The sequence below is a fragment of the Triplophysa dalaica genome, chromosome 3 (assembly GCF_015846415.1).
Source record: "Triplophysa dalaica isolate WHDGS20190420 chromosome 3, ASM1584641v1, whole genome shotgun sequence".
Taxonomy (NCBI): domain Eukaryota; kingdom Metazoa; phylum Chordata; class Actinopteri; order Cypriniformes; family Nemacheilidae; genus Triplophysa; species Triplophysa dalaica.
The window spans coordinates 6,428,156-6,550,051 of NC_079544.1; the positions used below are offsets into that span (position 1 = coordinate 6,428,156).

General features: G+C 37.4%; 4 protein-coding genes and 1 long non-coding RNA gene across 10 annotated transcripts; 1 reads left to right on the forward strand and 4 right to left on the reverse strand.

Annotated features, from left to right (window-relative positions):
- Nucleotides 1–1,441: 1,441 nt before the first annotated feature.
- Nucleotides 1,442–55,040, reverse strand: LOC130418322 (uncharacterized). 2 transcript variants are annotated; one of them, XR_008906313.1, is made up of 4 exons: nucleotides 54,873–55,040; nucleotides 9,268–9,336; nucleotides 7,559–7,660; nucleotides 1,442–2,430 (listed from the first exon to the last, which is right to left on the reverse strand). It is a non-coding gene; the product is annotated as an uncharacterized LOC130418322 (long non-coding RNA). The 2 variants fall into 2 exon arrangements; XR_008906314.1 differs by lacking the exon at nucleotides 7,559–7,660 and having other exon boundaries at nucleotides 54,873–55,035.
- Nucleotides 55,041–56,237: 1,197 nt separating this feature from the next.
- mycb (MYC proto-oncogene, bHLH transcription factor b) lies at nucleotides 56,238–58,860 on the reverse strand. Its single transcript, XM_056744766.1, has 3 exons — nucleotides 58,322–58,860; nucleotides 57,325–57,973; nucleotides 56,238–57,123 (listed from the first exon to the last, which is right to left on the reverse strand). Exons 2-3 carry the CDS (start codon nucleotides 57,962–57,964, stop codon nucleotides 56,597–56,599), a joined length of 1,167 nt encoding a protein of 388 aa, XP_056600744.1. The 5' UTR covers nucleotides 57,965–57,973; nucleotides 58,322–58,860; the 3' UTR covers nucleotides 56,238–56,596.
- A 1,930-nt stretch (nucleotides 58,861–60,790) lies between these two features.
- On the reverse strand, nucleotides 60,791–75,572 carry ankhb (ANKH inorganic pyrophosphate transport regulator b). Its single transcript, XM_056744762.1, has 12 exons — nucleotides 75,011–75,572; nucleotides 72,242–72,458; nucleotides 69,847–69,965; nucleotides 69,013–69,096; nucleotides 68,575–68,745; nucleotides 68,320–68,454; nucleotides 67,743–67,835; nucleotides 67,032–67,124; nucleotides 64,880–65,009; nucleotides 63,377–63,500; nucleotides 63,165–63,264; nucleotides 60,791–62,097 (listed from the first exon to the last, which is right to left on the reverse strand). The coding sequence occupies exons 1-12, from the start codon at nucleotides 75,104–75,106 to the stop codon at nucleotides 61,960–61,962; spliced, it is 1,500 nt and encodes a 499-aa protein (XP_056600740.1). The 5' UTR covers nucleotides 75,107–75,572; the 3' UTR covers nucleotides 60,791–61,959.
- A 2,191-nt stretch (nucleotides 75,573–77,763) lies between these two features.
- Nucleotides 77,764–80,677, reverse strand: otulinb (OTU deubiquitinase with linear linkage specificity b). 3 transcript variants are annotated; one of them, XM_056743720.1, is made up of 9 exons: nucleotides 80,607–80,677; nucleotides 80,194–80,343; nucleotides 79,902–80,102; nucleotides 79,674–79,744; nucleotides 79,467–79,573; nucleotides 79,237–79,377; nucleotides 78,961–79,077; nucleotides 78,394–78,678; nucleotides 77,764–78,292 (listed from the first exon to the last, which is right to left on the reverse strand). In XM_056743720.1, the coding sequence occupies exons 2-9, from the start codon at nucleotides 80,289–80,291 to the stop codon at nucleotides 78,035–78,037; spliced, it is 1,278 nt and encodes a 425-aa protein (XP_056599698.1). In that variant the 5' UTR covers nucleotides 80,292–80,343; nucleotides 80,607–80,677; the 3' UTR covers nucleotides 77,764–78,034. The 3 variants fall into 3 exon arrangements, with proteins under 3 accessions (XP_056599698.1, XP_056599697.1, XP_056599699.1); XM_056743719.1 differs by having other exon boundaries at nucleotides 80,194–80,364; nucleotides 80,607–80,676; XM_056743721.1 differs by lacking the exon at nucleotides 80,607–80,677 and having other exon boundaries at nucleotides 77,765–78,292; nucleotides 78,394–78,663; nucleotides 80,194–80,594.
- An 826-nt stretch (nucleotides 80,678–81,503) lies between these two features.
- Nucleotides 81,504–112,227, forward strand: amph (amphiphysin). Of its 3 annotated transcripts, none has more exons than XM_056743431.1 (33): nucleotides 81,504–81,601; nucleotides 85,653–85,733; nucleotides 87,377–87,431; nucleotides 87,516–87,610; nucleotides 88,842–88,937; nucleotides 89,060–89,167; nucleotides 89,306–89,391; nucleotides 92,391–92,466; nucleotides 94,266–94,348; nucleotides 94,753–94,921; nucleotides 95,363–95,485; nucleotides 95,603–95,704; nucleotides 95,866–95,889; nucleotides 96,122–96,145; nucleotides 97,209–97,385; nucleotides 99,234–99,266; nucleotides 100,108–100,152; nucleotides 100,506–100,550; nucleotides 101,813–101,857; nucleotides 102,215–102,259; nucleotides 102,655–102,699; nucleotides 103,093–103,137; nucleotides 103,476–103,520; nucleotides 103,865–103,909; nucleotides 104,256–104,426; nucleotides 104,657–104,710; nucleotides 105,922–105,969; nucleotides 106,225–106,275; nucleotides 106,536–106,577; nucleotides 109,577–109,801; nucleotides 110,069–110,239; nucleotides 110,318–110,419; nucleotides 111,032–112,227. In XM_056743431.1, exons 1-33 carry the CDS (start codon nucleotides 81,533–81,535, stop codon nucleotides 111,134–111,136), a joined length of 2,730 nt encoding a protein of 909 aa, XP_056599409.1. In that variant the 5' UTR covers nucleotides 81,504–81,532; the 3' UTR covers nucleotides 111,137–112,227. The 3 variants fall into 3 exon arrangements, with proteins under 3 accessions (XP_056599409.1, XP_056599410.1, XP_056599411.1); XM_056743432.1 differs by having other exon boundaries at nucleotides 94,753–94,894; XM_056743433.1 differs by lacking the exon at nucleotides 99,234–99,266 and having other exon boundaries at nucleotides 94,753–94,894.
- The last annotated feature ends 9,669 nt before the right edge of the window (nucleotides 112,228–121,896 follow it).

Genomic DNA, 121,896 nt, shown 5'->3' on the forward strand with positions numbered 1-121,896 from the left:
TCGTCTCATAGCTATGTCTGGAAAAATGTGGAACTGAATCTTCTGTGAATCATATGCGAGTTTCCTCTTCTGATTTGAATTGTAAGACTCATTTGACTCAAGTCAAGACAATAACTATTCAATATGGCCTTAAAACGGTTACATGCAATCACCAATGAAAAAGACGCTTTGCTGGCAGGACCATACAGTACACATTGCGCACGCTTACACTTCTTACCCTCACACCCCAAATCATTATCTCTATTATCTCTATTAAAAGTGTTATTGTTCCGTTTGCTCTGGGCGGTGTGATGAGCTTATTGCTGAATACCGTCACAAACCAATAGAAACCAATAATGCATACCAAATCGCAGGTAAGGTCCATCAACTAAACTATTAACCCCGATTCACATGATTGGTACAGTGTTCTCTTCCAACTACATCCCTTGTGGGAACAGACAGTCCTTTTTATTTCACCATCTATTTATGCTACAGTATTTGTGACCACAGGGACTGATCTAGTGGGGTAAATTCAGAACAGCGTGAGCAGTGAAAGAGCAGAACAGACACTATAAATGCTCCAACAATCCATCTAATTACACAGCATTCAAAACATCACAGTCACTTCAGGCCCTTCATTAGTCCCCTTCCTTCTCCAAGCAATAAGCTCAGCTGGCCAAGCAGTTGACAGCAGCCCAGTCACAGCACAGCCTGCCTCCAAAAATATACAGAAGACCGACAGAATGCCTTCCATACAATCACATTGTTTTAAAAACTAAAATGAAATCAGCCTGTTCCTCAAATCGCCTGTCGCTTCCCTTTGAAGTCATGACCAAATATTTACCGACATTGGGTATGTGTCCTTTGCCTGCAGGTTTCCAATAAACCGGCCGCCTTCGGAGCGCTGGTACACATTTCTGGCCTGCTGCCCTTAGATAAAGAACAGTGTCCGAGGAAAAAAGACACTAAAGTTTAAAAGAACTGATACAAAATTGGAGACCGGTCGAAATAGGGCACATTTGACAAAATTCACATCAGCTTACATTTAAGTTGACAGCAGTCTTTACATAATGTGTGTGTCTTATAAAAACAAACACACACAGGTTGCATGTGGTGTTTGCATCCGGGAGCTCATTAAAGGGCAACAAACTTATATTGCTGCATGTTATGCTTGAAAAAAAACTTGTGGGAAAGTTGGCAAGTTCTAAGAACTACACCCCTGTGACAAGACCACCCGGTAACAAAGTCCCGTGATAGAGGTGTGGGACCACTTAACAAAGGAATCTAGTTTGTAAGCGCTGACAGTCAGGGGTAGCAGATACACAACCTCTCCAGAGTAAGCACATTACACTTCGTAGGGTGAACAATTTTTGCACCTTTTGCTGTACAGGTGAGACAAAACAACACATTTGCTGATCTAGTGGTAACCACGAGAAAAAATTCACAAGCCGAGACTTGTAGGTGTCTTTCCATCGCTTTTATTCACCATTCTCAAAAAACATCAGATTGATATATCACATAAGACCCCAGAGCTTTTTGTTTTTCGTTAGAGGTGATCACATCCGAGAAAGAGGATTATGAGAATCCACTGACGGAAAAGTCTAGCCAGATTGGGCGTGTCCTCCGCTGAACCCTCCTCCTGTTATAAGGGTTGGTGGAATCCTGTTATCCCATCATCTAAGGCACTCGGATTAATCTAAAGGGATGTGTCTCAATCCCCAACAGCAGATCTAAAGCAATACCATTAACCTGAGGCTTTACTGAGGCTGCACTGGAAAATCCCGGCCAGCGCTTTACTTAATTATACCATCTTATTATATAGACATCATCACCATAATGTCATACATTTCAAATGTACTTAAACATTAATACGTACAGTACATGTCAGTATTACCGTTTAATCGGGTCACTTTGGGTTTAACACATTGTTATTTTAAGTATTATAAGTTTTGAGAATTGCATTTTAAGACAGCCATATTACATATTATGAAGGTAAATGACATATGGGTAAGTAAAACACTTAAACATTTTAATAGAAAACAAGCTTAATCTGTGCATTTTTGTTTAATAAATAATTTTATTCAGAAATATATCAGACAATAACTGATAGGCCGCTCTAAATACCATTGACGTAAGAATTTTAAAATTTAACACAACATGGACACAATCTCCTTTTAAGATCAGTCTGGTCCACGATTAGGTGATCTGACCCATTTAACAGTCCAGGTGACATCATACTTTAATGTCATCACTGCCAGTGTGACTCACGATGTTCAGCAGGACAACGTCTCCCAGGTTAAGTGCCTCGTGTTTCCCGGCTCATGCCGTGTCGCTTCTGTCCGCGTTCAGTCCAATACTCTGAAGGTCAGGCCGCCCCGCGGCATGCTCTTATCACAACCTCTTCACCTCATTCCTCATTGGCAGGGTGAGTGACTGATGCACTGGTGCTTTCTAGAAAACAAGTAAACATGAATGGGGTTGCATGACCTAAAAGTACATGAACTGTGAACAGGATTGAGAAAGAAAACTAAATCCTGTATTCAACGAATCATGTCATTTAGGAAAGATGGATGACCAGCTGCTCTCTGTGATTACCGTCAAAGACAGCAGAACAAAAAACATCAGTTTTAAGCAAGTGCATAAATACATTTACAGTCATGAATAGAGAATGGGGATTTTCTAAACTTGAAAATGCTCAAATGAATTTAAGACATGTACCTCTATAAAAAAAGAGTCCTAAAAATAAAGACAAAATACAGTCAGAGTCATACAGACATAAAGGTTAAATTGACTCATGTGAATGATATTATTCATTCATCATTTAGCAGATGAGTGAAACTCATGATGGAGTGAACTGGCCGAAAGCCAATAGAGGGAATTAATTGCACAACCACAGCAATACACTTTATACAGACTCTCTCTGGTTATTTACCAACAACTCAAAGGGTACATCACAACTGAGACATGGTAAAAGTCTGACAGTATAATCATAGTCCACAGCAATTTATAATAATTAAGTGCAATATTAATTACATCCTCCAGATAATACACTGTACACTGTAAATTACATTTCATTCTGGAGTATATAGCACATAACTTGTACTACAATAGTCTATTCTTTTTTTTACTTGTACATGTTTACATACACACATAGCTTTACTCTCTATATCTTTATCTTATGTTTATTGTATTGTATCTCTTAATATTTAATACCCATAGGCCCTTATTTAAATCATCTGTGCACTGTATTCTATTGTGTCTTTGTGTACTGTTGTTGCTGTTTCTGTTTACTGGATGCTCCGGTCACCTAAACAAATTCCTTGTATGTGCAAACAAACTTTGCAATAAAGTTCTTTCTGATTCTGATTTCTGAACTGTGTGTTCATTACATTGTGAGGGATATAAAATAATATTCAGTCAGATTGCTTATTAAATAGTAGTACGGCGAAATTATCTAAATATCACAAATGTGCACATCGCAATATAATGACATATAGACCACTTTGTATGATGTAAACAACGCTGATCCAAAAGAACTTCCCATTTCAATTTTTTAACACTTCACAATGGTAGAAAAAAATTCAACTAACATGACACTTTTAACCAGATCAAGATGTTCATCTTAAAGGGATAGATCACGAGAAAAAAAATCTGTCATCCTTTACTAAGAAATCTGGAAGAAGGTTAGCAATTTTCATTTATAGGAGATCAAACACAACCATGTAGGAAAAAATATTGTAGTTTTTTTTTCTGTTGAACACAGAATGAAATATTTTGAAGAATTTAGGGAAACAAACAGTTCTGGGGCACCTTGACCCTTTAATCTTTCCTACTAATGTAGTCAATGATTTCCCGGAAATTAAAATTACTAACATTCTTCCAAATATCTTTATCTGGATTTATCAAAACAAAGTAATTTATACAGGTATGAAGAAATAAATTAGTAAATGATGACAGAATAAACATTTTTGGGTGAACCATCCCTTTAAGGTTCAATTATATACGTGTGATCTTTTTTTTAAATATTGCAGCCCTGAGTTTTTCAATATGGTTTAAAACAATTTAATTTGAATTTAATCGTATACGATTATTTAGCATGCTATCGCATATTTTTATTTAATATCGCACAGCCCTATTAAATACACTAGTATCATCAAGTTAAATACTAAAAATAGTACATGTATAGCACAAAATTGCAAATGTTTATAGTGCAAAAATATGTTCAATAACGCTTTGAAAGAAGCAATTTTTTCATAGACATTCAAGAAATATTTTCCACAACACCTAAAATCAATCTTTGACGCTGCTTTTGAGCTGCTGCCATAATGCTCAAGGTCTGATTCTGGAGACCTCTGTTTAAAGGGAAACCAGACAATGAACACATTAAAGAGGTTTCACATTCACACATACACACTATGTTCCTGTTCATTTCACTTTCCACAGCTCTCAGTCTCTGCTCCCATCATCCCTCCTTCAGCTCGCTGCTGACTAAATGAAGCATTGAGTATCTGAAGGATGAATTCATTCCATCTCAGTGACAGTCATATCACCATCTCATCCATAAGTAGAAAGACACCCATCCATTCAAACTCTTAGTCGGGGTGAGCGATCGAGTGAACATGGGAGATTAACGAAGGCCTGCAGCATGAAGTCTGGACCTCACTGGAGCTCAACCACCCACTTAGAGAGCAGTAAACGATCTGTCTGACATTTACAGAAAAGTAACCAAGCTCGCTCTTTCAGGTTGGGAGGGTCTTGTTTTAAAACATTTCTTCAATCGCAAACATGCAAATAATGATAATATTTTCTTTGAATGACCCTACCAAAAAATTTGTAGGTATATTAACTTTCCGACTAGTTCGAAACTACTGAAAAGCACTGATTATTTCACAGACATGACCCATAAACTGTACAATATGCAGTTCAGCTTGTGATCCCAGTGACTGTGGGTGGACACTAACAGGGTTTAATAAAACTGCATTAATCCTTCAAATGTGTTAGGAAACCTTAAAAGTGACCCGTTTACAACCCCAACCAAACCGACAGAAGTAACACAAACAGAGGCAGGTGAAACGAAAGAGGAGGAACCAACCATTCTCTCGCACTGTCATCAAGAGCTACGAATTTTCCTAGAAGGATTTTTCCTAGAACGCTTCTCTGTCGTTTGACAAAATGTCCTGAAAAATACCCATCGACCGCAGCGCCGTCTTAACCGAGAGTCTGTGTTTTAGTAAGAGACAGCAGAGATGAGCTCCCTCAGTAACTGATCCCGATCGTCTGTTTATTTTCATGTCAGCCTCACAGACATTACTCCACATTTACGTGCTAATCGCAGCGCTGACCTGAAATGCTCCGCCACCGCAGAATATTTTACAGTCTGTTACAGCACAGTCGAGCCTGACCAGCTGTAGCACAGACACACTGTTGCTCGAGTTTCACAGTAAACGCAGACCAGAGAGTTCCCTTCTCCAGGAGGATCTGGGCTTCGGTTACGTCAGAGAATTCAGCGGCCTACGAAATTTCCACGATACTGTATATGCAGTTACGGATGACTACATCTCGGCCAATATAGTCTCTTTATTAGAGATCAAATATTCACCTCAGCCAAATCATTTAAGTCACTAAATGTATCAGACTTGATGAAAATCAGATATAATGGTGTGCAAAAGATTGTCTTACATCATTAAGATTCACACAATCCACAATCTTTCACATCTTTGTCTGCATTTGTAGCTGTTCCCACAACAACAACTTGTGATGGGAGAAAGCGGCGAGGGAAGCGTGATCCAAAAATTCCTTTACTTTAGTTTCAAAAGTACGACATAGTTCCTGGTATTTTTTGCATGCTTTCTTAAATAAAGTCAGACAAACGAGGTCATTGTGACTCTCAAGGCAAGCTCTAGGCTTTCTCAGCATTCCAGTTAAACAGGAATGTGCAAGCAGCGGTTTATCAGGGGATTACATAACCCTCCACATCTCACAAGCGGAGAGAAACGGTTGTTTCTAGGTAGCAGAAACCACAACATTTAGAGATCCGTGACCGTTACGAGAGCTGTTTTCCCTCAGCGAGCAAACAACAACAGAGGTCTGACCGCATCCAAACCCTAGCACCCAAACACAGCCTTCTATCATAATATTGACATCCTCGCTCGTTTGTTCCTAATAAACACAGAATGAGATTGAGAGAGAGGCTTTCACTAGACTAGAGGAATTCATGTTTAGACTTGAAGTACAAGACAAAACTCAAAACAACCAACATGAGACATGTTAAAGAGACAGTTCACCCAAAAATACTTCTGCCGTCATTTTCTCATGCTCAAGTTGTTTTAATTCCATATAATTGAAATAACAATGGTAGTCAAAAGAGCCCCAGAATTGTTTGCATTCCTACATTCCTCAAAATATATTTTCCAACTCTGTTAGTCAATAGTGGCCAATAACTTAAGTAACAAGGATTCTTCCAAATATCATCCTGTGTGTTTATCTGAACAAAGAAATGGATACAGACTTTAACTTGAGGATGGGTAAATGAAGACTACATTTTCATTTTTGTCTACATTATTCAACCCCCCAAAAAAGCAGGAAAATGGGTCTCGCGGGCCATAGTTGAGAAGTTAGAGCATGGATCAAACCAAATGTCATGGGTTCGATCCCAGGGATGTGTCTCAGAAACAAATGTTTTATATAATGCAATGTAAGTGGCTTTGGATAAAAGCGTCTGCCAAATGCATAAATGCGTCGTCTTTAATAATGGATACAAACTATTTAAAAGTTATGCAGTTCTTGAGTTTCTATTTAGTCTCCAGTTCATTCCAGCCCAACACACTGATTTATAAAATACAGTATGTACTGTGGGTTCCCATCCACCCAGTCCTGCTGATACCGTTTAATCTTGAGAAGGAATGTGACCTTATCTTAAGTCCTTGGCTTGGTCCACAAAACTAAATTTGACCTTCCCTTTCATTTGGGTAGCAGATGCACACCAACAAAAATGCATTTTTGGCAAATTATTTAGATGGAATGACTGATATTGACCTTGAAGTTCATACAAATGGAGCTTACACAGCGATTTTGCTTTTACGGCAATGCTAGTACAGAAGAGGACAATGGACATGATCCGCACTGACAGCAACCGTAAAATGTCACGGCACACAAATCCACGTTCAAGGACTTTTAAAATGATCGATGCCTTTATAATATCGAAGCTGTCACATCACGTTAGTACCTGCGTACACCTGCACACGGGGATCTGTTTTGTGACCACAGACTTCCATCTATATGCAAATCCAGCTCTCAAAACAAAAACATTACTCAGCCACGTTAAACTTTCGGATGTTTCTTAACGTCCGTTATTTCCAAACAGATTCCTGTACGAGGAGAGTGATAACACTAGTGTTTGCTGCTGCTTGGGTTGCCTGCGCAGGAGGAGCACTGAGATTGGCTTCTCAGGAAAGAGGCTGTTACCCAGCGGCTCAGTTGGACCGAGATGACTAGAGACCTGCAGCTCTATCAGAAACACAAGTATTTTCTGTTGCCGAGATAACCCCACACCGATCTTTACAAAACTTTCCAGCCTCACCTATCTCTGTCAACTCATTACATTACTGCTTGTATCTGGGTGGGGACGACTTCCTGCTTTTATCTGCCAACGGAGCACAGACCATCCATCGCTCTGTTCTCTCTGTTAAAGACACAAACACACATTTCCACTCAAGATTATAATACTTTGCTCATCTTAAGTAATGCTATTAGTTATTAATAGATCGGCAACAAAATTGGCAAATCTATAGATTTATTTGAAGTCTGCAGAATAAATGCATGAATTGACAATGTAACGTATGGTGACCAAATGTGACCCTGGACAACAAAACCAGTCTTAAGTAGCACGGGAACATTTTTAGTAATCGTCAAGAATACTTTTTGCCAAAAATCATAAGGATATTAAGTAAAGATCATGTTCCATGAAGATATTTGATATATTTCCTACCGTAAATGTATAAAAACTTTCTTTTTGTGAGTGGATGGCCTGCTACAGTGCCTCAGTTTAACAACTTTAAAGGCGATTTTCTCAATATTTAGCTTTTTTTGCACCCTCAAAGTCCAGCTTTGTAAACACTTGTTGTTTCCGCCAGATAGTGTCCTATTCTGACAAAACATGTATCAATAGAAAGCTTATTTCTTCAACTTTCAGATGATGTAAACATCTCAATTTTGAAAGATCTACCCTAAAGACTGGTTTTGTCGTCCAGGGTCACAAATATGTAAACACAGTTACTTACTATCTAGATCAGTGGTCACCAACCCCGCTCCTTGAGATCGACTGTCCTGAAGATTTCAGCTCTAACCCCAATCAAACACACCTGAACAATCTAATCAAGGTGTTCAGGTTTGCTTGATAATAACAGACAGGTGTGCTGAAGCAGGGTTGGAGCTACAGTCTGCAGGACGGTCAATCTCCAGGAGCAGGGTTGGTGACCACTGATCTAGATAAATCCTCTGAATCTTCCATAATGATATGTACTCACATGTTGCTATGACGCAAAAATGAAAATTCTGTCATTGCGTACTCACTCTCTTGTCTTATTCATTCAATGACTTTCTTCTACAGAGCACAAAATAAGATATTTTGAAGAATGTTGGTAACTGAACAAATCCATTCACTTCTACCAATGCAACCAATCCATGTCAATAGGTACCGTCGTTGTTTGGTTACCAATATCCTTCCAAATATCTTCTTTTGTGCTCTGCTGAAGCAATAAAGGTCTGAAATGGTGAATAAATGATTACAGAATTTTCAATTTTGGTTGAACGATCCCTTTAAGTCATTTATATGACAACAATAACAGATATACAAATTTTGACTACATTTTTTTAAACAAACGTCAGCAGAAATCCCCTCTAATTTTACATCAGATGTGCAGTGCGAGTTGTTTAATAATAGGACATTTTTTATAGTATCAAAGGGGTTAATTTTTTCTGAACAAAATGTGATGATGATGTGGTAATTCTCAGAACTACGCCTGCTCTGAACTCTCAGATGTGTGAAGGAGAGCACAGGAAGCACAGGGTATTTTTGAAGAGCTGGCCCCCTGCGAGTGCCCCACTCATCTGTTCTGCCTCACACTTTCACTCTTTGTTTAACACTCAACGCTGAGACACCTGTGGTTTCTTGTAATGGAACGCCCGATAGAGGAAAACTCTGCTGTCTATACGGACAGAGCTGTCAATGTTTCCTTCAGGGTGACAAGAGGAAAGTTTGTGTGAGTGTCACTGCATTGGGCGATTTACCTCACAACTTCCATGAAGATGATGTCGCTTACATCGTCTTAAAAACATCTTCACCAGCTTTCTTTACACCTAGGAAGAAACGCAAGAAACGTGTGTTTAACAGGATTTTGGTCATGTGAGCACAGAGTTTAAATCTGTAACTTTGCTTTGAAATTGGAAAATAGCTTTGAAATTATTAACCTGCCAGGGACGGCGGATGTATGAAAGTGAACTCGCACAGGAAATGCAACCTGTCAACAACAAGCTTGGTTTCACAATGAGCCCTACGGTTTCTTTTCCTTATAACCTCCTCACCACACCAAAGCACACTTTAAATCACTAAAATTATAGTTTTACTAACCTGCAGTACTAAAAAAAAAACATTGATTTTTTTCTGAAGTTTCACAGGGCACATTTCTGTTTCATTTGACCAAAATCCAATTTTAGTTCCTTCTGTAATGCAAATCAAACATGGCTATGAAATTCATGGCTGCCCTTGAAAGTTCAATTAAGGTTCAATTCTTCTTGATAACAGATAATGACCAATTTTTTATTGAGATGAAAGCCCTGTACACAATGGAGAGGAAAACATAACAATAAACAAACAAACAGCCTCTTTTGTTTATTCTTGATAGTAAAAAAACCTGTTAGTGACCATTATTTGGAAAAGAAACTGAAGGCAAAAAGTAATCTAAAATAGTTTCATTCCTCTTTTAAAAGGCCTCACTGGCACACATTCAAAAGCCACAGGTCAAGAAGTAAGAACAGTGACAGCTCACATTGAAATGGCAGTATACCCAAAGTGTGTGACTAGCATTCTGTGCAATGTTTAACTAATATTATTGCCCGTTTAAAAGCTGTTTGTGTACACCGATTAGATTTCCTGCTTATGTCGTCCATTTATAGACCATAAAGCAGAGCAGACACACAGACACGTGACTCAGAGGTAGAGGTGCTCCGATTGATCGACCGCCGATCATAATCGGCCGATCATCACTTTGGGAAGTATTTGGGCGGTCTCTAAAAGGCCGATCCAGAAAAGCCGATCAGATGACGCAAAATTGACGAGAAATTTATTTTACGCGATATGAAAATGGCTTCACCGGTCTGGCAATTCTACAAGGTGTGTGAAATAGACAATGCTTTATCAATCTGATACGTGTGTACTATGTGAATTCCACGATGCGAGAAGCACCCAAAACATTTTTACACCAACAACCTCTTTAGACGTTTGAGGGTTAGTCAAAAAGAGACTCGAGATGCATCCATCACTCCCCGCATACACACAGGCGCGATCTGGTGCCGTCTTTACAGAGTTTTTACTTCATAAAATAGCGTCTTTTTGTATTAATAGTAGCTTTCAGGGAGTGGAAAAATATCTCTTAACTGCGTTTTCTCTGTTCAGTGAAGCAGCACATATATGTGAAGCCGGACAACAAAAGAAGTCTTATGGGTACATTTTTGGAAAATAAGATTTTTACATAATTTATACATAAAGCTGAATAATTAAGCTTTCTATTGATGTATAAGTTGTCATGATATGATCATATCTGGCGGAGATATACCCGTTTACAACTCTGGAATCTGAGGGTGCAAAATATTCAAAATATTGAGAAAATTGCCTTTGAAGTTGTTAAGAAAAGGCCCTGTTAATGGCCATCCACTCACAAAAAGTAAAGTTTTGACATATTTAGTATATTGAATTTACAAAATATCTTCATGGAACATGAGAAAATTCGATCATTTTGACCCATACAATGTATTTTTGACTATAACTAAAAATATTCCCGTGCTCCTTAAGGTTTCGTGATCCAGGGTCACATATGACCAAACCACAGCTTTCTTGTGAGTACAAAACACCTTTTACAGGCACCTGTCATTGTTATTGTATGGACATAAGAACATAAACATTTGCTTGTAATTAGATTATTATTTTATGTCCGACAACAGAAACATTGAAAATAAATGAAAAGTCTAAGTCTAGCGCAACCTCCCCTCAGCTGTCAGTAACAGAGACATTTTTTAAAGCATCAACCCTACTGCAAGGACAGTAAGAAGCATAAAGAAATATCATATTATCAGATAAAATAATGTAATAAATTTGCTTTGATCATGGCCACTTTATACTGTGGAAGACAAAGGGTTTCTGGGACTCATGTTGCATGCTGCTATGTTTTATGAAAATATGTGGTAACACTTTCCTTGAAGCATGTATGTTTAATTTATTGTAAAAGTAGTTTTCAACCAGTGTAATGCACATATTAATGCATTCTAATATCTAATAGATAGTTGTTATTACAGTTAATACATTACAACACTAAGCAATTCATTGTAACACGACACATTTTAAATTGGTTATAATTATTTACAACTACATATAATGCATTACAACACACATTATGAATATTAATAATGCATTTTACCCTTTAATAATTCTTTATAATGCATTATACATAAATGCTTCAAGGAAAGTGTAACCAAATATGTTACTTACTAATATTCATTAGTTAATTCATGACACTTTCTCTTCTGGTACTGAGAAAGCTTCAAATAGCTCCTATAATCGGTGATCGGTATCGGCCGATACAGCTTTCAGTGATCGAGGAACGGTGATCAGCTCAAAAAACCCTGATCGGAGCACCCCTACTCAGAGGCTTGTGTGATTGAGAGTATATGCAGCAGTTCTCAAATCTATGCGGTCTTCATGACAGGATGTTTCAAGTGACTCATGTACAAGTCACCACTGATCCAATTTAATGATTTTGATATGAAGAAATCCAGCTAAATACCATTAAAATTTGTTTTAGGCACTTGTATGTGTGTGGTTCTACTATGCTATTTCAGGCTTGCGTGATCTATGTAATGAGGTCAATGCATCATCAGATGAAAAATGAAATCTCAGCAGGTTGTTTCACGGCTGGAGGTGAGGAGAGAGCAGCAAAGGTTCAGGCAGTTCAAAGAAAAGGGGGAGGGGTTGGGTTAAAGCTTTCTTATGACTGTTAGGAAGAAGTTTGTCATTTTTTGATGTTGAATTACATTCGCCAAGTTAAAGGGACAGTTCACCCAAAAATAAAAATTCTGTCATCATTTATTCACCCTCGAGTCTGTATAAATTTCCTTGTTGAACACAAAGATATTTGGAAGAATGCTTGTAACCATAGAATTCTTGGCCAGTCTTGGTTGATAGTCAAAAGTGCCCCAGAACTGTTTGCTTTCCTACATTCTTCAAAATATCTTCTTTTGTGTTCAACAGAACAAAGAAATAAGGAGTTTGTCCTACTTTGGTAGTCAATGGTGGGCAAGAACTGTTTGGATAGAAGCATTCTTCCAAATATCTTATTTGGCCGACCATCGGCCGGATCCAGACCTTTGCTTCGTTCCCTCCGGACCGCGAGACCTAGCCTAATAAACCATTTGACAATATCTGTTGTTTAAATTGAGATCACATGCGCTCTCAGGAACATTTATCTAATTGATCTTTGCCGGCATATCTTTAGCACCAAACATGCTTTATTTTAGCCCTTTCCACTCTGCGCGCGCAGCTTCTCTCGAGTTAAAGATGCGCATCATGAAGCGCAGTGGACACGTGATTATTTTAACAACGCTAGTGCAGACAGCAGGTAAATGGACACAAAACAGTAAACGAACTAGATGCAGCAATATTAAAGTAATTGTATCTGTCAGTCTGTTTACTGTTTGCTATACATATCCGACATTTCGTCCAGATTTGTGATATTTTATGTGATATTTTATTTCATTAGCATTATTGATCAGCATGTAATATTTGTGAACCTGTGAAAACCAAGGCTACAAGCATTAATTTCACTAAGATTTCCATCTTTGTAATGGCATTATTCAGTCAATACTAAAGATATTGTTGTATTTTCACAGAATAATCTGTAGGATGATTTTATGTAGAAAACAGTTTAAAGACTTGCTGGGTTTTCACAAGCGGGGTCACATTTTATAATGAACAACATTCTTATTGGGAAGTTACCTAAAGATAGAAGTAGTTCTGGTATTAATGGCTAATTTAGTAAGTAAATTTGTTTTTTGTTTATAATGAGCGTATTTTAATTACATTTGGTGTTTGTATGTTTTCAGTAGTATATATTTACAAATAATAATCATCAGACTTCTATTAAGCCACAGAGCCTACAATACATACATACATACATACAGTGGATATCAAAATATAAAATAAATTGCCTGATAAAAGATCATTTATTTTAAATAAATATATATATATGTATGCAAATCCATTTGGTGCTACTAGCAGTGCAAACATTACACACTTTTTTAACAGATAATTTACTACAACACCCAAACATACAGGCACACATGGGCTCAAATCCACATATACACTAAAACAAGCAGGTACTGGTGAAGCAGTCAAAAATAAACACTTAGTCCTGTGGGAACAAGGAATCGGAGCCAGAGAAGACTACCAGCAACCTTCTGGCAGCCAAACACAACCAACCACATCGGTCTCTGCCAACCACACTGAATTGTGCCAAAGAGGTCTCGCTCATGCCAGTACCAAACCAGCATTTACTCAATATGAGAAATGAAAGCGTTTAAAGCTAGATTTTTAATGTAGCACGAAAGATAACAGGCAAGTACAGGACGCCCACTTGAAGATTCACCTCAGAGAGTTCAAGAAAAGGAGCAGATGAGTAACACGCTGGGCTTTTTCTTGTGGGAGGAGATGAGAATTGCCCCGCCCCCTCTGAATTTACTGTCATTGAATGTAAATATTTTGACGTCTAAAGGAAATGAAAACTAGATCTGTACTTTATTTGGAAGAAATGAGCGTGGTATTTTGTGGTATATTCGTGTAAGGGTGTGTTCATACGTGTAAGTGTGAACGCTGCCACCAACACCCTGGTGCGCACCAAACAAGCGGACCGAGACCGCTGAAAAGATGGTTCACGGTCCACTTTCAAACAAACAATGCCACGGTTTGATTGAAATATGAACGCAACAAGGAACAAAGGGATCGAAACAGGAAGTGATAACAATATACAACCTGAAAATCAAGATCAAGAGATATTTGGTAATATAAAAGCAGTTTTATTAGATCCGTGCTTGAGTACGGCGTTTTGACTGTTTTAAACACTTCATGAGGTCTTCGCAAGTTAACGGCTTGCTAAAAATACCCTCATATGCGCAGGCCAGGCATACACTGAGCATGTATAACCCAGCTCGTAGCATTGTTTTGGATGTCCGGTAAGTTCTGTTTCAAAATATAAATCATAAAAGCTGCCCAATCACGTTGCGGCTTTACACGTGGAGCTGTTGGGTTCGCTGTTAAAATGGCAGTCTGAACGCTAAGTGAACCAGGACTACATTAATTTTGAGATTTTTAGGTCCGTACCAAAATAACCAAAAGAACCTATGAAACTAGAAATAGGAATGCATCCTAATACCCATTAGGTGGGAGGTCTCCAGAGCGTTGCCATCCGTTTTCTGGGTCTTTGCTAGGTGGTGACTTCAGAATTTAAATAGGATGGAAGTGTGGTGTCAAAAGTAAAAGCACACCTCATAACCAAAACACATCTCAACCACAAGATCTGAAATACAGGTTGGCATGTAGCACAAATGCTGTTCGCAAGGGCGACTAACCCAAGCACGCGTCATTATATTGACAAAAGCAGTACAGCTTCACTCTCTGTAAAAGTGCCGCCGCAATGAGACAAGAAAGACAGTGCGGCCATAAAGTTTTATTAGTATTAATAAAAGGAATTCTGCAGTGCACTTATTAAGCACTTGGGTTTCTTAATAAAAGAACTGGAGCTAAAAAGTGCAGTGGGTTTTGAAACATGACCAGGGGAAATTTGAGTCTGAACAAAGGTTTTTACTACCAAAGCTCAACACATTCCATCAAAATGTTCCTTCCTCACAAACATTAAAAGCCATCAGGCCGATCTTATCAAATTATGAGACTTTGTTGATCCGTCAGCAATGTTTGTTTTACATTAACACAACTGTAATCCCTTATCTCATTTCTTTATGGCCTGCACACAACTGTTATGAGAGTTAGGGGAGCAAAACTAAAATGGACTTGACTGTTATACAAGTACAGAAGGCATTCAAGCTCCGTTATAACACACAGAAACATGTCATAACACATACTTACTCGAAACACTTCACAATCACAATATAGGGTACAATAAATACAGAGACAACAGTGTTGATATTATTACTGTGCACGTTAGACCTCTGACCTCAGTAATCCTTCCCTATACAGGATCTCAAGAGAATATTGATAACCTGGGCTGGTATGAGATTAACGGTGTGATAACCTTACGCCCCAAATCACGGTATTGCGGTATTAACGTGTGTTCTTTTAAAAGTCTGCATAAAAAGACATTAAACACAATATTTTTTATTTTGAAGCAACAAACTTTTGATTTTAAGTCATTTTTACATGCATTTCTAGTTATTAAACTTACATAAATAAATAAAGTAGGCTACTTGCAGATGAGCAAACAACAATTTAAGCATAAACAAAAAATTCCACCTGATAGATTCCTACACTTTCTGTATCGATGAGACATAAAAAATAGCTCATACCTTGGAAACGGTATAACAGAAGATTCAAGTGGTTTTAAAACATGCCTACACACTTCAGGGGTTTTTCTTTGGCGGGGATGCTATCTTTGCTGCTGGATGTAGTACAGGGACAGCTTATTGAAGCAATGTTGAAGGAATGCATCTCATGTAAGCCAAAAGAAAATGATCTATGACAGAGAACTACTATGGAACTACAAATGGGAAAAAGAATCGGTTTACAAGTTGCAAGTATCATCCAGAGGCATTACACTTAGAGCGAGAGAGCGTTTATGGAGCAGGGAGGAGTATTTTTACAGCACTCATGCACTGAGACCCCTTGTTTGTGCCACAATAGGACTGGTTGGTTCCCATCGCATCGTTAATGCCCCCCATAGTGGAAGTTTGGCACATTGTTAGATTTTGTGTGGGTGTAAAGAAGATTATTCTGCTGCTTCACGATGCAACAAAACAAAGAAATGCTTCACAAGACATAATACGTCACCAACATCCTAACTGATCTATTAACAAAACTTCACAATCATGTCTCCCATCATGCAAGCTATCCAGGTTTGTTATCCATTTTCTAAGGATCATGTCCATGTCATGTGTAATTTCCGCCAGCATCCTTTGAGGATGAAGCAATCCATCAGCAAGGGCCTTGTTCACCCCACTATCAGTGCACTGATAAGATAATCTATCACGTCAGACAATATACAAAATGTTACTTTGTGTCTCCCACACCGACGTTCCAACAAACTATTAAGCAAGCAACAAACTCCTTATCTCATGATTCAATATGATAAACAATTCCAATTTTATTACAACATTTTATGCAAAATGTAAAAAAAACATGTCAATTTGCAGACTTGCTTCTGAAACAATTCAATTAACAATGGAAGCTAAAGCCAAAGATAGAACATCTGAAGGAGAACATCTACATGTTGACGCACATACATGACATAGGATAAAAGATATACAAATAAATACATTTTTGATTAGAATCTTATCTGATATTTTCACTGCATTTTATCAACTTGCCTATTTTATCTAACACGTGTCTACACCGGTCCCGGCGCGATGCGACAAAAGAAAGGGAAAAAAGCATTAGAACCGATCTCCGCTGCAGACACGGCGTAACAATGTCAAGAATAGGCATGGGCCGGTATTCAATTTTGGCGGAATAATAACCTTAATCAAAAATATTGCTATTAAAACACTTAAATGTGTTATTCCACATATCTGCTTAAGCAAAAAAAAACTTTTCAACTGGACACAATACATTCAATTTTGAACCAACATATAGAACATGCGTCTCAGGTAAAAATAAAGCCTTAAAATTATAATATTCTTTCAAAAATATATATTTTTCATATATATTAGACATACACATCAAACATTGAATTACATGATTAATTTATTTCTTTTTCTGTAAAAACAGCCCCTTACATTTTAAACCTCGGTATACCTTGAAACCGCTATTCGGCCCATGCCTAAACCAGGATATGATTTAAGTTTTAATTAATAAATAAAAAAACTAATTAAATCTCATCAAGATGTGCATTGTTACTATTGTTATTCTTTGAAAAATGTTAGGTCATACCGCCACACTCATTACCCTATATAAATGTGTAAACAAACAAACATCACTATACATGCAGAAAATAAGGCAATGTTGTAGTAAAAATTTGCATAAGATACATGTTCTTTTTACAACTTCCTTGTAACCTTTATCAACCCCAATCTATGAGGTTTCAATAACCGATTCACAAAATGATTCATCAGATGTAAAGAGAAAAACATTTCTAAACAAATCCGGGCTACACCAGTACAGGCACAAACTAATAAACCATTTGAAAGCTGAAGTTGTGAGAGTTTACAGTCAGTCTGTGCTGATCTCGAGGAATTTGTAACAGTTCTGTGGAGGGTCAAGCATTTCTTTTATCCTTTAACCGGGGTCAGAAAAACCTGCAGCTAACAGTTAGTCCTCCAGGCAAAAAAACACGGCCAGGAGAAAATGGTTATCCTTGCACAACTATGATCATTAGTGTTATCTTTGCAGGCCACGACTCTCATAAATAAAGCCTTTTATTTGATCAGTCATAATAGGGTGTCATTAAATCTTTAAGTCAAAGTCCACAACCAATATTATTTACAAAGCAGGTGCAACCGCCTGAAGCATTTCATGTAAGACAGTGTCAAAAAAAAAAACATTCATGTGACTAACAGTATTCTAGGCAAATACAACATACAGAGGTCTTATTGTTTAGTCTACAAACAGATGATTTGGTCTGTAAGTCATTCTTCAGTTAAATGTCAATCCCTGACAACAAACCGGCACACAGGTCAGGTGACTGTAGCGCACACATGTGACTCATTAGGATGGCATCGACCCACCAGCTGTTGAATAACGGCATGAAATCTGAGAATGTCACACTCATCTAACAAAGCCATGAAAATCCTGTCTTCCCGGATTCACAGCTCCGGACAAGAGTTGTTTTCTAGTAAGGTGTCAACGGTGAAATACTGCAGTTCTGCTGAATATTAAAATAATCATTCACAGCATCGTGTGCGAAGCAGAACTGCTGTCTTTTTGATTGTCAATGTAAATAATTTCCTATGACATTTGCAATGTTGTAATCGCCCCATTTGTGAGTTTGTTTAAAAGGCAATTACCTTTCAATAGAAAGATCTTATGATGTTCTTCATCATATATCTCAGGATAGAAAAAAGGGATGTAAACAGATTTCCCTGCTGAGACTTGTGAAATATGTGCTGTTGATGTTTTCAACAAACACAAGTGTTGAGTTCAGCCGGAGGCGAGCTCCAACAACTCTATGATCTCATTTCATTCACGGCAATTACATCGTGTTTGCAAAACATTGACATTATCAGATTGACATTAAGCAAATTCAACAGCAATATTCAAAAGCGGCAGGTGAATCAATAACCTACTGAACTGTTCAGATGAATACAGGGAACACACTGTTATCAGTTGGAACGTAACATTCAGAGAGCATTTTGTCCTTTAGAAGACCAAAACAAGCAATAGCTACAAAATTTGTTTAAAAATTACTATATTTTTAATGCCAACTCAATTAGGATTAAGCGAATTGTTCAAATATATACTACTACATATATTATAAGAATACAACGTGAAGAAAAAAATATAAGCTGAATTCACATTGGACTCTAGTTTTAGATGTTTGCTCAGATTGATCTATTTGCTCTGGCAGCTCAAATTTCTTTTAAGTTGCTCGTGTCTGTCATCAGTAAACAGTATGCCAATATAACATGTGTGCAGTAAAAGTGTGTATAACAAAACCATGACCGGTATTGATTGGGTTCGCTTCTACAGTATGTCTGAAATCAATACTCTGATGCACAGCTGTGGATGCTTTTCAAGATACAACATGGTGAAGTGATTTTAAAGACCCTAAATCAAATAAAGGTACTTGAGTATTGCAGAGGTTACGCGTTTTGGAAGACCAACTCAGAAGTCACCCCCAATACGGTTCCCTTGATCAAGAGAATATGGATTTTTAACACAGACTTTCAGAAGATCGCAAAAAATGAGATCTGTAATTAATAAAGGTTTTTGATACTTATACATTTTGTCTATCAAGACAATCTTTGCAGATTAACACAACATTTGCTATTTTTCAAGCCTAAATACAAAATCCAGAAGCTAACATGATGCTTTAAACAGACTACACAACGGTTGTCGATATCAACGTCGCCACCACCAAGCCTCCGACAAGTTTTTCAAACTCCAAATTATTACCCGACCAACATTTTTTTAGATTTGTGCCCATGTTAAATTATTTGTGAGATTAATACGAACGATGACGTCTAATGACCTCACCAAAGTATGTATGCGGTTTTAGCAACTTGTTTACAACCGCTGCTTTTAACCGGCTGGTTATAACTGGTGTTTTTTCATAGAATGAAAGATGAAAATATTTAGAGGATTAGTTAACCACAAACCTTATTTTATGCATCTAGATAAAAACCCATGGACTTTGGGGCGACGTAACCGCAGACAGTAAAATGAAAAAAATATATAATTTATGAATAATAATAATATAAAAATAATTTAATAATAAAAAATAAAACAATTCTGCGAAACTCTATAGCTTGAAACCCTGCACTTGTGAAAACCCAGAACCCAGGTGTTGATAAACACTTAAGTGCCACATCAAAAACGTAAGTGCTAACAAGAACATTCAAGCCCAGTAAAATAAAACAAGAGCTCCAGTCGATTAAATGTAAAAATGTGTAACTAAAGTTATCAACTATAATAATTACATTTAGTTATTTAGCAGACGCTTTTATCCAAAGCGACTTACAGTCCTAAAATATTGCAGACACATTTGGCATTCTACAGCAACCGAAACCGCTTTAGAGGTCTACCAAGCTGGTGGTTGAAAAAAGACCAGTGGAAAAGTTGTCCGACCAAGAGAACTTGCTTACCCGGGAATACAGACATGCATACAGATTATGCAGATGCTGCACTGCAAACGCAGATCTCTATCAGCTGCTGACAGAGGAGGTTTGACTGTCCCAGCTCTGAGAGCGACAGGCATGGAAGAGTATCTGTAACGCTTTGAATTCCCTCATTGAACAAAAGCAAGACAATACTGCTTACAAAAAAGACAGTAAATTGTGTTATACTGTATTCCCGAACAGTATTATCGACTCATTAAAAAGGAGCTAAGTGTACTCAAAACTGTGAATAAGTTAATTTATCTTAAATCTTATAAGTGTGTATAACGATTTTGATATTTCGAGTTCCAAGGACACAAAAATAAGAATTCAGTTAACTAAAAACAGTTATTTATATCTTCAAATGTCAGAGGGAATGCTGTGGACTGGATAATGGAAGTAAATCACGAAATAGTGTACGTATATCAAGATTAGGAGGGGAGGAGGCTTTTTTTATTCTGTTCTATTCAGTATTTGTAATTTTAAGAGGTTATTACATTGGTAATGCTAGAGCTGAAATTCATCTGTTGATCCTTCATGACAACATTGACAATTGTTCAAAGTGAAACTTGAGTAAATGTAAAATGGAATAATGAAAAATCTAGTCTATAAAAAATATTCAGTTTAAAGTTTAGTGTTCTTTACGAATTGACTGAACTCAAAAGTTTTGTGGTAATACATTTCCTCAAATTTGTTATCTTAATTTATCGGGGATTACAATTGATGTACAGAATGAGTATGTAACTCTTTTCAGATTGATACGAAAGAACAAAGAAAAGTGAAACCTGGATTCGTCCCAGAATCCCTTCCAAGAATATCTCTGGGTTTAGGTGAAATCCGTTGGGAGCCTTGTGCTACGATAACCCGAATGTTAGAGAAGCTGGGGGTCAGATTGGTCAAGACCCTCAAGCTGCTGCAAGGCTTCAGAGTGACGCCCACCAGAGACACAAAGGTTTAGAAAAACCTGCTGTGGTAGAGGGGAATGGCCCATAAATCAGCTTTTCTTAGCTATGAGAAAGAAATGAGGATAGTATCTAGACATCTGTCTGGATCTCAAAATCTATAAAGAAGTCAACTAAATTGAAACAATGAAATGAAAAAAATTATACGGACACAAATAATACAGAGAGAAAGAGATTGGGATTTTGAGAAAGGTCAGGAAATGTTTGCTTTGGTTTGCTTTCGGACTAATGTATGGAAGTGTAGTGAAAAGGACAATGGGCTGTTAGTGTCTATAAATTTCCTTGGGTCAAAGGAAAGTCAATAAAACTGCTTTATACCTGCTGTAACCCGTTCAGACACATGTTTGCAAATGTTTTACTGCACAATTGACATTTTTGTAGGATAAGAAATGCAAAATTATATTCATAACTATGTCTTCAGATGTGTATAATAACCTTGCATAATGAAGCATTATGTTTTTATTTCTTTAGAAGGAGCTATTTCAATCTACATACTCCGCGTGTCCCTTGCATAGAATTCACCATGTTGTTTCTATAGTAGCCCTAGAGAGACAAACTGCTCTACAGAACGAGTTTCGTAAATATGTTTTCTCCTTCGGCAAAGAAGTGAAAGCGTGACAAAACTCTTAGTCCTGTGTCTTCCACCTTAGTGCTTCGAAAGGGAGGGATGGAGTGAGCCGTTGGTTCCTCACCACTAGATGTCAATAAATTTCCTACACTGGATCTTTACGGCCAAATAGTTAAAGTCACCACGAAACTGAAGTCGTGATTGATTTTGTGAAGTTTATCCAATTGAAACGGTTTCTGAAATTAGATAAAAATAAAGGGCGGAGCTTTATTTCGTCCTTCCTTTTCGATTGGTTTGTTGTAAGTTGGGCCTGTAGGGGTGGGATAAAAATGCCTGGTCTTTTTGTACAGTCAGTATAGCCCTACCTATTGTTTGTTGCTGACGTCATGTGGTTAAGAGTTGTTGTTCCAAATGTCTCATATTATTTTTTTCAACTACATTTACCAATGACAGAATAATAGCACGTACATCAGCAAAAGGTGTGCGCTCGACCAACAAAACTATCAGAACAGAACAAAATAAATGAAAAAGTCAGCTCACCAAAACTTCAATAAACAAAAATAGTCGGATGACGAGCACATTTCTATAAGAGTCCATCATCCTTTATTTTTAAATTGTGGTGCTTTGGTTTGACTTCATATTTTTCTGTACCACTACATGCCAAGAATAAAGGAATCTGTAAAACTTTGTGAATGATGATTATTCTTCAAAATTCTTCAGCTATATAAGGACACGGTCAGGGCGCGATGAATGTCGTCACTATCTGGGCTCAGATGATCCAGCAGAAGCATTACAGCACCTTCACGTTTAGCGTTTTCCCCTCTGTGAACTATGTTGGGAGGACCACCTGCTGTGTCATGTCCAGCAGACTGCAGCTTCACTCAAAGCCCATTTTGGGACTGGCTTAGACCTCTCAGCCGGCTTCAAGCGACGATGTGTTCAAGAAGAGTAGCAGCCGTACGTCACACGCATTAACAGACAGCACTCACATGAGATCCTATACCCGTCAGCTGTGGTCAAGATCAGATTCCAAATGGGAGGCTGTTGAGAATCAGAGTCATCTGATCAAGAACCAAACCCTGAGGCAGTGCCTATTTCCGATTCATTTCCGCTCCATTTGTGGTTGTCTTTCACTCTACAGCAAGAAAGCCCAATTACCAAAAATATGAGTGTCAAGTACGATACGCACTTTAAAATGATGATCAGGATAAATACACAGGTTTATAGAAAACTCATAGCAACACCAAATGCTACAAAGGTTTTCAGAAAAAAAAACGAATTAAACATGAATGGCAGCGCTAATATTATTGGTTTAGTAATTCTGAAAGTGTGAAAAGTGCTAGAAGTTATAGAAAGTTATAGAAAAGTCCATATTCCATAAATGTGCAAGGTTTTACAGAGGGAGAACAACACATCTGAAACAACTGATGGGCTGATCATATAAGTTATCTCATCGTAGTCAGCTTCCTGTTAAATTGGAAAAAACAATGTTTTGGATAAGAAAACCCTTAATTCTAATAGAAACCATATTGTTATTTTTACCCTTAGGGGTTTCTTGCCACTGGCCCCAGGTGTCTTACTTTATGCGTTCACAGTTGAGCGTGTGCTTGGAAACTGTATTCAAATGATGCAGGGCCATGTATTACATACTTGGCCATGGTTCATTGGAGGGGGGACTCCCTGCACACGGAAAGAGTGAGTAACACAGCTATAGTCGAAAAAAAACCTTCAATGTGGGCAAGGAGAAAAACAATATAAAAGTGTGACAACACCACAAACATCAATGCTGATTGGGCCGATAGAAGATGACATCCATCATGATGTTTGGCCAACATCGTCATTCCCCATCCGCATACAGCACATTCCCAAGACAAATGTTGACAGTCCACAGTATGACATTCTGCGCATGTGTCCAGCTCATCTATTCATGCTTAAAAACAAACTAAAATAAAATAATAATTATCAAAAATAAATAAAAGTTTTCATAAATAATGAGGTATTTTGCCATTGTGGGGAAATGTAGCTTGACTATAGCAGCAGCTGATCTATACTACATACACATTATGGTCATTTGCATTTCAAATTTGCAGGGCTTACATGTCTGAGTACTTGCGGAAAAAAAATGTCATGAAGACTGGTCACAAAATGTGTTTTGGTCACAGTCTGGAGCACTGATATAATTGTTTTAATGTTTTGGCAGATGGACATCTAGGAAACTAATATAACCTAACCAAACCCGCCTTGCCCCGCCCCCCGACGTCATCGTCCATCGCGATGTTTCACTGTAGGCATTGTCCGATGCCAATTTGGTAGACATCGCCCAACCCTAATGATGATCTGAAACCAATCCCATATCATTGACTGTATATACAATGGATGCTTTATCAATACTGCACTCAAACGTACCTAAAACGATACAATAGTGACTTCTTATTTTATGATACATTAAACACAATGACCATATAATTCAGTTTATTGTACATTATAAATTATTTTTGACCAAGTGATCAATGAATAAATGTACAGATTTGTGTTACCAAAAGACAGTGAGCCATTTCTAGGAGCAAGTTAACATACTTTATTTCCTGCTTGTAACCTACTAACAACATATCTAGCGCAAGGTCAACAACTACATAGGTTTGCAAATATTAAAGTTCCTATGTGTAATTTTTTGGAGGATTTATTAAGTAATAAATTTATTACGTTTTTATTATTTTAGAAAGAGCTATTTCTATCTTGCACAGTCATGGCAATGTTGAGTTTCTAAATTAGCCCTAAATGGAAAAACTGCTCTACAGAGCATGTTTCGACAATTTAAAGAGCACGTTCCCCGCGATCCCATTTCCAACCTTTAGTTAGCGTGTAATGTTTAAAAGCTTAAATAATACCTGCAAAATGATAAAGCTCAGAGTTCAGTGCCAAACGAGATTCTTTGATAGAATTAGCTTTTCAAGGACTACAGAGAACGGCTGGATCAGACTACAGCCCTCTACTTCCAGTGTACATGATGTCACCATTCTCAGTTCTTTTAATAATCTCCGCCCACAGGAATACTCAAATAAAGGGGCGAGGTCTTCCACAGAGAAGTGAAAGAGCCGCTGGAGTAGTGTTCACCTATCAGTGATCGTAAACATTTGACTGAGTTACGAGCTAAACTACTTTCAGTCATATCACAGTCCTACAGCTGGTAATAACCAAACTAACGCTTCTGTTATTAGTGTTAATTAATGTAACCGGTCTGACGCCATTCGGTCCGGTATTCCCTTCGCCATAGTATGAACAAAATTTGCGATCTCTAACAAAGATTGACGTTTGCTCATGCACTATTAGACCTCTGTCACATTCGATCGATACGCATGTTTTTAAGTGATAAAGTGAACGCCGAAGTTGACGCCATTGTTACTGTTTATTGCTAAAAGCCAACGTTTTTGAATACACGTGAGAGGGGTAACGACCAATCACAACAGCCTGAGAAGCAGAAGCCAATCACGAAAGACCTGGTCAGCTTTACCAATCAGAGCGTTTCAGAAGGAGAGACTTTAAATATGTGAAATATAAAGTGTTTTTTTAAATAATAAACATGAACATCGATTGTTAAACACCCAAAAAAACAATCAAAGCATCTAAAACAGCCAAAGACTGGGTCCTGTGTTTAATCGTAAATAAATGCTAAAAAGAAGCATATTGCTTTTACCTGGCATACAAAATATTTTAATGGAACAAATGGAATTACACACCTCACCTTTAATTTCAGTCAATTAAAACTTGCATGAGTCGTAAAGCACTTCTTAAAAAACAACATCACGTCATTGGCCTCAGTGGAACCACACAAAAGAAACACAGGATTCTGCTCCATTAGAAATGCATGCTTGCTTTTAGTTAGGTGTTAACCTCTGACACCAATGACGTTTACATCGGTGAAACACATTTAAAGGTAAGAGTCTCGCTGCAGTTTAAAGAAGCTGTAACCAGAAAGAGGAACGTATAAAAGTAAAAAAAAAACCTGCATCAAAGGGCAGTTGGAACAACTTTTTTAAGTCTGCAAAAACAGGACTTCTGTGGCACTTCATGCATTCTCAATTTTTCTTAATTTCCTCCACAGGAGAATCAAGGTCGGAAAGGTGTTTTTTGCCCTAAAAAACAAATCCGGTGTCAAGCACACATTCTCCATACCTACTGTACACTGCCCAGATCTCCACTCAACCCCTTCCAAGCTTTATAAAGATGAATCAAATGATTTGGCAATGACTCATAAGTATTTTTAAATAAAATATTTAATCACCTACACATGCGTCTAGAAGGGAAGACCATATATGAAAAGAGGATGTAACCCATAATACATTTTTCAGTTATCCAAAAAGATCCCAATTTCCTTCTGTCAATTACACAACAGTTAGTTCTGCTCCTCTTATTCAAATCTATCAGGTACAAGCAAAACAGTAAGCCATTGTTTGCAAGTTCACTAGCACTAGCAGAATGCCTCATCAAATATCTCAGTGGTTTATTCGGATGCACAGTATGTACTATTGTTGAAAAGACAATTATCCTTTTGAACAACACACTACGTCATGTTACAACCCCAAAGAGACAACCAGACCTAAACCACCACAGGCTAGTGCCACTGAAAAATCTTTGAAAAAGCATTTGAAAAAAATTCTGTGTGGAATGTATGGCAGAACCTTGTTCATTTTTCTTTTTATAGCAGCAATGTGTTCTTTTCCGGTCCCGTCACATTGGACAATGGGATGTAACAGCAAATAGATAGAAGAGGAAGTGTCCAAAAGCCAAAACAAGTGAATAAGCGGAAATCTGTGATGCCAAACACATTGAGTCAAGAGTGTTGGGTCTTCTTGGCTCAGGAAAATATGAACATAATATGTGCATTGTTTTCATAATTTTTCCATAACAATGAACTACGGAACAATGGAAATACAAGCATTTAAGAATAAAATTAGACCCCTGTGGATTTACTCCTCTTAAAGTTTTACGTTTTGTGGTTTTTCCTGTACTCAATGTTTTGCCTTATAAGTTGTCTCGCGTCGCTTTCTTTGTAAAGGCCCGCTCAAGAGGCCATGACTGTATGACTTGTTTAGAGGCATGGAAATGTCCCTGCTGTAACAGACCGATGCACATTCATGAACGTGTCAAAAGTTAACAGAATCGACAATGATTATAAGATTATGCCATGAACTTGGCATACTTTTAAGAATTGAGCGTTTAATCGATCGTGACGAATTCTTATAGCAACCCTTGTAAACACCACAGCTTACTTCTTAGATCAGAAGGCTTTGTTGTTTCCAAGTGGACCTTTAAAACACGCGACACGCATGTCTCCCAGAAATCCTGTAAGATTCAACCAATCAGATGACGACTTTGAACGTGCTGAAGTGTTTCCAGAAAAGTTTGCCATATGCATCAGACGTTCAGTCTGAGGCTGAGACTACCTTTCAAGTAACATTAGTATGCAAAGTTTATTTGAACAGTGTACTCTCCCCTGTCATAAAGATAAGACTTGAACTGATGATAAGAATGTGATGGGGGAAACATCGACAGTTTACTCACTATTCATACATAAAAAATTATCTATCAATTCCATGTTGAGACACTAGAAAGAGTTGTCTCAAACAGTCATGTCCTGTGATAACCCTTTTGCTGAACTCACAAAACCGCAAACTGTTATTGATAAACCTGTAAACTTGAAACCTTTGATATGAAAATAAGCAGTAGACATTAATGACATAACAGTGGAAAGATTTGCATTGCAAATGTTAACGGTCAGAGTGTTGTTCAAACTATTCTAACCACAATGAGATGAGAAGACACTTGAACGCCTCCACTTCAAGGCTTTCTGGGAATGGGAGGGGAAATTTGGATTTATTTGAATACTACAACTGATACTGTAAATAATACAGCAGAAATGCGGCCAGTGAGGACATAAAATAAAAATACAACAAGCTGAATAGACCTTGTTTAATCTGGCTAATTCAATTTTCGAAGCCAGAGACCCACACATGAGTGTGGAATAAATCTGGAGAAGAGAGCTGTAAATGTAATGCTAGATAAACTAACCCCATAGTAATAAACACATGATGCACAATACATTATCAAATGACATCAATGCAATATCTGAGGATACTTTATTTAAATATTTCTTTTTAATAAATGATATAATAGAAGCAAATTTATAAAGCCGTTAAATAAAAGTCGATCTAATTTGAATACCACAGTTTCCTAGCAGCAAATTCCCCCAAAGAACCCAACCTCATAAACGGAGAATGCTACTGCAGCACTTGAAGATTTTGCATTGCACAGACGATACGCTGTTCTGCACACCGAGAGATCTGCAGCCTGATGACTCGATCTGAACTCAATGAACCTTCTCAAGCCCATATTGGAAAAAGATCAGCCTCCTTCAACAGGCCCCGCCCCTCCCGCCTCTCTCTGCCCCTCCCCCTGTCGACCACTCTCTGCGCTCAGCTGACTCCGCTATCTCTAATGGGGATGAATGTGACATCTTCCTGTCTGTGTGTACTCTACTAACTCTCTCAGCTGAGCTGAACCTCCTGCTAATGGAAAACAAAGCTCCAATGCTACAAAAAACGGCTTTGCAATTAGATCTACGACATGGGAAGCGCTATTCTCATGGGCCCCCTAGGAAAAACATTCAAATGGGGAGGCAAAGGTACCGCGACAGGGTTAAATCCACAGCTTCTAACGTGGATCCGAAGGAATTCGTGCAAGCGGTGACATCACACAGAGAATGTGCTTGTGCATACAGCGAGGACCTCCAGCTCATATGACAGAGTTCAAAGCTGCTCTATTGAGTAAAGCAAAGCACGCAAGTGTATAGGGCTGTGCCATTTTGGGAAAATATCTAATTGCAATATTTTTTCGATTTGATTTGCGATTTAAAAAGTCAAGCTTCAGATCAATATTGTCAATACTGTGAAGCACAGTATGGGTATAGAAAGGGTATAACAATAAAAACCCTTACAGAAATTCTAGTTGTTTCCATTAAAACCATTACAAAATTCCTTTTGTTGTGTCTTTTGGCCATTATTCAAATAGGACTTACTGTTGTTCTATTGGTTCCCAACTGCTAGATTACATCACATCAATAGAATCCAAATACCAGTGTAAACTACTATAGTTTCCATTAAAACAAATAAAACTCCCATTATATCCCCTAAATACATAAAATGTTCTAGTGTGTTAGTGAATTATTAATGTAGTACATAGGTTACATAGGCTGATATATTCACTTTTAAGTATTTGGGATTTTAAAAACAAGTAGAAAATGTACCGAATGTTTAATTTCATCCAAGTGAAGTTAGCGAAATAGTTTTAATTTCAGAATTAACATTTGTCTGAAACGCGAAGCCGGGTGTGAGTTGAAACGGTGCACGCGTGCGTCAAGTAGGGGTGGGCATCTTTTGTTAGCTCACGCTTCGATTCATGGGGTCACGATTCGATAAAAAAATCGATTCACGGTTTTTAATAACGATTCTTCCTAAAATTCGATTTGATATACATTTAGATTTTATTCAATTTTGCTGGAATGATGGGGTTCGATGCGAGTCCTTACGTTTGTTGTGTTACAAATAACTTACCCATTACTTTACAAAGATTGGATATTGCATACGTCTCGTCAAGCTCCTTCTTACCCTAGAGTTGATAAAATTCGTAGTATTTCCAAACACTTGCCCTCGGTAAAAATGGGACGGGATGCGTTTCTTTTTCCTTCGCCAACACAGTTGCTGAGATTGAGGTGTGTGGTCCCTCGAATGTCCTGGTGCCACACCGCTCTCGCAGTGGAGTTTCCGTCTTTTTTTCCGACAAAATCAACAATTGTTATATTAACTAGAACATTTATTTTATGAAATATGTGAATCGATAAGAATCGCTAGAGGAATGAATCTTGATTCATAAGTGTATCGTTTTTTTTCACACACCCCCTAGAGTCAAGCCTCGTCCATATTGCTAGATTCGCTTGTGGAGACTTGCGATGTGGATCCGGAATCAAGTACTGTAAACAAGCATTGCCAAACAACTAGTGTGTACTCGTCAAGTTTAAATGTCTCGTCTGGGAGATACAGGCTGTGTCTGCAGTCTTCTGAATTGGAATTTTCTTTTGTATTTATTTATCTAATGTGATCGACCTGACTCTGCAGACGCCATAATCACTGTCACTTTACTCGCTCTCTCTCTCTTTCCGTTTTATTAATAATGATGGACGTTTACGCAGTTGCCTAAGGCAGTGCTGATTGGGCATAACGGAGGTGCGCTCACTCAATTTGGCTTTGAACAGACGCGTTTTATATTTTTCACATTTCAAATGTTTTCACCTCTTGCAATTTGCAAACTGCAACATCACACAACGTGATTGCGATTCGATTAAAAGCACAGCCCTACCGGTGTGGCAACGAGTTCCTGTTCCTTGAGTTCCCTGGAGTAATATCAGACCAGGCCATCAGTCTAGCGTCACGTTAAAAAGTCAACCTACAAAAAATTTTGAGCTGTTGTGGTGAATCTGACACCACAGAAGTGCACAATATAGTGTGACCCAGAGCCATTGATAGAGAGAGTTCTGCCAACAGAAGTCCAAAACGTCATCCAACAGCAATGTGAAAGACTGACAGCATGACAAGACGCATGAAAACTCGAGGTTATTACATAAAAAATTATGTTTCCTCTATTCATATCCTGAATACATGTACAAATATTACCGTGAATATGAACTTGCTTTCTTTGCAGTTTTTGAGGTCTAAAATAATACAAAGCATCTTTTCTGTTATTTTCAACAGTCTCTACAGTTCTGCAGATAAATGCAAATAGAAACAATATTTTTCTTTGAAATTTGGTAGAAATATTGTTATTAGTTCACAAAATAAAACAAAAATGATAATTTAAAATAAAAACATACCTATAAATAGTAAATTCAGTTAAACCTTTTTCTACAAAAAAGGTTTAACATTTTTATTTAAACGCCTTCTGATTGAACAGTCAAGTGTTTTTATAATCTAGAAGCCATAACGTAATTTTTTTGCTATCCGTATCACACAAAACATCTATATCAGGGCAGTTCTCAGCAACAAATTCAAATACGAGGTCAAAATATTATGAAGCATAAATAGCTCAAGTTTCTGCTGTGCACAACCATGGGAAATAAACAATAACAAAACAAGCTATTGTAAGGGTTTCAATGGCTGATCCTTAACAATACACCAGAAGGACCGCTCATGTGAACCATTATTAGTTCAAATTCACTTCCTCCAGACTGATAAAGAAACACTAATAATACACAGCGGCCACTTTACAATGTACAATGAGATATTGACGATACGCTTACATGTTCGTCTAAGAAATATTTAAACATGTCCAATGAGCTCGTCTATAAAGTGGCAGGGAGGGCTGGCGCCGCTGCGGTGAGGAAGGGTCCGATCTAACAGATCGCCATTGACATATCACCGCAGCTGAACTATAGGGCCCTGCAGCAGACCGCTGCCCTTTCACTCGTGAAACTCAATCCCAGTCAACTGAAATCACACACACTCACGCACAGACCTCCAAACCTTAGGTTCCCTGATGCAGCAGACACGTATCTAGAGCTACAGAGTTAAAAAAAAAAAGCGTGCGCGCCCTAAGTGTGAGAGAGATCACATAAATAGCGTCTGTGTGCGTGTATGTGTGAGGGCTCGTATGAATAGACTTAGTGTGCGAGTTAGCAAGAGAACAGAGAGAGAACAGAAGGAGAACAGAGAGTTTATATAAACAGACTCAATATGTGTTGGCTCCTGGACACTAATATTCATCTTAGCTGGCATAAGCAGAGAAAGGACGCTCAAACCTTTCCTTATACAATCACGCCTCTGTTTAGCCGCGTCTCGCAAATCCACACAGAAGTCTTTCAAAAAATGAAAGAGAAAAAGCTCTCTATAAACAGCTCGGAGTGGAAGGAAACTCAATTACCCACGCTTCCGTCACGAAACCTTTCCTATGTCAGCTGGTCTTATATCACTGGTTTTGCGTTAAATAGTCGAGCACACCATGCTTAACAACTGAATGCTAGGTACATTTAGGGCTACCTTTGTTTGGGCATTTGGCAGACGCTTTATCCAAAGTTGCTTACAGTGCAACTTGTGATATATTTAATCATTCCATGTGTTTTATGGGAATCATACCCATGTCTTTGGTGATGTTGTTGCCATGCTTGGGGCAGGGAGGCAGGGAGGGTCAATTACGAGGACAGAATGGCAAATATCGTACAGTTTTTTATAGTTGAGAAACGGAAGCATACTGTAGGGGTGTGCGATATGACGATATTAGATTGCGAACGATTAAAATGACTGCACGATCCACTTTTTCGGGAAAATCGTTAAATCGTCCTATATAGTGCTGTTCTATAGAATTCGTCAACATACTTGCGATAGATTGCGCCATGTTAACAAGCTCGTATACGTTGCTTGTGAATTCAGTAAGATTAAGTGACGCGGTCAGTGAAGATGGAGGGAAAACGGAGGACTTGGTCCCTAAAAAAAATTCTACATCAGTAATATTGAAATGGTTTGGGTTTTCCCCAACTGACACGGCCCAAACAACAGTTATTTGCAACACAACGAACCATTTAAACCACCTCAAAATAAAAGGGACTGAAAGAGTATGCCGACAGTCAAATTATAAAGGGATCCCACGCGAGTAAATCAGGTACAACCAAGCATACGGAAACTAGGGCTTAAACAACGACTTTAGCGAAAGAAGCATTTGAGAAAAAAAACACGTATCCGTATGACAGAATGAACAAGCGCTGGAAAGATGTCACTGACGCGGTCGCATTTTACCTGGCCAAAGACATGATTCCCATAAAGACTGTGGAAACTGAGGGCTTTAAAAAACTGCTCAAAGCTGTAGATCCACGTTACGAAATACCCAGCCAAAAATATTTATCCTCCACGCCCATTCCACAGCTTTACTCCGAGTGCCGCAACAAGATGAAAAACAAAATTCAAAATGTAAAGTTTTTGCTAACAGCTGATTTATGGTCTTGCACTTGAATTAAATATTAACTTGATTAAAATATTCTTCAAAATATAAATGGTAAAGAGTATATTTTATAATATGGGGACTTAGTTTGGCTGTATTGAAGCCCCTTTAATTTGCAAAATAGTCTTAAAACCAACTTGAAGAAGAACCGCGATAAAATCGTGAATCGTGATCTTTCTTGAAAAAATCGTGATTTGAATTTTTTTCTAGATCGCCCACCCCTAGCATACTGTAGGGCCTATGAAACACACTGAAACTAATTTAAATGGATCCAATGTCAACTTGCAGGAGAGCATGGCAAGTCTTTTGTTGCAATGCGCTGGAAATGTAAGTTCTGATACAAAGTTTTTCATTGATGTGACTTTTTAAGAGCACTTAAACATCGTAAACATCAAAATAAATAACATGAATATTGATTCTGGCACAATGGTATCATTAGGTCAAAGTTTCTATTGTTCAAGTTGAACCTTAAGCAAATGATTTTCTTCAGAATTGTATAGTTCATATCAGAGGGGTCTCTCAACTTAGATCGTATATTTTTCATTTAGTAATATTGTTCATATCGTTTTCGTAATTCAATCGAATCGACCGCAATGAAGAAATATATTTCAATATCAATTTTGGCCATATCGTCGAGCCCTATAGGTGATGTTAAAGAAGTAGTTCACTTCAAACTTTGCCACATTGACTTTCCGTAGTACATTTTTATGAAGTGAACTACTCATTTAAGAAAGATTTTCAGTTTTATGTTCAAATATTAATAGTCATTATATGAATGAATAACTATCAGAAAGTAAAAACATATTAAAGTCAACATGCATTCAAACAGGAAAAGTGTTTTACACAGTGCTGCAGTGATAGGGCGTTATTACTTTATAAATGATTATACGTGCACAGTGCACACCATTTTTTTATCAATTCATCTTCACTTGTAATCTTTAATCAAAAACGTTATGTTCCTCTCCCCCCAACAACTCTTCAACACATGACGTCAGCAACAAAAAAATAGGTAGAACTATATTGACTGTCCAATGGCCATGCATTTTTAGCCCCGCCTCCAGGCCCAATTTACAACAAACCAATCAAAAAGGGAAGGGCAAAATAAAGCCTGCTCTACATTTTTTCTAATTTCAGAAGCCGTTTCACTCGGATAAACGTCACGAATTCAATCACAACTGCAGATTCATGGTGACTTTAACTATTGTCCTTAAAGGTCCAGTGTATGAAATTAAGTGACATCAAGTGGTGAGGAACCAACGGCTCACTCCATCCCTCCCTTTCGAAGCACTACGTTGGAAGACACAGGACAAAGAGTTTTGTCAGGCTTTCACTTCTTTGCCGAAGGAGAAAACATATTTACGAAACTCGGTCTGTAGAGCAGTTTCTTCAGAAACGGTGTCAGCAGATATCACTGAATAATCTGCCATTGGTCTCGGAATTTAGTATCGGTACAACACAAGTCAAGACATATTAAACGTGACATGACGTACAATGTGTTACGACTAGGAAGTAAAACCAAGAACTTAAGTGACATGACAAAGAAAGCAAGTGAACCCTGAATCCCTTTCACCCCAGGAGAGAAGACCAGAACACACAGCTACATAGGGGTCAACACAAGTCACTGACTCGAGGCCACAGCTGTGCTTCATAAATTAAACCTTGATGGACCGCCAACACAACAGGTGTCCCATCTGCCACAGGCATGTGGGTAGAGCGCAACTTTAGTCTTGATCACTCGCATGCTGAGCTACAAATTTCAAAATTAGCCCTTAAGCAATTGAGGTTGTTTTCTATTGGCTGGAGCAGATGGTACATCACCTTCAAAATGACCCACGGCTTAAAATTAACGTGTCATGATCCTTGCGGCCTCGTAGACCCATGTAACCCTCTGTCTGCTGTTTTAGATGTCTCTCCCTTTATCTCCGTGGTAAAAACGTTGAACTCTCGATCATCATGAATTTAAAGTCATAGCATCATGTCACAGAATGGATTCAACTCCCACTGATGTAATGAGTTAAGTGTTGGGCAAATGCCTGATAGACATTGATGATGTTGAGCCGGCATCATGATTGCAACAAATGTTTCACTTTCGTCATGAGACGCTCCGTGCTCTGTGCTGCGGGTTGCAAATCACTCTGTTAACAAATATGAACAAAGCTAATGGGCATAAATCCGCACACTATACAGATCAGATTAGGCTAACTTTATAACTGGAGCTCGCGCTTAATAAAAAAGACATGTGTCTGCGCAGCTCGCGGTGTACAGCGACGTGCTTCAGTTATATCTCTTTTATTGAATATAACATCAGAATAAGAAAACAATCTAGCCCCACTTCATAACTGTGAAGCTTTCGCTGTACAGATAAAAGATTTCTAAATTTATAACTGCCCCGCTTCCACTGAATAAAAAAGATGCGTTTGGCACAGCTCATGCCGTACGAGCATTACTTTAAAACACTGCAAGACGATGTCATTGTCCATCGCAATGTTTCACTGTAGCCATCATCCCATGCCAATTTGGTAGACATCGCCCCATCCTAGAATGAGTGCCGTGGCTCAAAGTCCTGGAGCATATAAGATAATATTTAGGTTGTCATCATATTCAGACAGCCATAAAACAATGCACACATATTATACAGTAATAAGCATTAGGATGTTCCATACACATCTGCATATAAATCTGCATTAAAAAAATACAAAACCATTTACAGAGCTCGGTAGTAACAGATTACACGTAAACTGGATTACAGATTACAAAATCAAGTACTTGTAAATAGAGCAAACTACATTTAAAATTACTTGTAATCCGAGTACAGTTACTTTTCTATGGATAACATGATTACATATTATTCAGCGAAAGGCAGCAAGTTAACTGTTCAGTGATTCTCCTACACTTTTCCCCCATTGTTATGAATTATAATACGATTTAAAAGTGGCAAGGCATGTTCAAAACTAATTTCAAATATCAAACTCTATCATGCTGATATCACGAGACATTTCATTTCATTTTTAAGAACACTCATGGGAACTCTTCAGTGTTACTATCAGTTAACACTAACAGCAAGTTATATCAGTGTTGGTATTTTCTCCGTTTTACAGTTTTGATATTTAGGCTCTTTTTGGTGATAAATAATTAAATATGTTATTTTCTCTTTGTATCCGTTAAAATCTGCTTCAATAAATGTGACCTCAAAATGGATTAAAAAGTATTCTAAATGTAATCCAGAAATATTCCGATTCTGTTTCCAAAATTATGTAATCTAATGTTGTGTTCCCACCGAACGCGAATGAAGCGTTAAACACTAGTGATTTACATGTTAAGTCAATGCAAAGACGCGATAGGACATCCTGCGGCGTGATTTGCGCAAATGAGGCGGCACGAAAGACGGAATTCACGCGAATTGAGCGTTTCGGGCTTTTGACAAATCTGAATTTTGGCGAAGATTTGCGCCGCATTAACCAATCAGGAGCTTGCTCTAGGAGTGACGTGATTATGAGGTAACGAGCGGAGGCAGAAATACCAAACAACAATGGAAAACGCGTGAATGAAGCGAATAAACTCAAAATGTTCAAGCGTCCAACTACGCGCGAATATCGCAATTCCTTTGTGCAAATCGCGTTTGGGCGGAGCACTCTATTAGAGATTATATTACTGACTACAAATTGTGTCATGTAGTTTGTAATCAGTAACTGAACTGATTGATGACCTATCCCTTTAATTCTATGTGGCATACAGACAAGGGTTCTCGAAGGAACGCAGGAACCTACAATGATGGTAAATTTACATACAGAAACAACCCTTTATAAATCCCCTCATGAAATCCGTGCCCATTTAACTCATTTTACCAGATTAAAATCTGCCAATGTTCAAAAATCCTCGAGTTTGCTCATATCTTCAGTAACACTTTGCAAGAAACACAAATGTAAACAGACATGTTACCATAGAGGGATGAGCTGATAAAGTGGGGTAAAAAGCTTTCAGTTTGTCATACAGATCTCAATGAAGATATGCCAAAATGTGTCAAGAAATGTGTTCAAAGAAGCTATTCAATCAGCTTTTCTAATTTCCAGCAACCTGGTTACATCAAAGGGTCAATTTCTCACTAAACTTATCTTTAAATCAAATACTACAATTTATGACGAACGGAATAACCCACAAAATTCTACTCCCATAAAGACTGGACAAGCCAGGACTTTAGGCTTACATTTCAACCAATCACACACAAGCTAGTGCACTGACACAGCCCAGACTGCCCTTACTGACAAATACACCGGCAGAACATTCAACAATCCTAATCATTTTCCGTAAATCATTCTTCATGTTTCACTGACAAAATTCAAGTGAATCCATAATTACTCATCTGTAAAGCCAGTCATGCTATTACACAATACAGACTCTCGCTTCTGAAGTGGGTTTGGTCATAAACACAGGGTAAAGGTTTTGGCAGCTTAGTCGGTGCATTGTTCATACAGACGCCATAATTCCAGCCTGTTTACGGTAAACGTGTGTTAAGCCGCGCTGGCATGAGGCCTTCTGGGTTGGGACCTGGCATAGTTTCGAATTTTTCACTATGAGCTGGAATCTCCAAGCCCCTGATTGTTAAAGCTCTCTTATTTACAGAAGACACAAGATATTCAATCAAACTATAAAGAATTACTCATTTCTCTCTGCATAACTTCATACCTCCCTCACTCGCCCTGGTTGGCATCCGCAATGTCTTCCAGGAAACTGGCAAAGAATGAAAATGTAATTGAATCTAAAGAGATGGTGAATGAAATACAAAAAAACAAAAAAGGTGCATGGGATGCATGAGCTCCCTGCTCGGTCAACAAACAGAACCGATCTATAGACTGGATTGAGAGCAGAAGGAATATATTAAGACATCTGGCGTCTTAAGTGTGTACATTACAGACTGCGGATCAAAAATAGAAACCGCCGGCCTCTCAACTCTGTCCTAGTTTGGGCTTTTGGGTTTTTGCTACATGCTATTAAGAGTTAACCGCACCGTTTGCCCTGCTTTAGATCTTCCGCCCGTAACACGACTGCAGTGCATTCTTCCACGCGGTGTAAGCGACTCCCGTTATACCTCTTCAGCTCTTTAAATACACGCCGTGACTCAGCAAAAGAGAGGGAACATGACCGGGCAGGAGGCACAGCTGGACGGAAGGAGTAAATTAGTAAATCACTGTGTCATGGTGAGAAAGACAAACCAACAGAGCCTGACAGCTCATTCACAATCAACAGAAATTAAAGAGACAACACACGCTGGGAAGATGACACTTTCACACTTCAGAATCTTCTGAACTGGCTGGACAATTATGAGAAACACAAATCTATTTTTAGCCATTCCTAAAGACCCTCAGGAGAACTGCTAGCACTAAAGGAAAAGGCTACAACTTTTGGGAGTCTGGTATTATTTTTCTCCAGTTGTAGGGCGTTTCTGTTCTTTTGGCCTGTGGCTATTTTTAAAAACGAACTGGTTTCAATTAGATTATATAACGTAGCATGACAGGCGGTGCAGGACAAGTGGACTTTCTGAATGTCTTAATCTTAGATCTGACTAAACAAAATGGTGCTTTCGCTTTTAGCTTGGTGTAAAGCTTGTCCTAACCAGGCGCGATGTGACAAAAATGAAATATTGAAAAAACTGAAAATGTAAAAAAGTAACAGAGTGGACAAGTTCATGTTGTGGCTGGTTAGGACTGGAGTGGTAAGAGCATTGCGTTAACAACACAAGGTTGTTGGTTTGATCCCAGGGGATTGCAAATACCTATTTAAAATGTATACCATAAAGCAATGTAAGTCGCTTTGGATAAAAGCGTCTGCCAAATGGGTACTGCACCTCTCTTGTGTTGCGATGACATCACATTATTATATTTACTTATAACATTTAAAATCGAATTTTTTTGTGTAAATCGATTTTTTCTTCCACCCATTGCATTTTAGTCAATACAAACTAGAGTCCCATTTTTGTCATGCTGTAAAATGGTTAAAATGATCAAAATAGTTATTTTGCTAAAACTTATAAACACAGTGATTGTTGTCATTTGATAAATGTATTTTTACATTTCATTATAAGAATCTCTTTCCCAATAAGCATAAATCAATCGAATGTAAAATCATGTGCATAGTTTATTCAACTTCATCTAGATTCATCCAAGAAGTAGGCCGTTTTTCACAGAGGTTTGATAAGTGCATAACCTCTCCATTAAGTTCTCCCGCAAATTCCTATGCGAGGTGGGATGTTTTCATTCAGAAACCACAATCGCAAACAAACAATGTAGTGGAGATCACGTGGCTCGAGCAGCTCATGAGAGAACACAGACCGGCTGGAGATCGCAAAACTCTTGTTTATTAACTTGAGATCCACTACGGTGCTTTCACAATAATAGCAATTGCGTATGGTTGCCAGATTCCATAAAATAAGTCACCCATTGGCCCATTTTTTAACCTTTCATCCCTGTTTGGGTATCTGAACTCCAGTTATCTGGAGACTGCAAACATAAAAATACAGCAGAGGCTTGCACAAAAATCTGTAATATTTATGTTTTGATGAAGACTAAAAAATAGGGAGTCTGGTATTATTTTTCTCCAGTTGTAGGGCGTTTCTGTTCTTTTGGCCTGTGGCTATTTTTAAAAACGAACTGGTTTCAATTAGATTATATAACGTAGCATGACAGGCGGTGCAGGACAAGTGGACTTTCTGAATGTCTTAATCTTAGATCTGACTAAACAAAATGGTGCTTTCGCTTTTAGCTTGGTGTAAAGCTTGTCCTAACCAGGCGCGATGTGACAAAAATGAAATATTGAAAAAACTGAAAATGTAAAAAAGTAACAGAGTGGACAAGTTCATGTTGTGGCTGGTTAGGACTGGAGTGGTAAGAGCATTGCGTTAACAACACAAGGTTGTTGGTTTGATCCCAGGGGATTGCAAATACCTATTTAAAATGTATACCATAAAGCAATGTAAGTCGCTTTGGATAAAAGCGTCTGCCAAATGCCTAAAATGTAATTGTAATGTAAATGTACTTTTTAGTTGTTATCTTATTTAGTCATCCATGTCCTGTTTTCGTTCAAGTTTAGTCGACTAAATGTCTATCCATTTTCTAGGGGTGGGAACCGTTTGGTACCTCACTATTGGTTCAGAATCGATTGTAAGGGTCACGATTCAATTCAGAATCGATTATTGACGTAGTAATTAGAAAACGTCATTACGTCGCATTTGCGATCACATTCAGACTAGTATTGGCACATTCGCTTCTATTCTTTGAACTGTCACATTGTATTTTAATACAACCGAGTGACCTATAAAGCCATTCTCATTTCCATTTTCTGTTGTCAGACATAAAAACAAGTGTATAGTAGTAAATAAAAGCGATTCCTTAGTGCAACCTAATAAACGGCAGTCACTTTTACGAATTGACACATCCTCTGACAAAATCATCATACACATGAGAGAGGTGATCTTGGCAATATAGGCTACTGTATTTATCTTGTGCAGCGCGTACGAGCTGGCTAACAAACTGCATATTTAGAGAAGTATGATAATGTTCTTAAGTCTAAACAGTGACAGGAACGCGTAGAGTAGATGCAGAGAAATTAGTTATATTGAAGTTTAGTCCAACGGGGTTGAATGGTTTTCTCTTTCTCTACTGCTTGTATGCTTTGTATCTTTGCGTGAGGTGTCAGTGTTTCCCCTACCATTATATAAGGGGGGCGCCCCGCCCTCCTAACTGCTCGCCCCGCCACCCTTGGACGTCAAGTAAATTTGATTTGATTTTCTTTATAGCGCCAGATTACAATTTGTTATTTTATTAAACAAACTAAATAACCCTTAAGTAATATGTTATTTATCTTATTTCCACGATGGCATGTCTTTTCTGTCTGTGTTTGCGCGTTTACAATTATCCCAAAGAGTGCGCACACGCGCTCACACAAACAAACATTAGCGGACAGAGAGCGCGCGGCGGGAAATATGTCGCTTCAATCAGATGAAAACCAAATGAAAATATTTGCGTTTTTTAAGCGCTCACAGGGAACTGAAGATGGCAAAACTCACTCCACTGCGAGTAGCAGCCGGAGTAGCTCTCCTGCTCCAAGTCTAAGTGTTGCGCATCCTGCCCATGACAAGCATCAAAAGTCCATTCATCACCGGATGGCGGTTAAAATGTATATTAATGAATTACATGCCGCTTACTATTTACATATGTGTGTTTAAAATGTTTTTAGTCAGGACATTGTAAATCTGCTGATTAAATAAGACAAGAGATATTTAATACGCTATGCAGATGGCTCCGTGTTGTATGGGAATGTCACGTGATGACGTTCAGAACAGCGCACGTGATGACGTTCAGAACAGCGTCCGCGTCTGACAGGATTTTTCTCCAATAAATGCATCATAGAAATTAAACCGTCTCACAAAAGAAAATCCCATTTAAAATTAGTTTATCATATAAAGGTATTAACTAACATTAACGAACAATGAATGAGCAATATATTTGTTAGTATTTATAAATCTTTTTTTAGTTCTTTACTTTTTTAAGCTCTGGCCCATTAATATTAACAAATACTTCTATACATTTAACAAAGGTTATTTGCCAAAGTCAATTTTAAAAAGATTTAAATACATTTATTTATATTTATATGTAACATTTTTTAAATTTTACAAAGCATTACCCTTCCAGACAATCAATGTATGTGACTAGATAGATAGATAGATAGATAGATAGATAGATAGATAGATAGATAGCACATAAAGAATGAAAAGGAAATGATTTCTCGTCAATTTTCCCCAACCCCCCCAAAGCTGTAAACCTAGGGGAAACACTGGGTGTAGTTTTTCTAACTGGACTGGGTACTGCACCTCTCTTGTGTTGCGATGACATCACATTATTATATTTACTTATAACATTTAAAATCGAATTTTTTTGTGTAAATCGATTTTTTCTTCCACCCATTGCATTTTAGTCAATACAAACTAGAGTCCCATTTTTGTCATGCTGTAAAATGGTTAAAATGATCAAAATAGTTATTTTGCTAAAACTTATAAACACAGTGATTGTTGTCATTTGATAAATGTATTTTTACATTTCATTATAAGAATCTCTTTCCCAATAAGCATAAATCAATCGAATGTAAAATCATGTGCATAGTTTATTCAACTTCATCTAGATTCATCCAAGAAGTAGGCCGTTTTTCACAGAGGTTTGATAAGTGCATAACCTCTCCATTAAGTTCTCCCGCAAATTCCTATGCGAGGTGGGATGTTTTCATTCAGAAACCACAATCGCAAACAAACAATGTAGTGGAGATCACGTGGCTCGAGCAGCTCATGAGAGAACACAGACCGGCTGGAGATCGCAAAACTCTTGTTTATTAACTTGAGATCCACTACGGTGCTTTCACAATAATAGCAATTGCGTATGGTTGCCAGATTCCATAAAATAAGTCACCCATTGGCCCATTTTTTAACCTTTCATCCCTGTTTGGGTATCTGAACTCCAGTTATCTGGAGACTGCAAACATAAAAATACAGCAGAGGCTTGCACAAAAATCTGTAATATTTATGTTTTGATGAAGACTAAAAAATAGTTTTTGGGTAAGTTTTTATTTTAGTTTCATAATTTTCGTCAACGATATTGCTTGCTCATACAGTCTTAGTTGTCGTTTAATGGCCTTACTCTTCATCATGTCACAGTCTCATCTTCGTCCTGGGAAAAAAGTTGTTGACAAATATTTTTCGTCATTATTTTCGTTAACGGAATGAACACTAGTTAGAACAAAATAAAAGTAATGCTTTCATGCATCTGGTTATGCCGTTATGCAGTGTCCTTCCTTCCTTAAAACTTTAGGTTACTGGAATAACATTGACTACGTCCTGACATTTTCCTGTTATTAAGACTTTCAAAAGTTGGTTGCCAGCAGTCACAAGTATAAAGAGCGTTTAAAACTGAAGCGTTTACTGGAAAAACAGTGGAGTCGGGCCAAACTTTAAGATTCTTCTCTTTCCACAGAATATTGGCTTCATTGTTGGATAGCCCATGATCAGAATTTTCACCCTACACAACAACGACGAATGTAAAGGAATAAATATGCAAGTGGGTTTGAGAGAAGCACCCATTTATTTCCACCTAATCCCAGTACGTAAGTATGAATGAAAATGTGTCATGATGCAGATTTTGATAAATATATTTCATTTTTATCTGCTCATCAGTAAAACTAAAACATTGATTTTCAACCCAATACTTGAAGGGCCTCCTTCTTCCAAGGAGGTGGTTTACGAGGAGGCTGTAATAAGAATTACATCAAAGGATTATATTACCTGAAATACAAGACCATTTCAAAATATCTTCTTCCACGAGCTCTACTACGAAGAGGAAAGCCTGTATGGACACCCAGTCCATTTATATACAGAAACATCCAGCTCAACTTTGACATAATGCAAAACACTGGCCACTGGCCAACACAACAGCAATGTCAGTTGTGTAGATGCTGAGATGAACTTCAAGCGCGATACATCCCACAAGGACATGACACGTGGCTGAAACAAGACTCCCAAAAGCGTCTCTAAGAATAAAAAAAACATGCTTCCAAGAAGACTTGGCATGGATGAAATCCTCAAGTCCTGCTTCCGAGAAAAAGCTATATGGGACAAGCAAGGCAGTTTGGCCTTTCAAAACTGTACATGGGCTGAAGGACCAAATGATCTTCTCACGATCTTCAGACCATTAGCTCGGCAAATCACTCCTCACACATAATAGGAGATGCCATACCTGGAACTAGGCATCATTACGTAGCCAAGCCAATCTTACAATTTGTCAGTTCGACAACTAGAATCAGTGTCAGCTGCAATGCTTTTCTGCTATCGAGCACATATTTTCTCATTTGTACTTTACTTTTATGTTTAAGATTTACATTCAGGAACCCCCTTACAGAAATAAATTCCACCTCCACCCTAAATTCAAATGTGATGGACTCATGAGATTCGGTTGCTGGAGGGGGACTCCCTGATCGGTCTATAAGATCGCACACTAAGGATCGCACACTTTCTTAAGTCACAAAGAAAAACATATACAAACTAACACTTAGGAAAATACAAATCAAAACACACCAAACAGGCTTCCTTATAAGTGAAGTACTTCACCATAACTGATCTGATGTTTTTGGTTCTTTGGCTCATCTGTGTCAGTCTATAGAGAGGAAAAGTCTGTGTAAGGCAGCGCTCCAGAATCAGTCAGGCTAAATCAGTCCTCAAGGCACTGGTAATGAACAGAGAGCTGGTTCCTTTGTTCAAGCCTCAAAATTGAATAAAACCATTATGGTTGAATCCGTGCCTGAAACAGCAGAGTAATGCTCACATTTACAGGAAACATCACACACTACTCATATTCAATTAAGGGTCTTAAGAATGCCGTTCCAAAACAATTAGGGGGAATAATTAGGAAAATTGTTTTCAGTGACGGAAAAAATCTGCCAGTTCGCCCGTTTTCTAAGAAGCAGTCTAATATTCAGATTTCACTGCTTGGACGGATTCCTTTCAGAAAAGTTTCATCACACTCATTTTTGATGCTATGACTTCAAACCCACTTAATCACAGAGAAAAATGAAGATATAACACCGAAAAATCCTTTATCGAGTTCTAATCAAAGATTATATACTTTAAGTTCTTTAACTATAAACAGGGAACACGGCACAAAACTCCTACCCTTAGTAAAAAAACAACCATCCATTTTACGGATTACTACAGAAAGTGTTGTAAACTTCTGCACATGCGCAGTAGCTAGTATAGCCTGGAAAAATGGTTTTGTGTCTATACAATAAAAATCAATGGGTACCGCCATTGTTTGGTTACCAACATTTAAAAAAAAATCTCTACAGAAGAAATAATACAGGTTTGAAATGACAAGGTGAGTAAATGATGACAGAACTTTCATTTTGGGGTTAACAGTCACTTACATATGCTTAAATACACCATATTTTTTTTTTTTTTGTCAGTCAAAACAATTCCCATAGTCATCCCATAGTTTGATAAGTTTGCAACAGTTCCACTATTGTACTGAAAAAATAAAAATCAATTATAATAAACAGGGATGCAGTGAATGTACGGCAACCGAAATTATCACACGTGAAGTGGCCGAATACATTTTAACGAACATGACATGTGATACGATCAAAAACGCGCTTAATAAATGCAGGAAACCTGTCAGCAGAATGCAGAGCATTTTAAAGTGTCAGAAAAAGACACAGCACGGAACATGTGGAATAGGAGTACATTTCCGAATGAAAGCATCTTTACCGGTCGGTAACTTTGGTGTACTTCAGATATGAGAGGGTGGTCTTGACAGTAGCCTCAACATCCTTTGACATCATAGAGCGGTGGCATGCACACAGTCCCCTGTACTAAACAACTTGTCAAAGTATATTTTGTGCATCCCAGCCACGAGTAGGACTGTGATGGTTGCCGCGACAACAGCAGAACCGGTGGTAAAGTGTCATGATGGTGGTGAACTGCCACTGGCGGAAGTGCATGTCATTGTGGAAAATATAAGTGTAATAAAAATGACACTTGAGATACGGATTAGCTTTCACTTGCGGCAACACCCAGATTATTCTGCGGGTTCTGCAATGGATCTTGTTGTGAAATGAACAGATACATAAAATCAAAAACAGCTATGACCCGCTTGCTTGGTGTCGGAGCGCGCGCAGGTGGTTGCGGTGAGACATTATTCATTTGAGCACATCTTCTGAAAACGCATTTAGTGCAGCTGTACACATCTTAATCTGGACAATGTCAATTTGTTAGTTTCCCATCAACGAGCAGGAAAAAGTAACGGTTTTATGCCAATCTGAATAGGACAGCCAGGGTAGGTATAAACAGATTGTTTCAAATGGAATTGTTAAGGACTGTAAGGGTTAATAAGCGACTGACTGAAAATGTCACTGAAACAAGAGCTTTTTTATTTAATGTTTAACTTATATTTTTTAAGTTTTCATTTTTTATTGATGTTTATTTAAATGTTTTATATGCTGCAGTGTGCCGTATCACTGATGGATTTGCGCATTAAACACGGACGGATGTTTCATAAAAATATTCTATATTTTGCTTCCACTTGTCATGTGGTTGCTACACGCAAATATAATAATATAAATGGTGGTAAAAACTTCACAGCGCTAGTCACCAGTGCAGTTTCTGAGAGAACTGCTAGCTTTTGTGGGCAGAGTTTGGAGGAGAAACGTGAATTGAAATGGTTGTCAGCCAGCCTCAGTCAGAATTGCTTGCATGTATTCTTATTTCTTGAAACCATGTTGCTGTGTAAACTTAAACATTACAATGTACATTAAATTCTTTCAGCAGTGATTCCTAATATAGGTTATTCAGGAAGGGAGAGGGCTCAATGTCTCATTTTCATTTATTTCTTTTCGTCAATTTTAATTTAAGAGATCTTCCATTGTATCGCATGAAAAGCAAGACAAAATAAAAAAGCACATATTGACCATTCAGTTTATGCTATAGTGAGAAAAATTGGCTAAATAAATACAAGAAATGTACGTGTACGGTGTTAGGCCTACGGACAAGAGTTTCATTTTTATTCGGCTTCGGCCGAGAACTTTCATTTTGGTGGATCCCTAACCTAACCTTTTGAATGGTAATGTGTGCTGGTGTTTTATTCTAATATCATCAATACATTTATTTAACCCTGAAAGCATAAGCTTTCAATAAAGGGACTAGACACTTCCTCCCGAGTTAAGTAAGTAGAGGAAATTGTTTGGCCATTGTCCTCTATCAGCCTGGACTGTATTTTTCTTGTTCTGCAACCATCTTCAACTACAATTTATTGTTCCAACACCCTAGTGTTTTTTTGTGTGCCACAATAAGGAAATGCCGAATAGCGTAGATAAAAAACAATGCAAGAATCCAAATGATTTAATGACAAAACAAACCCTCACATATGCTCACAACATACCGCAATAATTTTGGGGTAAGAATAATCAGAAATCAATTATTGAGTTAATACATGGACAGATCCGTGTTCAAAACGATTTGTCTTTTCTTACCCTTAGTAACAACGATAAGCTTATAATTATGATTTATAATTTGCGCTGTTCCTCGTTAGTATAGTGAAAAATTGTCCGTAGGGTGTGAGTGCGTGAGTGAATGAGTGAGTGTGTGTGCCCTGCGATGGGTTGGCACTCCATCCAGGGTGTATCCTGCCTTGATGCCCGATGACTCCTGAGATAGGCGCAGGCTCCCCGTGACCCGAGGTAGTTCGGATAAGCGGTAGAAAATGGAATGGAATTTGCGCTGTTGGGTCGCCCCATGTAGGAAATTTGAATTTAGGGGGGGTTCTTCTTTGCGTCATTACATCAAGTCTGTAAACACAAAGGAGAGGAATCACTGCTGTGGGTGACAGAGTGGTGTTCATTCTTATAACAGTCGCTTGGAATTTAAATCATCATCTAGATGGCTGTGTTTAAAAGCGATTATCTGGGGAATGTCATGTAAACATCTTAATTTATTAAGTTCTGACGCTGATAACGTCTGGGGAATCAACCGTTTTTATTAACAAAGTAACCTCTTAAGTGACCGCTTCGTGCTTAACCAAAAGCTAATATCGACAGAAATTTTGAGAGTTGGCTCCGACATCTGAAAGGATTGCATAAACAGGTAAGACGTCACAATCGTGATTATTATTTAAAAGTATTTGTTTCATGTAGCCAGAACAAAAGTGGCAGATATTGTATGTGTTCAGAGGACGTGTTTCAGATATATTTGTAGGACGTAAGGTGGGCGGTCTACTCTATGTTTTTTTTATCAGTTTTTGCTGACATCAGGTGCGATGCGGTATCAAACGCCACAATTGATTCTATATAAGTGATATTTTTAAACATTTCAAGTAGTACCTGGTATAGACACGGTCACATTTTACTATCACGTTCATGTACAGATGTGATCTGATGCTGTGTGTGCAGTCAGTCATTTAGCACAGAGCTCGGATTCATTTGGGCCGAGCAGCAGTGCCAAAACACAACCGCGTAAAGTAAATAACTCTACATATAATTGAAATTTTATGTTTCAAGCTGAGATGGCGACAAAGAGGCCAAAGTTAAGGACTGCAGCTTTAAACGCTAAAGATTAACTTGTCAGTCATCAGTGTCTGCAAATCAGGACCACTCATGGCCTGTTCTCTCTCACTACAAGCTCTTGACCTTTGGCTGCCAAGAACATCTTTCATATGGCTCTTTTCCTACACCAATATCTATGCAGGCATCTGCTCCACACCATTACATCGTGGGACTCAAGAGGGCACCAATACAGCCATAGCACAACTTGACATCTCCAACTACTGTCCCATCTGTTCTGGAGAGCCCCCTGCCAGTTAAACTAACACCTTTTAAACCATTCCTCCTTTCACAACACGACATCTCTGTTAATCAAGCCCGGGCACATTCTTTCATCTCACAATGTCCACCTTGTGACTATGTGCAATGGAAATGTAATCCCAATAGCTTCAAATTAAATATTAAAAGAAATGTCATTTAATAGACTTTCGTAACACTCAAAATACAACAATGAAAACTTCAGTGGTTCAATATTGATTGCATTTAAATCTTCATTTCCGTAATATCATTTATTGTTTAATATAATGGTTAATATAATTGGTTATTATAATATTAAATTCATCACTTACGATATCCGAGAACATTGAACAATCTTAGAAGATTACATACACAGAAATAGATTTTTCAATATTAAGTTTCACAATATGTGACTTGTGTTCATCCAATAAGCGCCCGGTTGAATTATTCATTGTGTTTGGCTGCAATATTTCTATACATGGTGTGTGTGCGCAGAAGAACACGATAACCCTCTAATACCCAACTTACAAACACACAAAATGTGTGCAAATCACAAAACTCTTACATTCTACACTTTGGTCAGGTATGAAAATACTATTACACTAAATTACTTAAATACGAATATTATAAAATGTAAACAGCCGATGTTTAACTTGCCATTGAAAATATTTTGAGGCCAAGCGAGACATGTTGGTGGAGGATGATGAGGCACTTTAAATGACAGGAACCAGTGGTGATGGTATCATATTCTCCAGATGGCCGGCTATCTCTTCTCCTTTACACAGGGGCCGGCCGGAGCAATTCAAGCCTCCCTGGGGACACACAGGGCTTGTGCGGAAGAGTTCTAGTCAATGAGTCCTCAACCACTCATCCCCATAACATGAAAGGGAAGGCCGCTCACTTCACCACATCTACTGTTCTAATCTGCCATAACGGGAGAACATGCACTTGAGGAACCGCTATGTGATCCATTAAAGGCTAGAAGATATGTGCCATCTGATATGTTCTTGTCCTCATCAAAAGCTTAGACAACTTATTGAAGTATTATACAATGAATACAATTTTTTTTTAACGTGCAATGTTTAAGTACTGTCTTCTATTCCAACCATAGTACTACAAGAGTTTGCTGTGCTTTTAAAATTGTGCGAGTGATCGGTGCTGGCGGTTCAGTGGACTGTCTTCTGACATGCGAGTGACTCGAGCTCAAGATTTGGCTCCTGTTCCTGTCTCATTTATCCCATATTGTTTCTTTCTGTCCCGTCAAAAAAGCTGTAAAGGCTAAAAAAAACTCAACCAAAAGCAAAAGTTTGGAAACGCATACAAAATTTGTTTTTCTAAATGACGTGAGCTAGGGATGCAGAGTAATGCTATATATAGATTGCGATAATATATTGCGATATTATGCACTTTACAATAACTTTTGTCAGATATGATGTCCTGCAACAATAACACATGACTGTCCACTTTCAGAAGTTTGATGATTTATTTTAATTTCCAAGAAAATACGATACATGAATGGTTAAATTATTTGTTTTTCGTACACGGCGCTCTTGAATGCTTGATTCTGATTGGCCAGTTGCGACATTCCAAGGGTTGTTATTCTCAGATAACAAAGGCTTGAAACAAATAACACCCAGCAACTCGGATCATGCAAAGCATTTTGACATGTGCAGTTTAATATTACATAAAATTAAATGTAAATATGTATTTTAATCACATTTATGACATTATATTTACAAATGATTAAACAAAATTTAATGTTTGTGACATTTGAACGTCGTTTCTTACTTTAAAACTAAAACTAAGCAGCTTTTCCACGCGGAAGGTCTGCATTCAGAAAAATATGAGCTAATAAAATATTTAATATTCACATTTTATGTCCAGTCTTTTCCTCATGTTGCAAGTAGATGTGTAAGCGGGATAATGTACAAGCAGCCGGCTGTTATCGTGCAATAAGCCCCTCCAGTGTGAAATCACTGTCAGGGCTTAATTCCGCCATAACAACCGGCTGCCTGTACATTATCCCTTAATTAAAAAATTAAAATATAACAGAATAGAATCGCATTATTGAAGTACAACATTATTTAGTTACCTCAGTATTAAAATGCAATAAAAATGCACTAAAATACACTTAATTTGATTACACTCAGTATACTTCAGAGTAATACTCTAATTTTAACACAATAAGTTTGTATTTACTATCCTAAAAATAAAAATGTTGGTGCTGCTCTTCATTGAGTATAAGAACAGCACAATAAGATCTTAATCTAATTTTTAGAAGTACTTAAGTTTAAGTTTTTGTATATGAAGTACAAAATATATGTGATAAAATAGAGCTCTAAACATTTAAGTGTATCTTAGTGAACACTTTCACTTGGGGAAAAGAGAGTCAGAGTTTTTCGAAATAGGCAACTTCTTTCACAAGGCCTATAGCAACTGGCAACAGGACAACCCAGCTCGGGTCTCTGACAAGTTTCACAAACCATGTAACACATAACAGCTGAGAACTTGAATACTGCAGCCTCTTCTGGAAGCCTCTGCTACCAAAGATTAAGTTTCACATCAATCCCTAAAAAGCCACTGCGTGCTGCACTAGCAGAGAGCAAAAGATAGAGCTGTGCTGGTTCTCTCAGTATCTGGGAGGCTGCCAGTGTCCCCGCTGACCCCCAGCGAGAAAGCACAGGATGAGACTCACTGACATCAGCACCGCGTCAACCTCGCACTCATCGTTTCAAAGAGAAGCAGAGACTGGCTCTACAGCAAAATCCCTGCAACAGGCAATTACAACTCAGTCACTCCGCAGGGGCATGAAACGTTTACATAGAGATCTCACTAGGCTTTGTTATTGAGACAAACACATGCTGTCTGGTCATGGAAATGAAAGAGGAGTTCAGACTGTGGTTAAGCGAACAGAATCATTTAACCGCAGCCTGACGCTCAGGAAAAGAACGTCATCACAATAAACAGTTATGAAATCACAGAGGTGTGCTATGCAACAAGCTCTCTGGTTTACAAATGGGGTCAGGTTTCCATTAAGTAATTTTAATTGATAAAAAAAATGTTTTAATTGCTAGATCTTGTAAATTTCAAGCCAACTCATTTCAGAGTCAGAGCCAAATATCATTAAACCATTTTTATTACGTGACATTATGCACTGCGATCAGCTGCTTTTCATGCTAGTCAACTGAGCGGCGTTTCCAGTTATAAAAAAAAAAAACTCTTGAATTTAGTGCCCCGCTTTTTACTTTCGGTTCTGAGGTGATGTCTTTAGTCTATGGCTGTGCGTGAGTGTTTCATCAGGTGTCGTTTGCTGAGGTGTGTGTCTGGGCATAACTGACACTTATCGGATGCAGGATAAATGTTTCTGTTTGGCGTTGCTTTGAGTGATGAATTGTGTGCATCATCCGCACTAGCTTGCACATCACTGTCCGAGCAAAAAAACGCGTAAACCAATGAACACGTGATATTTTGAGGAATACTGTTTTTAAGTTGCACCGCAACCGCCAAGTGGCTTTCTCAAATGACAGTTTGGGAACCACATACTTTGATAGCTGGATTCGAAAAGACTAGCCGCCAATGGATGGACCGCCCACTATATATGATAAATATACACAGGAGACTAATGTGCAATTTGATTTCATCGTTTGAAAATCTTAAAATGTTATTAATTAGGTATATTTATATTTAATATATTGTAATGATCCCTGCGTGTTGTTGTTTGTCTGTATTCTTTCGTGGACAGTAATCTTCAGTTTATTAACATTATTCAGTTAAACTTGCCGCAGTGATATAAACTGTATTGTGGTTGACAGATCTGGAACTACTTTATAGGTGTGTGCTTCCAGAAAAACAATCCACACCAGCAACCTTGGTATAATCAATAGTTACCAATAAGCTTAGTTAATAATGCATTTGCATACTTTGTGCATGCTATACACTGCCAATTATTTTATTTTATTTTTTTACTTCATCGAGAGATTTTTTATAGTGGGCCAACATTTCTGACTGTGATCTTACATTTTTCGATTAAGGAGCAAAAGTTCTCCTAAAAAAATAAGTTACCAGTGATCCCTGGAACTATTATTATTAATTTTTCTAACAATTATTAAATACAATTATTGTTTTGTTTGCAGTATACGAAAAACAGAGAAACAGGTCAACTAACAGAAAAGATGCTGTGTATTTTTCAGGCCTCAAATGTATCTAAAGTAAAAATATATCATTTTGATTTTGTTCAATCACACTGATTTTGAATTACTTAGACTCTCCTGTGGTTATTATTTTGTTGAAATTCAACAGATAGTGGGCTGGAATGGCCACAATACATTTAAAAATGCTGCTTAAATGAAAATTTGGAATGGTCTCTTATAGGTAAACTATTATAATGTCCTTAAAATCATTTCATGCAGTGTGTAATGTTGCTGTGAGGGAATGTAAGCAGGCTGCCGAGTTGTAAAGCTAAAAGTGAACGAATAACAAAGTTATTGGCTTGAGAAAAAAGGAGTCGACTCTGAATCACACGAACTAGTCGCCTGTCATTCTAATTTCAGATCCGGGTCAGATTTGAGTCACTCGGTGTAGTGCCCGTCTACAACACTGTGCCGCTGAGCACAGCAGACCAATCACAGCCGGATAGACAATCTGACCAATCAGATCAGTCTGACAGAAAGGCGAGGATTAGACATTTGAATGTTAGTCAAGAAGTAAGGTAATAATAAATGCCTATTATTATAAAATGAAAGTGTTTTTACACCTTGTATATACGTAAACTTGTTGTTGGACACTCCATAAACCAATAGGACCTTAAAAAAAATGTGTACAGCTTTATATACAAACAGACAGTAAATGTGCTCGCTAACTGTCATAAATCACAATAATATTCACATATTGTTCGACTCTGCTGACACGCATAACTGAGTCAATATAATGTGATCAGGTGGAAATGTGATGCCCTGAACCAAACAGTGAGCACTGACTTGACACATATGGGAGTTGACCCTCCCAGCTCTGTTTCTTGTTTTCTTAAACAAAGTGCCATCCGACATATTCAGTTCAACAATCGTGCTCATCTAATCCAAACTAATACTGCCATGTTGCTGCAGCAATCACTTCTGTCTGCTCCACCAGCTGCTGCATCTCCCAAGGTGCATCTGAATCCATGCTTCATGACCAATAAATAATGAAGTCAGCAGTAGCTTTTTATGAGAGACAAATGGTGTGTCAACGGTCTTCAGGGTGCTGTCCTATTTGGAACATGGTCGTCCACCGGACCTCAGGTCAGCACAGATGACCTCCTCAAACCCAAACTCAACATTTCAGTTGCATTGAAAAGGGGCTCAGAGCAACGAGCCTGGCCATAATAAATCATAGTGACAGTTCTACCACAACCTAACAGAGTGAAATTGAGTCGGGTCTGCTCTCATGGGACATGTTAAGGGTATGGAAGAGATTTGCACAGGAGAGCATAGTTTAGGGACGCTATTTCTGCATGAGACAGACTTGTCAGTGAACCTGCAGGGTGACATCACAAGGGCCGTGAGACTTGATGTCGCAGTGATGTCCTACGGGTCATAAATCTCTTACAGGATCGTGCTAAGTCCAATGACAGTGCCCTGGGAAATTATTTATAAACTCTGTCAACACAACGTACAAATGAAGACACTGTAAATGGAATACAGACATTGCTACCCAACCAAAAATTTATAATTTTATTCCTTAACCCTGACCTTCTTTCTGTTGCACAACACAAAAGAAGATATTTTGAATAATGCTGGCACCCAAACAGCACTGGCCCCAATTTACATTTATTGATTGGACTCAAAACCACTAAAATATTTCTGCAAATATCATTTTTGCACAACATGTGGGTGAATAAATGATGACAGGATTTATATTCTTGGTTAATTTTTCAACTTTCCTGGAAAAGAGTCTCACAAAGTTGTTGAAGGGTATGTGAATGAATCTTAAAATGAATTATCAATGGACCTAGATGCTGCCAATGTTATAAAAGTCATTTTTAAATGTAGACAATGTTATAAAAGTCATTATTATTGGTAGGCACTTATGCTTTTTGCTGTCCTTATGTTCTTCCAATTGCTTCCATTGTTTCCCTCATCTAGTCCTTTGTCTGTTAAATGACTAAAATGTAAAGGACACATCAAAAGAAAGTTTCCATTCAGGCTGGAAAAATGAAACTGAACTTTTGGCAAAGCCCATGCACTGTGTTGAGTGACAGCCATGTTTTTTCCACCACATACAAAAGTTCACACTGCCTGTACTAGCTTTCTATTCCAATCCTTAAAGAGCAGACAACCATAAACTTGAAACAGAATGTTGATGTAGCATAAAAACATATGAGCCGACATGTTAACATAAAACAAATGACGTCACTGTAAACAAACAGACATACAATGAATAGGAATAAATCAGAACAATAAATCATTGCACAGGCACAATCACGGTTCTCTGCGCAATTATATCACGATATTATAATAACCACAGTGAAGAAGAAGAATGTTTCGATTCATGCAAACTGATATGGACCACTGAATTTCAAGCGGAATGAAATCCTTGCACCTGTGGCAGCAGGCTGAGCACATTGTTATGCTAAAGCTAAGGCTTTCTTGCACTACTTCTAGATCTTAAACGGAAAAGAATCTTACCAGTTTGGACGCCTCAAACAAATCCGTCCACTTTCTAGATGTAAACGCTCTTGGTTTCTTTATATTCGAGTAAGGCTCCATTAGCAAAGCTGCTAAGTGCTCGTGCTCTCTCCTCCATGTGCTCTCAGCAGCACGCACATCGTGCAGCAGTGCTCTGCACAGTCAGATCAGGGGCTTGACGTCACCGCGCAACTTCATCCATTACCGCACAAAATGATGAATTTACTTTTAATCGGTTGCGTAACTCTGTCGTATTTATTCAGTTTTATTGTCATGTTCGTCGTGATTGTTTATGACTTAGTTTTTAACACTAACACACCATCTGACAACCTTAGCCAACCACAGACTAATAACACTTCTCACAATTAAATGTTTTTCTCTATTTTTTCTACTTAAATCCTTGGTTGGTTATTACAGTACTCCTACATTCCTAGTGTATTTGCAACAAGTTGTGAGACACAAGAATGTATGCATGGGTGTGAACTCTTAGTAAAACTTGTTGAATTACTAAATGTTTAAGTCACACAAATGAACAAATATAAATGATAGCATTTCCCTTTGGACATTTATGCTGCGCATTATGATGCTGTATGATGTTTATTTGAAGATGGCTGATACAGTGTAAGTTTTATTACATTTGTTATGCATTTAACAGTTTTTTTGTCATTTTGCAAATGAGAACGACACATCCTATCGTTGTGATTACTTCCTTACTAGGGATGATTCCAAAAGTCTCCTGACTTCCTATTAAGTGAACAAGTAACAGTAGTACATAGGGTCTCAGCGCTTTAATACATGAAACCCAAAAATTCTGAACGGCGGACGCATGCGGTCTATCTGTTCCTCCTACACCAATCCACAAGACCAAGCCGGCCTACCTTAAATATTTCGGGGTATGCTTCAAAATCACAGTGACTTATCCACTGCTTATATGTAGTACCAAAAAAACACTGCCTCCAATTTTAAAAAGCAGCTTTAAATGAAGGAATCTTATAAAACTGTTAGTATTGGTCAACACTTGAGATTGCATTAGATGTACTTGTAAGATAAAGTGCATCCCTCCACCTTAAAACTGCTAAAAGCCCTATAAGATGTGATCATATATTACATTAGATGTGTGCGCGAGTCAGTCTTAGTGCTTTATGTAAAGCATGCAAAACGACTTTCATGTCTATGAAGGATAGACTTCTGACACAAGCATTAGTCATCTAAATACAAGTGACTTACAAATCTTAAGGCGTTGAATATATGCCAAATCCGTTATGAAACAGTGTATCCAATTGTGCACGACTGCTTCTCCCAAAATCTGCAAACTGATGGCTATGAGGTAAATGGGTCATGCAAAAGCATAAGAGTAAGACACGATTAGCCAAACACAATTTATAGAGAAATGCATTTTATAATTCAGAAATCAACAGCATCTTGAATACATATGTGCAATATGTACAAAACGTACAAAAAACGAAACCGTTTAAGTTAAGGCCAACATTTAGTGGAACCGCAGACCGTTGCATTACTAAAAAATGAAATTAAATACAAATAAACCTCCAAAATCATGTTCAATTGAGGCAGTGTAATTGTATAAATCAAAGTCAGAGTGCTGCAACGTTCAGGTGCTCTCATTAAGAGCCACACCCTCCAGACCTTTGTATTGAACGCCACAACCATACAAAGATCTCATCTGCTTAAAACAAGTGCAGTCCATAAATACGAGTCCAAATCACTTAAGAACTGCTCAGATGTTCGAGTCTCTGTTTTAAAAGTTCACATTTTCTCCTCAATCGCTCCTTTAGCGAGAGGAGTTTGTGTTCGTCTTCTTGCATGCCAATGATGCATTCCGTTGCCTTTTTAAGGATCACCACTTTGGCGGCCTTCTCGTTGTTGGCTACGTCGGGAATTTCGTCTCTCAGCGCGAAGAAGCTCTGCTTGAGCTCGTTCCGCCGCTGCCGTTCGAGCACGTTATGAGTCCTCCGCTTATCGTTATCCTCCGAGTCCGAAGTCCTGGGACTCGTGCATTTTCGGTTATGGCTAATTTGCTTAAGCACCCGGCTGCTGCTCTCGAATCTAATCCTTTTGACCGCGGGCTGCTCGTTCCGCGTGGATGGGTGGGCGGCGTAATTATGCTGGTGAACATTAACGTGACACCGTTTGAGGACGACGGGGCTTTGATGCGTCGTGTTCGACTCGGACTTTCTCGCAGACTTTCGTTTTTCCACGGTCACGACGTCGATTTCCTCCTCTTCCTCGTCATCTGTTTAGGGAATGAGAAATAAGGGACAAGCTTAACACACGCGCTCATAGTTAAAGCATTGCGCTCATCCACTTCAAACCTCACATAACCGGGTAAGGGGGGTCTTCCTTTACGCAATGGTTACTGACACCACAGAGCTAATGCTTGAACCGCAACACATCTAAACGAGACATAAGTTGCATTTAAAATGATAGCACTCACCGGAATCACTGTCACTGCTGCTGCTCCCACTATTTGGAGGTGTATCCAACGGCAGTGTCGTGGAAGCCGGCGTGGATTGACCGCAGTTTTTCGAGCTGTCAGTCAACGGAAAGGGAAATACTACTGAAGGGTCAATGCACTGCGAGGCAGAAGCGCTCATGTCCTGAAGGTAGCCGACGTTCGGATTGGACGGACCCGTAGAGTCATTCCTGGAAGAGTCTTTCCTCGCTGCCTGGAGCGACGCTAATCTCTCCGACACCACCTTCTCTAGTTTGGCCGCGGCCGAGAAGCCGCTCCACATGCAGTCCTGAATGATAATAGACTTGAGGAACGATTGGGAGTAGTCCGCATCGCAAATGAAACTGTGGTTGACCACGTCGTCCCCGAGAAACTCCGAAACCATCTCCAGCTGGTCGGCGGTGGAGGGGAACGTGTCCGACAGAGACGGCCGCCGGCTGGGGGAGAGCGGGGGTGTGGGAAGCAATTCGAATTTCTTCCATATATCCTCACTGGGAGCCGGAGGTTGGCCGTGCTGTTGGGTGTAAAAATCCTCGTCCTCGTTGTCGAAATAAAAGTAGGGCTGGTAGGAGTCGTAGTCGTAGTCGTAGTTTTTACTCGCCATACTTGAATACAGCGGCATGGTGAGTGCCTGCGGATAAGAAGAATGGTTACCTTCTCGCCCTTTAAATGATGACAACACCGCACATCAATCTTAAGCAAAAACGTAGTTTTTTTTCAGCCGGAACTTTTTGTTGGCAAGTTATTGAGATAATAGTTAGTTAACGTGCGACTGGCTTAAGGTAAGAAGATCAGCAATGTGTATTTAAATAAAACTTGTAAACGATTTAACCAATCACGTTTTACACAATTCATCTGTTGGACAAGCTATCAGTAGTTAAGATCCATCAAAAGCATCATTTATTCATTAACACAAACGCTTGACGTGAATAATTGTCGAGAAAAAGAATCAAAAACGTGATAATTCGGAGGAACTTACCGTAGCCCTGGTGATAATAATGAATGAAGACTGACAACACGGTTAAAATGTCAGTATGCGAACTATCATGCGAAAGTAAAGTCCAAAGTGGGAGTGGGTCGCACCGGCGTCTGGTCTCGCACACTCGAGCGGCTGTGTTAAAGCCTCGCGCCTGCTTGTCATTTACTGCAGGGTTTCCAACAGCTGCTCCCGCGGGTTTTAATACTATGGATTGTTGTTATCACCCCCCCTTGCTCAGATATTCATGCGCCTTTCCCGCCAAATGTTCGTGGCGTAGTAAGATGTACAGAAGACAAATGTTTTCTTTTTGCAATTCGATTAACACATGGCTTCATGGCAACATGGGCGGTAGTGAATAAAGGTGATGAAATGTCGTCTTTGTTGAATAATAACGTGTTATATAGGGTACTATATAAGGCGGAGTGATCAAATGTGGTGCGGGGGGCGGAGCTATGATAAAACACCGCACAGTGAGTTCAGGGGTACACGATGCATTTTATTTACACATTTTTCTAAATCTAATAAATCTAAATATTATGTGTTAGTTGATATTAAAGAATAAACATCTCAAATGTAACTTGAGCGAAAATATTAAAACAGTAAACATTATGAGTTATTTTAATCCACCATTTCTGATCATATCGATAGACTTTGCTCAACTTATTTTCTCTGTTTGTAATGTTTATTTTTGTTTGTTATTGCAATTTTTGATTACATTAACGGTTTAGGCAGCATTATCATCATTGTGAAATATAATGACCCTATAGACGAAATGGCCAACATCTCTCGATTTGTGGGTAGTGCTTCCCTCTAGTGGCCATAAATAATAAACAGCATAGAGCTTCTCATACAGTAACTATCATTGTTTCTTAGGGATGCGATGAGAACTTAACTTTAATTATGTTGCATGTACAATTATTGTTTTCATTTAAACGTATTTATTAAATGTTATGTAATAATATTAAAATAAAATAAAACGTAAATCACATCTTTTCTGTTTGGGTACTTTTGCATGATTTTGAATAAAGTGCAATTAAGGGCATTAAATTCAACAGTATAGCCAGCAGATTGTGCACGAGGTGAGAGAGGGTCCACCCCAAAAAATGTCCTGGGACATGTGAAATTTACTGACAGTCCTTGTGACTTGATATATGGCAGACCAGACAAATGTTCTCGCCTCAGGGCGTGAGAGCGGCCCTTTTAACTTGAAGTTACTATTAAAGGGTTTTGTCTCAAAGCCAAGTATGTACAAGAGAAATCTTGCAACTTTGACCCCATTTGAAGCATGATCCCATGAATGTACAGGAAGCATGAATGTACAGCAACGTACAGTAGTCTACATAATGTTGGACCATCAGTATCTTATCATGATAGGGGGCATTTTGTTGACATCTGCAAAGACATACAGTATTACTATTTACTGTATTAATTTGTACAAGTAAGAATTATTATGTTGAATGAAGTATTTAATAGTTCATTTTGTTTGCAACTTTATTTAGGCTATGTTATTTGAAAAGTTATTTTAAACTTTGACTGTTTCTTTATCAGAACTGTTTGTTCTAATTATTCTAATGAATTTTTAACAATTCGAAATATTTTCATGATTAAGTCATTTGGTAAAATAAACAAATAAAAAAGTTGAATATAATAAAAGGTAACATTGAGTGAAAATTGAAATGATATAAAAAATAACGGCCAGTGTATTGGTTTATATATGTTTTCCCACATTGGTCAGCAAAATCCACTATAAGTCGACCTCTACTAAAGTGCTTTTAAAATATATCAAAATAATGGGTCTGTTCCTCCAGACATGGAAAATAAGCTGTTAAATATGAATATGTTATAGGATGTGCTTTATGCTGACAGATCTGCTCTTTGATCATGCATAAAGAGCCCACCTGCCTTAAAGGGATACTTCACACAAAAATGAAAATTCTGTCATCATTTACTTGTTCCAAATCTGTATACATTTCTTTGTTCTGATGAAAAAAGAGAAAGATATTTGGACGAATGATTGTAACCAAACAGTTCTTGTACCCCATTGACTACCATAGTACGAAAAATTACAATGGTAGTCAAAAGTCACCAGAACTGTTTGCTGTTCTACATTCTTCAAATTGCCTTTTTTTGTGTTCAACAGAACAAAGAAATGTATACAGATTTGGAACATATCTTGATTTTGGAGTTAAGTATCCCTTTAATCCTTCAGTACCAATGTTCCACGCTAGGAGGAGTCCTTGCTTCGTTAAAATAATGTTCAACGCTACTGCATGATGTTTAGTTTTGATGTCCTTACCTGTTTTTGAAGGGCTACCTGGTATATGTGGCATCTAAAGTATAACTTCTGTTTTTTTAGTTTTAAAAAGTCAAAATGGTCACAACAAGATCGCATTGTTACAGCAAACAATGGCTTTGATCAACAACACACTCTTTTCATTCATTGAACATACGAACCTCACCAAAGACCACTTTAAACCACATTTTCACTGTTTAATAACAGAGGACTGGACACGTTATTTTGCCAGACTGTGATGTTTTGTTCCATCGTGTAATTTTTGCATTGTTCAGAACACCCTATACAAAACAAGCTTAACCAGACTTCACTACAATCTAAATTAAACAAACAGCTTATGGCGTCCTTAATAGCTGTGCATCGTTTAAAAAAAAAGCATCTCAAAGGGGAAGTATGAATAATTGGACTTACTTAATGTGTGTATTTCACGACATCCTGAGATACAAAATAATTGTCCAAATTAAATTAAATATAAATAATAAAAATACTGCAAAAGACAATTATGAAAACACACAGTCCAATTCTTCCGTTTCCAACCACATATACAGTTCACAACATCACTCGTACAAAATGTATCATATTTTATACATCTACAACACATGGTATATTTAAAAAATAGGTCCTCAAGAACACCCATAAACCATTTGTCACTCTGAAACTGTTGTTTTCTAAGATGTCCATCAAATTCATTCTTAATTCCAATAAGAATCTCCATATATATTAATATGTATATCCCCTGTTGATAATAATTTCTTGTCCTGATAAAAGCCAAAAAAAGAGTTGGTCCATAAAACTGTCACTGCCCCGGACCTCAAAAGTCTTTTCAAGTCAGTTAATATCTGTAAGGTATAAGATGTAAAAAAAAGAAAAACAGAAGAAATTTATTCCGAGCGGATGATGTATTTGCATGTAGTATCGTCCTTCCTTTCAAGATTCAAAATGCGTAGGACAGCAGCGCAATAAAAGATCAGCATACAGAAAAATAAAGAGTTAATTGACAACGTTGCTTTGGTACAAATCAATATCTTCACATTCCTGCATCGGGAATCTCCTGATGGCAGCTGGAAGATATGAACACGTTTATATGTCTGCGTGTTTACTGTGAGGATTTTTCGACAAGGATATGCTGCAGAGGACACCTGGTCTCTTCATCATGATCGTGTCTAACTCTCCCTCTGTGTGTTTATTTAAACTGTGTGCACACTGAAATGGAAAACTGGACATTCTCCCACCGTGGCAGAAGGAAAAGAGCAGCGGGGTAAAGCAAGCAATGACGACACTGCCCCGAGAAAACAAGAGGGCCCGGATTCCCACAATGCATCCTGCTCAGCGCAGAATCCACCGCTCAGACTTCCTCCAGTTCTTCCTCATCCTCCTCTCTTAACTCAGCGATGTCATCCATGCGATTCCCGCCCCTGACTTCATTCATGGGGGCGGAGTCCTCATCGTCCATGGTGAGGACCTCATCGGAGTCTTTCTTCTTCTACATAATGGACAGAGAAAAACAAGTCAATATTGGCTATTTAGACAAACCGAACAGTAACCGAACGGCACATCATTTTTGTTCTTTCAACGGACAAGGTCTTGTTCATAAAACACAAATCAAGTAGGAAAGACTTTCTACAGCATGGTTGTCATACTAGATGCTGTGAAGATAGGAGATAATTTTTGCAAATATCTCAACCTGAACCGTGTCGTATATTTTAAGCGACGCGAAGGCAATCGAATAGGTTCGGTGAAAACCAACTAAAAACATAATCTATTATTTGATGAAAATCCTGATTGGTTCGAAAAACGTTGTTTAAGATCGTAAAAAAAAAAGGCCAAGTTGACTCGTTCTCCTGTTATGGATATTGCTTTTTTCCCAATTTTATACTCATAAACAGTAAACCCCAAAGATGACTTTTATCGAATAAGGAGTTGCATTTTAGTTTGTCTTTTTCACATACCCTCATACACTTATTTTTACATACAGCACACAATCCACATTCACAATCCACTTATATTGTAAAAAGAGGAATCCACACTTTAAAAATCTCTTTTAAGTTCGTTATACTCCAAGTATAACATGATGTCATATTTACAGTCCAAGAAGGGCTAGTTTCAGCTCTGCATCTAGAATAAATCTCAAAGGGATAGTTCACCCAAAACAAAAATTCTGCCATCATTTATCTCATATTTTATCTCTTGTCATTTCAAGTTTGTATGACTTTCTCTCTTCTGCAGAACACAAAAGAAGATATTTTGGAAAATGTTGTTAACCAGGCCATTCACTTGGTTTTGTGTCCCTGCAACAGAAGAGAATGGGGGGCAGTGCTGTTCGGTTTCCAACTTTCTTCAAAATATCTTCTTTTGTGTTTTCTTCAGAAGAAAGAAAGTCATAACAGTTTGAAATGACCGGAGGATGAGTAAGAGGGTGAGTAAATGATGACAGAATTTTCATTTTTGCGTGAACCATCACTGTAATCTTTTAAGATATTTACTAATCAAGTAGAAAGGATGTTAGCAATAGTCAGTTTACAGAAAACCTATGGACTCTATGTATTTTACCTGTTTTCGATACACATAGCAAGCTGCGATTGCAACCATAGTGGACTCCCCGATAAAACCAGCCAGCAGAGATCCAACTCCAAGTGTGGCCCCATGTACCCTGTTAAATACGATTGGTAAAAATAGACCCGTATGATTCAACTTTCTCACTCGTAGGTCAGTCTGAACAAAAGTGTCTCCAAAATGCCTCACTGTAAATGTAATAGACCTACCCCATGTAAGGCAGCACTATAAGACTTGTGATGAGAACAATAATGCGGAGAACAGAGCTGGGTGCCAGAACGAAGGTCTTTTTCAGGGTCATGAGCCAACCAGTCAGGTGAGCACGAATTGTAACTGTAAAGATTACAACAGAGAGTTATCAGCTCATGTAAATATAGATTCATGAGATAATCATGTGACAACATACAGTAAAGAAACCTTCGCAGACTTACAAAGGTCTTGCTTAAAAATGACTGAATATTGTTTCACTAGTTACAAAAACTGGTAAGCAAATTTCTATGATTTGTCAAGTACTTCATTCACATGCGAGATTGTACATGGTTATGATTATAAATTATTTGAATCCCAGAATACAACTGACATTTTGGACAGCTGTAGTTTTTAAATACATTTCACGTTTCCATGTTTTTCTTGTAAATTTGTGTTTTCAAATATAGTTAAAATATTCTAAAGTATTCCAAAGTAAAAACTCTAAAGTGTTATAAATCGCTGATTATTTTACTATTGAGTGTATGGTCAACAAATAAAGGAAAAAATAGAGATGGGCATAAAAATGACCAAAATTCCTCCAGTTTGTCGTGCCACACTTGTCATGTTTCTATGCCCCACACTTTGAGATGCACTGGTCTAGTCCAAGATCAGACCTGAGGGCTAAACCTTTTTTGTTTCTCATGAGACTTTTATGAAAAATGAGCTGAGCAAATATGAAACTTAAAAGTGTGATGCAACGGTGTGTCATGCATTCTGACTTCTTTACAATGTTAAATGTCCTGTCTTCTCATGCTTAACATGGTCAACTTGTCAAAAAACGAGTTGTGCCTTGCTTAGTATTTCTGTGCTCGATACACTCCCCCAGCAGTCGTACAGGTTTTGTATTTTTTTTTTTTACATATAAAACTGGTTCGAACAATTTTTCATAGTCCCTTTTGGACAATTCTCCCTGAAAAGCACTCCAATGCGGCAGCCAAGAGAGCAGGAGAAGGAGCATGCGTAGACGTCACTTTCATTTGTGTGCAGGAGAGAGAGAGCATACGTTCGCGAAGTTCAGGTGTTTGTTTGTTCACTATATTTGGGTGATGCATGTTATATAAACTGTGGATATAACGCTGGATTTTGAGATCGTTTGATATATGGAGCCGCCCCAACTCTAAAAGATGCCGGACATAAACCGTATGAGGTGAGTGAAACTGATGTCGGTGTTTTGTTGGCAATGCTTTAGTTCAGCCTACCCCTCTCCCCCGCATGAGCCATATGCTTCGGAAATAATCGTACACCTATATCTATCTTTTATAAATGTGATCAAACTAAATACTCTTCGATGATACGGAGTATACAACAGTACTCTACAGGTACTCAAGATTAATATGAGATTGGCAGAAACCACATGTGTTACGCCCGCTTTAATGAATACAGAAATATAGAGGACTAGAGGCTTCTCAGTCCTGTAAAGAAACTTCTTTTTTACAAATAGTTTTTGACAGAAAGTGCTCTACCTGGAATGGGAAAGAAGGAGAAAATCCGTAATGGGGTGACACAGAGCTCAGCAAAGGCAAGATCTACTCCTATGATGTCTATCAGAATCCTCTCAGAAATGTTTGGAGCCCAGAACACCATAAAACAGAGCTGCAAAAAAACACAAAAAAAACAAGATGAAGACAGAGATTACTTTGATTATTCCTGAACCGCAAACCACAACACAAAGAGGTAAATGTGAAGAACAATCTCAATGACATTTTTACACCACAAGAAATCATTTCAGTATATAGTATTTTGTTGAGTTTATGTTTTGTTTTTACAAATATGTGAAAATCCCCAAACAAGTAAAATGAAAAGACGATAAAGACAAATTTTTTACTTTGTTAAATTTGCCATCTTAAGTCAACAGATTTATTATAAAAAACTTGTCCAAATCATTAGCAATTTTGCATTATCTTAAGTTAAAAAGTTGGTTTTGGTAAAATGGAGTCATATCATCATGTCATCAAGCTAGCATGCGTCTGTAAACAAGTATCCTTCACTTAGCATTACTCTGTTACAACCGTTTACTTTATTTGCTTAAAGAGCATATTGATTTTGTGCTGCTTACATCCATCGGAGTGCACTTCATCATAAGCAGAGCCTCTGGAATCTAAAACAGCGCTGGAATGGAAATGGTGTCTGCACTGCACAGACATGTTGACACGAGGAGCTTAAAGTAAAACCCAAGAGCTGATCCTACAACTACTTAACATTATGATACCAATCAACAACACTGGCCAACCGTCAATCAAGAGCAACCGTTACTAAGCAAAATGCTGCCACTGAAACTAGATGCCTAGAATTCCTAAGAAACCACAGTGGTTCTCTTCTCTGCAGTATTCATGCAGCATTTCAAGAGAGGGGGCCATCTGGACAAAACCATTAGGGATTAAACAGAACACACCCACTATGAGTGACACTCATTCATATAGTTATATGAGTGTCTCTAAGATTACTGGGAAACAAGTGAAATGACAGCATAAATATGATAAGCGTAGCCTAATAGTAGCCAGGTTTTAATCTAGGTCAGGGTGGGAGGGTGTGACCCTGTTACTGCAAAGAGCATAAATTAATCATTCAGCTTGACGACAACACACACCATCTCACACACTCCTTAAAGTGATAGATCACCCAAAAATGAGTCTTCTGTCATCATTTACTCAGCCTCGTGTCATTTTATACCTGCATAAATTAGAAAGATATTTGGAAGAATGTCAGTAATTTTCAATTCTGTGACATTTGACTGCCATAATAGGTCAAATTTAATTGCAGTCAAAGGTGCCCAAGAACTGTTTGTTTTCCTAAATTCTTCAAAATATTTCACTTTGTGTTCAACAGAGCAAGATACAATATTTTTTTCCTAATATGGTAGTGGATGATTTTGCAGAACTGAAAATTATGAGTAAATGATGACAGAATTTTCATCTAGCCCTTTAAATTCAGCCTGGCTAAAGACTTTTATTATTATTAGCTAGATACATGCCCAGTGTGATTTATTTTTAGCATTTTGAATACGGAGGACAACAATAATAGATTTAAAATATCAGAAAGGGGCGAATAAAGTTTAGCTAGGAGGCCATGCCCAACACGTGTTTCAATAAACAGAAAGAAGCCATTCAAGCTGAAATTTAATAAATATATAATAAAAAGTATTTGAACCTTGATAAATTAAAGGATAGTTTACTTAAAAATTGAAAATTCTGTCATCAATTACTCACCCTCGTGTCATTTCACACTTGTGTGACATTCTTTAACACAGAAAAAAACAAAAGCGGCGGTACCCACTCACTTCTATTGTACGGACACAAAACCAATGCATTGTTCGGTTATCAACATTCTTAAAATATCTTCTTTTGTGTTCTGCAGAAGAAAGTCATTCAGGTTTGAAATGACAATAGGGTGCGTAACTGAATTCTCATTTCTGGTGAACTATCGCTTTAAGACGATTGATTATTGTAGGAAAAACCGTCCTTGTCTAAAATAAGGCGGCAGGAAGCATCATTCGCATTTCCATTTAGTTCACAACATTTTCTATTTCAATTTGGTGTCAACACCATTTACTAAAATATGAAACCTGTCTTATTAAAGCCAGACAGAAAAACTGAAATCATCTTTTGAAAAACTTACTGTTATAGAAAGAGCCAAACACCCAAAAGTGAAGCGTCTGATGTGGGACTTTGTCGCAACTGTACCACTGCTGGCCAACTTGTTACTTGGGCTCTAAAGTATAAAAAAACGAAGAAAAAGAGCAGATGACATAAAAGCAATTTACACTGGAAAAATATTCATATAGGATCCTCCAAAAACAGATGTTTTTAGATTATAAAACGCACAACAATGTACAAATTAATGCACGATAGGTGTACAGTGTAGGTATCTAGCATGTAGATCATCTTTATCCAAATGAAATATGATTGGCTAGACAACATCCCCTCCCTTCCTGTAGATTCAGTTAATGTGGGTCCTGCAGTTAGTAAATCCATAAATAACAGCGTACCACAATTCATCTGTTGTAATTACAGTCTTTGGGAACCTACTCTGTTTACCCAAAAATATATTCTGTCATGGTGGATAGCAAACTGTTAGACATATTACATCATCAGCAGCACACTAAAATGGCAAATATATAAACCATTTTTGTTATCCCTTAAGGTTACGTGACAACTTGGTATAAATAAAAAGGCACAGTGACTCTCATTTCTGAGGATTTGGGCAGAACATCGGGAAGAGATGATGCAGAGGTGTAATTTGATATAATGATATATGCAAAGGATGATTATTAAACATTAGACATTGGGTGGTTATGTTAGTTTGTGAGAAACCAACAGCTGCACTCGCCTTGTCAAACGCAGGGTAAACAGCTCGGAGTTCGGTAAGCCAGCCATATGGCATGTGACCCACCGGATATGTTGCCGTGAGAACCGCAACAGCCTGAAAAACAGTGTAAGAGCAAGATTAAAGTGAAAATAGTTAAACACAACGTCATCTGCAGTGAAACACAAGAAGACCTGTGACAGCTTTACAGGCACAAAAAGATTAAAGCAGAAAGAAAATTGATAAAAAATTATACTTGTTATAATGCACGGTCTGTAGCAAATGTACCACAAATTGTTTCCTCAATGCACGTATAAAAAAAATAGGTAGGGTGCAGGTAAGACTAAATGATCTGAATTTAGCAAATATGCATTCAAAATAGAGACATTTACAGATTCATCATTAAATATAGACCCTCTTTGTGCATTTGCCATCAATGCTAGTTCTTAAAATAATCCAAATAGGTCAAATCTGTACTGTGCCTGTTTGCAGCTAAGAGCAAAAGACTAGCAAAAGTAAAATATATGCACATATTATATGTATGAAGGTATTACCATACTGTAGAGGCATATGCGTTTTGTTTGTCCAAGGACGTACTAACCTCTGTGGCAGCTGTGCTTCCTTTCAGATCTCGCGATACAAACAGGTTGACGATAGGCCTGCTAATCCGCTGCGTAGCCAGAATCAGAGCCAGCGGCCACCAAAAGCTTAGCATCTTTTTAATAGTGGCATCTCCCTATTACACAAAATAAATATCAATACAAAAGTTTTAGTTGAAAAGCAGGACAAAATGTATAAAGGAACTAACTAATCATGTAGAATAAAAGATTTGAACAGTTGAACAGTTTGAGCGTACCCCAACCTCAGGACCGCTGGAGTCTGGGATGTTGTCATGGATGGTCCTGTAGTACCCCAAACCAACAATAGTGAAGCGTACAAAGGCTCCCATATACAGAGAGAGGATTGGAATCAACAAGGGCTCTACACACTCCAGATGACTGTGGAGCAAAATAGCCACAAAAACAACCTACAGAGAGAGAGAGACTAGTGTGTAACTGGATTACAATGACAGTGATAAATAAAGCCCTTCTTAAGGCGCATACAGAATCCACCGAGACTACTTCACATCTCATTCTCAGTCACACAGTGGACTCACAATTAAAATCTAATTCGCTACTCATTAAATTCATAAAGCTTTTATTATTACAGTAGGACAGAATTTAGGTCATCTGACCATTTTTCAATCATAGCACTGGAAATGAAATAAACTTGATTTGATGAATCCGAGTTTTACCTGTGCAATGACATCAGAAATAGAGGCACATCCCACCAGGAAACTGTGCTTGTGCTTCAGAAGGATTCCAGCATGAGTCCAGGCCTTAAAGAACACAGGCTTGATTTACAATCACATTAAGAGGCTGTTTATACGATGCAAAGGCGTCTGTTAAGACGGAAACAACGTTTTGGGGGACCGAAAATGCAAACTTTAGAAAACTGGTCTTATAATGAAACTTTTTGCCGTTTTCGTTTCCATTTAAACTGCAACTTTCTGAAACGATGATGTGACGCGCATATGTATTACGCCCTACAGACGCGCAATCATTGCCAAAACAATATGCCGGCTTCCGGTACCGTGAGCTCTCGCTGCTCGACTATCTATAAACGTTTCCCCACCAAAATGTGGATTTGCAGCACCAATAAGACCAGCGGAGACACACTTTTTACATTCGCCAGACTTTAAACACACATAAGTTAGTCGACCAACGGTTTTAAAAAGCACGTTTGGCTCATAACTGTGCATGTGCCAAGGCACGTCCTGTTTCTGTCCACAACAACATGCTATCCACAGCCCTAGCGTGCATATTACAGCGTATTTATCCCTTTTCCTGGATCCATGCAAATGCAGGCCGTTTTGATAACGCTGTCATGTGTATGTGAAACTTTTCAAAAATGCAAAGGAAAAGTTTTTCCTAGTTTCATTGTGTAAACGTGGCCTTAGTGCAATCTAAATCAAAGGCCTTCAAAGATTTCTAGGTCAAGACAGATAGAGTAGAATAAAGAGTTGGGAGAGGGATTCCCTGTCTATAACAGCAATGCATGCATATAATACATTCATGTTTTTACTCACCATGGCATCGAGTAAAGGAAAAGCAGCCAGGTAAAAGAACGCCCTCCGAGTTTTACTCCCCACAGACTCATCCACATGATGCAGTTTGTTAATGATGTAATAGCCCAGCTCTGTATAGGCTAAACAACACAAAAATATATATTTTAATACTTTACATATAATACAGTTTAATACACAGTAACAAACACGAGATATATGACTGTAAGTATGTCTGTTGCTTCCCTCTAGCATGCTTGCAGTGGACAGATGGAAGGCTCGGCTCTAACAAACTGACTGTTAGTGCAAATGAGCTCACTTGGCTTAAAACTGTGTGTAAGAGGCCTTCTGAGAACACAATCAAGATGATGGAGTCTCACTGTGGTATGCTAACATACACAATTTAAAAGCACTTGGTTAAATACCGTGGACAGGTGGTGGTGACTCCGGTTAAAAATTCATGCCCCTATTCAGGTTGTAAACTTGTATCCTATATCCATCAAATGGATGGCCGTGTTACCGTGGCAACATTCTGAAATTCTTTCACTATTTTGTTCAGGGACAAGGACACAAACCAGTGGGCTTTGATTCTGAATTCTTGCTCTGTATGCAAATAGTTATTTGAGTAAATGCAAATGCATTTGGGCCCCAGTAGGTAAACTCACATGTGTTGGTTGAAATTTCTTTCAGTTGGTCAACAAAACTAATTTTCCTTATTTATTAGTTTAGATCAGGGGTTCTCAAACTTTTTTATGGCTTAAGTACCCTTTTTATGATTTTTTTCAAGCCAAATACCCCTTGACCAGTAAACAACATTTTACTTTAAAATACAGTGAAATGAGAGTCAAACCTTTATTATATCTAAATGTATTAATTTATTTTTATGCCGTATTAATTTCATATATATATATACTATTATCATAATTTATTGATTTTCATTATTTATTCCTAAATGTCTCTCATGTACCCCCTGCAGTACCCCTGGGGGAACGCATACCCCCATTTGAGAACCACTGGTATAGATGATTTAGACTGTTGATCATTTTAGATTGTGAATAATTGTTTTCATTATTTACTCACCCTCATGTCATTCCAAACCTGTATGAATTTCTTTTTTCTGGAGAACACAAAAGATGTTTTGAAGAATGTTGGTAACACTGGCCCTCATTGACTTTCGTTGTGTGGATAAAACCACAAAATATTATTATCAAAATATCTCCTTTTGTGTTCCAAAGAAGAAAGAAAGCTGTACAGGGTGATTGGGTAAAATGATGACAAAATATTATTTTTGTGTGAACTTTCCCTTAAAGATAACTGGAACTTTTTAACCACAGTCCGATTAACATATTTGTAATTTGGTAAGCATGGGTGGTGAAACTGCATTTATTTTCTGCCGCGTAGGAGGCTTTGTTTTAGACAATATAATTATAAGGATGAACAAAGACCTGAAAATAAAGTATGTGAGGGAAAGTTTGGAGAGTTCGTTGAGAGAGGCCTACCTATTCAAAGAGGGTGCATGGTACAGACATGAGCATGACGAAAAAACCTTACGTCAACACAGCGAATGTAATCATTCTTGACAAAATAATGCTTATCCTTTGTGGAGTCATGTTTTTGCATATTTTAACCAACAAACTCAGTAAATATATGCTGTAACAACTGCCTAAAGGGATAGTTCAGCCAAAAGTACAAACTCTGTCAACATTTATTCACCCTCAAGTCAATGAGAACCTGTATATGACTCTTTCTTCTGTGAAGATATTTTGACAAATGTCTGAGTGGTGTTGTGTTTATATAATGGAAGTCAATGGGGGTCTGTATTGTTTGGTTACCGACATTCTTCAAAATATCTTCTTTTGTGTTCTGAGAAGAAAGTCATACAGGATTGGAATGACACGAGGATGAGAAAATAATGAAAGCATTTTCATTTTATTTTGAGTGAACTATCAATTTAAAGAACCTAGGAAAACATTTGATAAACACAGTTTTTTAAGACCTATGTCTCCTATTCAAAAACAAGAAATTTGAATTACATTTGTAGTAATAAAATGATCTTCTCTTTCCTAAAACAGGTTATAGGCTGTTGGTATGTAACAGTTTTTCTTGAATGTTACATCTATTTGTGATTGATTTGTCTTCTAATTTTATAATAAACAGTACTTGTTATAAGGTTGAGGAATGGCTAGAATGTACAGTAAATGTCTTCAAAGCAAGTAGACATGGGACAAAGTTACCACAAAAATGCTCAATAAGACTATTTCATTATGAACCATTTGTTAAAAAAAAAAAACACAAAACAGTGTTCCTCTCACACTTTGAGCAAATTATGCAACCCCATTCCAATAAAAACCTGTTTTTCCTCCATAAAGAAGTGAACAGAGAATCTAAAGACAAGGATAGATGCATATGATAGACTTACCAATGAGAGTGTGGAAAATGATCGCCACAGTTCCTGCAGCAACCATGCAGAGGACCGCCTTGGTTCTGTCCCGTTTGCTGTTTACAAACACCAGCCCTACGTTCTTGAAGTCGCTCATAGGGCCCGTGAAGAACTTCATGAGGGAGTAAGCCAGGCCATAACTGGCCAGCATTTCCACCGCATCCTCTTTGACCGCCGCTATTCCCCTGTTCAAAGCCTGAAAAAAAAGATTACACTGATTGATCAGACTCTTCATTTAAGCAATGACGTCTCTTTAAGAATTATACGGATACAATTTGCACAGTGGAAAAAAAAAGACTAAAATCTAGATTTCGCCACATTTTTTATTTTCAGATGCTTAGGGGTCCTGTAAACGGGTGAATGGACCATCAATGGGATATTATTTCTCATGGGATTCTTCAATTCACAAAGAGGGTTATATCCACGAGATAAACTACCGTGGTCTCAGTTGCCTAAATGCCTTTCATGGTAATGCCACCCTGAGAAAGATCCAAAACCACAGATCGCCATTTACTACACGTAGCACACAGGACCGCAAACCCAGAAATGACACAGCACACAGTTTTGCTTCAGTTGCAAAGCTGTTAAAGTGCGATATACCCAAGAAACTGAGACATTGTTAAGCACTGCAAGAAAATGGTTTTAAGTTTCGTCAACAGGTGGAGTGTCATCATTGCAACACATTAATCCAGCACTGTGAAGCATTCCATCAGTGGATTGTATAGTCATAATAAAACAGTAAACATTCCTCTCATATGGCACTCATCCCAGTATATATCCCATTAAACACATGAGAGGATGACTAGTAAATGTGTCAGATGTCACAGCTAATGGAAAATGCTGAGAAAGTACTTTACTATTTGAATAACCTTTGATCTCCGGGCCTTGATTACAAACCGGCAGAATTATTTCTGTACTCAGCAGAAGGACAAAACTCATTTGTATTCAAGTTTGTAGCACACATTATAGAACTGGATTTAATTTGTGTTTCAGTAATGTATTAGTGGATCCTTTTGAGACTATATAGTTTGATAAATTATTTTTTTTATTTGCTTGGTACATAATTCAGTCCTATTTAGACGCAAATAGTCAACCTTTATAAAAAATATTATATAAACTATTTCAGGCCACCCTTTCTCAGGCAAATTACCCTTAGTAAAAACAAATGGTATTTACACTTAAACAGCATTTTCCTTTATTTACACTATTTGTGTAAACCAGCATTTAAAATCTATTACATTTTCCTTTAACACCTGCATGAAATTATTCACAGAAAGCAGAAAGCAGTCGTAAAACGGACGTCAGAAGGTGAACTACTTTTCCTTATCTGCCCTCTACTTCTGAATGTGTCTGACCATTTTTGTCCAACGCCTTACAACAATGTGCAGACAGATAATGATTGTCTGTTACTGTAGGCAGTTGGGCTATTGTGGGTCCTAATCGCATTTTCGGCCACTTTCTGATTCTGAAAAACGTGTATCTAACAAAAGTAAATTGTGAAAGACCATTGATGAAAACAAAGGAATTCTTCTGTGTTGTGACACTAATAACAACATTTCATTTTTGTTTTATTGTTCTTTATTTAGAAAATTAAATCACTAGCAGAATTGAAAGATTGTTCGGCACACTTTCTTTAAGAGATTAAAATTGTCTAAATGTGACACTGGACAACAAAACCAGTCTTATTGGTAAATTTTTCGAAATTAAGATGTTTACATAATCTGAAAGCTGAAAAAATAATAATAAGATTTCTATTGATGTATGAGTTGTCAGAATAGGACAATAACTGGATGAGATACAACCGTTTTAAACTCACGAATATGAGAGTGCAAAAAAATCGAAATATTGAGAAAAATCGCCTTTGAAGTTGTTAAACTGAGACACTGTGACAGGCCATCAACTCACAAAAATAAAGTTTCATATATTTAAGGTAAGAAATTTACAAAATATCTTCATGGAACATCATCTTTACTTAATATCCTGATGATGTTTGGCATAAAAGAAAAATATATAATTTTGACCCATACAATGTATTTTTCTCTTTTCCTAATAATGTTCCCGTGCTACTTAAGACTGTGATCCAGGGTCACAAATGAGAAACTAAAAATGTTATGGCCTTAAATGTCCAATAATCTCTGTATAATCCGATGTTTAGAAATTATCTCATAAAATTTTTGATTAAAAGAGTAAAACGAGGCGCAAAGGGTTATTTCCCCTCTGGTTCAGTAATACAAAAAGGGCCAGAAAAACGCAAGAAAACATTCCAAAGGTTTGGGGTTTCGAGGTGAACCTGTTTTAAAAAGGCAATGCCTGTAATAAAACCCCTACACTAAGACGCACTACATATTGGTTAATGGTTGACAAAACAAGGCCATTGCAGGCAAAATCAGCCCTCTCGAAAGTGCACATTCGTCTCTGTAAAAAGGTTTTTGTATTGCTCACTGTAACACGTTATTGGATGTCTGTATGAGCAGCTGTGCATGGACACACAGCTGATCGGCTCATGGGGCTTGAGATGATGAGCTCCGTTTACCAAGAGCCACTGTGTCATCCCAAAGAACAAATGTCCTAACAAAATAAACGAAGCAATACACATGATTTCAATATGTTGTATTAACCCAATGGTTTGATATCTTTAACAGATACGCATTTCAATGGTTTGCTGCAGCGTTCAGAATCTCCCAAGATAAACACGTAAGGAGGCTAAAGAAATATGACGTTGACATTAAACGCACGATTCACACTTGCCTGTTCGCCGAGATCGATGGCTATGTTGGTTATAGCCAGAGGAATCAGGAATCGGATGAGAGGCCAGTAGTGCGTGAGCGCTGGGAATTTCACCATGTTTGCCCGGAGGAGAGCAGCGACATCAGCCGCACGCTTCGAGAAGGGATGCGAGGCCGGTGACAGCCCGTCGTGTTGTGAGCGTTTTCTAGCAGAAATCCGCCGAGGTGATGATGTCCGTCCCTGCCCTCCTACACAACAACAGCATCATAAAGAATGATCCCGTGCATGGGAAAATAGGAGGCTCGCTAGAAATTTCTGCTGGCGGCTTCTCCATTGTTCACCCATCGGTGGAGAGGAAAATCACGCATATGATCGGTCGAGGCGATAAAGTGCGGTACGGGAATGACGCGGTATGACGGAACCGCGGCGGCAGATATCGGGGCCGCGACGCTTTGTAGCTATTCTCCTGTAGATGGCCTCTCGGTTAACTGTACTTAAGTCATCATCCTTCCTTAACAACACGTGGGGGTCGGCTACATAAAAGCCACTCCTCGTGTATACGTCATCTGCTGCGTGCGGAAAGATCTCCCTACACAAAACACAATGCGCGACCCACAATTGTCCAAAAAAACCCAAAGGCAATTCTAGGAAGAGTTAAGTAGTGAGGTCCGTCCAAGCCAAAATATAGTCAGTCCTCCACAACCTCCCTATAAGACTATTCATATATATATATATATATATGATTGTAAGGTAAATGTTAATAATTCACAATTAACAATTCATTAATATTTAAGTAACGTTAGGCAATCCATCAGCTGAAATTTGAATGAGACTCAAACATAAGTGCATGAAGCCTTGAGCAGTCCAGTAGGCGGCGCTGCAGGACAGTCAAATCACTTGTTTTAAGTAAAAAAAACTTTTTTTTCACCAATATAAAAATGTATTTAAATGCAGATTTATTCTTTTTATACGGATTTTATTATTCACGTATATAATGGTGGAATATAATACATAAGGCTATAATGACGAACAGTTAAGATTTAACCTATTTAAATATCAGATAACCAGTGGTATCAAAGTGATTTTTACAACATTTCGCAAAAGAAAACATGACCTAAATTAAAATAATAATAATTTGATTTCCCACCAACTTTTTCAATCGAAATATATTGTGCATTGAGATGCATCACAACCTTATTTTATATATCGTGTTTTACCTGAGATGACAGCAGCATATGCAGCTGTCATATTAGGACTTTTTATATACGCTATAATATGTTATACTGTAGTTCGTGTTATACTTTACTTATTTAATTTTCCCTAGTAAAACATTTACTGAACAATATGAGATGGTGTCTGTGGTGAGGAAGGCGGGACGAGAGCCGTGAGGCGGGGCCGGTGGCGTGAGCGATAGTTGGAATATCTCACGGACAGTGTTGGGTAAGGTACTATGAAAAAGTAATTAATTACTAGTTACTCATTACATATTCAATAGTGTAATTAGATTACTGTCCAAAAAGTATTTAGTTACTCATTACTAATTACTTTCTATATCCTACATCAACCTTGATTAGTTAAGTGATTCAAGAATATACATGAAACGGCTTATTGAATTCATTCAAATAATATTACTGACCAAAGTATTACAAATGTGAGAATTATACATTAAAGCACAGATTTTAAAGTAAGACTTTGAATTTTGAAGTCAATTACGCTATTGCACACGCATATATTTAACAAAGTATTTAGTTTAATTACATCAAAAGTAACTGTATTTAAATTACAGAAAACATATGAGTAATCCCTTACTTTACTTTTTCAAGGGGAAAGTAATTAAATTACAGTAACTAATTACTTGGTAACTAGTTACACCCAACACTGCTCACGGAGGAAATCGGGAGTATAAGAGGACGAGCGACGGGACTGCTGACGACAGAGGACCGGGCCTGGACATAAATTTGCATTTATGTTCATATGGTCGGCAGTTGACCGCGAGGTGGCTGCCGGCATTTTACTTCCGTATTATTGTTATTTATTTGATTAAAGTGCTTTAAATGTTCGCCAGTTCCCGCCTCCTTCCTTCCTTTTATTCAAACTGGTGCATCACTATGCTATATGAAATATCGAGCTGCTGCTGTTTCTAATGTAACTCTTTATCATGATGTTCTTAGGTTTATAACAAACTGTAGTTTTAGAACTCATCATCACAAACTGTACAGTAGAGTATATTGGCCGTCATTATTAATACGTATGCTTGAGGACTGCTATTAGTTTATTTACAAATCTTTCCTGGGACTGTTGCCATCATATCTTATCTTTTTCATCTAACAAAAAATGTAGGGTTCTTATTCTTTACGTTTGCATAACTTGCATATTCTTTCACTGCCATTTGTACGAACAAAGCTGGGAAAACAATATTGTCGGGATGCTGCTTCAAACAATTGGAATATTTGACAAAATGATTTCAAGATGCAGACTTTGGTGTCTTAAATCTTTGATCCGTGCATTGTTGAAGGAAGATTCAAGTTGTAAATGTTTTTAAATTTTTATAGATAATGTGGATGACTTAAAAACTGTGTCATTTTGTGAGTTTCTATTGCTGCCATCTTGGCCAGGACACTTCTGAATTTTGTACCTGGCTGTTCCTGCTTCCTCTCTTTGCTGTGAAAATAGCACTGGATGCTAAATAAATAGTTAAACTAAAGCTGAGATACTGACATCTGTGAAGACACAAAGAGCTTTAAAAAAGTCTACATTCACCATTTCATTTCTGTACAATATGCAAAGCATTTATTAACTTTTTTATTCTTTCTCCCATACCAGCTGGAGGTGCAGAGGTAAAACAGTTTTGTTTATAAATGTATAATTTTATCCTTAGATTTCAAATCGAAATGTTTCGTAAAACAACCACAGAGCTGTACAGAACTGTATAATATTCATAAATAAATCATTAAATCTAAAACAAGTGAAATCCAATAGACCTAAAAAAATCATGGTGGATTGTAACTCCTGAGTTGTGGAAACCGTGAAGGGCTGCCATTGACCTTACAAACGTGTAGTGAAATGTGATTGTCCGTCTGAAGGTTGCTTCCATATTGGCCTACCGCATTCATCAAAGTTGGTGGATCTTTTTGGTACAAGTGCATTATAGTGTCTGTCATCCTCTGTAAGCAAGCACAGAGAAGGCCAGTCCTCCTGGTGGTCATTGGGGTAGTATGTGATGAACTCCTCTGTGTCAGATTTGTAGAGCCGGTAGACCTGGATCGTCTGTTGTAAGGAATGACCTAAGAGGCACATCTCCACCTTAATAAAATCACAAGACCTAGTGAGCAACAAACTTCAACATTTTAAAAGCATTGAGTTCAAGATTATATAAAGATTATGAATAGCAGCAGTATGCCAACCTGTTCCAGCCCGCCATTGAAGCCTACGTGTCTGAGGTGGTTAGTGAGGAGAGATTTGGGGCATTTGGAAGAATCACGAGCAAAAAGAAGCCAGCAGAACTCTGGTACCTCAGAGCCATTTGTCATAACTGCGTTCAGCTGAATGGCAGTCCTCAGCATCAAGAACTTCAGAGCTTCCAGAAGCTCATACTCTTCCTCCTGACCGATGAACACCTGCTGGCACATGCGTTCCCGCTCCTGGAGACTTTTGCACTCGACAGCTTCATGCCACTGTGTATATACACACTGCATTTTAAAATTTTATGCTCATTTGATTCAAATGTTTTTCATGATCTTAAAAATCCTTTTACATATCTGAATGTTTGAAATTAGTTAATATAATTGTGAAGGTTTTTATTTTTGAGTCACAATATGACATCTGTGTTATTTACTAATTTAAATGAGTTTACTTTTATTTAAAATGTCAAAAAACATTTCAATAAAAAATTGAGAAAATGACCCTAAATTATTAACAGTAACATACATGTATGCAACCTCTATGCAGAGAAGAGAAAGACACAAAGTTACCCTTTTCCGTAGACGGTTCAAACATTGTTCCAACATCTCGACTTTGCTCTTCCTGCTTTCATATGGAAATCGCCATTCCTTTATTAAATCCCCATCAGAATTCACTCGTTTCGGCCACTATGACAATATAAAAATACACAAAATGAACTTAGAATAATATCTTAGTTTGTTTTACAAAAACTATCCAATTGTAATCTCTTTGCAAATACAGATTCTGTAAGTACTGTACCAATAGGTGAAGTCTAATGTGTCTAATGTTCACGAAAGGCAAATTACCTCAGTGATGTCAGACTCTTCTAACCAGGCAGGAAGTTGCTTGGACAGGCTGAGCACCTGGAAGAGTGTCGCCCTCAAAGCACAGTAGTTATCCCCTCTTACTCTGCGTAGGGTGAACTTGTTGGCTAAATTGTCATATCCCTACAATACAGGCACATGTAAGGGATCTTCTGCTTGACTAAAGACAAGTAAAAGTCGTGCACAATGTGAGAGACAAGCAACAGGCTAACCTTTCGGATGAGACGACTTTTGGAAGTGTTGCCTTTCCACTCTCTCTCACTGTAGGTCTGAATGTCCTCAGGAGCTGACACACTGCTTTGACTTTCACCAGCGTGCTCTGATGGAACAAAAGACACCACTAAATAAGACAACAATAATATAAAAGACAAAGCACTTAAGTAAAACCTCAAGGAAAACATCTCTCCCAACAGCGATACCTGGCTTTGACTGATACTTCTGCTGCAGTTCCTTTTCTATTTCCTCTTCGTCTCTGTACAGGTCAAAATCACTACAAAATAAAAATAAACTTGCATAACTAGATATGTGTAACTCACAAATTACCAACTCTGCAACAAATCGGTGAACAAAACTGCTTAAAAAAACTATGCTGTCGCATTGTCGTGTGCGTGTATACAGTATGTGAATAATTAGGTTGACAAGAATACCCTTTATCATCTTCATCAACCGATGAGCCCATCAGATGTTGGTGGGACGGATGACTGTCATGAGTAGATTGTGCCTCTGGATAACATCCATGCATAGTGGGGGTAAGCTCAGCGCTTCTGTCAGGTCCAAGAGGGTAAGTCTTCTTTTCAACCGCCTGGTCCTTGACATCTACTTTCTGACCTTGTGTGCTTAGTTCTGATCTAAGAGTGGACACCGATTATTTTATATGACAAATAGCTTGCAAAGATACATCCGTTTATTTTAAATGATCGCTATGTAAATGTATCATACCCGTCATCCTTCTTGGCTTTTTTGCACTGACGCTGGATACCAGAATCACAACTAGAGTTCACATTTTTGTTCATGGTTTTGACTGGGATGTTTTGCATAGGCTCATGGCGCACGTGCAGAGACGTCCAAGCTGCATGTCAGCATTACGCGCTGATGTGAAGGGAAAAGACACTAAATATAAAAGGTAACGATTTGACGTCAATTACGTGGCGAACACCACTTCAGCACATTACTTTATCCGAAACAAGTGATGCCATAAGAACCAAAACAAAAACACTTCCGCATCCTGCGATTTCGGCAGACATATGAAGTTACACGCTAACGTTACATCACAATGTCCTAACAAGGCTTAAAGTAACCACATCCAGATTAACTCCCGTAAACTTTGATGTGACCTTATAAATATAAATTACCTGTTATTACTGGCCTTCAAACACGGAACACAAAGTATGAAAATACTCTCCAAAACACCTACGAGTACTTCCGTATACTGAGGGATTATGGGTGATGTAGTTTTCAAAAGAACTGCCCCTTACCGTGTTTTGAAGGTTGTTTAGCTACACACAATAGTTTGTTGTTGGTGAAATAATGACTCGATGTAACATTCATTTTTCATTATAAAATTAATATTCATTATAAAATCCCCGTTTTGCATAGTTTTTATGAAAGTTTCGAATATTGCTGTAAGTTTCAATTTCCTTTTATCGTGTCTATTACTATGCTAGAAACTACTCATATTGTACCGTGTGGTTGCGTGTGTTTGGTTTTAAACGTTAAAAAAGACAAGCTTGAATATCGGAATAACAACCCCAGCCAGTCACGACTTGTGTAGATTGTTTTCCATCCACTAGATGACACCACTTACACGAAATGAATAGACTACTTCTTAAACATGTGTAATATATCAAATAATTTATGGTGCCGGTGCATATAAAATAGGAGTTTAATGTATATAAAAAATATATACAATTTTAAACAATATAAAAAAAACATAATGTACTTTGCACTAAATGTGACCACAGTGCAATATGCGGACATTAAAGTAGGCAACAGAGAAAGATTAAATCATAAAAATGATAAATATTGGACAATATAGGAATACAAGCAATGCAATAGTGATGTACTCGTTTTCTATAAAGGAACTGATATATAGCATAAGCTTCTAAATAATGTGCAATATTAAAAGATATATATTTCCTAAAATTATGACAAGACTTATGTACATTGACTACTTGGTTTCGGGTAATGTGTACTGTGTCTTTAAATGTCGCTCCTCCCCCTCTGCTTTCCGCTGATCTGGAGGTGCTGAAACGCCTTTCTCGTTTCAGTGCAAGCAGCCATGGCTGAAATAAAGACGGGCATCTTTGCCAAAAACGTCCAAAAAAGGATCAGCCGTGCTCAAGAAAAGGTATGGCTATGAAAATGTAACTTTCGCTATATATAGAAATAAATTGATGGTTAGAGAACGTTAAATGAAGGATAAGACAACATTTTGTCTCCGCGTAGATGTCGATGGAGACACTCAGGTGAGGGAGATGCAGGCATGCGATATAACCTAGAATAATTCAGTTTAGAAGAAATATTTTATTTTGTTCATTCGCACATTCAGATTTTACATTTGTAGTACATCCCATATTCGGCTTTTTATAAAGAAATCAATCATCTGCGTCAAAAATGCGCTCGGTTGTTGGTGCTTGTTGGCAGCCTACGATCTTTACCAGCACTGCCATTTAAAATCGCCTTGGAAATGTGCTCGATGATAGCAACCCCACTTAAACCCGCATCGCCAGGAAACTACTTGTTGGTCTTAAGGGCTTCTGTGCACATTTGAATACGATCAAAGTGTGGTGTGATCAGTAGATAAAAACGTGTCAAGGATAAACTGACACATATTGTAGTCTACCATTCATTCGCTGTCTTCATTTATCTGAGTAGACTATCACTTGTTTCATTCTGTATCGGATTTCTTTGCATTTATGACGATGCAACACATTATGTATTTAAGATGTTGGATGAAACTGTCATTTTCCTGCAAGGTCAGAAGAAGGGGAAGTGGGGGATGCCCTCGTCTATGCGGTATCAATAGCAAAGGAGATTTCCGAGTAGCCACGAGATCGGCGGAGGCCTGAGCTTCATGTGCGCGTAGAGACGTGCGACCATTTCTTTAAAACGTGATATAAATAGAATAGAGATTGTGCTTCCGATTGTCGTTTTCGACAAAAAAACTGCAAATGCTTTCTGTTTATTTGCAGATTGGGATTTGATGATCTCATTACTCTTAGGTTTTTCTTAGACAGGCTGCGCAATATTTTCTGAATGTGAAATGTCTGTCAGCTCTTGTTAAACACAGAGCAGTAGTGGTTTCCCCAACCCTAGCCGCCGAGCTGCTGTAAGAGGATTGTTTTTCTTTTAATACCCACGGTTAACTCACAGACTCAGGGCCATGACACGTTGAAAATGCTCATTCATGTGAGCTACATTCGATAACGATACGATTTTATTAAAGAAGAATAAATTGTTATAACTAAGGTCAAAGCTTTAGGAACAAAATGCAATATTTAATGTTATATAACCTATTATATCATTCTGGTGTATCTGCAACCATTCCAATGCTTATATTTTTCACCATTTGGTGGTGAAGCTAAAGCAAGAGAATACTTAATTTTACGGTGACGTTTTGCCAATGCATTTAATCACAGAGTTCAGGAATGTTCTGTCTGACAGACTATTTCTATCAATGCAACTTGATAACGTTTTGAGGGTTGAGATGAGCACATTTAGCAGCAGGTATTCAGTGTACTCCCTCTGGAAGGATCCGGGGCAGGGGCAGATAACATGATAAGGAGTGTAAGAGATCCTTTAATCTGAGTCCTGGTAAAGACAAAAGCCATCAAATTGAACAGAGATCACTTATTGCTTTTTGTCACATGAAGATTATGGCATTGCAGTATTGGTTGCAGCAATTAAAGTGAATTGGATGATACATTAAGTAATGCTTTGAATATGATTTTTTGTACATATGCTAATCAGAAACAGAATAGAAATACAATTTAATCGTTTTTGACTGAACATTAAAAAGGTTTATTATAAAGATCATTTGTCAACACGAAGAAAGAGGCTTCACTCACCTTAGTGCATTAGACTGAGCAGAGGTTCTAGAGTAGTGTCTGTTTTTCAGGCCAAAGTTGTGTTAATATTTAATTGACTGGCTGCTTCTGTTGTATAGTGTTTCCAGGTTGGCATTGTGTTTTACTGTAGAGTAGTCCAGTTTTTCAGCTTGTTTTGGAAATGTTTAGAAATCAACATTTCTAGAAATTACAGCACAGTATTTAATATATTATTCAATAAAAAGTAGGGAATGTTGAGTAATGTACATTTACTTGTACATATATATGCAAACAAATACACAAAATTTACAACAATATACAACAATAGTTCTAAGCAGAGTAAACAACATTTAGAACCATTCCTTTTGAGGTTATAGTGTTTTTTACAGTTGTTCAATTATTGTGTCTGAATTCAATTCTTGACTTTTAATTTGTTGTTGTCTATTGTATGTATGTTGGGATATTAGCATCACATCACTACCTATTTATCCATATCAAAGCCTATGCCAGTGAACATGTGTGAGTGAGTTTCCTACAAAGGAAACAGATGGTTGGTTGATATCACTCAGGAGCACAGTCAGCCCTTTGTTTGTGACCTTATTCAAAAACCCAGGAGACCTCATCGGTGGTTTACAAACCTAGCCCCACGCAAAATACTCCACTTTCACATGTGGTGGGCGTTAGTTCTATCATGTATTTATAAAGTTAAAAAAATCAAACATATTTAATATTCAGTTTTTATTTTAAAGCAGCGTCTCACCCTATAAGAATTCTAGTTTTGTCATATTCTAAACCTACATATCATTTCTTTTTTGTGAACACAAAAGAAGAATGGGGTCTGGGGCTATTCATCTTAGAAATGACAAATGAGTTACCATAAATATCATTCAAATTTAAAGACATGTCGTAATGATGTATTTATTAGATATTTGTGCAATTGTTAATCTGATTTTATTTCATAATCTATAATGGTCAGGTTGTCCTACTCTATTAAATAATAAAGAATATAGACTAAGACCAGGTAATTGTTGATAGCACATAAAGTACACGATGAAGGTTGTTTTATTTGTTTGTGAATGAAAGGAAGGCGTAAAATTTGGGCTGATTATAGAGGTACAGTAGAAATTCACAGAAAGATATTGGTAAAGCACTACGTGTTTGTTTGCCAAAGAAAAACACCCATTGCTTTTGTAATACACTGTAAAGACTTCTATTATATGCGATGCACAGAACCTGCCCACCCCATGTACTTGTAACTATACAATATATAGTCATTATTTACATTGTGGTGGTGTGTAGAGCTGCTATATTGAATCAGCTGCATTTTTAACATTTACATTTATAAGATGTTCAGCAGAATTTAAGTAATCATATTTATTGATGAATATCTCGTTTGGAAACGAGAGGATGAGTAAATGATGATTGTCATCAAATGCAGCAGTTGAGTAAGAGATGAAAGTTTTTTCAAGTGTTAGTCATTGTGAGTAGGCAGGATGATGGTCATGTGACATTCCTCTTTTGACAGAGAGAGCTGACAGAAAACCTAATTTATGTCCCTTCCTCCTCCCCCGCTTCTGCTCAGCCCCTTTTCTTTTTTCTGTACTGTCCAGAAAGACAAAAGTTTAAGGATTTTCTCAGACGTGTTATTTAGATGGGGTTCTGCTGTATCAGTGGAAATTTTGTGTCACCAGGTTGCGAAGTCATACTTTGGGCCATGTGTAACATGGGTTTTAAATTATATGATCTATATGAACAGTTTCTCTGGTGTGTCGACAACTTTGTAAAGAGGTACTATAACTCATAATGGTAACATTTGCATAGTTGTATTATACAGCGATTATTGTGAAGAAGTAAATGTAAAATAAACACAAAGTTCAGTCATGGAACTCAAGTTGCAAAGTCTGATAGGTCTAACTCAATCTGACATGATAATCTTCACCACATGGCGCAGCTGATTGGTTCTTTTTTTATCAGCAGCCAATGAGCTTGCTGCTCAACATTTAAATCTTGAAAGTGCTTGCCATAGCAATGCAGCGCGCTTCAGAAACCTCCTCCTTTCAAAGCTCCAAGAGTATATATCTGCTGCAAGGTGATCATGTATGCTATATGGGAGTTATTTATATACTGTATGTCTTACATGCTTGCATGCTATTCCTGTTGTGGATGTATTGGTAGTTGCAAGTCTCCGTACTTGTGCTGCCACAGCAGCAGCGTAGCAAATCTATTCCGCCAAGACCAAACACATTAATATTGTCACGTACACTACCATACCCTCCTAGAGTTGCCATGACAGTACTGCTAATGCCACTCAGTATTGTACTTCATGTAACCTCTTATGCTTTCTCCATCTAGGTTCTGCAGAAGTTGGGGAAGGCAGATGAGACAAAAGATGAACAGTTTGAGCAGTGTGTACAGAACTTCAAAAAACAGGAGGTATGATCAATCTTCACAACTGCTGCTCTTGGATGGGTAATGGCTCTTTGGCTGGTTTCTATGCTAAATTGATTTTCCCACCAGCAGCAGAGAGCCACATGCTTAATGAGCCCAAATTTGTCTTTCGTTCTGTGTTAATATATTGCTTTTAAATGAAAATGGTCAGTATTGCTGAGAAAATGTCTATTCACACGTTCTTTATCTTGTAGGGCTTCTAAGAACAAATGTGATAAAGATCTTGACTTTCTTTTCACACTATCTCTTTTGTCTAAACAGTATTTGCTGTGTTTTGTATCAAGCCTTCAAATCCATCACTACAAAGATTTAATGCCGCAGTACTTCATGCACTGCATGGTGTTTGGCATAGATAAGATTGTTTAAAATCTGTGCACCGCCTCCTTAGTGCATTTATGCAGATTTCTTACAAAAACATCACATTTCAAAATGATCACACCTATTGAAAAGAGGTAACATGCTTCTAAGGAATAATGGACATGATGTAACAAATTAAATAAACTGGAATTTGGGATGAAGTGGCTGTGAAGGGTAATAGTGAGAGAAAAGTGTAAGTATAAGTGTGTGTTTGGTGTAGAAAAACAGGAGTCTAATCCCACCCCCCACTTTTCCCTGACTCCCCACTAATCCTTATTAGTCTGCTTCACGTGCTAGCATGCCAGTGCACCAGTGCTTCTAGGAAAAACTCTCCCCCAAATCCCTCCCTCTAACTGACATTACCCCAATCTGTTCTCATTCCCCCTCTACTCTTCCTCTCTATAAGCATCCTTTGGACGGGTTTGACGTTTTTTTTGTATCCATGTGACGTAGTAGTCTGTACTTCCTGTAGTCACCAAGGACTGTCTGGTTTACGTGCAGAAAGAGTTGTTCCATCACATTTGCTGAGTCAGAGTCAGAATTACAGGTGGAAGATCATAACAGTTTCTGCCAAAACTGAACATGCACACCATATGCTGCCAATTTGACTCATCACCGCTTATTAAACACCCCGCAGGTTAAGTTATCCTACACCTCAGTGCATCATCACCCTTGAAAGACTATTAATCAAAATGACACTGGCTAATTGTAGGGCCCATAAAATACACAGCAGGATTTTGCTAACCAAACACGGATCGGTGAGCTTTAAATGATCGTGTCTAGTCAAAATAACACTTACTGTGTGCTAGCAGCCTCATGATACCGTGAATTAAGTTGTCATGCAAAACAAACAATAGGTGCTTGAAATATTAGTTGTCTCACCGCGATATTTCTCATGGGTATTTTATTTTTAAAGCTGACATATTGCTGAAAGCTGCATAAAGAGAAGTGCATTGCTTAACCACATTCAGGGGAAAAAGATTGTCAGAATGGATAGAGGTTTCTGTTTGCGCTTTTCGTGTCTCCCGCTGCTCCTTGCGGTCTCAGCATGAAATGACCTCCATCTGCAGCATTGAATTGAGAGCTCAGTGTCATAGTGGCTGGCACATTTTTTGGACTGCCCCCAATTTCAATTTCAGGACCACGGACAGCTACATTTTGCACTGAAGATTTAGTTTATCATATGTTTTTGTGGGTTTTAATATAAGATTTTTTAGCTGATGTAATGAATAATAATAAATGACAATCCTTTTTTGTGTTCTGATTCATAGTCGGAGGGTTTCAGGCTACAGAGGGAGATGAAGGCTTACATAGCAGCTGTAAAAGGTGAATCATTGTTCCAACCAAAAAACATGCAGAACTAAATACACATGCGTATTCAACTGACTTTTCGTCTTGGTACCATTGCAGGGATGCAGCAGGCTTCTATGAACCTGACAGAGTCATTGCATGAAGTGTATGAGCCTGACTGGCACGGCAAGGATGATGTCATGACCATTGGAAAGGTACACAGAATCATAGCCATCGTATATCTATACAACATTAGCATGATTGAAAAGATGTTCTGAAAGAGTGAATGTCCCTTGAAGAGTAGATATTAAAAAGTGATGACAGGACGGTGGATCAAGGCTGGGCTTGGATTCTTCTATGTTGTTTGAAGTGCTTAAAATACTTTTGTGGAAGTGAGTGAAAAATTAAATACTTGACTTCTAGTAACCCCTGATAATTGTGATATGTTTATCTGAAGACAGACAAACTGAAAATATTAACAACAACACTTGTCTAAAAATTGGGACGAAGAGATCTGGTGTGTTCAACAAGCAAGAGGTTTTGTCTGTCAGCTGGGGAATTGTACTCAGTGTCTGAGCCAAGGCTAAAATAGTGTCTTCTTTTAAGATAAGGGGGTTCAAATTACTGAACTGTTATGTTTTTTTATGCACTCATTTGAATGCATATGCATATAATAAATAAAAGAATATTAAGAATTAAATACTTATATTCCAAGAATGATTTAAGGGTGACTTTTTGTTGCCAAGGAGGAATAATTATTCATAAATATTAAACTGAGAGAAGTTATAGATAAGCTGATATGGCAAACAAATTGCCAAACAGCAAATATTCTCTAAAACGGTGTTCCTTACCCTTAAACAACTCAATTCCGTATTTGTTAAAGGGAATCTGAGAGATGAGCTTATTTATTTCATCCTTTAATTAACATACAGTATGTAAACATATGTATATAATAAAAATGTATATTTAATTATTTAATATGATATATCCATTGTAGACAAATGTTGTGGTTTGAGGGTGGTAGCTATTAATATCGCACTGTATAATGACATATGTCATGTTTAGAATAAGAGCGGGGCTGTGACTCAACACAGTCCTCCGAGAATTTCATATTCATTTACCCAAGGACGACGTTCATATATTTTTCTCAAGCGCTTTGTTTACTCACACCTCTCTCAAGGGGAGAGAAATTAATTTAGTTTCCTTACGCTGACTGCCGAGCCTCATTATGTTTCAATTTTACTGCTGCTGAATCACAAAAGAACGAGTATAGCCGTTTCATTTATGCTGAAGGGCTGCAGAATCACATTCATGCAAATGATAGATTCTATGTTGTGTTTTTGTGCTATTGATCTTCTTGCAGTGATGCGCAGTGCTGTTGAGTCTCTAACGGTTGTCAAATGCACTTGGTTGATCTTGTTTATGTCTGCTCTGTCTCTTCTGTAGAACTGTGATACTATGTGGGAGGACTTTCATGAGAAGCTTGTCGACTCCACTCTCAACACGCTGGAAATGTATCTGACACAGTTCCCAGATCTCAAGGTGCCCATGAAAGCCCATTTATAATCCTGTTCACAATAACGGATCCAGTGCTATAAATAAATTGCTGTATTTTGGGTTGAAAGGTAACCATAGTAACCACGAGTGTTTTCCTTCCCCCCCAGGTGCGGGTAGCAAAGAGAAGCAGAAAGTTAATTGACTATGACAGCGCACGGCACCATCTTGAGACCCTGCAGACCACTACCATGAGGAATGAGAAGAAGATAGCAAAAGTACATGATTCTTCTCGCCGTTAATGTGTTTGAATTGCACTTATCTTTGAAATATCTTGAATGCAATATATACTGACTTGGTGAGGCTTGAAAATACGGTGAGATGTTGCTTTATGTGCTATGCGTGTGTGCATTTAGGCAGACGAAGACTTGAAAAAGGCCCAGAGGGTTTTTGATGATCTCAACGTTGGCCTGCAGGATGAGCTGCCCATGCTCTGGGATAGGTGAGATATTTTATGGCTGACTGCTAATGAAATTTGTCTTAAATAATGGGTAAATTTGATTTATTAGGCTAACTTGGTTCATCATTTAAACAGACAGAGCTCTTTTGTCACCGGTTTGCTGTTTGGTTATTTATAACTCTCAGTTTGAGCCGTGTTCACAACATTACAGTAGATCAAGGCAGATCAATAATTAGCTGTCGATTTCTTACATAACTTGTTGTATCACGTCCAGTGTAATTATTGTGCTCTCTAGGGGATAGCAGTCATGCTTACAGACTGGTGCCCTGAATTTGCATGGCTCTGGTCAGTAATATTGATCTCATTAGACCAACGGTTCTCCTGGAATGAACATTTACTTCCCAGTGTTGTAGATGTATCCATTAGTCACACAGCAAGCTAGCTGTGAACACTCATGTCAGCGCTGCTGCACACAGAAGAGGTGAGGTGCGGCATTTTATTACCACTAAAACAGTATTTGTGGATGCTCTTTTGTGCAGAGCATAGATTGTCTAGCTGTATAGGAATGTATAGAAAGAGCTCTTATTAAAGTAGATATGAATGTATGGTGGCGTGAGGTGTTGCGTAACTGATTCGCGTGGGAAACAGACTATTTTCTTGTTCGTGATAATAACAGGTTTAATATGATATACTGTATGTGGTAAGACGCTGGCCTTACACATGGGTGAGCAGTGTAATAGGTCACAGTTATGAATCTGTGTAGTTACTGTCACTGCGTGATGTTAAGATTATGTTGCACAGCATATTGTCTCGAGGAATTAGTCATCAGTTTATTTAAAGCATCAATGTATAATATTGCGATGTTATATAGAGTAGATTATACAGTATGTAATACACTCTCATTCATGAATTTATCATTTTATGTATAAGATTCGAACCCATGACTTTGGTATTGTTACCCAGAAGGAAATGTTATTCCTCACAGGTTGCTTTCTAGAAGCTAATGAGATATGATTTGTTTTAAAAAAAAAATATTTGCAGTATATCAGATGCTTCTCTTAAAGTTGCTTAGATGAAAGGAAAACGGAAATAAACAAGACAAGTGTTAAAGGGATAGTTCACCCAAAAATGAAAATTCTGTCATCATTTACTCACCCATCATGTGATGGGGTTTCAAACCTGCATACAATTATTTGTTCTGCTAATCAAAAAGGAAGATATTTGTAAGAATGTCAGTAACCAAACCGTTTCCCCCGTTTACCGCCATAGTAGGGAAAATAAATTCTCTGGGAGTCAATGGGAGATGAGATTTGTTTGGTTACAGACATTCTTCCAAATATCTTCTATTGTGATAAGAGAATTTTCATTATTGGGCGAACTATCCCTTTAAAATGAATAAGCTAGTGGAGCCCTACAGTAATGTTTATGTAGTAATTGTGATCAGATTTTTGGGGGGATTATGCTGCGGTGAGCACTATGCTGTATTGAGCTGTGCGGGTCTTTAAACTCACTGGAGCAGCAGCCTGGTGACATAATCGGTTTAGTCGGCAGCTTCCTGTCTCTGCCAGGCCCTGCAGCCACGCTCAATTCAAATAGGCCCAAAAAGACAGATGGGTGTTATACATAACATTTCCAAACAATAATGGTCAGCTTTCTTTAGATTTGTATTATGTGTGCTACATTTAAAGTATTGAGCACACAGGATTTGAGAGGAGAGGTTTGAAGATATCGCTATAGACGTTTAAGGGAAAACACCCTTACCCTCGCTGCAATATTTGGTGTTCAATACAGAATGTGTGGTTCCATCTTTGTGTAGGTCTGATTTCATCAATTCATTGTTTAATACATATTAACCGACTTTAATGTTATGTAATGTATAATGTATATCGTTTAAGGTCCACAGGTTTGATTTTAGTGCACAACTTTTGAGCAATTCCAGTGTTTTGGTTGTGACACGTGTTCATGGCACAAAGCAGAATCAAAAATACCAACAAATCAAGGAGGGATGACTCTTCACAAATTGTTTCAATTTTGTGTGTCCTTTATGAAGAAGACCGTATGGACATGAAGCTGCACTTACCCGACTATGGAAAATCATTAAATAAAGCTTGAAAAACTTTAACAGAGACCTCAATTGAATATTTAATCCAAGATATCAGTATAATAAAAACCTTTAGTTAAAACGTTTGCTTATTTACCTTTTGCGGGCCCTATCGTACACCCGGGGCAAAGCGGCGCAAGACGCAGTGCAAGTGTTTTTGCTAGTTTCAGCCTGACGCAGTTCTCAACTTCCCGTCCTGCGCCACGTTGTTTTCAAAGCAAATGCATTTGCCCACCGATGGGCGTGCAGGTCAAAAGAGAGGTGTGTTCAGGCACATTGCTATTTTGGGAACTGATATTTTTTTAGTAATTTAAAAGCGTGTTAGAAATATGCACCTTTAGATGGGTGCACAGCGTTCGTACATTCTGCTTATTACACACAGAGGGACGCCAGGGAACACAAAATAATGCCAAATATACAAATAAATGGTTTACAATGTAAAAAGATTATTATTGTGAACATAAAGATAAAGATCCGGCTTGTCCTGTAGATGGTCTGCTTGCGTGCTTTAACCTCTCGCAAGAGCAGATGCGTTTCCTTTCTGGAGAAGTGTCTGCTCTTCTGAATTACGCCGTGTAAATAGCAAATCCGCGATTGCGAGAGCGCAACTGGCTATTAAAGGGACTGGGAGATGAGACTCATTGGTTTACTGTATGTTTTTCCAAAAAAACACCCATTAGTCTTTACCATTTTCCCGTGGTTAAACTAGCAAAAGTGGATTCGGACACACAGTGCACCTGCGCCGTGCGCATTAGACCATGCGCTTGAGCGTCAAAATACGGCCCTGCATCTTTAAACACCTGTTTTGCAGTTTTTGTAATTTGTGGATATTCTGACCCCATATGCTCTCCTCCGAAATTCTCCAGATGCTTCTTCAAAACATTGCACACTTGTTGGAGGCTCAAGTCTAATCTGTATTCCTCTCCCTCTCTCTTTGCAGTCGGGTGGGGTTCTATGTAAGCACCTTCAAGAAAGTCTCCAGCCTGGAAGCCGGTTTTCACAAGGAGATCTCTTTTGTGAGTCAGTTTACTTCTAAAGCATGATGTTTGTCTAAAGGATGGATTTCATTACATCACTTTTAAAACCTCAAAACTATGCATTACACATTTTCCTGAATTTATAATCGACTACAGAAGATGGTTGGTATCAACACCGGGGACCACATGTTTCCTAACTGTCAAATTGATCTGAAAGTCTGAAGTCATGTAGAATCATCTACAACTTTCAAAGTTGAATGTTCAAGAGACACACACACAAGGGAATTGTTTCTTGTGAGTCATGCTTGTTTTCAATCACATAGTGCGTAACATGTGATTGACAGTCTGCTGCATGAAGGTTTTAAAGTTGTCACAAACTGCTGTGTTTTCAAGCATGATTTATCATAAGATTATATAAGGATTATGAGTTTTGTTTCTAATCCAGGCAGTCAGTCAAGAAAAACCTGTGGCTTTCATGCCTCGTCTGAATCTTATTTTCGAGCTGCGCGGTTCTGCCGCAGCAATTTCTCATGAGAGATAGACATTTTAGCGTTGATGAGACACTATGAACCACTGAGGGGTATTTATGGGACCATTTAACTCTAACAATGCAGTGCATCTGGAGGAAATCTCATCTGAATGCACAAATGTGGGAGGCCAACTTTAAAAAAATCACTGCCGTCCCAAAGCAATAACTCTTATGAAATGTGTCATCACCATTTAGACTTGTGTTTGGGATGAATATTGATTGTCCTGGAGATCAGGAAGAGAAAAATATGCACGGATGGGTAGTTGACAAATGAACCGTACTGTACATGTGTCCTATGGGGCAACAGCAAAAAAATAGAATCCTTCTATTTTATATTCTTAATTTAAATATTAATAATATGAAATACTATATTGTTAACTGTCTGTTTTCTAAATTCTATCTATGTCACACCATAGGACACATGTATGGTATATTTGTCAACTACCCATATATTTTGTTTTTCTGTATTGTTTTATTAGGAGTTGCATATGAGATCTCTTATGTATATTAGTATAGGGTAAATTGTACTAATGGCATGTTTTGATAGGTTCATGGTTAAAATATAAATGTGTTTTACTTAGGCTGCTTTGAGATTTTAGAGACATTTATGTTGTTGAAGTTCGTTGGACATTCCATCTGTACCTTAGGCAAATTCTGCGTCCACACTGAAGGTTATTATGTTGTAGCTGGGATCTCTGTATGCTATTTTATGTTTATTATTAGACACGGCGTGTGTCCATCAGTGGTCATCGGTGCATTGTTAAAGACTATTATAGCCGAAAGGGTGATACGGTGCTGCTGAGCACAACATTAAAAAAATTGCTGGGTGATTATTAGCATAGAAGTAAAATACATTGCAATACAAAAATGCTCCTTTTATGCTCTATCACTTTTTGAAGAAAGATAAACCATCTGCACAGTTGAAATTTAGAAAATGGAGAGGTTTTTTTTTAAAGTTCCATTTATTGATTATTATAAACTTTCATCCCTTGTTGCTTGTGGCTAGAATGAGATTAGTGAATGATGATGTCGACCGTGATGTGATCATTTCATCTCATCCAACCGTCATTTAATCTGAGCGCTAGAGCATCACTTATATGTAATGGTGATTTTTAATTATAATGATGGCAGTTAATATGATTTATATTCTATTTTAATATCAACCACAATTTATGCCAATAATAAGACAAGAGAATAAAACATCATAGCAGGAGCAATAGCAACAGTAACACAATACAGAACTGAATACAGTGTTATACAGCCAACAAAAGCAATATTTGTTGTTCTTCTGTCTTTGTTTTCGATCTAGCTCTGTCATAAGCTGTATGAAGTGATGAATAGGCTCGCTGAGCAGCATTCTGACAAAATGTTCACCATTCAAGGAGCGCCCAGGTAAGTCTGACTACACAGATTTTTATTTGTAACTACTTAGCACTACATAAGCTGACATTAAGGACTAAGATGTCGTCACGTTTTCGCTTCTTTGCCAAAGAAGATAAAGTATTAACGAAACGCACTCTGTAGAGTAATTCATCTGTTTAAGGCTACTGTTGAAAACAACATGGCGAATTCCATGCAAGGGATGTGCTGTAGATAAAAAATGGCTCATTCTAAGATATAAAAACTAAACGCTTCATTATGTTAGGTCTTAATACACCTCTGAAGACGTATTTATGTATATTATATTCTATTTCTCTCAATAGATGCTCCAAAATATTTCACACAGCACTGACACTGAGATGAAGCGTAATGAATAGAATGTAAATTGTGGTGATGTCAATCTTTTATGTTTACAGTGATTCAGGACCGCTGCGATTAGCCAGGACTCCCAGTCCTCCTGATGATGACGATAGTCCAGATAGCAGCCCTGCTACCAGCCCCAACCACACGCTGAGGCCCAGCTCACCTGGCCCACCTCGACCCAAATCACCTTCACAAGTAGGGCCTGAAACACATCAGATATTTGTAAGAATTGTCCTGCCGCCACAACTAATCACCAATTTGACCCATCTCCATGCAACAGTCGCACGATATGCATGCTTCATTTACATTTAAATAAACTAGTACTGACAATAGCCTACTGTAAAAAGAACTGCATTTTCATATTTGTCATCAACATTTTTTATGTCATTGTTTCTCATCGTCCAGATATAGTAAAGAATAGTTGTAGATCATTGATAACGTACACTGAAAGTAGATACTATTTGCCTTGACCAATAGTTGGTTTGGGAGATTTAGGAGCGGATATTAAAAGGTGTATTTATATACTACATCTGCGATAGCCAAAGTTATCTAAACTTTATCAACAATTCAAACGTATTGTATTTGTTAACTGTGAAGTGTTGCATTGGAATGATTGTTGTAGCTTTTTGATTAAATTTACCCATTTACATCTGTTATGATCAGCTCAAGATGGGACCTCCAAAACCTCCTCCTCCAAAAGCCACTCCAACCAGGGAGCTACAGCAGGAGCAGATAATCGACCTGTTCGATGGAGGTTTTCCTGAGATCAGTGTTACCTCACCACAGGTGAGTGCACATTCATTCGAGTCAGAATTTTTTCCCAACATGTACAGTTGGGTTAAAAGACAACGTGCTAAGAAAGAATCTTTTAAATACAGGAAATGTTTTTTGTTCTTGTTTTAGCCGAAAGAGAAACCTGAAGAATCTCTCCTGGACATGGATTTTGATCCGTTCAAGCCTGATGCCAACACACCTATCGGGCAAACCCAGTCACCCATGGCTCAGGTGCCCTTTCATGCTCTTCTGTGCTCTATTGTATTGTATTCAGACATTAATTAAAATAATTATCGACTATTAAAGTCAAATCTTGACTGGTTTTCCTACTGGTTTCCTACTGTACAAATATGATGTAACATTAGTGTTTTAACAACATGTTTTTGTCACAGGCATTATCTTGGGATCTTTGGACGGTGAGTTTGCTTCTTTTCTACTTTCTCTAAAGTTTTCCAAGGGCAGAATATTATTTTCGTTTTTGAATATCATATGTCTCCTTAATCTGTGTGTGCTGATGTAAAGGACAGAAATAAGATTTCCGGTTTCAAACAAAATGGACTAGATTTGTTTTCTGTTAAAGCAATATTGACATAAAATGCATCTGAGACAAGCATGTAGTTGACATTGAATATGTCTGTTACTTCCTAGGAAAATGCTGAGCCTGCACAGCCTGTAAGTAATGTCATGAATTTCTGGGTCAAACTGGTTTTAATTTTAAATGTGAAGTTCGGGGCAGAATAAGTCACTAGCCCAGGGCCATTGATAGAGAGAGTCGCGTCTTCTACGTTAACCTTAATGGAACAGTTATTTCACAGTTGCAATAGTTCCCCCGAAGTTACTAGTAACGCAACTGAGGTAAACTTCTAAGCCATTTAAAGACGAAAGCCATTTAATGAATAAAAAATGAAAGAAGTAAAGCATTTAAAGAGAAAACATTACTTCCTGCAACTTTCTGAAGGCTCCATGAATCACGTGACACAGGCTGTCAATAGTACCCGGAAGTTACTAGTTAGTCATGGAGCTGCGACTAAACAGACCAACTGAGGTAAACTTCTAACCCATTTAAAGACAAAAGCCATTTAATGAATAAAAAAATAAAGCATTTAAAGAGAAAACTTAACTTCCTGGAGCTATCTGAAGGCTCCATGAATCACGTGACGCTCCAGCGTTTTGGACTTCCGTTGGCAGAACTCTCTCTCTCAATGGTTCTGCACTAGCCTTTAAAGGGACAGTTCACCTAAAAAGGAAAATGCATTTATTATTCCCTCACCCTTGTGTCATTTTGAACCTGTATGAGTTTCTTCTGATATTTTTAGGAACGTTGGTAATCAAAAAAACATTGACCCTCTTTGTCTTCCATTGAGTGGACACAAAACCACACTTCTCAAAATATCTTCTTTTGTGTTCCAAAGAAGAAGGATCATATTGTGAATGACATGAGGGTGAATAAATTATGAGATCAGTTTTTTTGGGGGGGCTAAAATATCTCTTTAAGATTTCTATGTAAAATCAATCAAAGTCTTCCTGAAGAATGAGGTCATTTAAATTCCTTCAGTTACAGACTCGAACAAACAGATTTGTTCGCCATTTCTCTAGTGTGACTGTTTCATGATTGTTTCAGTCTAATAATATCCACTGCCTTTATAAATCTTCTCTTTGCTTCCCACTGACTTTGTCATTGGGACACATTGATAGTTCAGACTGTAATCGCTTTCTATTTGTCTTTCCCGATCAGGCTACAGACGCTGGCTTTACTGCCAACTGGGCAGCTGACTTCAGCTCTCTTTCCACCGTGGGTGCTGAGGAATCTGCAAATGTTCAGCCTGCAGCGGATGGGCAGAGCTGGCCGCCCGCAGAGGGCTGGCCTACAGCCGAGGCCGCACAGCCTCAGGGAGAAGCTACCACAGATGAGGTTAGAGCCTGGGATTCGGAAAACAACCTTGAGCCATACCCAGACTGTGATCCTTGTGATGTGGGGGGTGGCGAGGCCAAGCTGCATCCAGGACAGGAGCAGGAGGGGGTAGACCGAGAGCAATCAGACTGGGCCACAAATCAAGTGGAATGGGCAGAAGAAAAGCCAGTTTGTGGGTCAGAGGAGAAAAGGGCAGAGGGGGGCTCGCAATCCATGCCCGGCATCATTTTTACCAATGAGTTTGGTCAGGAGATTCAGGACGCAACAGTGGGAGGTGAACAAGAGCTACGTCAAGGTCAGGATGGGGGAGATGGTTCCAAGTGGGGCCTTTCTAGCCAGGTTGATCTAGATGGATCAGGGTCAGAGTACGAGACCGCTGAAGAATGGGGAGATGTCCCGGGACAGAACGGGGGGTGGGTCAGTGCTGATGATGAGTTTGAATCCGCTGAGAATCCAGTTTTGGGATCAGAACAAGACAAACCTGTGACCCGGGAGGATTTCGCAGACTGGAGTGCAGGTGACGTTGCGCCTGAGGAAATTACCGCCGATGACTGTGGGTTTGGTGGTGATGCATTTGCCACCAGTTGGGATCATCCGTGTATCTCAGACCAGACACAAAACTGCTCCGAGAAGCAAGTTTCAGTTCCTGCCCAAACCATAGATGACATTGGTCATAGTGAAGCGAATACAACATGTGATGTTCTCGAACCTACTCAAGCTTCAGACCCATATAGCACCGAAGGGAATGACCCGTTCGGACCGGGAAGTGATCCATTTGCCAGGACAGGGGACGACCCCTTTGGTACAGGTAATGACCCTTTCGCCAGCTCAGACAAAGATCCTTTTGGACAATGTGTGACAGATACATTGACATCTTCTGATCAAGAACCAAGTTGTTCTTCTCAGAGTGATCCTTTTGCTTCAGAACCCAGTGATCTTCTTGCTTCTCAAGGTTACCAAACAACAGAGACGGAAAAAGGCGAGCTTGATTCTGACCCATTCGCAGAGACCCAAGCAGGGTGGGCATCAGACCCCTTTGTCAGTGAATTCCCATCTGATCTTTTTGCTACGAAGATCAATCAGGACCCATTTGCTAACAGTACCAAACCTGATCCTTTTGTCAGTGAAAGTGGAGTGGATCCGTTCACCAACGTGGACAACCATGAGTGGGCAGGTTTTTGTGAAACCACAGGGACGAATGAGCTAAGTGGAGAAGGAAAAGATGATGACCAAAGCGCACAAGCCAATGGATGGGCTGCTTTTCCTGCACCTCCCGTTGACTCCGAGAGTTCCAGCAAGGGCTCCTGGCAAGAGGTGAGCGATAGCAGTGGTTTCTTTTCTACCGATGGCCAAGGAACCTTCACGTCAGGCTGGCCTGGTGAGGCCGGTCAGACACAGGACCCCTTCGCCTCCATTCCTGCGTTTGATCGCAAAGTTACCACTCCAGAGGGGCAAGCTGGTCACAAGGAGCCTGAGAACTCGGACCTGTCTGAAGACGAAGTTGCAAACCGGAGATACGGAAAGTTATATCAAGAGATAGATACAGAGCTGGATGAGGTACCTGAATTGCTGGCACTCTGCTTAGTTTAGTGTAGAGTAGAGTACAGCGAGAATACTCCCCCTCCTTTCCTGCCCACAGATGAAGTAGCATTTTCCTGCTCAGAAACCTTGTGGAACCTGGATCCCCTCCCACAGTCAACAGCCCCGAGCCCTTTTCTCCTCTCTCTCCTTTGCTTGCTTTCACTTCTCAGTGTTTTATTAGGTTGTTCTGTGTTAGAATGGTCTGTACAACTGAAATTGTTTTGATATATTTTTGAGGAATTAATCATATATTTAATTTGATTGAAGGCGTCCAACAAGGCTTTTAACAGATTTTCTAAGGTAACTAGGAAATGAAAATGCTTGATTTAATTTTGTAGTCGAAATTTAGAGAGAATTCATAAATACATTATGAATTACTGTCAATGTGAACAAACTTTAAACTACATTGACTATAGTGATTGTGTTAGAATAGATTATTATTGGAATCGTATTTTTACAGAATCTAGTTTCAAAAAACACAGAATCTATTTTGTAATACATTTTAACAGAGTTTAGTTGCAAAAGCAGATTTTCATCCTTTTATTATACATTTTAATCAATATCAATCAAACTGCAGTTGGGTTGTTTTGAAGAAATAATAAAAAATACACACAATTAAACACAATAAAAACATGATAGTCTAATAAAATCCTTTTTTTAACTCTTCATTTGTAATGTAATCAAAATTGCATATTTTAAAAAAAATCATAAGAAAATTATGTTATTGTATTAGGCTACTGGTATGAAATTTAACACCTATAATTAAAAATACATGGGAATTACACAGGCATTAGAAATTAATCTTTTAACACTATATTTGAAATTAGGATTAAATGATAAACCTCACAATTTGCTCTTTCTTTTCAATAAAATTTTATTTGTAAATTATAACCAAGATATAATGTGATTGAGTCATAATTATAAGTATTTTTGCAGGTTGACATATACAAAAATAAACATTCAGTACATGTTTTTAAAGAAATCCTGTTGTATGATCCCTACATATTCCCATACCCTAAAAAAAAAAATTCTATATACAAGAATTATTTAATACAAATTTAGGCTGGTTATGTTGTAGATTTCATACAAGTCTATTTAATTTGCTCATTTCCTGTCGTTTATTGCCTCTATTTTTGTTTAGACGGATGCATCAGTCCCAACATTTTCGTCTGACTTCGACAAGGCGGTGAGTTTGGAATTTTTAAATAGTAAGGAGGGATTTTGACAATAATCCTTTGAATACCTTCCCTGAAATAACACAACTACGGCTCATTTTTTATGAGAGTCATTTGCCAAAAATGTTTTTAAGTATATATATATATACTTTTATTATTGTTTTTATGTTGCATTTTATATTTTTTTCTTCACTTGTAGAAAAATATGATGTTTTCCCTAATAATTCCTGTTCCCTAAAAGAACCAATTACATTTCTATATACAAGAATTATAAAAAAAAATGAAGCTGGGTATGTTTTAGATTTCATAGAAGTTTATTTAATTTGCTGATTTCCTGTCGTTGATTGTCTCTATTTTTGTTTAGACGGATGCATCAGTCCCAACATTTTCGTCTGACTTCGACAAGGCGGTAAGTTGGGAATTTTTAATAGTAAGGACTGTCACATATGAGCTTGGTTTCTTATCCCCAAAAACATGTGTCATGAAATGTTTATATCATTCTGCTTAGTTTAGTGTAGAGTAGAGTACAGCGAGAATACTCCCCCTCCATTCCTGCCCACAGATGAAGTAGCATTTTCCTGCTCAGAATCCTTGTGGACCCTGGATCCCCTCCCACAGTCAACAGCCCCGAGCTCTTTTCTCCTCTCTCTCCTTTGCTTGCTTTCACTTCTCAGTGTTTTATTAGGTTGTTCTGTGTTAGAATGGTCTGTACAACTGAAATTGTTTTTATATATTTTTGAGGCGTTAATTATATATTTAATTTGATTGAAGGCGTCCGACAAGGCTTAGATTTTCTAAGGTAACTAGAAATGAAAATGCTTGATTTAATTTTGTAGTAGAAATTTAGAGAGAATTCATAATTACATTATCAATTACTGTCAATGTGCACAGACTTTAAACTACATTGACTATAGTGATTGTGTTCCAATAGATTAATATTTGAATCATTTTTTACAGAATCTATTTTCAAAAAACCTAGAATCTATTTTTCAATGAAGTTTTAACATTATACGAGTTTTTTGCAAAAACAGATTTTCTTGCTTTTATTTTACATTCCAAATAATATCAATCAAACTGCCGTTGGGTTGTTTTGTTTAAGAAATAATAAAAAATACACACAATGAAACACAATTAAATAAAAACATGATAATATAATAAAATCTTTTTTTTAACTCTTCATTTGTAATATAATCAAAATGGCATAGTTTAAAAAAAATCATAAGAAAATATTTCATTGTATGGGCTACTGGTATGAAATTACCAACTGGAATAAAAAATACATGGGAATTAAAAGGCATTAGAAATTAATATTTTAAATGTATTTAAAGTTAGGATTAAATGATAAAGCTCACAATTTGCAATTTCTTTTTAATAAAAAAAACATTTGTACATTATAACCGAGAAATAACGTGATGTGGGTCATAATTAAAAGTATTTTCGCAGGTTGACATATACAAAAATAAACATTCAGAACATGTTGTTAAAAAATCCTGTTTTATGATCCCTACTAATTCCTGTTCCCTAAAAGAACCGATAATATTTATTTTATAATATATATTTCTATATACAAGAATTATTTAAAACCAAATGAAGTTGGTTATGTTGTAGATTTCAAACAAGTTTATTTAATTTGCTCATTTCCTGTCGTTTATTACCTCTATTTTTGTGTAGACGGATGCATCAGTCCCAACATTTGAGTCTGACTTCAACAAGGCGGTGAGTTGGGAATTTTTAAATAATAAGGAGGGATTTTGACAATAATCCTTTGAATACCTTCCCTGAAATAACACAACTGCTTCTCATTTTTTTTATGAGAGTTATTTGCCAAAAAGTTTTTAAGTTATATATATATATATATTTTTTTGTTTGTTTTTGTGTTGCGTTTTTATATTTTTTTCTTCACTTGTAGAAAAATATGATGTTTTCCCTAATAATTCCTGTTCCCTAAAAGAACCAATTACATTTCTATATACAAGAATTATTAAAAAAATTAAGCTCGTTATTTACAAGATTTCATAGAAGTTTATTTAATTTGCTCATTTCCTGTCGTTTATTGCCTTTATTTTTGTTTAGACGGATGCATCAGTCCCAACATTTGCCTCTGACTTCGACAAGCCGGTGAGTTGGGAATTTTTAAATAATAAGGAGGGATTTTGACAATAATCCTTTGAACACCTTCCCTGATACAACACAACTGCTTCTAATTTTTATGAGAGTTATTTGCCATAAATGTTTTTATGTACTATAATTATTAGTTTTTTATTGTTTTTATGTTGCGTTTTTAGGGTTCGAGCCCGAAGGGCTAGAAACCTATTGTATTTTTATAATTGTTTCTTCACTTGTAGAAAAATATGATGATTTTCCCTAATAATTCCTGTTCCCTAAAAGAACCAATAACATTTCTATATACAAGAATTATTTAAAACCAAATGAAGTTGGTTATGTTTTAGATTTCATACAAGTTTATTTAATTTGCTGATATCCTGTCCTTTATTTTCTCTATTTTTGTTTAGACGGATGCATCAGTCCCAACATTTTCGTCTGACTTCGACAAGGCGGTGAGTTTGGAATTTTTATGATAAGGAGGGATTTTGACAATAATCCTTTGAACACCTTCCCTGATACAACACAACTGCTTCTAATTTTTATGAGAGTTATTTGCCATAAATGTTTTTATGTACTATAATTATTAGTTTTTTATTGTTTTTATGTTGCGTTTTTAGGGTTCGAGCCCGAAGGGCTAGAAACCTATTGTATTTTTATAATTGTTTCTTCACTTGTAGAAAAATATGATGATTTTCCCTAATAATTCCTGTTCCCTAAAAGAACCAATAACATTTCTATATACAAGAATTATTTAAAACCAAATGAAGTTGGTTATGTTTTAGATTTCATACAAGTTTATTTAATTTGCTGATATCCTGTCCTTTATTTTCTCTATTTTTGTTTAGACGGATGCATCAGTCCCAACATTTTCGTCTGACTTCGACAAGGCGGTGAGTTTGGAATTTTTATGATAAGGAGGGATTTTGACAATATCCTTTGAATACCTTCCCTGAAATAACACAACTGCTACTCATTTTTAATAAGAGTTATTTGCCATAAATGTTTTAATATAATATATATATTTTATTATTGTTTTATTTTTATATTTTTTTCTTCACTTGTAGAAAAATATGATGTTTTCCCTAATAATTCCTGTTCCCTAAAAGAACAAATAATATTTCAATATACAAGAATTATAAAAAAAATGAAGCTAGTTATTTTTTAGATTATATACAAGTTTATTTAATTTGCTAATTTCCTGTTGTTTATTGCCTCTATTTTTGTGTAGACGGATGCCTCAGTCCCAACATCTTCATCTGACTTCGACAAGGCGGTAAGTTGGGAATTTATAAATAGTAAGGAGGGATTTTGACAATTCTTTGAACACCTTCCCTGAAATGACACAACATTTTTTTTCGAGAGTTATTTGCCATAAATGTTTTTATGTAATATAATGTTTGTTTCATTATTGTTTTTATGTTGCGTTTTTATTATTTTTCGTTCACTTGTAGAAAAATATGATGTTTTCCCCTAATAGTTCCTGTTCCCTAAAACAACCAATAATATTTCTATATGCAAGAATTATAAAAAAAAATTAAGCTGGTTATGCTTTAGATTTCATACAAGTTTATTTCATTTGCTCATTTCCTGTCGTTTATTGCCTCTATTTTTGTTTAGACGGATGCATCAGTCCCAACATTTTCGTCTGACTTCGACAAGGCGGTGAGTTGGGATTTTTTAAATAGCAAGGATGGATTTTGACAATTCTTTGAACACCTTCCCTGAAATAACACAACTGCTTCTCATTTTTTATGAGTAGTTTGCCATAAATGTTTTTATGTAATATAATTGTTTGTTTTATTACTGTTTTTATGTTGCATTTTTTTTATTTTTGTTCACATTTTTGTTTATTATATCATTCATTTTGCACTCATCATTTCTGATATGTATAGTGCTGACTTTAATAAGAACATCTGTCTTTGCATGTTGAACCTAAGTTTCTCTATAGTCAACTGTGGAAGATGCCAGTGGGCAGTCAGTTATTTTCTTCTTGTAAATGTGTATGAAGTCTGAGGCCCCAGAGACTGATATAGCAAAAGAAGAAGTTGAAGCAGCTCCGGTCACAGTACCCGAGGCCCCTGAGGACCCTGAGGCTCCTGAGAGCCCCGTCACAACTCCCCCTACAGACACCCAACCAGAGGAGATCCCTGCTTCAAGCCCCCCTGCAGAAACAGCCACTGTGAGTGACAGTAAAGTGTGTCCTACTTCAGACGTCATCTGAAACATCGGCATCAACATTATTCTTGTTATATCCATCAATGTATCATATTCATCTCAGCATCATCAACACTGTCATCGCCATCATCATTAACATCTTCCGTCGGCGCTTAAAACATTATTATTATTGCCACAGTTTTTACAAGAGCTGTAGACATTGATAATATGTTGTGTACTGTGTTGTTGATAAAGAGTCCTGTGGAGTCTCCAGTTTCTGCTGAGTCTGAAGCAGATGAGCAGACTGAGGTATGTTTCTGAAACCCATCATAACAAATCCCTTTATGTTATGCTATAGGAAAGATAGAGGCTGGATTATTGGTTCTGTGTCATGTTTTCTTATGAGTGAGAATCAATTTAATGTACTTTTTGTATATTATTTAAAATTTTATACATTGGAAGTTTTATGTGTAATATTTTGTCTCTGTCACTAATATATTTTATTTATTCACATTTGTTTATTACAAATATGTTTTGATATATATATTTTTTTTGATAGACAAGAATTGTTTTTTTATTGTTTGTTTGTTTTGAATGTGTTTTTATTTTCCTTTCATTTTGTTTAACATGTACACAGACAAAAACTTTTAATCAGATTGTACAATTGTTTGCTATTCTGCATTGGCTAAAACTAAATGCTTGAGATTGCATATCGTGGCTGTTCTTCCAAAACCTCTCTGCCGTTGAATATAAGAGTTACGACACTAACATAGACCTCCATAGAAAGAATGAAATGCGGAAGTAACTCGTGTCACGAAACTTCCTATAGTTACATTGCACCTAAGCCCATTCATTTTAGTGTCAATAAAGGGATTTGCTGTAAATCTAGTAAAATAACTGCATGTTTTTACATTTTAATGAGTTGGCAGTTGAAATTAGATTAAATCGGAAGACTGATCTTATATTCATAATACTCCAATGAAATGCTGCTATAAATGTAGTCAACGTTGCAATCAGAGTGTGGTAATATTTAGCAAAATTTATGCAAATGCAGTTGCTGTTATCTGTCCCGCTAACATCCATTTAAAATGGTTGACAGCACAGATTTGTTTGGAACTATTGATGACTCCACCTTGAACCACGTGACCACACAGTGGCGAGATTGAGTGTCGTAACTCATAAAAAACACTGTACTTTTTAATTACTACATACTGTTTTGTCAAAGTTGTCAAGTACATTTTAATATTTTTTTGATTGGATATTTGCAGAACCCAGTAACAAACATAAAGGGTGACTAATATTAGCGATTTATGGTAAAAAAGTAAAAATCACGAAATATGGAGAAACAAGGTTTCAGAAGGACTGCAGCAATATACATATATTATAGATTTTTTTCGTCAGACTTTAGTTATAGTGTAAATCTTTACACTAGTATCATTACTCTGATAATTTTCACAAACATTTTGGTTGAGCCTGTGAATTGTATTGGTGATAAAATGGTCTCAACCATCATTCTGTAGCTCCCAACTGAAGACATACAAAAGGAGCAACCCGACAAAGAAGCCCCGGTAATTATAACTTATGCCGGGCATAAGAGAAGCTCAAGTCATATGCAGAACTATCACATATGAGCTTGGTTTCTGATCCAGCAAAATCATGTATCATGAAATGTTTATTGCATTCTCAGCACCTACATTTGAGGCAGCTGCAAAGTGACCCCATAATTCTTCACTGTATGTAATACAAGATGTGATGAGAGAACAGCTGGGAAGTATGACAGAAACTAGAGATGGCATGAATGTTTTTATTTGTATGTACTGTAGGATTTTCCTCCAGTCCAAGAAACAGAGGAGTCACCTGCAGAAACAGCTCTGGTAATCACAATAATAAATCTCTGATGTGCATTATCAATGAAAGATTTATCAAATCCCACGACCCCACGCTTGTTGTTATCACATCACGTGTTATATACAGCAGAAATAGTGAACAAGTAATACAGAGAAATGTATTGAACAAAGGAAACCAACCTGGTTCTTGAGGTCTCACATTGAGCTGATTTTTAACAGTATTGAAGTATAGTCTCCTCATTATGATATATATTCTTTAATGTTGACAACCACGTTTCTTTGTGTAGGCTACTGAAGAAGATAAAGAGTCTCCCATAGAAGAGACTCCGGTAACTATACGTTTAATAAATCAAATGTATTTCATTTTTATGTGATGGAACAGGATCGCTGATTTTTTTCAACATGTCTAGTGAAGACTTTGAGAAAACTCTGTTAAGATTTTATTTTGTACTTTATTTTATTTTGTCTTATCATGAAGCCATATCTAAAAATATTCATTAAAATAAATGCATTGATTTATGACTTCTTGACAAGCAAGTCAGGTCAAAAAAATGAACCTTATTTGTATAAGATGCTGTAAAATACTGAAAAAAATTGTTTCTGCCTTAAATTTGTAAGTAATCCAATTGTCAGAAGAAGTCATTATCTTTACCATTTTAAATCTTGACTAGTGATTCATGCAAAAAAAGTGCAGATGGTGCAAATGTAAAACAAGTCATGTTCACATCAACATAATTTTTAACAGTGTTTGACCAAATCATTTTGATATAGATGTTAAGTCTGGTATAAAGACATCATCTGGCTTCATGTGAGACGGAACTTATTATATACCAAACTGATGCATGAAAAAGATTGCAACAGAATGGTAGCTACAGTTATAGTATTCACTATTAGATTTGATTTCTTTTGAACAGTATTTGTTGGTGGATGGAGTCATTTGATGTCTTGTGTCATTATTCAGAACCTTTAGCCCATTTATTTTGTATATGTGTGTATGTGTATTTTTAAGTTGTTGAAGGTACAATCAGAAGTTGCATCATCTGGCAGTCTAATAATTAAAGTGCAAAAAATAAACACCTTCTGGCAATAGCAATTTTCCCACATACAGTAAGCGTTATTTTTATCTCTAAATCCAGTGCTTTGTTTTTAGCTCCAGAGGAAACTAGCAGACAATTGCTGCCACTGTTTCAGCTCTTTCTGATTGTACAAGTTTTTTTTTCATTTCATGTTTCTTCCCTTGTCTGTTTTGTAATGGACTTGTGTTGGTCAAACTTTGTGTTAAAGTCACACACACTAATATCAATGATACAGATATGATGTTAAAACCACACAGTTCTCTTGCTTACCAAACCTTTTAATAGTGCCTTTAAATAGCCGATGATTGTTATTACCCCTCTTTCCCACTAATGATCATTTTTGGTTTCCATGGTGACCCCATCCTCACATCACCATAATGGGCAGCATTTGTACACTCTTCTTGTATGCTTGTGCTTTAGAAAAATGTCAATATGTTTAGATGTCAATATAACATACTATATGGATCAGTATAGTCATGAATGTAATGTGTGTTTTGAAATGAAACGGCAGTTTCACACGGCACGTGTAAGCAGTGCATATTTTTTCCTGCTCACATGTGAATATTGGAGAGCATCCATACCGCAAACGTAAGCAGCAGTGCAGCTTTCATTTCGGGGCCAGGTCTATTTTTGCTGCTCACGCTTCGGGGCGGACTGGTCATCTGGCGTATAGGGCATTTCACGGTGGGCCGCTAACGTACGGGGCCGGAACAGATGCTTTGGCCGCTCAGAAGGACTTATTATAAAAGCAAATGCACGCAATGCGAATGCAAAAGGCACGTAGCCATGCAATCACAACCCTTAAGGCTTAGCCATGCTCCATGCACAGACTCCCCCCAAACCCCTGTCAAAAGAAATATTGGAGGGCCAATCTGGGCCAAAAAATGCCAGGGCCAATTTCTCTCCCAGTCCAGCCCTGCTCACGCTCAATTAAAGAGACTGTATATTCTTTACAGACAAAATCCACATGGATTGACATGTTATGCATATGTTGCATAAGAGTGAGTGGGAAACGATTGCATTACGCTGTCAGTGTACTGTCTGAACCCCCCTCTCTCATCATGACCTTCTGAAAAAACAGGTAGAACTACATAAACATCATGTTATATGATTAGATTGTGTATGTGTGAGAGAAAAGCGATCGCATCAAAAGTCAATCACTCTCTCCTATGGTGAGTTAACCCTTTAGTGACTTCGTATCCTTCAAAGCACAATGGGTTTTTATTTATAACTTGTACTAAGTGGATCTAAAAGAGCATGAAACAGGCAAAACATAGTTAAGCTATCTACTTAAAAAGTGCTTTGATGAAGTTTTCTAAGACATTTTGCTCAATGATGTATTTAAAACAACGTAATGCAAAATTGCAATGTTGTGCTGTACAGTGCATACGCTGCGGTGCGAAAGGACAATGGGCATGCACTGACAACGCTCTCCCTGCGCAATGTTCCTGCTCGGTGTGAAATGGGCGTTAGACATGTGCACTTGCTGACATAAAAGAAAAGGTTTTTATTTTATTACTAATTCATAGTTAAATAGGTTCAGGTTAAAAATATGTACAGTATTTTGAGTATAAAAGTCTAATGACTTTTCTCATCCTTTTAGAAATAATAGTATGGACTAGGTACATGGTTTGGTGTAAAGGGACAGTTTTTCATAAAAATGTAAGTTGTATTAGAATTTACTCACCCTCATGTCATTCTAATTTTCGGTATTTATCTTCTGCAGAACAGAAAAGAAGATATTTTGAAGAATGTTGGTAACCAAATAACTTTGGACCCCATTTACTGTTATTGTACAGACACAACAACATTTCTCAAAATATCTTATTTTTTTGTTACACAGAAGAAACACTCATATACAGGTTTTGAATGACATGAGCGTGAATAAATGATTTTTAAGATTTTAAAAACAGCTTATGGCGTTTACAGGTATTAATGTACTCATAGTAAACTAGACTATATAAGAGTCATCCACTATGAATCATGATTCCCCAGTCCTTCATACCATCTGGTGATCTTTTCCCCAGTCAAAGTCTTTGACTGATGGTGAAACTCAAGTCAGTTTCTTTGCAGAACTGACTTATCATCACCTTCCAGGACAGTTTAAACCGCAGTAGTTAAACTGACTCCTGTAGCCCATCATCGTGACACACCAAGTGTTCCCCTGTGTGGTGCCGTGCACCGATCCATCCACATGAGTGGTTGTGTTGAGTGTTAAAACACTGGCTCTCACTCCTGGCCACCTCTTCTAGACTATAGATGCCCATCCAGAGGAAGACGCCAGTTCAGTAGATGCCAAACCAGGAGATCCTGATAGTGTTGAGCCCAAACCAGCAGACGAAGCAGATAATGTTGAACCCCAACCAGGGGACGTTCCTGATAATGAGTCCAAACCTGCAGACGAAGCAGATAGTGTTGAGTCCCAACCAGGGGATGAAAGCAGTGAGGAGAGTGCGGCTAACAATGGGAATGTGGAGGTATATATTCATCCGTGAATCTGCACTTTGGTATGCAGACCATTGACAAGACTTGGGTTACTACAACACACCAAGAACGCATTTAGAATTATAATTGAAATGCTGTAATGGAAATCTTTTTGCTTGATGTCTCTATGTCTACATAATTTTGATCAGTTATGTTTTCCAAGTAATGTCCTCTTATGTGTATTTAATCTGTGTTCTGTAGTTGTGGTCATTAATGTTGAGAAAACAAGCTTTGTGATTATATTTATTCTGTCGCCTCAGGAGAAGATGCGTATCCCATCTGTTGTTATTGAGCCTGCCTCTAGCAATGAGGGCGATGATGACCGGGATGGTGATATCACATCTCCAATAGAATCCAGTGGCAATGGGGTGATACCAGCATGCCAGACAACCAAAGACGCTTCTGGAATGCCTTACGGATTTCTTTTCAAGGTCACTGGATGCAGCAACAGAACATTGATTAAGACGAGATCTTGTATAGATGTATTCATGTGTCTTGCTTTCCTGCAGGCGGAAACACTGCATGATTTTGAAGCAGCAAACCCAGATGAGCTGGCGTTGAAGAAGGGAGATATTGTTTTGGTAGTACCTACAGTACATGCCGAGGATCAGGTGCGATTTACATTGAAAAAAATTATTTTAGTGTCAACATGTCCTTTCACTACTTTCCAGTTTTGAAACTGTAACACAATGCAAGAAGACGAAAGTGTTTACTAACACAGCATTGAAAGTTACAACAGATTAAAGGGATAGTTCACACAAAAACAAAAATGATGTCATCTTCACATGCCCTCTTGTATGACCGTCTTTCTTCTGCAGAACACAAAAGAAGATATTTTGATAATGTTGGTAAGAGAAAACTGTCGGTCCCCATTCACTTGCATTGGTTTTGTGTCCAATAAAAGAACTCAATAGAGACCAATGGTTTTTGGTTACCGACATTCTTCAAAATATCTTCTTTTGTGTAAAGAAAGAAAGTCATACAGGTTTAAAACGACAAGAGGGTGAGTAAATGATGACCGAATTCTCATTTTTAGGTTAACCATTCCCTTGATACACATAAAAACACAAACCAACACATTCTCACTTGTGTAGGTTAACCCAATTTTTTGGTTGCTTTTTAATAACCACAGACTGCACAATGCGGCATCTTAATTTTATTTTTAATTATTAAAAACCGTGTGAATAATGTTTTTTAATGGTCACTGCATTGCATGTCTTTAGGATGCTGGGTGGCTCACTGGCATTAAAGAGAACGAATGGTCACAACTGGGCACTTCGGCTCACAAAGGACTGTTTCCTGAAAACTTTACGCAGCGTCTGGAGTAAACATCCTCAGTGTGTCGTGAGCAGGCGTGTGGATCTGGACATTTGAGGCAGACCCGCCCCCGTGAAGTCTGATGCACTGATGACAGCTGTCAATCAGACGAGACACATAAGAGGAAATGATCAACTTAAAGAAGCAAGTGGAGATACAATAACTACTCAGATCATAAAGAAAATATCCAAGCATGATGTGATAGTATGGTCAACCCTTACCGCAAAACCAAGTTTTCCCTGTTTTTGTTTGTTAAACTGTGAACAGCAACGAATTGATGTGTGCTTTGTTGGAACTCTGGTGACCTAATGTAATCTCTGTCTGTTTAAAGAAGATCTAAAGTGAGAGTTTTCCCTCTAAAGACAAAAAAACTCTTCAACCTCTCTGCACCAAGTGTATTGTATTGACTTTGTTGCCCTGCAGGGAATTTGATGAGAATTTGTAGTGATATGATCTATTTAACCATTTTAAGTGTTACACAAGATGTAGGTGTTTTCTTTGAGATATTTCAGATATAAATGTTACCTTGCATCAATTTGTTAGTGTTCTCTGTAGTTTCACGGCTGGCCGTGCGCGGCCGTGATGGTGGCATTGGGCATATTTGATATTGACGTTGTTTATGGACAGGACTTTCAGTGTTAATGCCAAATTAATCGAAATCCTGATAGAAATGGTTACTTGGGGATTTTACAGCATGACAAATGTTCTGAGAAGCACCTGGCAAATACAGCTTTGCAAAACACAAAATGTAGCTCCCTATAATTACAAACAATATGTGTATTATATTCACAACTACATACATGCAGAACTTATTCTTGAACGGACATGGACATATTAATCTGTGAATGGTGTTTTATGTTTGAAGAAGTTCAACTTTATATTTTTAAGCCAATGATGATGAGTGGGAAAGATTAGGGGTGGGAAATTGAAAAAATATGCAATATATGTAACTGGTTGATAGAGTCATTGTCATAATTGTTTGTTCAGAGATAAAAATAGCATCACTCTTGTGTTTGTATTGTTTCTCACTGTAGAGCATTTCTGTGATGTACATATCTGTGCTAATTTAACTGTAAAGTGAATAAAGAATAGTTCCTATGAGGTTCATTGGTTCATCTTTTCAGGTTTGGAGGTTCAGCTTCAAGAATATCACTTCAACATTCACACACATTTGCATACCAAGAACAGACATGTATGAATTCAATGCATTATAAATTGTTTTGGATTAAATCTTAAACCCAATTGCATTAATGTAAAATGTAAATGTAGTGTATTTTAAGCGACTTTCCTTACAGCTTAATGTGTAATGACACTCGAGTCTCGCAAGGGGGAGACATTTGTCTATTATTGTTCCATTTATGAGCAGTGTGTAATTTATTTCATTCACAAAATTTTTGTTTTTAGAAACGAGGACAGGACGGGGAATCATATTATCAGTATTTTAGAGAAAGAAAGATTAAGTGTACGTACTAGGACGATTAAATCCCATTTAAAATGTTTGAATGCTTGCTGTTTTATTGCATTGCATGAAGTGAACTAAAAGACAACTACTTGTTTTAAACACAAAAATTACAATTGACAAAAACACTGTCATTAGGTATTAAAGGATAAAATATGGATAATGTATTTGCAAAAGTTGGATGTTTCCACACAAACAAGTTTAAGATGAATAAATACGAATTAAATTATACAGCCAGGAATTATTCAGGAAATCAAATTTAAAGAAAAATATATCCAATAAATATACATTATCTAATAGAGATATGTAAGGCTGATTTTACCTAACTAAATATAAATCATAAGAGTCACTATGAACTTAATATTCCGTAATCAGTTTTTTTATTGAAGAAAGTTATAAAATTGCAATGCATAGTCAGAACATGACATTAAGACAGTAAAACAGTAAAATTAATGAAGAGAGAAAATAAAGATAGAAAAGAATAATACCACAATTTAAGAAAATGTAGTAATGTTTGTATACCTATACAAATATAGTGTATAGTAAACGACGTGATCTGTTTATTTTAAGGACGTTTCCGTTAATGCTAAAATGTAATTCAAAGTAGTGCAAAATTTATAATACAAGTAAAACAAATGAATATGGAAAATTCCTCCATATTAATAAAGTATAGCCTATTGTGTCCTATTTGTACGGATTTTTTTTACAGTGCCACAAAGCACAAACCATTAAATAAGAAGAGTGCATAAAGAGAATACACATTTTATAAATTAAGTACAAGCTTATGAGCTTTCTTTTATAACATTCAGTGATCATTGCGAAAGACTCTCTGGTGGCGATGACGTCACAAGCCACAGCACAGTCTCATGATCAATACCGTCGGATCGGCTGATGCTGTTCACAATTTATCAAGTTTCTGAACGACACATGGTTTCGTGGCACAATGCCTAGGATGTTGATTTTTTGGATCGTATTTGTATTAGTAGGTGAGATTGCAGTATTCCCTTTACAGACATTGTTCCAATGCAATTGTGTACACATGTTGACGATGTGTCTTTTATTTTTGTAGATGTATGTATGAATCAAGACATCACGTATCCTGATCGTCAGATCATAAGACCAAAGGGTAGAACAGTTAGGGTGAGATGCGATGTGAAAACAACCAATGATTATTATCCACTGGTACAGAGCTAATTCAGTGGGAGCTCTCGAGAGGATCATGTATATAGAGTCCAACAAACCAAATAAAGAGGCCAAGTACGAAAGATTCGGTGGATCTAAAAGTGGGAATCTAGTAACACTCTCATTTGAAGCAGCGTTAGAAGATGCCGGGATGTATTACTGCGCGATCTGGAGTTCAGACAACCACAGTGTTATTAGAGAGAGGAAATCTTCACAAAAACCTGTTGACTTTACTGAAATAGTTTTATATCAGCAGCCCCTCAAGGGGGGGGGGGGCATTTTTTAATTGTGCTGTTGTTTAAGGAACTTAAATATAACTTGAACTTGAAATGTTAACAAATGTGTAAAAACAAAAGATACACAATTTAATGAAAAACGTAATATTCTTCCAGCACATTATTCAACAATTTTATACATCTGTAGTTTTCAGTGTAGGCATACAGCCTGCAAGTATCAAAAGAACCGTATTTATAGTAACCCTATAGTACATTTAATACTAGCACATCATAGTAAATTAAAACAAACAAAAATATAAACATAAGTTACAAATAAGAGAAACGGCGATAAAGGTGACGGGACAAATCGTGTAGCCATTCCACTCCAGATGCGATCTTTTAAAAGTACAGTATTTAAAAAACGTGAAGATTAAATGATAAAATTATAAATAAAACACTAAGTATTGTGCATAACGTGGTTACGAGGGTTATTAGATCGCAGAATATGACCTCAGGAAGTTGTAATCCCATAAAAGGCTGTCCCCTCTAAGAATAAAACAGGATGATAAATAATACTGTTATTAAAAAATTATAAATCATGTTTGCATAAATTTATATTTTCCACCTCTCAGAAATCCCAGGTACATTTGACATTTAAACATGTATGCAACTATTTTATCCAACTAACAAAAGTGGGGTACAGTATGATGTACTTTTACAAATCTTGAAATAGATTTAATCATCTTGACACTTTATCATTTTATTAAGCAGCTGCCCTGGGAGTGACAAGATCAACACATTTTGGTTAAGGCAGTGGGAAAAACGTCATATTTTTGTTATATTAATTGCAAATAAGCAACACACAACTGAGTAATACTGCAGTTTATGCCTACTGGAACACAAGTGATGTGAAAGTGATCTATTAGTCAGATATGGTGACCCATAGTCGAAATGTGACCTCTGTTTATAACCCATCCAGAGTAGTGAACACACGCACATGTCTCTTACATCATAAACCGTTTTCAGCAGTGAGTGGTGCTATTGAGCTGACGAAAAAACCTTGTAAATTACTCACAATTTGCTCAAGAGAACGAATCCAGTTCAGACATCTGATGTCTGATAAAACAGTCAAGTGTGGTGAAAGAGGCTAAATTCTTTTTATCCTTTTTAGGTATCAAAGTTATTTTAATGCTTACTTCCTGGTCTCTGTTTAAGAACTAACAATATTACACGCTGTATGGAGAAGAATTTATAACTCCACCTCAGGAAATGACATCAGCGAAGTGCAAATGAACAATAATTGCTAAACCATGTACAAGAAATGTCATATTGCATATCTGACATAACTAAATGAAAGATGTTTGCTGTGGTGTCGGCTGTTCTCCTTTCATTGATTTATGGTAAGTACTTCACAATCAGTCTAATGTAAAATGAAAGTAACTGTTTATTTAAAATGACTGATTTCTACTAACATAAATCACAGGTGTAGAAGGTTTGACATTGGAACAAAATAAGAAGATCTGGATAAAGTCAGCTGGGAAATCAGTGTCCTTTATATGTGAAGTAACTGGTCTGGACAGTGGTGAGTATGTCCACTGGTACCACAAGAAAGATGGAGGCACACTTAAAAGACTTCTCTACATCAGTGACTCAGGGGTAGCCACCATTGAAGCAAAGGAATTTTTAGCTGAGAAGAAAGAAAATTCATATGTGATAAAACTTCATGGAATAAAGAATGAACATGCCGGTGTGTATTACTGTGCAAGCTGGGATGGCAGCCACAGTGACACAAAACTAATACATCAGACACAAAAACCTTAAGAGAAACTAACAGGAAGCCAGAATCAAACTGTTATTAAGAGATAATGTCTGAGCGAAACAACCACAACCAGTTCAGTGTAATAGATGTGATAAAATATGTAATTCAATCCAGAACCAAAGCATGTTTTCTAAATAAAAATTGAAAATGGTTAATGATCAAGTAATGTTGTGGAAATATTACTGAATGAATACTGTAAATAAATGTGTAAGGATATAATGATGACTGTCGTTGGGTTTGACAAATATACAGGTGTGTTTATTCCATTATCCCAACTCAAAAAAATATCACAGTATTATTGTTATAGAGTCATCATTTCCTTTAGCGTGTGTTGTTTGCATAAATGAATGTAACCAGTAAGAGTTCATCTGTTATCTGCAACTTCTGCTCTGTAGTGCGTGGGAACTCTTTCCTAAACATAAATACACGTTCTTCTCTTGAAAAAGATCAAAAAACGGTTGCCTGAGTGTTTTCATTTTATTAGTTTAGTAAGTATTCATTTTACCTGACCACCCTCAAACACACAAAGTCAACACTCTCTAATCTCGAAATTGAATTAAAAATCTCGACACTTTGTTTATTATTTTATTAAAGCAGATGTCCTGTGAGTGACTTCGCAACAAGATCAACACGTTTTGGTTAAGGCAGTGTGGAAAAAGTCATAATTTCCCTTCAAAGTGAATGATTTACAATCTTGGGACCATGTCCACTGATACCAAAAGAAAGAGGGTGAAACCCTGTCGAGACTGCTCTATATCAGTGCGACTGGTATTGTCACACATGACACCAACAATCTTCAAGCAAATGACTTCATTGTGGATAAAACACAGCTTTATAATCTGAAAATAAGCAACACAGAACTGGGTCATTCTGCAGTTTATTACTGTGCGTACTGGGACACAAGCAACCAAAGTAAAAAAAACTCTCATACCATACATTAACTGACAGAAATTACGATTTAGTTTGTATGGATTAGATCTAATCATTTGGATATAGACATTACTCTTACAAATCTTTAAAGCTGACATTTATATTTTTAATGTGTTTACCCATTTCAAACCTTTAATAAAGTTCCTGAACAGTTTAAGAACAGCAATTTAACTGGACATTTGTTTACTCTTAAATTTCCTTCTCAGTAAATGTGACTTACAATCATATACCGGTAGTTACATAAAGTGTGTTTGACAACATCATAAACCATTTTCAGCAGTGAGTGGTGCTATTGAGCTGACGAAAAAACCTTGTAAATTACTCACAATTTGCTCAAGAGAACGAATCCAGTTCAGACATCTGATGTCTGATAAAACAGTCAAGTGTGGTGAAAAAGGCTAAATTCGTTTAATCCTTTTTAGGTGTCAAACTATTTTACAAGCTGTATAGAGAAGGCATTATAACTCCACCTCAGGAAATGACATCAGCAAAGTGTAAATGAATAATCATTAATTGCTAAACCATGTACAGGAAATGTCATATTGTATATCTTACATTGCAAAGATGTTTGCAATGGTGACGGCTGTTCTCCTTTCATTGATTTATGGTAAGTACTTCACAATAATGTAACATGAATTTAACTGTTCATTTAAAATGAATGATTCCTACTAACATAAATCACAGGTGTGGAAGGTTTGACATTGGAACAAAATAAGAAGATCTGGATAAAGTCAGCTGGGAAATCAGTGTCCTTTATATGCAAAGTAACTGGTCTGAGCACTGGTTATGTCCACTGGTACCACAAGAAAGATGGAGGCACACTTAAAAGACTTCTCTACATCAGTGACTCAGGGGTACCCACCATTGAAGCAAAGGAATTTTTAGCTGAGAAGAAAGAAAATGCATATGAGATAAAACTTCCTGGAATAAAGAATGAACATGCCGGTGTGTATTACTGTGCAAGCTGGGAATACGATGGCAGCCACAGTGACACAAAACTAATACATCAGATACAAAAACCATAAGAGAAACTAACAGGAAGCCAGAATCAAACTGTTATTAAGAGATAATGTCTGAGCGAAACAACCACAAACAGTGTATCAGATGAGACAAAAATGTGTAATTCAACCCAGAACCAAAGCATGTTTCCTAAAAACAAATAGAACTTGGTTGAAGGTCAAGTAATGTTGTGGAAATATGACAATGAATACTGTAAATGATTGTGTAAGGATATAATAATGACTGGTGTTGGGTTTGACAAATATACAGGTGGGTTTATTCCAATATCCCAAAATATCACAGTATCATTGTTATAGAGTCATCATTTCCTTTAGCGTATGTTGCTTGTATAAATGAATGAAACCAGTAAGAGTTCATCTGTTATCTGCAACTTCTGCTCTGTAGTGTGTGGGAGATCTTTCCTAAACATATTTCTTCTCTTGAAAAAGACCAAAACTGTTCCCTGTGTGTTTTAATTTTATTAGTTTAGTATTTATTCATTTTCCCTGACCTCCCTCAAACACACAAAGTCAAAACTCTGTAATCTCTATAATAATGCAATCAAGCTGTGAGTGTGAACTGTAGATCAAGGTCTCTACAAGGTCTGTGATCTGCAAGATCACAGAAGTGCTGAGCCTTTGTCAACATCTAAGGCCATGGCAGACGACACTTTGAAAAGATGGAATACTATACTATAGATTAATATAATGTATAATGTCATTGAGATGGTATAATTTAGTTGTATTATTATTTATAATTATTTATTATTATATAGTTTATTTGGATATAAATACAATATGACGTTTACGATTCTCAAAGCTCATTTTCCATATTTAAACAGTATACTGTACCCACCTACAGCCTTTGACAATTTAAGCTTTTTTGTGTTTGTTTGGTCTTAGTGGCCTTTTGAGTAAATGCTATATAACAAAAGTGCAATATTTCTGGTTTGTTTCACAGGACAGTCATATCCAGTAAGTGCTGCTAACTGTGTCCAAGTTTTACAGATTTACAAATGAATCACAAAAGTTCACACATGAATGTAACTTCTTATTTAAAACGACAGATTTTCTGTTCATTGAATCACAGATGTGGGTAGTGTGACATTAAAGCAAAACCAGAAGTTCTGGATTAAACCAATTGGGAACACTGTGTTCCATAAATGTGAGGTAACTGGTCTGGGCTCTAGTAATTATGTCACTGGTACCACAAGAAAGATGGTGGCACTTCTCTACATCAGTGAATCTGGGTCTCCCACCATGGAAGCAAGAGAATTTGTAGCAATTTGTATGACATACAATTTCATGTAAAAAAAGGAACATGCCGGTGTGTACTGGGATGTCAGCCATTGTGAGTAAAAACTATAACATAAGATACAAAAACCCTGAGAAAAACTGACAGCAGGAAACCTGAATTAAACTGTTATAACAGATTATCTCTGTGCAAAGCAACCACAAACAGTTTAAGATACTGCAGCCATTATACAATAACAGCATTTCTGAGGAATGCACTCATGTTTAGATGATTGATGATTAGGTTTGGAAAGACAAACCTAAAGTAACAAACATATCGATCTGAAATCTTTACTTTGTGCATGAATTCCTATTACAGACAGAGGGGATAATAATAGTTCTGTAGATACAGAATTCGATTTCATTTCAGCAGTTTCATAAGACTAAACATATTAAAACACAATAGTTATTGTTTGTGATTAACTGCAGATGTCAACATGAATTGCTTTGGACTGCTTGTGCATTAGTTATATTAACAATAGTTACTTTAACAATAGTTAACTGAATATATTTTACACATAAATCCTCTATGGAAATGTTGTTTCATGGTGTGTCACATCTGTATTATAAACCACACTACTGACGCATTTTGGGGGGCACTTTTCTCTCCCAAAAAGTGTTTTGTCCTTCCATGTCCCGTCCTTTAAATAAAATCCATGCAAAATGAAAAAAAAATAACTAAGGTCACAATTAAACAACACATTTAACGCAAACAATTAAACCTGACATAAATTATGTTTCTTACCTGTGAGCCGATAGGATAGGACGCTGCTTCCGTATTTTACTTTAAATATTGTTCATCATAAAAAATATGCATTGAAAGAACATTCAGTTATTAAGACCATGCCTGAAATAGTAATAGTTATAGAAAATAAATTATGTTATTTTGAAACGTAGTCACATAATATAGAGATTGTGTGGTATGCAGTGTTGGGTAAGTTACTCTGAAAAAGTAATTAATTACTAGTTACTCATTACATATTCAATAGTGTAATTAGATTACTGTCCAAATTACTCTGTCCAAAAAGTTTTTAGTTACTCATTACTAATTACTTTCTATATCCTACATCAACCTTGATTAGTTAAGTGATCCAAGAATATACATGAAACGGCTTATTGAATTCATTCAAATAATATTATTAACTGACCAAAGTATTACAAATGTGAGAATTATACATTAAAGCACAGATTTTAAAGTAAGACTTTGAATTTTGAAGTCAATTACGCTATTGCACACGCATATATTTAACAAAGTATTTAGTTTAATTACATCAAAAGTAACTGTATTTAAATTACAGAAAACATATGAGTAATCCCTTACTTTACTTTTCTAAGGGGAAAGTAATTAAATTACAGTAACTAATTACTTAGTAACTAGTTACACCCAACACTGGTGGTATGATATGATAGAAAATTAAGGGTAGCTAAATTTAAGGCAAAAAAACTCAAATGTCATTCATATCCCGTCTTGGTGGGAAAATGAGACGATCCACGAATGTTTCTTTAGGCATAGAATTAAAAATATAATTCGTTATTTACAGAAGACATCCATACCAACACGAAAGACAACTGTTTTAAAAATGACTTTACCTTTTCGCCTAAATTAATTTTATCAGTCATTTGGCATGTCAAATACAGCCATCAATACCTTTAAATATTTGTACTCCTTTTAACTTAAATGTATATGAAAATTACAAAATAAAATCACGAGATTCACTATGAAACTTGCTGACATTATTCAGTGATCACTGAGAAAGCGCGCTCTCGCGGCGATGACGTCACAAGCCACAGCACAGCCCCATGATCAATAACATTAGATCGGGTGATGAAGACATGTTGTTCACAATTTATGGAGTTTGTGAACGACACATTGTTCCGTGTCACAATGCCTGGGATGGTGATATTTTGGCTCTTAATAGTATTAATAGGTGAGATTGTATTATTCCCTATCATTGTTCTAATGAAATTTGCTGTGTACAAACTTGCTGTCTTGTATCTTTTATTTTTGTAGATGAATGTGTAAACCAAAACATCACTCATCTTGATCATCAGATCATGAAACAAAAGGGTAGAACAGCTGTGATAAGATGCATGGTGGATACATCCTTGGCTATCCACTTCTACAGAGCTACATTAGGGGGAACTCTCGAGAGGATCATGTATTTCGATTCGGGATCCAAAACACCAAAAAAAGAGGCCAATTTCAATACGTTCCGTGGATCTAAAAGTGAAGGTCAAGTGACACTCTCCTTCCCAGCAGAGGTAAAAGATGAGGGGATGTATTACTGTGCGCTCTGGAGTTCAGACAACCACGGTGTTAACAGAGAGAGGAAATCTTGACAAAAACCTGTTGACATCAGCAAATGGGCTTTATGTGGGGAGGCATCAGCAGACCCTCAAGAGGAGGAAAAGTAGGCATATGCTGTTGCTTAAGGCTAATTGTTTTTAAAAGGAAACCTAAAACTTATTTAGATACACTAAATGCACTAAATTTCTGCCAGCACATTATCCAACAATGTTATCTTTAAACATTCCCGTTAACCGTCAAACTCACAGTAAAACAGTTTTTAATATCAATACTGTAAAGTCCTATATTTACATTTAGCACTATATTTACCCCTTTTCCCCAGTGCAGGCGTAACATAGATTGCTAACGTGTTCTAATAAACACCAGCCAACACTAGGGGGCACGAGGGAGCTTCAAATATTGGGGTCATCTTGATGCTGCCACCACTTTTAATTAAACCGGTAAGGTCCGAGATGAGCACCAATAAATACTTATGTGTAAAAAAAGATACTTATGTGTATAAGGCTGTGTACTGTAAGAATAAAATAGTGCTTCACATCTCAAACATAGTTTTCAAGCAGGTAAAGG

Coding starts and splice junctions, on each gene's coding strand:
- ankhb (XM_056744762.1), bottom strand. CDS start 75,106: ATGGTGAAATTCCCAGCGCTCACGCACTACTGGCCTCTCATCCGATTC. Junction 69,966..72,241: donor CATTTTCCACACTCTCATTG/GTAAGTCTATCA, acceptor TGTGTTGTTTAG/CCTATACAGAGCTGGGCTAT. Junction 67,836..68,319: donor GAAGCACAGCTGCCACAGAG/GTTAGTACGTCC, acceptor ACTGTTTTTCAG/GCTGTTGCGGTTCTCACGGC.
- otulinb (XM_056743720.1), bottom strand. CDS start 80,291: ATGCAAAACATCCCAGTCAAAACCATGAACAAAAATGTGAACTCTAGT. Junction 80,103..80,193: donor AAAGCCAAGAAGGATGACGG/GTATGATACATT, acceptor GTCCACTCTTAG/ATCAGAACTAAGCACACAAG. Junction 78,293..78,393: donor TCAATGGCGGGCTGGAACAG/GTTGGCATACTG, acceptor GATTTTATTAAG/GTGGAGATGTGCCTCTTAGG.
- mycb (XM_056744766.1), bottom strand. CDS start 57,964: ATGCCGCTGTATTCAAGTATGGCGAGTAAAAACTACGACTACGACTAC. Junction 57,124..57,324: donor CAGCAGTGACAGTGATTCCG/GTGAGTGCTATC, acceptor TTCCCTAAACAG/ATGACGAGGAAGAGGAGGAA.
- amph (XM_056743431.1), top strand. CDS start 81,533: ATGGCTGAAATAAAGACGGGCATCTTTGCCAAAAACGTCCAAAAAAGG. Junction 81,602..85,652: donor TCAGCCGTGCTCAAGAAAAG/GTATGGCTATGA, acceptor TTCTCCATCTAG/GTTCTGCAGAAGTTGGGGAA. Junction 89,392..92,390: donor CTGCCCATGCTCTGGGATAG/GTGAGATATTTT, acceptor CTCTCTTTGCAG/TCGGGTGGGGTTCTATGTAA.